The sequence below is a fragment of the Gallinula chloropus genome, assembly GCF_964237585.1.
Source record: "Gallinula chloropus genome assembly, chromosome: 2".
NCBI lineage: Eukaryota > Metazoa > Chordata > Aves > Gruiformes > Rallidae > Gallinula > Gallinula chloropus.
In genome coordinates this window covers 117,061,427-117,192,758 of record NC_140086.1, presented here as the reverse complement: position 1 = coordinate 117,192,758, position 131,332 = coordinate 117,061,427, and the positions used below count along the sequence as shown (strand labels likewise).

At 44.4% G+C, this 131,332-nt stretch overlaps 7 protein-coding genes and 1 pseudogene across 11 annotated transcripts in view; 2 read left to right on the top strand and 6 right to left on the bottom strand.

Annotated features, from left to right (window-relative positions):
- The window catches only part of BFSP2 (beaded filament structural protein 2), a gene marked incomplete at its 5' end in the record, with an annotated part of 19,166 nt that extends 12,789 nt beyond the window's left edge, over positions 1 to 6,377 (top strand). Inside the window, 3 exons of the mRNA XM_084260104.1 lie at positions 4,436 to 4,567; positions 5,039 to 5,259; positions 6,286 to 6,377. Coding sequence (XP_084116230.1) covers positions 4,436 to 4,567; positions 5,039 to 5,259; positions 6,286 to 6,289 — 357 coding nt within the window. The 3' untranslated portion in view covers positions 6,290 to 6,377. The remainder of the gene's footprint in view (positions 1 to 4,435; positions 4,568 to 5,038; positions 5,260 to 6,285) is intronic.
- Positions 6,378 to 13,369: 6,992 nt separating this feature from the next.
- On the top strand, positions 13,370 to 22,546 carry CDV3 (CDV3 homolog). Of its 4 annotated transcripts, none has more exons than XM_084280167.1 (6): positions 13,370 to 13,832; positions 15,814 to 15,893; positions 18,110 to 18,246; positions 19,113 to 19,275; positions 20,262 to 20,311; positions 21,648 to 22,546. In XM_084280167.1, the coding sequence occupies exons 1-6, from the start codon at positions 13,617 to 13,619 to the stop codon at positions 21,677 to 21,679; spliced, it is 678 nt and encodes a 225-aa protein (XP_084136293.1). In that variant the 5' UTR covers positions 13,370 to 13,616; the 3' UTR covers positions 21,680 to 22,546. The 4 variants fall into 4 exon arrangements, with proteins under 4 accessions (XP_084136293.1, XP_084136294.1, XP_084136295.1 ...); XM_084280168.1 differs by having other exon boundaries at positions 20,694 to 22,546; XM_084280169.1 differs by lacking the exon at positions 20,262 to 20,311 and having other exon boundaries at positions 20,694 to 22,546.
- Positions 22,547 to 31,343: 8,797 nt separating this feature from the next.
- On the bottom strand, positions 31,344 to 56,323 carry TOPBP1 (DNA topoisomerase II binding protein 1; the record flags this gene model as incomplete). The annotated part of the gene is made up of 27 exons (XM_084260034.1): positions 31,344 to 31,579; positions 32,555 to 32,716; positions 33,181 to 33,270; positions 34,435 to 34,575; positions 35,789 to 35,952; positions 36,486 to 36,600; positions 37,521 to 37,684; positions 38,707 to 38,933; positions 39,761 to 39,953; positions 40,515 to 40,623; positions 41,044 to 41,193; positions 41,527 to 41,650; positions 42,667 to 42,776; positions 43,819 to 43,992; positions 45,026 to 45,315; positions 46,649 to 46,860; positions 47,807 to 47,979; positions 48,786 to 49,105; positions 49,385 to 49,632; positions 50,125 to 50,288; positions 51,178 to 51,347; positions 52,220 to 52,399; positions 53,151 to 53,344; positions 53,496 to 53,677; positions 54,948 to 55,091; positions 55,555 to 55,689; positions 56,243 to 56,323. The coding sequence occupies 27 exons, from the start codon at positions 56,321 to 56,323 to the stop codon at positions 31,436 to 31,438; spliced, it is 4,560 nt and encodes a 1,519-aa protein (XP_084116160.1). The 3' UTR covers positions 31,344 to 31,435.
- Positions 56,324 to 61,165: 4,842 nt separating this feature from the next.
- Positions 61,166 to 62,236, bottom strand: LOC311188757 (C-C chemokine receptor type 5-like; the record flags this gene model as incomplete). The annotated part of the gene is made up of 1 exon (XM_084260261.1): positions 61,166 to 62,236. The coding sequence occupies one exon, from the start codon at positions 62,234 to 62,236 to the stop codon at positions 61,166 to 61,168; it is 1,071 nt and encodes a 356-aa protein (XP_084116387.1).
- Positions 62,237 to 77,656: 15,420 nt separating this feature from the next.
- LOC311188758 (C-C chemokine receptor type 2-like) lies at positions 77,657 to 78,971 on the bottom strand (the record flags this gene model as incomplete). Its single annotated transcript, XM_084260262.1, has 2 exons — positions 78,824 to 78,971; positions 77,657 to 78,738 (listed from the first exon to the last, which is right to left on the bottom strand). Exon 2 carries the CDS (start codon positions 78,725 to 78,727, stop codon positions 77,657 to 77,659), a length of 1,071 nt encoding a protein of 356 aa, XP_084116388.1. The 5' UTR covers positions 78,728 to 78,738; positions 78,824 to 78,971.
- Positions 78,972 to 98,719: 19,748 nt separating this feature from the next.
- On the bottom strand, positions 98,720 to 99,778 carry LOC311189076 (C-C chemokine receptor type 8-like; the record flags this gene model as incomplete). The annotated part of the gene is made up of 1 exon (XM_084260658.1): positions 98,720 to 99,778. One exon carries the CDS (start codon positions 99,776 to 99,778, stop codon positions 98,720 to 98,722), a length of 1,059 nt encoding a protein of 352 aa, XP_084116784.1.
- An 11,130-nt stretch (positions 99,779 to 110,908) lies between these two features.
- Positions 110,909 to 111,965, bottom strand: LOC311189075 (C-C chemokine receptor type 8-like; annotated as a pseudogene). Its single transcript has one exon. The product of its transcript is annotated as a C-C chemokine receptor type 8-like (transcript).
- Positions 111,966 to 115,831: 3,866 nt separating this feature from the next.
- On the bottom strand, positions 115,832 to 117,146 carry LOC311188586 (C-C chemokine receptor type 2-like; the record flags this gene model as incomplete). Its single annotated transcript, XM_084260040.1, has 2 exons — positions 116,999 to 117,146; positions 115,832 to 116,913 (listed from the first exon to the last, which is right to left on the bottom strand). The coding sequence occupies exon 2, from the start codon at positions 116,900 to 116,902 to the stop codon at positions 115,832 to 115,834; it is 1,071 nt and encodes a 356-aa protein (XP_084116166.1). The 5' UTR covers positions 116,903 to 116,913; positions 116,999 to 117,146.
- Positions 117,147 to 131,332: the final 14,186 nt, after the last annotated feature.

The following is a 131,332-nucleotide window of genomic DNA, read 5'->3' as shown; positions in this document are numbered from 1 at the left end:
CATTAAGGGATTCAAAGCCAACACAAAGTCTGTCTAATACTCTGCAGTAACTTTAAGGGCTGAGTGTTTGGGGGGGGGGGGGGGGGGGGGGGAGGGACGGGGGGGATGTTAAACAAAAAAGAGTGTAAAAATCTAAAGGATTTTGGTCTGAGTCCATTGGAAAATACACTCATAAATATCAGTGACTTCCTTGGGATGCCAAGAGTTAAGCAGAGGTGGAAGTGACCCTGCTGATATCACAGGTATCTGTGGGTGACTTCTAAGGGCTCTGAAACGATGGCTGAGGAAAACAAACTTAATCAGTTGATACTTTCTGTGTCAGATAAGCCACAGTCATTACCCTTTTACTAGGGCCATCCCTCCACTGAACAATTTACATGGGTCTCTAAACCAAAAGGGCAGAATCCATTGCTCTACGCTAATTATACAGCTATTGACTCCCTGTGGGTTTCTCCTTGAAATTGTTTCCTTTGGCGGTGGTGGGAAAAACGGGTCTTAGAATTGAAAACTGGTAACAGCCATTCCCTTTAAAAGTCCTCTGCCCTCCTGATGCTGAGTCTGAAACAGCCTTTGTATGCAGCTTTTCCCCTGCCATGAAGGATCACTCATTTTCCAGAAGGGCTGGCTGAAATACGTATTTTTGCCCAGCTGAAGCATTAACTTCAGTGCACGGCCCTATATTTTAGAAGTCTTCTCACTCTGAGTAGGCTATTACAGCAGATCATGGCACACCAATCACACCTACACCTGTGCTACAGAAATATTTAGCAAAAACACGGACACGTGGGCAAACACACACACAGCCATTTCATGGTACAGAACTGCTAGGAGAGTAAAGGACCGTGAAGCCAAAAAGTAAGGAGAAAAGCAAAAAATCTGTTTGCAAAGATATATGCAAGCCCTGGGTAGGTGTTTATTTACAAAACAAAGAAGAAAAATAATCCATGACAGCAGGGATACCAAAGGTGCTAGGGAATGTACAAGAAGGGGAACAGGAGAGTTTATCTCAGAGATCCCATCAAGTTTGTGAGAAGGCCAGACTTTCACTAAGCAAAGTTTTCATAAGGTTAGTCCACAGGGGCCTGATTTTCCGCTTGTAGAGCACATAGGAACTCAGTGACACAGTAAAAAAATACATGAGCCCAGAGAGTGCCTCCACACAAAGCATATGCAGCCCTGAAAAGCCAGAGCATCCTCGGTAGCTTCCTAAGATTTTTCCAAATACCTGTTCCTGGCCCACTGATGGGTTTCAGCAAAACAAGCATTAATCTGACTGCACCAAATCCCTCAGTGCCCACACTTTCCTGCCTTGCTTGTTCCTGTCTCTCCTCCTCCTGTGCAAACACACCCTCACATCTTTCTTCCCTTTTCTTTCATCCCTTCAATACCTGGTGTCTCAGCTGCAGAAGAGCTCATGTGGGGAGAAAACTGCCAGCTGACTGGATCCCACTGTCGTGTCTTTGACTGTGGCCAACACCAGACACTGCAGAGAAATGCCAATATCCAGGCATTACCTATCCTATTCCTACTTAACCATCTCAGTTTAAGCTCTTCCTAGTTCATATTTTTTTTTCCTCCTTTGGTTTGATTTTTTTTGTTGTTTTATGGGAGGAAGAATCAAAATATCACAGATTTCTGGAGAAGTAAGTTTCAGTTCAGAGTAGGTTCTGGTACGACATTCTAGGGAGGGGGGGGGTTGTCCCCAAATATACCTCTCATTAAATGCAGATGGTGCTGGTTTTTGTCTTATACAGTCTTTTTTCTCAAACAGATCTGTTCAGATTATTAATATTTATACAGGCAACAAGAGTTCTGCTAATTATGTCCAGCCCTTTTTTCAAAAGGGACTTGTGGATTTATGTCATCTTATGTGGCTAAGTGGCACCATTTGGTTATCCACACTGTGAAAAAACTGTCCCTGCTCTCTTCCAACATCAGAGGAGATGACATCACAGTTCCCTCCTCTGCTCTTCATTACTGTTTTCTTCAGTCTCTCTTTGTGAGTTTTCCTTGGTCGCTGATGCTTTAATTTCCTTTCTCTGCACCCACTCTTCGTGATAGCTGTGACCAGTTGAGGCCAAGATATAATGATGTCCTAGCACTGACCTAGATGTTGGGGCAGCACTTTTGTTTCTGACCAACTCCCTTGCCTCATTTGCTTTATCTTCTGACTAATCTTACAGTCTTGGCTAGAGTTTTCACAGGTATTCAGGCACCAAAGCATACTAATTTATACTCAGAGTCACATGGGGTTTCTTTAGATGAGTAAGTAACCTCAAATCTCCCATCCATTGGTTTGAGCTCTACACTTTTATGTCCATAATGCTCAAAACCTTTCCCAGAATTGACACAAGTGCTTTAAACCCCTGTAAGGCAGGTAAACTGCTTAGTATTTCCCCCACCCCAAACCGGGCTTTACTTAATGATGTGGTGCTGTTCATTCATGTTGTTTGATTCCACGCACCCACCACTACTCATTACTAATGTTTGTTGCTGTCTGCCATCCGTAAATCCGTTTAGCTCATGATTCATCCCCAAGGCAGTAAACCTTGAGGCATCAAGCTGTTAAACTTCTGGCATAATGGAACTAGACTTTTATCTTCCTCTTCATGCCCTTTCTCTGGGCCAGCTGTCGATCCATGGCAATGCTCTGCCCTGAGCACAAAATTACAGAGCTTCCCCTGTCATCCCCTATGCTAGATCTCATGAAAGGGTTGAGAAAAATCTTATGAATTATGTCAATTTTTTCTCCCTTCTTTGCTACTTTGCTAACATGATCCCAGAACTCCTAGGAGTTTATCAAAGTCACTTTCCTTCTGCAGATATCATGCTGATCAGACCCTGGATGCTGGTTTTCTATCCCTAATTACCCTTTAATTACCTTGATTCGATGAAAAATACACATAGAGATTCTAAACTCTCGCACTATGCCTGGGTCAGAACTGTGCAGATGTGCTTGAAATTCACACATTCCTAGGAAACTCCAGCACTAAAATGGTAAAAAAATAGGAAGATGATTTCATCCTTCCCTTCCATTAATCCAGTCGTTTGTGGGCCCCACAATTTGACATAGGATTTCCCTTGTGGAGCATTTCAGGAACAGGAAGAGCAAAGTTCCCCTGAAAACAGGAATTGCCTAGTGAAGAGAGCACAAAGACTATATCTGCACTTCTCTACAGAAGGAACCCCAAAGATGAGGTCAAGTGTCATGCCCAGCAGTACCCTCCACGTGGATTCTTGGGGTGACTCAGCTGTCAATACTGTAAGGAGGATGGGGACACCTTGTACGTACCAAAAGCTTCAGAAGTCATTCAGTGTCTGCGTACTTGCTGTGTCATATTTAGGGCCTTACACAGCCACCTCCATCTACTCCATCTGCCTGTTCTGTCAATCACATCACTAACGTCAGGTAGCTGTCACAGCTTAAGGTAACTCCTGGAGGAGTTTCAACATCACCTCTGGTGAGGGCAAGCTGAATTTAGAGGTAGCATTTGGGCCAGCAGCAGGGTAAATGAGAATGAGAGATGCCAGGCTTAGGATAATGAGTGTAGGCTAGAAATTACCTTTTGCACTTGAGATTATCACATTCACGGTGACCAAGGCATGGGATTCACAGGGTGGTACCATGTAGTCCATGATGCCAGGGGGGTTTATTTTTCATTTGATCTTACATTTAAAATACAAGAATGCGTAACCAGAAAAGCAGGACTGGGTCAGGAGGAGTTTTCAGAGTGGAAGTATTTTGCACAGTTAAACTTTAGCACCCACCAGAAGAAAACAATGGTTTGACTGAAGAATTATTTCTGCTAGGGAGCCCAGAGCTCTGGATTGAAAACCTTGATCCCAGACCTCATTAAAATGCAGGGAAACCTTTTCCTTCACTGATTTTCAAGGAGCCTGAACTATCCACATATAAAAACCCACAAGCAAACAAGAGCATGAAATTGCATTAGAGTATCTTAATTCAATTAACAGAAATTGTTTTTCTGGCCTCTGTGATGTGACTTGCTCTCTGACTCACAGAACTGGCTGTGAAAAATCAAGGTGTGAATGCTTCTGAAATCCAACAGACTTAAGTGAAAACACTTAACTTTAAAAAATATATTCTAGCATAGCTACAAGAAGAAGAACCACAGCCATGTTTTCTTTTTATAGGCCATTTTAAATGTGCTGGTACGAATGCTGAACAGCTTTCATTGGCATAGATAAAAATATATATATATATACTTACATGTATAAGCCATTTTATAGGGAAAATGTTATAACTTTGACACTAAGTACCCAGAATCGTTCAACTGAAGGATTCAATATACAAGAATCAAACTTCAAGTCAGAATTGCCACAAACTGTGAAGATATTACCTCTCAGTTTGGTCTGCAAGTAAACTAAAGCGTCACTTGAGTAGTCTGTGACGACAGTCGCAACCTTTTCCCAGCAGCAGGCTGAAACGACGGCTGCTGTGCGAACCCAGGAGGAGGAGCTGGTGGAGGGCCTCAGAACCGAGTTCCACGAAACTGCCTGCAAGATACAGAGCCTGCAAGCAGAAACTGAATCTCTGAGAACCTTGGTAAGTTAAGTTGGGTTTTCAGTGGGTATATTCTATGTGACTCTGACATGCCTTCTGAGGGAAACATTCACATCTGGGGAACACAGAGTTGCAAATAAATCCTGTTTCCCAGTGGATTCTGTTTCTGGAGATGCCAGACATTGCTGGGCTGCTCCTGATACAACCATCTGGCCCTGAATTTCAATCTTCAGTGTCTTCATACTCAGTCTCACTGAGATAGCTGGGTGGGTTGTACTTTACAAGGTGAAGAATAGCTGCACCTTTCAACCAAAGTAGTTCAACTTTTGTAATGATAATCCACATTTTTCAAAGTATCTAAAGAAAGGGATTCTCAAAATATTACATCTCCATTTAAGCACATTCAGTAGAGATATATGAATCAAATACATGAATCAAATCAAACCTGACTAACAGTCGCTACAAAGCATATGAGAACTGACTGTTTTAACATCTGTTGTCCTGTTCTTACAGAAGAGGGGTCTGGAGAACTCTTTATATGATGCCAAGCACTGGCATGACATCGAACTGCAGAACCTAGGCTCTGTCATTTCCAAGCTGGAGGCAGAGATGGGAGAAATCAAAGTAGAAACCGAGCAGCAGCAGCGGGATCGTGAAAATCTCCTGACCAGCAAACAGCAGCTGGAGAAAGACATTGCTGCCTATCACTGCCTTCTGGATGGAGAACAAAGCAGGTACTTGCCCTTAAAGGCGAGTGTGACACAAGGACAGAGAACATGTTCTCCTGGGAAGGGTTTATGAGGTTGCTGAAAGCAGGAGGATCAGGGTGGTTCCTGTGTTTCATAAGGCTGGGTGATAGGCGGTGAGATTTGGAGAAGTTGCCAAAGGGGAAGAACACCCTAAGTCCAGCCATGCAGATTCCTGATTTATTGGAGGTGGGTGGTTTCCAGCACTGCTGTGGGATGATGAGGTTTAGGAATATGTCAGTAGGTCTATGAGTTTCACAGAATCGTAGGGATTGGAAGGGACCTACAGAGATTGAGTCCAAGCCCCCTGCCAAAGCAGGTTCCCTAGGACAGATCGCAGAGAAGGAGACTCCACAACCCCCCTGGGCAGCCTGTCCCAGTGCTCTGTCACCCTCACTGTGTAAAAGTTCTTCCACATGTTGGTGTAGAACTTCCTGTGCTCCAACTTGAAGCCCTTGCCCCTTGTCCTGTCCCCACAGACCATTTCCCTGGAGATCTGAGATGTGAGATGAAAACACTACTGCAGCATCCGCAGGCTACGTTAGTGACTGCAGAGCAGCTGCGTTGCTCTTTCTTGCCTTGGGTGCATGATACCTTCCTGCCTTCTCCCACAATGCAGGCCACATACTCAGGCACCTCCCTTCCTAGGCACACAAGCCCACCTGAAGTCCAAGGACAGAACCTGGCCCCCTGACTGTACCTTTTCTGAGGAAACATGGTTTGGGCTCTGTAACATTTGCCCTCTGGGAACAACCAGTAAGCACCTTTACAATGGCTGCCTTGCTTGGTTGGGCTCTTTTACAATCCTCATTCAGTGTTAGTCACAGAACCCTGAGAATCTCATCCACAGATTTTTGATTCACTCTTCTGCTCAGGTCAGGGAGAATTTTTTTTATAAATAGATCCTGCTGAAGCTGATGAAGTTTCACCAGCTGAACTGAGGATAGTACTTGGCTCAGCAATTTTCCTATTCGTAGTAGTGACCAATTTTTTTGTCTTGTTTTGTACTTTCAGCTGATTATGAAACTCCCAGTCCACAGAAGACCACTGCCATTAAAGCAAAAGAAGGTATCACTGCCAATTATGTTCGTGGAAGCTAAAAGCCCATCAAAGCAGCCTGCTTAATACAGTTTGATTCAACAATCGAAGTAGGTTGTAGCTTGAACAACTTTACTAGGCCCTTCACATGTAATTGCTTTGCTTACAGATTTCAATTTACTCATGTTGTTAAAATTATAATAAAAATAAAGAATATCAGGGTTTTTGTTTGACTTTTTTTTCCCCTTCCAGTATTTTTCATGGTAGCTGAAGGGGGTTGGATTAAGAACACGGGTCCTCCACTTTCCAGCAAGAGACCTCTTTGTTTTTATAGTACGAATGTATGAAGATTGAACTACCCCTGCACTGTGCACAGAACATCCAGGTGAAAATGGCCATTGCTCTGCTGTGCCACAAGACCATGAGCTCACTAGTGGGAAATTCAATTCAATGATACTGAAGCAGTTAAAGGGCGCTATGAACTCGGTGTGATTGATTCTGCAATACGTGAGCCAACATAAATCATTAATGTGAGCATCCCAGCAGCACTTAATAAACATGTTTTAACTCTAGACTAAACTTCTGCCAAAGCTGATGGTGCAGAAGAGAAGCAGCGGTCCTGTCTGTAGTCCAGGCCACATCATTTTATTGCACACTGAGAGTCCTGGCCAGGGTGTCAAGTTTGTGCAAGTGTGGTATATTTTGATCGATTTTTTATATTTGTTTTTTATATACTTGGCTCTTTTGTGATATCAAAGTCCCTTTAGGCATGTTGGCCAAATTTCTTTTGAGCAGGCAGCCACATAGCACCAACGTGTGGCTGAGCCTAGGTAGTTTCTCTTATTTGGGTGGTAATCACTCATGAAAAAGATCTGCCATCTTTCATTTCTTTCTTTTATATTTTGAACTTTGATCCTCAAGATATTTTAAAATGTGATCCTCATTGTACTGAATTTGCATTGGTCAAGCAAAATGCCAAGATGGATCTGCACTGCCAGAGAAACATACTGGACCTGGGCACCTGTGGCACAAAACCTTGGGCAGAGAGCTGGCTTTCCTTCACAGGTCCCTGCCCAGGAGTGAAGCCAGACGTTCACACGCTGTTGGATCAGGACTTCACAATACAGACAGTTACACAGGGTGACAGCACAGCTCATTAAATGGCCTCAATGAATACAGAGAAGTGGCATATACTGGTGAATGTAATGGCATAAAACATATATGAGATGCAGTCTGAAGATACTTTGATCTTTAATTGAAATATTAGCTAACGGAGCCACTTGGCTTTTAACAACTAATACCAAATACACTCCAAATCCACTATACCTGACCCACCAGTGAATAAAAGGAATCAGCACACAGGTGATGTCATGCCTTTCCTTGCATGTTCCCTCACACATAGAAAATACTTCCCAACACAGCTACCTGACAATTCTTCATTTGTTCTCTGGGTAAAGACCATTTGGCAGGTGCCACCTGTGTTCTCTGGGAAAAGACCATTTGGCACGTACCACCTGGAGGATTTTTAATCAAAAAACCTGGATGAGGAGATCAGACAACCAACCACCACCAGAAAAAGGCAAGCAAATGATGCCATACTCCCATTTCTCTTACAGAATGTAGGTCCTGAGTAGCAACGATACCTTCTTACATTTCAGTGCAGAACTTAACGAGCTGAGATTCCATCAGAAATAGTGATGATGAGAGAAAACACACAAATGGTGGGTGGTACAAGAGATGCAATGGCACAGACCCTCAGCTTGTTGTTAACCAGCTGCTGTCTAGGAATGGTCCCTCTTTGACAATAGTGAAACACAACCTCACCCTCATTCCTGCCACATGAGGGTGAGCAGTTTCTCTGTGATTTGAGAAAGAGGAGGGAATTCACACATTAGCCTTGTATTTCTTCCTAACAGCCCTCCGATAGTTTTTCAGGTTTTCTTTTTGTCTCATGCAGCCTGTAATTATAGACAGCGGCTTCTAAAAGGCATCAAATTAATCCTATAGCATAAAAAAATACAGAGTCTGGTGTCACCAGTTCGCTTTGCTGTTCTCCAGCGATGCTTCAGTTATGAAAAGACACTGCTGGCTATCCTGCTGTGAAACTGCTCTTTATAAATGTCACTGACAGAGATAACCCTGTGAAATTAGGAGGCTACGACCATACTGTGATTTGAAATGAAGGATTTTTTTTCATTTCTTCTATGTTACTCCAACAAAACTTGTATGATAGGTTCAAATGATCCAGCATATTGTATAAAAATTAAATTAGATTCCTGCCAAGATTTTTATTCATTGGATGGGAAATTGTTTCTTGCAATATCACAAAAGAAATCCAGTATATGGGGAAGTGGCTGGAACCAGATGAAGCATCTAAGCCTAAATAATGAATTCACAGCAGCTTTTCCCTCTATCCCTAGTAAATACCAAAAGCCACTGAAAAGATTATTTTTGTGAACAGTCACAAGTCAGATGGGGCACATTTGGCCCTTCTAAACCAGAGAGTTTTTATATAAAGTGTTAACGCTCTTTTGAAGAAAACTCTCTCTATTGTTAGGCAGATTGCTGCTAGCTCTGTGCCCGGCCATGCAGCCCTCCAGCACGCCTCAACAGCCTGAACACTGCCTAAGCATTAGCAGGCCTTGCCATCCCAGGGAGATGGGAAATTGAGAACGTGAAAGGCTAAAGGCTTTCACAACTATCTGTCAGTGCCACGGCACATAAACTGATTTGTGTCTATATTTATCCTCCAGTCTAGCGGTTGCTGTATTAAATACACGTGAGCACGTTTCCAACTGGTTTTCCCTAAGAAAACAAAAGCCAGAACACAGATTTCATTGCCTCCTACTGCTGTATCTAACACAGCTTTACTTCCACACAGGGATCTGTAGCATTTCCTGTTAGGAAGACTCAGGATACAGTCAGAGGGTGCAGACAATACAATTTAACAGCCAGCAGATGCGTAAAAGGACATTCCTATCCCCCCTCCCCTTTCTCTGCGTTCCCATCACACTGCCTTGTGTAAGCACCAATGCCTAGCTGACATCTCAAGAGACAGTTCAGGAACCAAAATCGGCAGAAAACGAAGCCCTGCAAAACACAGGGAAACTTTCACAACACTCAGCTCCCCAAATCAGACCACAGCAGGGTCAGACATGTACCAGCACAGGGATGGGAGGGGGAGAGAGACCAGTCAGGGCTGTAAAGCTGGGCCACGCCCTTGGCAGTAGCTAGCTACCAGGTCGAATGAGCCGTACCACCAAACCCTATGTGTACTTTCTCCTCCTCCTCCTCCTCAGCCAGGCACAGCTTCTTCTCTGCCACAGCGTGAACAGACGCTCCTGCATCCTAGGGAGAAGCGGAGGGTGCCAGCCCTATGCTATCCATGCTTCCTTTCAGCTTTCACGCTGAGTAGCGGCACACCACACCAATGAGAAACTGGTGCTCTAGGCTACCGTCCTACTGTGCGTTTTAGCATAAGCATTATCATACTAATTCTGCAGTTAAGAGATTATTTTTAAGGTGGCATCGTGTAAAATTGAATACTTCAGCAAACCCACTGCCACCGCTGATGACAATTGCTGGTGGAGAAAAGAGCAAGGTAACGCTTCACCCTTCTGACTTCAGAGGTCTGAAATCACAGCAAACTCTTGGCTGATATGAAGGCTGAGCTCCTAAAGTGAACCACAGCCCATGCTGTGGCAAGGACTTGTCCAGAACCCTTCTGCAAGCCACTCTGCACCTAAGGGCACCTTCTCCAATTTCCTTAAGCAGGCATCTGCTGAAGAGTTACACAATGAAGTGTTTTGCTTGTGTTCTGCAAAGGTCAAAGCAGTTTGCAGTGCTATCCCTCCATGCCACAGAATGGAGATCATTAGGTGGGAAGAAGTAAGGGTAAGACAAAACACCACGTGAGTGGAAAAGGAAGCCTGCTCGTAACTCCTGCATCACCCACAACCCTCTTGGCTTTTCTTTCTTCAGTTTCCTCACACGAATAGCAGCTGCTGCATCACTTCCCCTACATGCAGTAGTGCTTCTTTCCTCAATCCTTATAAAACGTGCCAAGATGCACAGGGAACAGCATCGTGACAAGACGACTCACGGCTACAGGATAGAGAGGAGAGGGTGACAGGCACTGCTAACGTGGGGGGGGTGGGGGAAAAAAGAGTCAAAGTCCGCCAAGTCCTCCGGGTAAATCTGTACCTGAAGACAGACATTCAGAGCCCAGTGCCTCACCAAAGCTGGGTCGCAAAGGTCAGTGATACACAGTGCAGCAGAAAGCTGCCTGCTGAGCTCATGCTCCCGTCACAGCAACGTGGCATTCTGGATATATACTCCTTGCATGACAAGCATTACTTCTGCCAGTCCGTGCCCGTGAGACATTCTTCACCCAAACGTCCTCTGTGCAAATACTGAGGACCAATGAATTTGACAGAGGAAAAGAAGAAGAAAAAACCCCAGGAATACTGACCTTTTTTCCCTACATCGAACATTTTACGCAGCAACAATCTTAAGCCAGAAAAGCTAACGCAAAGCACTCACATGCAGAACTACAAATGCTGTGAATCAACAGTTTCCACAATTCAACAGAAAAATAAAGCTAGAGGAAGGAGGCAAACCCCAGCATAGCTGCATAACTAATGCTTCCTTTAAAGGGCCAACAGACACGTCTTGAAATGAGGATCTAAGCCTTCCAAGGCCTAAAACGTTGCTGCTATTTTCCATGGTTTCCACTAAGTCTGCTCCAGATTTAACAGCTGAAGTGTTTCTTGCTACTCTGCTCCTGACAGGTATTGAGTTTCTAATCCAGAGTTGGTCGCTCCAGCCTTACAGCACCGTGCTTGGGAGGGACAAGTGACGCAGACGCTGAAAGCAGCAAAAAGGCATCAGGTTTGCATTCTTCAGCCAAATGGTGGGGGTTATCCCTAATAATGCAATGCAAGTATTTTACCAGCTGCTGAAATTAAAAAAATAAAAGAAAAAAAAAAAACAAACAAAAGCCATAGCTCAGAATCAGACAGAGCACTGTGCTTAGTGGCTCTTCTTACTTTGTCTACCACAAAAGCTGAGGGATACAATTTGTCTGCTTAGTTGCATGCAGTGCTGAGCCTGCGAGTCATGGCATGGTGCAGAGAGAAGGGAAGGTACGCCAGCTTCCTGGGTAGTAACAGGGTACAAGTGCAAGGGACAGCAGCGCTTCAGCAAAAGGAACGTCACTCTTCCATGTTCAGCTGCCTGTGTCACATCTTCCCCATGACCTTCTGCCAACTGAAGGGGACAGCAGGAGTAGAAGGGCAGCCCAGGTGCACCAAGGAAGCACAGAGAACTAGACCCAGTTACCAAATTTGCCATCTACTTCAGTAATGATTCCTATTCAGAAAATAGAAAGCGTCACTGATGACACTGATGACTCTTGGTATTAGCAGATGAACTGTCATACTTGCAATTTGTCATTCTCAGGGCCTGCTCTGTGCGGGATTGGATGCTGCAAGCACGCAGAATGTCAAAGGTAATGCAGAAACACAGGGAGAACGCAGCAGGGCAGAGACAAAAAGAAGACTGTAACCAATCTCCCAAACACAGAGCACTTGACTACGGTGACTCAGCTAGTGGCAGCTACAGAACGCTTCACAAAGACACCGAGTATTTAACCTTTCCGCAGTATGACAGTAGCACCTCCCCCGTTTTTCCAAGCAAGCCAAGAATTACGGATGGAAAACCCGAAGTAAAAGTATTTTAATGGACACAAATTAAAGCAACACTCTGAAGTTCAGAGAAACTTTCCACTTACACATTAATATATACAAACACATATGTAATGATTTCAAGAGAAAGCATCACAAAGTGTAAAACAATGTTGAATGAGTATGACAGTGCTTACTTTTATGTTAATATAATATTAACCAACGCTTATTTGACAGGTAGTAATTCTCATTTGGGCTCACACCTTGGCGGTAGGAACATCTCTCTCCTCCTGACAGATGACAACAGAGTCAGCCACGAGAAGCAAAGTTTTGTGTAATTATTTATGACTGAGGCTGGTTTCCAGCATCCTGCCCCAAAACACTGGACAATGCATTTTGAAGCCGCGGTGACCTTTATTAAGCACCTGCATTTATTTCCAGAGCTAAAGGTCACTGCAGTACCCAAAGCTACTGGCAACACTCGCTGCGAGGCTGGTTTTCCAGCAGATACTGGCTACGAGCCAGGAACGCGGCTAGGAAGCACAGGTCAATACAGCCTGGCATCCCAGGCAGAGCAGCGTTTCGCGTCTTACTTAACCGCACCGCTTGCGGGATGAAAGCTCAACCGCTTCCCTGCGCCCCTCACACTGACAGCGCAAGTGCCAGGCCCTGGCCACCTCAGGCCACACCACGGGTGAGCGGCGCTTCACCTCAGAGGCGGGGAGCGGGACACCAGACGTGCCGCCGCCTGGCAGGCCGAGCGGCCCCCCGAGCCGGTAGAACCGGCTGAAAGGCGGGGCCCGCTCCAGAAGCCCTCCCGGCCTCCTCGGAAGCAGCCGCCGCGGCACTCCGCGGCGGGCTCCGACCGGAAAATCCTGCTCCCGACGAGGGAAAGAGCCTGCGATCTCCCGAGAAGGCTCGACTGGCCACAGCACGGCCCTCCGCCCTGCCCAGCGCGGCCTGGACAACGGCCGGGTCCCACCGGCCCCTCCTCAGCGGAAGTGGGGGATGCCGGCCACGCGCCGGGATGCTCCACGCGCCAGCCCCGCCCCGCGCCGCCAGCTGGCCTCGGTGCGCATGCGCCGCCCCGCTCAACAGACACCCCCCCCCCCCACTGAATACCTCCCCCCACCCGGCCGGCCAATCCTTAGCCACGCCACCACCTCCCCGCCCCACGCATTCTCACGTCGTGACGCCAAGCGGCGTGCCCCTAGAGACTTGTGACTGGCCGGTAAGGCACTTCCTTCCCGGGCGCTCATTGGCCGGGGCGCCGCGGCGCATGCGCGCGGGTGGGCATAGCCGGAAGGCTCCGCCCCGTTTCCTCCCAGCCCAGCCCCGCGGCGGGCCGCCTCCTCCTCCTCCTCCCTCCTTTCGGGCCGTGTCAAGCGGCGGCCACCAACGTGGAGCGCGGCAGCCTCCTTCCGCCGGGCATCAGGCAGGCCTGGCCCACCGCAGCCGTTAGGCGGCGGTGCTCGCTGCCCCTCGGCGAGGCAGCTCCGCCGCCGCCGCCGCTGCTGCGTGGGGCTCACCTGTTGGCTCGGGTCGCCGCTGCCCGCTCCTGCCCTCCCCCTCGCCGTTGGGAGCGGCCGCCGAGCGCGGGGCCCGGCGGCTGGAGCCGCCGCCATGGCAGAGACCGAGGAGAGGAGCCTCGACGACTTCTTCGCCAAGCGGGACAAGAAGAAGCGGAAGGAGAAGAGCAGCCGAGGGGCCGCCGCCGCCTCCAGCGCTTCCAGCGCCGCCTCTAACGCCGCGGGGGCGGCCGCGGGAGCCCGCCCGGCTGACGGCAGCGGCTCTGGAGCCGCTGCCTCCAACGCCGGCTCCACCAAGACCACGACCAAGGTGCGGCCGGTGGGGTCGGGTCGGGGTGAGGGGGGGGAAGGGCGCGATGTGGCGGGAGCGGGCCGGGGCCGCTCCGCTCTGCTGGGGCGGCGGTGGGGGAAGGGTCACGGCTTCCTCCGCCGGCCTGGGCGGTGCCTTCCTGCCAGCAGGGGGCGCCGCCGCCGCCGGCCCGGGGGAGCGGCGCCGCCCGGCCATGCGGGCGCCCTTGGCGGCGCGGGGCCTGGCGGGGGCTCCCTGGCCGGCCCTGCCCCGGGGCCGGCGGAAGGAAGCCAGGCCGGCCCCGGCCCGGTATGGAAGCGGGGGATATTAAGGGGAATAAGCGGCGCCGGTTCCCTGTCCGCCGCTTCGGCTCTTCCCATCCCGCCCTGGTTTCTGGGGTCTCGGTTGGCGTGAGGCCGCGGCCGGAGCTGAGGGGTCGCACCGGGTGCCGCCCGGGTTGGCAGCATGCGGCCGGCGGCCCTTGGCGATAAGGTCCCCCCGGCTCCGCAGGCGAGGCGCGCCGGGTTGCCGTCCTGCCAGGACGGGGCTCGCTGCCAGCGCGGTTCCCTTGTGCCGCCTGATAGCCAAGCGGTGAGAGTGCGAGAGGAACTTAAGTGCTCCTCGTGAAACGAGCGAGGACCTTACAGCTGGCTGCGCGGTATGGCTTTCCCGTAATTCTGAGAAGTACCGCTGCTGCCTGGTGTCGCTTCGCTTGGGGAGCTTGTAGCTGTCTAGCTAGACCACGGGCAGTGTCAATCTTTCAGCTGCTCCTCTGCTTCCCGTGCTTGTGAAATAATAACTGGTTTAGACTGAAGCTTGTGCTCGGTTTGGGAATCAGGGTCGCTAAACGTGAAGGGTACGTTCATTTGCAAACTGTGATGTTTCCATGGAGATGGGGATATGAGAAATCTAAAAGGTTTTAGGGCTGTGTGCGTGTGCTTCTGAAAGACTGAATCTTCAGCAGACGGTGCAGTAACAGGAGGTCAATTCCTGCTTCTGCTGTTGCTTTGAAAGAGGCCAAAGTTTTCCCTGCTAGCGGTTGGTAATGTAAAAGATTTTAGGGCAGGGCTCTTAAAAGAAGCTGTATCCCCAGCTGTTCAGCAGAAAGGGGGCCTGGCTTGCCAGGGCTTCATGTTTAAAGCGATATAACTGCATTTCAGGTAGAATGTCGGAATTACGTAAACTGCTAATTAGGTTGTGTGCGTCTTAAAGCTGTGACTAGGAACATGGGAGGGCTGCTTATCAGGTCCGTTTCTGGCCTGCCTTAATAGCCCCAGAATCTGCTGATTGCACAGTAGGACAAAATTGGCTCTGCTTAAAGTGGGTCCCTCTTTCCCCAAACACATAATCAAACTCCCATTATAAAACCTTAAAGTCATGCTCCCCAAAGACTGGTATTCTTCTGCTTTTGTATACTAAGGTTGCTGTGGCTTTGAAGCTGACCTTTCTGCTCTTGTATAAAGAAAACAAGAAAGGTTGTGGATGTGAAAAAGTCAAACCTACCAATATTAATCTCTGGCACAAATCCACAGTAGTTCTTTACTTTTGGGCTTGTGAAATAGGTGATGGAAAAGTAAAGCTTTGTGTGCATTCAAGCTGTCATAAAAGCTTACTGTTACTACAAGGGAGGGTTCTTGCCCTTGTGTTTCCTTGGTCTTGACTGCACTGCCCTGTTCCCCACGTGGCATTGTCCCTTGACTTCCTGCTGGATTTTTACTGAGATGATGTGGGTTTCTTTCACTTGAATGATTCTTTTTTTGCTGGGGCATTTTTTTAGCTGCTCTAGTGAGTTAAAGTCAGCTCACAAGCACATCCTAGATGACACAGTAGTAAGTTAGGGGAGGAGGGAGTGGAACCTTTTCCCCATTGGCAGTGGCTGCACAGATCAGTTTCCCATGGAGCTGCACCTTCACCCTTGGTGTTCTTTGTATTCTCTTAGTTACATTATTCTTTTCTACTTTGTGTAAAGTAGGTAACAACTTAGCTTTTTCCCTTCTTACAGGAGGAGGATGATTGGAAGGAGTTTGAGCAAAAGGAAGAAGTTGATTATAGTGGTCTTAGAGTTCAGTCCATGCAAATAAGGTACTATTTTATTTTTATTTCTTTTTCTCTCTCCAGTATAATGATTACCTCTGTCTAAAAAGTATGTTCTTTCATCAGAGCTGCCTCTGTGGAGTCTTAATTAAAACAGCAGCTTGGTATGTTTCTGCTGGTACAGAAGTTTGCTGCAGGGTAACTTAGGTTTGCCTCTTCTCTGCCAATGTGCTCTTTATTTTCTAAATCTCTGATGATACTCTAGGTCTGTCTGGTTTGGTCAGGACTCAGATTTTTATACCAAATGCTTAATGTTCCCCTCCCTAAAGATAGTAAAGTAGGAATTTCTGAGAGGGGCGTGTAGGATAGTAATTCCCACTGACTCATTTGATTACTCTGAGGGTATTTGACTCAAATCTGCTCAGCAGTTCAGTGTGAGGAGTAAATTCCTGAAGCATTGCATTTGTATTCCAAATAAATGAAAAATATAGTTGGTAAAACTAATATCCCGTGACGAGGTCCCTCAGGACTGCGTTTATGAGTCTCATCCAAGATTCTTTCTTTGCTTCTTCATTAGATTGTTTCTGTAGTCTGCTCCAAAACAAGTCTCCTTAAGTCTGCCCTGGTTAAGAAAAATGTTTCATCAGGTCAGAAAAAGGATTTTATGACTTCAGTCTTAGACTGAGAATGTCACGTAATCCTCATTGTCCAGGTGCTGATGATGTTTGGAGTAACTCCATCTTAAAATAATCTTAACAGGTGTGGTAGGTGCTTTCTTCACAGATTGAGCAGGTCTCACATATCCTTTGATTTTAAAAATACCTTTTTACCACACTTCCCCCCCCCCATGATCCCAGTTAACTAGTCCTCGTGGGCCATTTGCACATACTTGGCCCACACGCTGCCCATACCATTGAAGTGTCACAGTGAATAATCACATGTTGGAATGAATGAGCAAGTAACAAGTGGGCTGCTGCTTCACTGACTGCTCGTACTGTTTGATGGGAAAGCCAGTACTTGGGTTTTCCAGACAAAGGCTGACATTCTGAATGCTTTTGATGCTGTGGCAGATTTTTCAGGCATGTCGAAATTTCTGCCCCATGGGATTTTGTAACTACTCAGTGCGTTGGAGGGGAGAGTAGAGAAGTAAAGGGGGGAAGAAACACTGCTGGAGGGTTATAAATTATCCAGCTCTGGAGAACTTAGCTGAAAATAAGACACAGAGTATCTGTTGGGCGTGGGGGTGTGGAATGTTATGTATACTTTGTTCTAGCTGGTCTGTGGGCATCTGCTTCTGACTGTGGTTTAAAATAGGATAGCAATGTGCTCAGGCCCTTGGTCCAGCTTACTGTGAGTGTTACTGTATTTGGATCAACAGTGAAAGGACGTTTAGTCTTCAGAATTGGTGGGTATTTTTATCTGTTTATTACTTTAACTGATTATTACTTGTCTAGAAAGCATATATGATCACAATTAGTAGGAGTTGGTGTGTGGCAAACTCCCCTCACTTTGCTGCTGCTGGGATCAGTGTCTTGTGGGTTTTTTTAACAGCCTCACCCTCTGCATATGTCCCATTATACCACACAGCTTTCTGTACTAGCTTTGTCTAGCAAATGTTTTTAAGTCTCTTGACTAATTCTATGCAAAACAAGTCTAAATAAAAGTCAGACTTTTGCATAGGTCTTGATGTTTTTTTAATTATGTATATTTCTCTCATTTTTCAGTGGCCTGCTTTAAAAACAAAAAAAATCCCAGTTGGCTTGTAGATTATATTTGTATGGGTAATGTAGGAGTGTTTCTCAGGTGGCTGTGGTAGTAGGGAAAGGGAGTCCAGGGCTGGCTTTCTGTCACTACTTCACAATTTCTTCCTCTTAACTAAAGCAGCGTATGGAAGTTGGGCTTTTAAGTCTCTTCTGCTTTATCTTCTCATCACTTCCAAATGCATCACTGGTTTTAGTAAGAAAAAATTTCTTTAAGCTCAAAATAAGAAAGAACTTATTTGATCACTTTGTGCAGCTTGAATTTGTCATCATTTTAAAGCTTCTTAAAGAACTTTTCCTTCTCAGCTGCCAAGTTATGTAGCAGCATGTCAGAAATTGTTCAGATGGAAGCACTGGTACAGCACCTACAGGACTAACGTAGCCTTGTTATATTTAGGGTCTCCTGCACAGTAGCCATGAAGTCTTGTCTGTGGCAGTTACACAGTCTCTGGCCAGTCTGAAATCTCTGTTTGTAAAATGCTACTTACCGGTTCTCTCTTGTAGTGAAAAAGAAGATGAGGAAAGTGAAAAAAGAGAAGAACCTGGTGACAACTGGGAGGAGACTGGTGGTGGTGTGGACAGATCATCGGGTCCCTGGAACAAATCAGCTCCTGCCCCAGCACCTGTCGTTGAACCAATTGGTAAATTTAACCCAGAGTTGTCGCTCTTTGCGATCAGAAGGGTATCGGGCTGAATTAAGCTGCTCAGCAGGTTTTGCTCAAGGAGAGTTTCCTATTCCAGCACCTTCTAATGTACTAATGGCTGGTTTGACATACTGGCAAGTGAGGAAATTTTCCTGTGAAGGGATCTTAAGAACTAAATGGTAGTGCCAGATACCTGAATGAACGCAAAGAGAGGTTTTTTTTTTATTTTTGACTAGAAACGGGGCGGAGGGGGAAGAAGCATTCCAACTTTGAAGGCAAAACTTCTGCTTTGCAATCTGCACTGCAAAATTGATTTTTTTCAAACTGGGATAGGCCTTCAGTTTTGCTCAAATACAGTTTGTTAGCATCATTAGTGGAGATGAAGTGCTTAGCGCTGATCTGAGTTCAGACTGTTCTCTTCCATTGAAAAGTGGCCTCCTGAAGTAAAGTTCATTCATCAGCATTGTTTCACTGTAGTTTTTCTACTTTAAGTGCAAAATATTCAGATACTCTCTTCTGCAGCTGGAGAGGTGCTTTAAGTAAGATTTGGCAAGTATATAATAGTGTCTGAATTGCATACTAGTAAGCTGCAAATGGGACACATGAAGTTCCCCTCAGTGGTTTTGATTCGCTGAGCTTTGTGAGGCAATACACTGGAGCTGCATTTTAATTTGATCACTAAGTATAGGTTAAATTAGGTGACACCTGATTGCCTGCCTTGTATAGAATATTTGTTCCCAGAGCTTTAAAAGGGGCACAAGCATACTTGTAAGATTCTTTTTATTTTGGGTTGGTTTGGTTGGGTTTTTTTAGGTATGAATGCAAACTTACTCTCTTTGTCTAAGTCTTGTTCTTCTAACTAGTTACAGAAACCCCAGAACCAGTTCAGACTGGGGGTGTATACAGGCCGCCTGGCGCCAGGGAGGGCGGCAGGCCACGAAGAGCACCGCAAGGACCACCAGAAATCTACAGTGATACGCAGTTTCCATCACTGCAGTCCACTGCCAAGCTTGTAGACAGTCGAAAGTAAGTACCAAGATACGTTTTAACTGCCTTCTCTAAGTTCTTAGTTTGGTTTAGGGCTTAAGCCTAGATCTTCTTAGAGGAAGGAAAGAACTAAGAAGATACTCTGTTTGGCAAAGAGATACGGGTGAGGTCTTAGCTGTGTATTCCAACTTTAGGAAGGGCTTCCCAGGAAATAACTTTGATGGGATGTAGCCCAGTGAGATAGCCAAACAAGACTGCCAGTTAACTTATCTTTGACAGCATCTGGTTCCCTGCGATGCTAGCCATGGTGAGGCTCTGTTATTACTGTCAGTAGACATGAGTGGGATGTCTTGAGCCCGCTCTCTTCTCGTTAGAGATGTGAAGGTACCTTGAATGGAGGAACAGGGTTCAGCACAAATGTAAAACAATGAGCTTGCTGAGCTGTGGATTGCAGTGAAGACCCTCCCAATTTTTCTGAAGCACTTTGTATTTTGTGGTGCTGAAGAGTCTTGATCTTGCCATTCTGTCATCCCTACAGAAGAGATAGCTAGGCAAATACCCAGTTAATTTGGGTTGGGGGCAGGGGTTCCTCCTGCTTGTCTAGCAGCAGCTTTGTTTCTTCTGACTATTTTTTGCTGTGGCTTTGGCTGCTGGCAAGTGAGACATGCTGTCACTGATGCTTTAGGGTTTAAAGGACGCAAATTGAGCTAAGCTGAATTTGAGTGAACGTTCTAGAAACGAACTCCTGCTTTTTAAAACGTATTTTTCATAGATGTGCTTAAATTTACTTCTGAGGGTGTTAATGTTGACATTTAGAATGTAATCTGAATTGTACCGGGTGATGAATGTGATTCTGGAGAAAGGAGGGTTTATGAGATTATATTTGGGAATGTTTGGCTGTTGTTAAACTCTAGGGCTTGGTGTTCTGTATTCATAATGTTTTTGTTGGGATGGGGTGGAAATCAACTAGGAATTCACAATTTGCCAGCTAGTGATATTTACTGATTACATTTATTTTCCCTTAGGGATAAAGAAATGGAGAAGAGCTTTGAAGTAGTAAAACACAAAACTAGAGGTAGGGATGAGGTCTCAAAAAACCAGGCACTTAAACTTCAGCTAGACAACCAGTATTCTGTGCTTGGGGATCAGTAGAGCTGCACACACATTACAATTAAGGAAAGCTTTTTTGGTAACTCTTCTACTAAGGTAACTAAACTACAGCTAACGGCTATGATGAACATGCCACCTTATTTCTGCTGGATCTACTGCAGCAAGTGCAGACTACTTTGAAGTAAGTGATTGGTTCTCCTGCACTATGGAAGCATAATATGTTACAACTTCTCCATTGGATGTGGGGCAAATTAATGTAAACGATTGAACAAGAGTCATCAGTGTTCTTTAATTGCTCAGAAAGATACCAACAGCCAGTGGTCATTTCAAAATCTTTTTATGTTCAGATACTGAGCCTTCGTAAAGGTTGACTACCTCAGACTTGCTGCACTCATTGTGGACACCATGTGGATCACAACTTCTGGAAGAGAAGGTTACAGCTGTTTTAGTGGCCATCTGAAACTTGAAACCAGCTCTACTGGATTCCTGTCAGAAATCCTGCAGAAGTCAGCCATTTGGTTCCGATTTGCTATAACAAAGATTTAAGTGACCTTAAAGACAAACCTGTTCTGTTCCCCTTCTGAGGAATCCTGTCATGTGTAGCCATAGCCTACTAGAGACTTTGGGAGCGTACCATATCACTCATACAATCCAAGTATAACAGAGCTGTAGTTTGTTTACCTTTTTAGATAGCTGTCCTGAAGTAATTGCAAAAGAAATTAAAACTCATTCAGCATCAGATTTGAGGAATGGTGGGTTTGAATGGTCTGTTTGCAGTAGCTGTTTTTACAGTTGTCTGTTAAAGAAATTTTCCCTGTTCCTCACAACAACAAAGAAAAAGCCTGCCTTGTTTCTGGTATCAAATTGTGGTATATTTCAATAATGATGAGAAGTCGTAGTGAAATAAGGGTTTATTTTGGCTTTTTGTGACAAAGTTTGTCGTTCTCAACCCAAAGCACTAAGATTGAAGAGTTCTGATTTGGCACAGAAGTATCCAGACTCCCAACTACAGTCTTTTAAAAATGAGATACGTGGCAGTAGCGACACTAGATAAGAAATTCTCCTCTATTAAAAAGTTATTGCTTGTTGAAGGCTGATGGTTACTTGCTAACCAATGCGGGGGGGGGGGATAACTAAAGCTGATAAGCCTTATTTGGCTACTTCCATGAAGCATGCAGGCTTTTTGAGGCAGAAATCCTCTAAGTAAAGCTCGTAATTGGTGTTCATTCAAAGTCAGGAAGTTCAGTAATGACAGAAAGCACTGACTTCTTTAACTTATTGTCATCTCTGGCTTCGTTTAGTAGAAGCAGGCAAAACAGCACCGATACACTAAGAATATAGGACGTTGCCTGTAACTGATGTGGTGATCGAAACTTGTCAAGTACCAAAAGTGTCCTGCTGCTGTAACTGCTTTTCTCTTCTATGAATTCTTACACCAGAAGCAAAATGAAGTACGATAGCGGCACGCTCCAGCGCTGAAGTTTTACAGAGTAAATGCCAAAAAAAAAACCCAAATAGGCCCAAGACCTGTAAGAGTTGCCAATGGCAAGAGAAGCGAGGGAACAAAGCAAAGCTTGCTGACGTGTGGGGGAGTGCTGTGTGTGTGTGTGTGCAGGAGTCGCCTCGTTGGGTGCCCTGTGACTAACTGCTGACTCGCTTTAAATCTCCTCTGAGGCCAATGGGAGTGTTTTGCTGTTGACTTCAGTGGGGCTGGGGGTTTCACCTGGCTCTTTGTGTGCACAGACTAAAGCTGGCCTTGCCCGTGCAGAGTTAACTGTCTCTAAAACTTCTGCTAGAAGCTGCTATTAAAAGAGAGGGCTCAAGAGACTATTCTTAAAGTCGGAAACAAAACCCCCACCGAATGACCCCTACCAATACCTTGGACTCTGAGCCATGTATCTTCCTAGGAAATACGTTGTTGCCAGCACAACTGTTGATTTGTCACTAAAGCTTTCTGTGGAATTCATGGTAAATGGACATGTCGCTTGATGTGGTAGAAACATGAAATCTTAAGGCGCTTTTCCTGATGCCCTAAAGCGATTGAGATCACCCGTGCACATGAATCAAGTGTCAGTCTACTGTATGAAGGGTAGATGAGACTGTCCATTGTACCAGTATTTGAGGTTTTGGGCATGAATTCTGGCAGTTCAAGAAAACCCTGTAAGAGTTTCGAATGAAATAAAATGGAAATACACGTGGATTCTGGAGTCTAATGAATCTTTACCTTTACCCTGTGGCTGTACAGCAGCAAAGGAAACGCAGGGCACTAGGATCTCATGAGGCACAGGCCATGGAATGGGTAGTCAGCCTTACGGTCAGGTGGGCTGCATTTAGGAGCTTATAGCAGTGCATATATTAATAGGACTTTTATTTATACATAGAAGTTTAGTTTGCTGCGTGTCAGTGTCTTACTCCCACTGTATAGGACTGGTTTGAGGTGGTGAATTTCAGTATGAATGAAGCTTTTGGATTTGCTTTTCACTTGAAAGAAGCTCTGCTAAACTGAAGAATGAACCAAAAAAAAAAAACAAACCAAACCCCAAACCAGCCAAATAAAAAAGAAACCCAAACACAACAACCCAAGCCAAAACTCTGGATGGTTGCTGTCACTGGAGTCCATCTGCTATGTATAACCAGAGGTGTTAATTTGGGGGCTGAAGCATATCGTTCCAGGTTCTGGAGGCATTAAAGGAAAAAAATCAGAAATGCAGCAGATTCTCTGTAGTACAGAAGGTGAAAGTATTTATAAGTGTTTCTGTGTTAAATATCACTGCCAGCAACTATCAAAATGCCACTTGTCCGTATCTTCCTTGTAACAATTGTTCTGCATGCCTGAAGTCTTGAAAATCAGTCCTGAGTGGAAGCTCAATATGCTTTTGAGACTCCAGAGCCCAGCTTTGTCTGGCTGGTGGCTGCATTCATTCAGGGCATGCTGAGAATGTCCATTTCATTCCTTCACAATGCTTCTCGGAGGCTCATTCCATGAATGAAGGATTGTCTGCTGCGGAAGGGGGATTCTCCATGCCAGTTACAGGTGCAGCTGTGCGCTGCTTCAGCAACTTTCCAGACCTGTTACGTGCTCTCTTATGGTGGGTTAGTTATTAATTTCCAGCTTAAAGTTTCTGTTTTACTTTCTCTGGCTTAAAATAGCAACACAGCCGTGAAGTTACCGACTCGCTAGTAGAACGTTTCAATGTCCAGTACTCGCTGAGAAAGGAATGATTTGGATGTGTGGCTCTCGCTGGCATAGTATGTATCTGGAGAATGTTATAATGCCAAAAAACTAGGTGATTTTAATAAAGTTGGACTTCCTCACTTGCCTGCTGTAGGAATCTGGCATCTGTATTCACTTGAGCTGATGATAAATGTAGGAGGGGATTAGTTTTCACTCCCCCCACCCTTGTTTTAGCTGTGTCATATTGAATCTTTTCCACAACTAAAGAGGAATTGATATCTCAAAGCGACAGTTGCCCTCTAATACAGTTTAGTCTCTCTGTCTGGCTTTACCAGTCATGTCCAAAGTACCCTCTCTTACACAACTTAGGAATGGATGGATTTTTACTGGTATAAATTGTGTTAGAGACCTGATGCAGCAGGGACTTCATGCCTGCATCTGTTGGCTCTTGGGAGCTCTTTCACCACAATGTGGCTGAGACACCTGAGCTATTTGGGTCGAGTAAACAGTATAAATTCGATAGGGCTGCACATCTTGCTGCTTGTTTATCGGAGCTTTTGCAATAGTTTTTCTAATTTCAGCCTGGTTGAGCAGTTTGAAGCTTGCTTGTGGTTTTGGGTCAAATCCTGCAACTAAAATGGAGCAGATATTTTTTATTTTTAGACTAATGGGGCTTTGTGTGCTTAAAAAGGTGCTTATTTACAAGGTAGTAGCAGTACTCTTTCCAATACTGACATGGTCAGAGAAATAAATACCTTGTATTTTACATGACCAATGCGTATCAGATGCCCAAGAAAGTAAATTTTACCAAAGCCACTTCAGGTACATAGAAATCTTTATGAATGGCCACAGCTCAGGTTTCTGCAGTAGCTAAAGAGTCCAGCTTGTCTGTATGGAAGTTGCTGTAAGAATCTGCAGGCTCTAGCAGCTGGGAGAAGAAATGACAGTATAAAAAATACTGATTCAGCTGAGTTGTAACTGTCATGTATCTCTGGTGTAGTTCTACCATGTTGTCCCCAAAGGAGAACAGGAAAATGAAAAAATACAGTGGGAATTCTGCAAATGAAACACAGGAAGAACAAAGAGAGAGGGGTTAGGAAGGTGTGTTTTTTAAATGGCAGTATTAAATGCACAGCCTGAGGTAGGGAATGGTTGGGTAGAAGTGCTGTGTGGATAAGCAACTGCTCTCACAAGTGGCAGACGCACAAGTCTGACTTCAAATCAGTGTTTGAAGTTGAGTACTTGGGGAAGGTATCCCAATATTTTTTCCCCCCCTTTAAAGAAAAGGATTGGGAAAAACTATCCGGAGCAGAAGGTAGGATGTCGCATTGGTACGAAGCGTTGAAACCAGTTCTCTGAAGACACAACTGAGCAAGGACAAATTCCAAGAGTTTGGCAATCTAACTAGGAAATAGCTCTGTATTTAAGAAGAGCTGAGACGCTGGTCCAGATTGCCATGGAGGCAGTTCCTTATGTTTTCATGAGCCCTCTCCTAATGGTACGTATATCATGGTTTTATCTTCAGTTGCCCAGAATATACATTGATAGAGCAAGGTTAATGAGGCTGGATGGGCTGCTCAGCCTGCCTAAGCAATTAGAAATGCCTCGCAGTGTTAATGAATCACCCAAGCAGTGCATCAGGAGTACTGGGATGGAAAGCATGATCTGTAACAGCTGCGTGTGCTGAAGAGCAGCCCAGGGCCAAGAGAGTGGGACTCGGCCCTTTGTCCACTGAGATGCTGCATTAAGTAACTTGGTTTGACTTTCTGCACTTTCCTGGCCGTACCAAACCCCCCCAGGGTTCTACCTCACAGCGGTGCTGTGAGGCCAGACAGAGCTGCTCCTTCTCCAGGGCTGGGGCTGACAGAAGTTGCTACAGAGGGCTAGAAATCTTTATCGAAATACCTTGCTGTTAGCTTTCATTGCAGTATTTTAATGGTATTTTGGGAAAGGCTTGTTTCTATGCAATGTAATGTACATCCTATGCAAGTGTTATGTAATTAGACTTACTTTAGTCTGTAGGGGTAAGGAAAAACTTCAGGCTGAGCACTCTAACTGGTATTTCCTCTCTTTCATTCTCTGTGCTGATCAAATGGTGTATTACTTTGAAGCTTTTTTCTTTTACATGGAATACTTTATAAAGCTACTATTGCTATATTTTGTAAACTGCATGACTGAACTCAAGTCCTGTTCACAGTTAGAGCCACTTGTTAGAGCGTGGCTGTTTTAAAGTTTGTCCAAATTCCATGAACTAGAAATGTTCACTCCCAAAAGTACATCGTGGCGTCAGATACCCAGTGGTATTTTGTAGCAGGAATGTAGTTTTCCTCCCTGCTCCACATGTAAACACCCATTTGTCCCACCCTTTATGCTTCCCTGTATCAAAGTTGAAGCAGCACCCAGGGGAAATGGGAAAACAGGAGAGTGAGCGGAACTTGGGAACTTTTAGAATCTGGCATTGAGGTAGGCCGTGGAGGAAGATGATGAAGGGAATAAAAGGGAGATTAGTTGTCCATGGTAGAGGCTTCCATGAAACAGGTAAAGGAAAGAAATGATCAGAAGGTAAGAGCCAAGAGGAGTAAGCAGAGGGAGAGGAAGGAGTACAGATATGGAAGAGCTGATTACCCTATTTACTGTTACGTCCCGTTTTATCAGTTAACTGAAGGAACATGAAATAACTTTTAGGACTATGCCCCTGTCTGCTGTTGCTGGTGATTCATTGCTCAGGTTTTTCACAGTGGGCCTCTGAACAGAAGCAGAGAGCGTGATGGTGGCACTCATGCAGGCAGCGTGGGCCTGCATGGGCAGAGCTGAGGCCCAGCAGCTATCTTCTCCTGATGGTGTTCTTGCCCTGCTGCAGGGTGTCTAAGGCAGTTGTTGATGTGCATGAGCTGTAAGGGTTCTCTGTCAGGAATGGTTACTGCTGCATTTCAGCAAACTACGGCAGTTCAGAGGCTGCTCCAGAGGAAGCACTTACCTAGCCAAGTAATAGAGTACCACAGGGCACTCTTTGGAGTACTTCTGGTGATGGCTATGGTGAGTGATACTGAGGTCAACAGAACTTTGAGGGATAAAGCCCCTCGTGTGGTGGGGAGGAGAATTACTTTTAAGACATCTATCTTCCCCCTCTTAAACTACTGTGGTCTTACTGTCTTTCCAGCTACGAAGAGCTGCTTCTACCATTCTCTTACACTTTCCTACCTGTATTCTTCTACCATGTCACAGCTCTTAAGGTGCTGACAAAACAAATGTGCATGGAGAACCTCTTAAGAGAAACACATGCTGTAGTATCTTTCCATGCTGCTCTGTCTTTAAAACAGCCTAACATCTTACTTGACTGCAACTACACATTGCGCAGCTGTCTTCATCAAGCTGTCCATGGTGACACCTAGATTGTCCCCTTGAAAAGGACCACAACTAATTCAGACTCAGCCAGAGCACGTATGAGTGGTTTAAAAACCTCTCCAGTGCTCATCGACTTGGGTTTATGTTCCATTGACGTTCACTCACCCCTGAACTGCAGAGTTTACAGTGTTAGTCAGCTTATCCTGGCACTCAGCATCTTCCCCAGTGCTGACCAACTGCGTAACCTGTGGGCACTAGCCTTTGCCCATCTGATAGACTGACGTCTTCAGTTCACTCTTACCCGTGATTAGCACGTGGTGCTCACACTTTAACTCACCCTGACCTTTCCTACTCTGTTTCTCATCTCCTGTCTTCTGCATTGTGTTTTCTTTCTTGCTCAGCTAAAGCACTGAAGTGAGTCATCAAGTTACAGCTGTCCACTTTTTTTCAAATACTTTGCCTACAGAAACCTTAGTCAAAATGTGGTCATAACCTTCCTTTTTTTTTTAATTAAATCTCTACTTCTGCATCTCTTTGAGGGTATGACCAACCATAACAAAATGATTCAAACCATAAAAAAGAACAAATGCCTTGACAAACAGGTGAAACATAACATGACTCTGATCTCCCCAAGCTGAACTTCATTGGCTTTAGGGGAGGATTTTTTTCTGCCACTTGAGATCAGTTTTATTAAAACTTGATTTTTTTTAAATGTAGATACAGCAGCCACTATCAAGCAAACTTGGTTTAAATTTAAATTCCTGGGTTATTCTGCTCTTTCTTTTGTGGCAGAGATGAAGCAGATGTATTAGCAACCAGCACCCAAAAAGGGCTCAGCCACACTTAGTCTAATGCAGCGCTTGCAGTGTTTAACTGGGTGTCAGAATGAGATTACAGTGTTTGAGATGAGTGCGGCAAAACGGGGGGGGGGGGGGTGTCAGACTCAGCCTTTGTGGTTTGTTTCCTCTCACACCCTCATCTTGTACTTCAGAGATCATCCACCCATCTTAAGGCAAGGTCTCTTCAGTGCTGACTGTGGTTACTGGTAACGCTGCCACTGTAAATAGAGAGGCAGCCTGAGGGACGCTGCCGCTGTCAGGTGTTCTGTTACAGCAGGTACCAGTGTTCTGTGAAGGCTGGAGGCTGATGAATTTGGCAAATTGGAGCTGAGGGGGTTTTGGTAATTTTGAGGGGTGGGGGGAGAGGAGAGCAGGTGCAGTGCTAGCAGTAGTCCTCAGCATGTAGTACTCAGTACCCCCTCCCACATATCTAAGAGACTCGTGTTCGGCAAAGCCTGATCCAGCCCCCGTAAATCCTTGCTGTGTTATTTACTAACCCCCAGGAACCTTCAGGGCTGAGTAGGTCTCTGACTGAGCCCTGTCTCTTTAACCTGGGAATTGGGTAAAAGGCAAACTGGGCTCAGTAGACCGGCCTGAATGTGTTGTAGGTAATTGGCTCCCCTAGTTTTATTAAGCAACTCAAAGCCCAGCTCCCGGGTGTATTCCCTTGTGCATTCTTTTCTTACTCTAGGTTATTTCCATGCTGAGGGTTCCTAGGCAGGTGCCTGGTTCATTCACCATTTATTCAGGAAGCAGTTCTGTCAGCAAGAACACCCAAGTCTTGCTCATGCTGTATGTCTTCAGTCAGGGCTCTGGCATGACAACCACGGCTCCACCTGTTGCAAAACTCCGTAGCAAGGCAGTGCCATCTCCCTGAAGAATTTAAACTTAGACCCCCCCCCCAAAGCGGGAGCCCAACTCCCACAGAACACAGCACCATGGAGGCAGTAGCACTGGTCCCAGTACAGCACAGTTCAGCTATGAAAAGGAGCAGGAGTATAAGCCTGGTAAGATGCTAGCTCAGACAAAACTGTATCCAGATGGCAGGGTCTAGCTTGAAGGACTGCGACTGCTTTTAATGAAGAGCTGGCTGAAGAATAAGTGGGAAAAAAAACCCTATGAAACTGAACTTGCTTTCAGGAATGTACCAGAATGTCTCACCCCCAGCCCTCACCTGAAGAAATGAACCCCAAACCATTTGAGTGCTTATTCTAGTGCAACAGAAAGCCCAACACCATCTGGCTGGGAGAATGGTTGGCTGGGGGCCTGCTGAGCACAGCGGGAAGTGTTTCAGCAAAGGAGGGCACAATGTGATGATCTGTGTCTGAGAAACCCTGCGTGGCCCCCACAGTTATACAGGCACCGTTAGGTGTGTTATTTATACAATGATAGGCTTAACAATCGTAATTTAAGTTCAAAACCTGAGCTATGTATTTTTATGTCAGTAGATTTTTTTCCCCTGGTTTACCTATCAAGGCTTCTGCATATGACAACTAGCACCTGTGCAGTGCACATACCTGTTGTTGTCCTTTTGTCCCATGTTAAAAGTTAATGTTATCAAGCTCTGTAAAGCTCTTTTGTGATGTTTCCTGGGAAGAAAGCTGAAGAAAATAAATTTAACAGCACCAACTGACTTAAGTATAACCCCAAGTTTGTCTCGCTGTTGTGTTCACCCCTCTTCAGTGACTGAGCAGTCAGTGTGATGGACAGCGGCTCAGAGCCTTGTTCTGGGCTCAGCACAGACGAGGAGCTGGGTCTCTAACAGCAGCTTTCTGCTGCTGTCCTTCCTTCACCGTAGCTGCTCAGTGCCCTCCTTTGCCCCAGCTGCTGTCCACCTGGGCTGTGTGCTGCACCTTGCTGGTGGCAGAGGACTGGAGGAGTAGGTAATGCTCAGAGCCCACGTTGCTGGTTCCACGGGGGTGGAACAGGCCCCATTTCATTCAGCTGCTCCCCTGCTGCCCTCCCCTCGGGATGCAGAGCAGCTGCAAGAACTGTGTGTCTCTGAGATGTCTTTAAAGCTTAGCTAAGTGGGTCAGGGAGTGGTTCCTTATCTGTGAAGCGAGAATAGCAGCACTGCCCTCGCGCAGCGAACTGTGAGGACGGGGAAGAAATGGAGTCCCTGACCCCTGGGCCTCACCTCCTGTTATCCACACCTATTCACAATGCATGTGATGCACAGCAGCGTTCTAGAGGTAGGGCAGAGAACTCCCAATGAAATGCAAAGTTAATTCAAGATGTGATTCCAGGCATTAACAGCAGCATTATTTTTAGTATGTGGACTCGCAGCAAGTCAGGGATGTTTGACATCCACAAACAGCGAAAAGCATCAAGCTGAGATCAAGAAGAGCAAAGCAGGTGATGAGACCCATCCCCACCACTTGGTACCACAATCGCACCATGGTCTCAGCCTACCCTGACAGGGGCACTGATTCCACTTCCGTAGTAAGAACCAAATCCCTCACGTTCACTGGTGTCTTTCAAGCCTTCCTGACAATTCCTTCAGGTCATCCTGACAGCGTGCTGCAGAGCTCACTGGCAGAACATCCCCTGCAGTATGGCAGGAAGTGGAAGCACAACGCAAAGCCAGGCTGCGCTCCTCTCACCTGGAGACTGCTACAGCTCAGGTCCCTTGTCCCTTCCCACCAGCAGCAAGGGGTTAGTTCTCCCCAGCCTAGAGCAAGAGTCTGCAGATCCCACAAGCCTTCACTGCTGGTGGCTGCTCCTGCCTTCTGCCTGCAACTGATGCTGACACAAAGACTTTCTATAAACCAGGGTATACAGCAGCTAGAAAATAAGTGGAATATACCCCACTTCAAAACAATACAGAGGTGAACTAAACAGAGTTTAAAGGCGTTTAACATATATTCCCACTGACCTTGTGCAGCTGGATGTTGTGTGTTTCTGTTTGAACTGGCTGCAGCAACTCCAGCTGCCTAAACAGCTCTTCAGGTTGTGTAAGCACACTTCTGCCCAGCCTAACAGTGCATCTCACACACAGAGCAAGGTCAGTAAATGGAGACCCAGATCCCAGTCACTGAAAGGCCAGTTTGTCGCACAGGGTGTGACTATGAACATGTCCAGCTGCTCAAAACCAACGTCTTTGTTCTGCCTCTGGCTCCTATTGCAGACTCAAGCAGGGAGCACGGTCAGACGAGCTTCACCTCTCGTCAGAGCTGGTTCTATGTTTGCCCAACAGATTCACTGGCACTCAGAACGGCAGCAGCTGGGCAGCACCTCTTTTATAGAAATTATTTATTGTTACATCTGCTATTAGTACCAAAATTCACAAGCCAGTTGTTCTTTTTGTCTGGTTTCCCTTTCCCCCACAAGTAGAAAAATACCGCAAGAAAAATGTATTCAAAACCCAAGTCGGATACTGTGTGGGAAATGCAACAGCATACTTAACTGGCATCTCTCCCACTGCTCTACAGATAAAAGAGGCAATAAGCATCTCACAAAGTGCTTCTTAACTATTACTATACGATGGTGTCCCCACACAAATTCATTAGTGGGATAAGTTAGGGCATTTTGGAGACAAAGTATTTTTGGAAGGAGTTCTTGCCATGTGCTATTGGTACCCAAAGCAGCATTTCCTATGAGCATTACTGTAAAGTTCTATTAATCCCCAGACAAATGAAGACGTGAAACTCAAGATTTTAATTTTTGTGCTGAGAATGAAAAAATATAAATATGATTGTTAAAAATGTACAAGTCAAAGCGCAGAACTCGCTCAGTGTATCCTGGATCGCTTGACTCTGCTCATTTCCCCCAGGGCTTTTCTCTTCTGTGATAACCCAGCTCCAAGGTCTGTGTTGCTCTGAAGGTGAGGTTCAGCTTCCGGCAGGCAGTAAGATTCCATTGGGGGAGGTGGATCCTGCAATAGGGAAATAAAATACATGGTTCAGATCAAAAAACTCTTGAGAAGAAACAAACAGCTGGTTAGCTTCCTGAAACAGAAAACAAGCAGCCTACATTTTTATATACAGTTTTGTCGTGGTTTTACCCCAGCTGAGAGCCGAGATCCATGCAGCTGCCTGATCCTTAAAGGAAAAGAGCAGGGGAAGGGGGAAGGGGGGGGGGTGAGAGGCAAAGGAAGGGAAAAGGAAGGGGCAAATAACAACCACAAAACCAAGAAACTAAAAGGCCTGTGGGTTGGGATAAGGATAGTTTACTAAGATAACAGAAAGATACAATATAACAATGCTAACAGGACTTTAGAGCAAAAAATCTATGAAGCTGTTGATACACAATGCAGTTTCTCACCAAACCCACAACTCAGGCCGTGCCACCCAGAGCTGTCCCGGAACCCGACCGTCCCCCAAGAACTGTGCATCCTGGAGCCGCCCCCGCTCTTCCTCCCATCAGCCCCCCTTTATACTGAGCAGGGCATAATTGGCATGGAATACACTCTTTGGGCAGTTTGGGTCACCTGTCCTGGCTTCGCCCCTCCTTTCTCATGAATAGAGAAATACGAAGAGCTGAGAAAGTCCTTGACTGTCTGACAGCAACTAAAACCATCAGGGTGTTATCAGCACTGCTTTCATTTTAACTCTCAAACACAGCATTCCATCCGCTGCTACAAATGAAGTTAACTCCATCCTGACCAAAACCAGGACAAGTTTGGAAAGCTGTCTGCCCTGCAACGGATCCCACCACCAGAACAAGTCATGTTAGAACAATAAAAATTTGGGGCCACGGATTGAAATATTCAGCACAGGCACCTGCAGTCACAATTCCCAGCAAAGAGGGGACACGATAGTCCCTTTCAGAGGCTTCAGGGGCTGGGGGCTTCTGAAGGCAGGGGTCTGCCCCATCCATGCCTGTGGGGCAGGGGGGAAAGCACACACACCTGGATGAGGTAGTCAGCGATGTACTCCGGTTTCAGGCAGTTCACCCCCTGGGCTGCCGCCTCTGCAACATTAACCCGGGCGTCGTCCGGCTTCAGCTTACTGAAGTCAGCAAAGAGATGTGTTGCTTCTTTAAAGACAGACACAGAATGGCCAGAAAACACCTACAGACCAAAACACAACAGACAAAAACGAGTTGATTTTTGTTTCCCCCCCAAAGGCAGCTCATGGCCTGTAATTCCACTCATCAAGCTAACTAGCAAACCAGTGGGAAATAAAATACCCTCTACAGCTGCATTCCGTACCACCACCACGTACCTTTCTGGAAGGGTGATCCTTCTCATCAGAGCAGGGCAGGCAAATTCTATCCTCAATTCCCACTACTGACTGGTGTGAGCTCAGACAAGTTGCTCTGCCTGACCACTTGCAAAATGAAGATGACAGAGCTTTTTTTATTTCCTCCCACCCTTTGACCATTTCTCAGCTATCCTGTGTAAGCAATTTTCTTGGTTAAGACCTTTTACTCACATGGAAAATGCCCAGCACAGAATTTAACAGAAAGAAGGGAGAAAAAAAAGGAGGGAGGGAACATACATGTATTTAATTATTTAAAAAAAGAGACACATACTTTTGCTCCTCCTGACTGAAGAAGGCGCCTGAACCCTGCTTCCTTGGTTTGATCAACATTCAGGATCACCTTCCAGCCACTGAAAGCTCCCTGGATAAGAGACTCAATTTAGTCAAAAGTACAATGGTACCAAAAAAAGTACAAACACTTAATGGGTCTGTAACTCGTCCCTTTCAGGAATATCCATTGGATAAAGATTTTTTAATCACCTAGTTTTGTCTTGTTAAGTGTAAAAGGCATGAAAAACCCCACAGAACATACAACTATTGGGCCAACACCGTGCAGTCAGGCAGCTTGCCACCAAGCCCTTTCACCTGCATAGCAAGATGGGCAAACCCATCTACTAACGGCCCCTTGGCAATGAGTAGTTTTTCCAGAACGCCAGACACATGGATATTCATCTATGGAAACACCTCTTAAAGAGTTACTTGGAAAGATTCCCCACCCCAGGCTCTACGTTATGTACTCCATGACAGCAACAGCACCCAGGCCAACTGGATGCCTCCTGCGGTCTCCCAAGTAGCCAAGGGCACAGAGGGTTTGTTACATGCAATCATTTAAAAAAGGTTATTGTAAAATACATGCAAGTCAAGACTCATCCTGATGCAACTGCACCATCAGCAGCATTTCTACCTTAGAATGCATACTCAACTGCAATGCCTGATTTGGGAGAGGAGCTGAAAGGCATTGGGGAGCCCAAGTCCCACTTTCAAAAATCTCACTGAAAGGCTATGGAACTTGCACCATAAAAATCACAGAAAATGTGTTTACCCCTTTCCTAAAACTTCTGCCCTGCTCAAAGCAACAGCACACTCACTGCCAGAGCTATAAAAATGCTGTCCAGGGAGCTGCACAGACCTCTACAGCACAGGATTTCTGTTATTGCAAGTACCAGTTGTGGTTTCCCAGCAAAGCCAAGTTAGGTCAGTTCCCCAATCAGAGCTCTGAAGGGTAAACATCACCTTCCTGGCTGAGGGATGTTTACATGCACAAGTAGCCACAACCCAGCTTTGCAAAGCATGAGCGATGCTTCACAAGGAGATTAAGACTTTTCATATATTAGCACTACAAGTTTGTTGAAAACAAAATTACTTCCCTAGAACATATCCAGCTAAGTCATTCTGGTCTTAACAACGGGGCAGATCACCTTCCCCTGCAAGTTTCTGAGTTTCCTGGTGACAATCCCTGTCGTGCCTACCCATGCTGCACCAATTCACACTGCGTGAGTACCAAAATACACCAACGACACTGTACCTCAAAAATACCAGTTTCCTGCCTCCCTTTATGAATTTTCTTCCTCCACCTCATGGCTGCAAGTGCTAGCTTCTTCTGGTTTACATTGATTCCAGGCAAAACATTAAGTATGGAATTACTTCCCCACTCGTAATCTTCTTCCTAGAACATTAATGAGCTTCAATTACAAAGCAGTCCTGTCAACTTAACCAGCAGAAAATAAAATTAAAAAACCACCATGCTGAAAAGCAAAAAAGAAACCAAAACACAACACCCCCCCCCCCCCCCCCCCCCCCCCGAACAAATCCCAGCTCACTCTAGCTTTAGCTATTAACTGTATCTGGTAAAACCAGCTCTAACTAAGAGAGATATGGCTCTCAATTGCATGTATGTATCTAAATAAACTCATGTTTTCTTTGACAGCAGGGCAAAGCCAGCCACAACTCTGGGCACCATCGACTCATTTCTGCTGCGTCTTCCAAAACAGCAAACGTTGGTTTTGATACATAAAGATATGAACCTGTCTACAGGCATTAATTCAAATTTATTCTGGCCAATATGAAAGAACTTGTAGGCCCAGAACTGTGGAATAACAGAGGCAGTGGGCAAAAGCATTTATGCACATGGTTATAGAGTTGGACTAGTTAAAACTATTATATGCTCACTTATTGAAAGGATCAAGATTGAGTGGTGTAAGAGACATATAAATTTAGCTCACATGAGTGAGAATTCACAAAAGGCACTGCAGTTTCCATCTGCAGAAGCAACTACACACACAGTTATTTCATTTACCCTACACCAGGAGTTCGGTCCAGGACTAGTTTTCAGAGACAAGCCTGCCAAAGAATCCTCAGACTGTGGATCCTCTAAAACTCCCAAGGCTCAGGGCCTCTCAGCCGCTGTCTGGTTCATAGAATCACAGAATCATAGAATGGTCTGGGTTGGAAGGGACCCCAAGGATCAGAGAGCTCCAACCCCCCTGCCACAGGCAGGGACACCAACCTCCAGGCCTGGATCTACACAAGGCTGCCCAGGGCCCCATCCAACCTGGCCTTGAACACCTCCAGGGACGGGGAATCTACTACCTCTCTGGGCAGCCTGTTCCAGCACCTTACCACTCTTTCTGTAAAAAACTTCCCCCTAATATCTAATCTAAACCTTCCCTCCTTTAGCTTTAGTCCATTCCCCCTTGTCCTGCCATTATCTGCTCTTTTAAAAAGTCGAATCCCCTCCTGCCTATAAGCTCCCTTCAGGAGAGGGAGCTTATAGGCTTATCAGGTTCTGAGAGGTTACGTCCTTTCCCAGCAGTGCAAAATAAGAAGAAACACGGAAAAGCACAACACGCTCCTTGTTTCCCAACAAGGACGTCACGTGCCTGAACGAAGCAGCCGGCTCCTCTGCACGCCTCCAGGTAGGAGCGATGAAGCACCCACTTCCCAGCTGCCATCGACGCCAAGAACTTCTCGTTTCGAAGGGGGTGCCCCACAACGATGTGCGTGCAGCTGGGATCGAAGCACTGCTTCTCGAGGACTACTCCACCTGGAATCGAGACATTGATTTGACAGGCATTGTTTAAGGGTCACGCTGTGCCACAGAAAGGATCAACTGAGAATCACTTGAATTCTGAGAGAAACATACTTGTCTCTATACTAAAAACACTGTCGTTGAAGTGGCATGGGCAGAAGCTGGCAGGGAAGGAGGAGCAGCCAGGAAAGAGCGGCTCTGATTTAGAAAAATAATAAATCGAGTGCCGCTGTAATGCAGCCAGGAATGAGAGACACACCAGAGGACAGCAGACCCTGGGCACTCCCCACAGCAAAGAATGAGGCTGTTGTGGAGACAGCTAAAATAAAACTGCCAGAAGACAAAACCATTGCTGTTTATGGCAAAGCTGATGGCTCACATCATAATAACATCTTCAGAGAATCGCTCAGAAGCGCAGAAAGCCATAAATTTGAGACCTCAAATCTGATGAGTCATTAACAGAAGCCCTTTCTTTTCCCCAACAAACCACAGCTGACCAGACACATACAGACACATATTATTCTTTGCATTTCACAAATATCTGGTACCTAATTCCTCAATCAGATGGCAGTAATCAAATCTTTCTTGAGGATTAAGAGAAGACAGCTGAAATTTACAGAGTTTTTTTGTTTCTTCACCAGCCTTCTCATCTTCTGCAACAGCCTGGAAATAGAGTAACAGATTTTTGAAAAATATGACAGAAAGATTAGGTTGACAGCTGACTACTACTCTGCCAAACATTCTGGGTTATTTTTATAGTAAGTTTTCTTTTAGCCAGGAAAAGCAGAACCAAACTTGCCAATCACTTGACAAAAAGCTTGGATGTTATCAAATTAACGTTAGGCTCCTGCTCAACATCCTGTTGGTTTCCCTCTTTCTTCAGGGCACAACTGAACCATTCTGTCATGAAAACTAATCCTTCATTCATATCCATTGAATGCCAAGCCAAACACATGACGAAAATCATTATCTATCTATCACACTGACTCGTTCATTCAGTCTTTCTCTAACTTTGAGCTCCCTTGTGCATTTCCACCACAGCTTATTTACTAATGTGACAGACACATCGTGCCCCTGAAGCCAGGTAGCTCCTGAGAGTCTGAGCATCACTGCAGGTATCTAAACTAAACTCATTTTCCCCGTCCCTTCCAAGCTCACTATGAGCCAGAATTTTAAACCAGGTTTTTGGCAGAAAAAAGATTTTTTGTTTGTACCTAAACATAAATTCCAGATACCACCAAGGAAACAAAGGCCTAGACCTTTTCCCCATCATCCCAACATGGCTGGGGGAGTTCCAAGTAACGCTCCACTCCAAAGTCTACCTCAGTGCTCCAGCAGGAACTAACCTGACAAAAAACTTTTATTTGTCTGAACAAACAAGATTTATTTAGCAAACATTGTTTGTTCAAAATCTGGAAAAGAGGGAGAAAGAGAAATAGAACTGCACAAAAGTAATCCACTTCAAGATTTTACAGGCAGATACTAAGCTATTTTATATTTACCATCAAGTTCAAAACTTCTTAAAGTGTCACTACATCTCCCAGAACACAATTCATCCTTAAGTATTTCTTCATATGACAAACCTTTTCCTTGGGCTGTGGTGCCACAGGAGGGTTAGCCAGTGGGAAAGCAATGCTGGGGGCCTGAGGAGTGGGGATCAAGTGATCTTTAATCAGCGGTTCAGGATCTTTACATACAGGATTCTTTGGACCTTCATTCGAGTCTTCAGCCCCAGCCTCAGGAACAGCTGTGAAAGTAAAGCACTGCATGGCTTTCTTTGGCTTAATACAATTATGGATACAGTTAAAAAAAAGTTTCTTTTAAAAATATATGTTATCTTAAAAAGAGAAAACACAATTGCTGCTACAACATGCAGTTACATTCCACCACTGCCTTTCCAAAAGGCTCTTCCTCATGCCACAAACCACCAACTGCATTATTGCACACATGTCCCTGGATGCCTTGCTTTGAAAAAAAAAAGTCCCAAAACCTCAAAATGGACTAATTTCTTGGGCTAAACCACACTGTTTCAATTGAACCAAAAATCAATTATATAATTTTCTTCAGCCTCCTCTAGGACAGTGTCAATTTTCAGAAAGACTGTTGCTCCAACCAGAAACTCCAGAAGCAGCATAGGGAAGGAGTTGGGGACAGTAGGGAGAGAAAGCTTCTTCAATCTTTCAGGAGGCAGAAATGGGAAGAAAGCAAAACCAGACAAGGATGTTTCTCCTTTAGTTCTAGCAGTAGACTAAAGACTTTTAAAAAGAACAGGGAAGATGAACAGAGTATCGTGACTTCAGCATGGCCATCAGCAGCTCTGTTTTTGGGCTCATGAAGTACCTTCCTCTTGTACCGCTGTATTTCACCTATGAATATTTCCACTACAATCAAAAAGATTTTTCTCCTAGTGTTCCCATTTGAATTCCAATACAGCTACCTGAATTGTTACCTGAAAACCAGCTGTGGTTCCACAAGACATTTGAAAAATTTCCTAAAGTTGATGCTGACTACTGTTAGACAAGCACTGCCTTGGTGTTTGACCACAAATGGGAGATAGAAAAAAGGAAAAAAAGAAGGGGAAAAAAAAAAAGCAAGCTTCTCCTTAAAAATCACCACCACATAATGGACCTCAAAGATGTACAATTGTATTTTAACATTCAAGAAAAGCAAACAATGCTCACTTTCTTTTAAGTAAAATTTAAACACTACATTCCAAAGATCAAAAGGATGCTGCAGCAAAGAACAAGGATGTTGTATTTCTCATTTTACCTATACCAGCAATCTCTGCATCAGCTACAACTCCTTTGAAGGCAGCCTCTTCCATGTTCTTATTGATGTTACTTTGTGCTTGCTCAGTGTACTGGGAAGGGCTATTAGGCCACTGAAAGTTGCTGACAAGTCTTGCTCTCTCCTCCCTCGAAGTAGGATCATCCCAGATAATCTGCTCACTCTGGGATGGCTCTGTGTTTATATCTGCGAGTGCCTGACGGGACTGCCTGAGGAAAGAAAACCACAGATACCTTCAGCAGTCATTTGTATTACAGAAGACTAACATACTGGAAAGAACTGTGTTAATGGTCACACCAACTCTAGTGTCCAAGTGACCCCATTATTAGAAAGCATGGCTGGGAAAGGGGAAAGTTTCACTCTAAGAGCAACTCTGGCAGCCTGGCTTTGTGAGCCTGTGGCAGCATGGCTGAGAAAAAGGCAACGGAAGTATCAGTAGGAGATGTTTTCATGTGTCATATTGGTACATGATTCCAAAAATCAGCATACTCTATATTTTAGTCAACCTATTAAATAGCAAATAAACACCAAGCTAAAGGAATAATGTGCAAGGTTTCAATTACTTTCTCACTGTAGCTCAGCATTGTTAGAGTTCAAATCCTATTCTCTGTTTAGAGAGAGAAGAAAAAGGAGAGAAACATTCCCAGAGGTGCTCTGCAGGAATACCCACTGCTTGTATATAAATGATGCACTGAAATACTGCAGCATTACTTTCTTCAAAATCTGTAAGAACACTAATTAGTCTAAAGAGAAAGAAATCAGTTGGCATAATTAGATTAAAACACTAAGAAGCAATCATACTCTGTGGGGTTTTTTCTAAAATCAAAAGATTATGAATTACTCCAGCATGGAGTAAGATAATCCTGACTTTATCTAGCATGTCCAGTTAAAGATTTCACACTGCAAGAGATGCAACTGAAGTACGTTAGAGAAAGACAATACATCTGAAAACCCCAGGGACTTACTCAGGTTTCAATGAATGTCTAAGTATGCACAGAGAGCACACAAGGAGACACTGTGAAACACAGATCAATACCTGAGAGCTTCCAGGACCCGACTGCGGCCGTTTCGCACAGACCGAGTGCTGTCAGGAGTGGCTGGAGAACCATCAAAGCTGTTCCTTGAAAGGGAACTTCTCTGCCCCTGCGGTTTCACCAGCGATGTGGCAGACATGATCTCCTGCAGCTGCCTTTGGAAGTTCTCCCTCATCTCCAGCGCCTGGGTTAAAACTTCAGGAACAAAATTTGTAAGACGAAGACTGTAGCAAGTGAAGAGTAACTGAAATTCCCACCCACCCCACCCCTTGGGACAAAGACAATACGTTAAGGAAAGGAAAGGCTATCTGGGGAAAATTACCTAAGAAAACCATGTATGTCCTCAGTCACCTACTCCTAGACACTAAGAGAAATATCCACTTGGCTCACTTCTGAATTTGCTCACACAATCAAATGTATTCACATTTCTCCTGTAATACATTTAGTGATGTAACAAAAAAGAGATACACTACTGTGTTTAATGTTAAAGACAAACTTCAGTGTTTTAAAACCAGAGAAATGTCATTTAAGTAATTTGCAATAGATGGTCATGATTTTCTTATGGGCTGGCGAAGCATTTAAAATAGAGAGCAAAACCTTTTCCTCTCATCCAGCAACAGTAAGGGCCAGCTGTACTTGACTGGGACATAAATATGGTACCTGAAGTTTCCACATCTTAACATGTAGCACATGAAACTGTAGGAGGGTTATACTGATAGTCTGATATTCCACAACTATTTTGTGATTCACACTTACCTCCTTTGGATTCACTTGTTACAATTTGTTCTTCTCCTGTAGTGACCATGTCCTTTATTTGGTCAGTAGTTATATCATCCTCAGCATAATCTTCATCCACTGGAATAATCTGAAAACAGCAAAGACGAGCAGAATATTAATCTTGCTTTAGAGCAGAACTTTTTCTGCTGCTGCAATCACAGTAGAACAGTGAACAGCAGGAGCAGTGACACCTATTCTGCAGTCTACTAAGGCAATTTCACACCTTGGACATTGTTACCTACAAAAAAAGGCAAAGCCTGGACCAACATAATTTCAAATTGAGAAAGCACTTCTAATCCTTAAATGCCTGTATCTCCCTAGACATTACAACCACAGAAAAGCCTTAAGGAACGGAACATCTGCAATAGCTACAATTAGTTACTAGCTAAACCTGTTTCGGTACATCGCTGAATAAGCATCAACTTCTTTATTAATATCTTAATATAGCAGTTAAGTTAACTGAATCCAAATCACTTCACAGATCATTAATTCATATCACATATTATACCTCATTTTCCTCTGCTGGCTTTCCAGTTGAGGGAAGTTTACTGGAGGAGGAGAGCCTGACATCTTGCACAGCACTGATGTCCAGGCTCATTTTGGGATTGTAAGTGTGAGGGAAGAGAGATTCAGGAAGCCGTTTATATTCTTGGGCACACTGTAATAACATCAGGTAACATAAAAAATATGAGAAACTGATTGAGATCAATGAAATTTCACAGCTATCAGGGAAAGTACAATAAAAACACCACACCAAAAAAGTACTTTTTACACAAGAGGAAATGCAGCAGAAATGTTCAATGGAAGAGAATGTCTTTTCTCCTCAAGGTAATAGTACATCAGTGAAAACAGATCAATTTATAAATTCAAAGGAGGATGCAAAACATCAGTTCGTATACACCTTCAGTATAAATGCAAACAGAAAAATCCATTGCTGTATAACTGGTTTGAAGCCTTCACTTTTAATGAGGGAACAAAGCAAGCTCCATACCTCTAAAAGCCAGTGTTCTGAAACAATGTGTATACCCCGTTCTTTAACAGATCTGTACTCCTTATTGTTGTCACTGTGTCCTCCCTTGTAGATGAAGTGCGTTACTGTTTCATCAAAGCACCATCTAGAAAAGAAAATGAAATACAACTTAAAGATATAATTTCTATCAAAAAGCATCAAAAATCCAGCTCAGAAATTGTCCTATCCCTGGTTCATGATAGAATAGTTTTGCTTATTTTGTTAAGCCTAATTAGCAATGAGCCCACATTCTTCATCAAAAAAGACAGCATTCAGTTTCAAGACAGAACAACTTCGGTATCTTTTGAGAGCATTCCCAAAGCAAACAAAACTAAATCCGATACACATATGGAAGAGGAAAGGTTTTGCTTTAGGGTTTTTTGTTTGGTGGTTGGTTTTTTTTAAGTAAATGGAATTTCAGATAAAGTTTCTGGAATTAACGTGTGACCCAGGGTGAAAGCACTTTTTTCTTTCATTGACGTATTGAGATGCAATACTCACCCTGACAGCTCAAGATAAATAAAAAGTATTATTGGTTTAAATGTCAGAATACAAGTCCAGTATTTACTACCTAATGCAAATATCTTCATCACTTCTAAGCTACTACCAAACATAAGGGCAACTTCCTTATCCACACCATGAATAACACACTATAGAAGTCAGTAACAGAATACATGCATCACAGTTTTAGTAAGTGCTCTAACTTAGCCATACTTAAAATTTGTAAAAAAATTACCTTTGAGCCAGGGACAAAATGATATAAATTCAGATCAGATTCAAAATTTAAAACATAAAGCAAATTTTAAACTACCTAAAAGCTAAACAGGTTCCAAAGCTTTCTTCAAAAAAGAAGGAAAAAAATAATTCCGCAATTCAGGAAGACGTCAGGACAAACAAGACAAGCTTATGAAGAACGGGGATGCAGCAGGGGAAGATGTCCTTGGTTTGCATTAGAAGCAATATGACCTTATTTTGCAATATAAAGTGTTTAATATGGTGAAATCTAATGGGTTTGCTATAGCAAAAGGTCATGTATATGAAGCACATTGGAATGCAAAGACTCATATTTATTAGTGGTCACATCAGCGCAGAAACTAAGAAGCTGCTTGCATCAGTGGATACCTGCAGTCTGCCCCAAGAGAAGCTGCTACTCCATTCAGTTCACTCTGCCTCTTGCTGAGTTTTTTACTAACATAGATGACAACATCAGCCAGGGGCTTGGGCTCTTCCTCCTGTTCAAGCAGCAGGGGGAAAAACAGGAGAGTCACACTTGGGAGGTTTCTGCATCAATAACAAAAATACTTAAATATTTAGTGTAGCAGACAGTAAAATATGCAGTAACAACATAACTAAGATAAACATATTTTCTCCACTTTTGCTGCTCCAAAATCAGTGGGCAAAACCCAGAACTATTATCTATCATTCCATGCACTAGGAATCCAAAGATTCACTCTCAGCCAGCCTCCCTGAAACTTACTCTGCTCCTTCCATCACAGTCTGGCCACTTCCTGAACATTGAAATCATCAAACCTGATGATACAAGTATTTCATTGTACTGGAGTAAAAGAAAAGAGTAAGAAGCTACAAGAAAAAAGAAGTGACAGCCTTTGCTTGCAGAAGGCCAATGGGTTTCTTGCCTCTTCTCTACAGTAAACACTGTACCAATATGGCAAGTCATCCATAACTGCTCCCTTTCCTCCTTTTTCCTCTGTTTTTTCCTCACTAAGGTAGACTAAAGAGGCAAGATGACTACAAGAAAGGGCAATGTAATGAATCTTTATAGGGGGGTAAGCAACTGATCACATCTTGTGCCTCCCTAGCAAGCAGATGAGCAGCCCCTTACAGAGGAAGATAGCAAAAGACGACACATGCATTAAAAAAGAATTCCTAACTTTAACCCAAGACAAAAATACTTAATCCTGCTCATCAGGAGCCTAGGAATTTCTTAAATCTCATTAAATCCTTTCATCCCAATATCACAAAATCTAAATTGTTACATATTTATATGCTGCTCCTTAGAAACTGCTTAATATTCAACACTAGTAGTATAGACAGTAGAAAAAGGTTTTAAAATTCTTTCCCTTTCAGGAAGAAACGCTTCAATCCTAATTTCCTGTAACTGTCACTGGAAAACGCATAATCATACAAATTTCTATTCAAATAGATCACAAAGCACAACTTCCAACTCCTCTGTAACTTAAATAAATAAATAAAATATATGGCATTTTCTTAATTAAGCCTACGCCCCAGAAACTCAACCCCACCATCACTTACAGCTTCTGGCTCTGCAGCCCTCAACTGAGGGCTGGCAGTCAGAGCTTCCGTATGCCTTGTGCTGTTTGCCAGGGCCAATTTCAAGTTTCTGCTGATGACTTCAGAGAGAGGTGTGCTCAGCTTCCTAGTTTTTTGATCATGACCTCCTGGAGTTTCCAAAGCTGCCAGAGCATCCTACAAAAACAGAAGCAACTGACTTTCACAAGCACGTTACAAATTTCCCATTCAGGTGCAAGTTTCACAAATACAACCTCTAGTAAGATTTTGTAATCCTAATCCGGGATCACATACTACAGTAGGAACTAGCAAGTGCAACCTCAGCACTACTGTACAAAAGCAGGGCAAGACACCCCAAATCTGAGAGTCTGCACAAGCAAAACAGGAAAGAGAATATAATTAATCTTCCTTTTTACTGCCATCAGTGAAAACTTCCTTCAATGGAAAAGCCAGTGGGTAAACCCAGTTATTCTTAATATCGCAACCAATTCCTTTAATTTACTAATGCCTCCCTCCACAAGAGTTGCATATCATTCTATTTGCACCTTTAAAACACTGAGTTTTCTACTGCCCTTTTTCAAAAAGGTGACATTTTGGTCTAGAAGCCTTTCAAGGCACACTTGAGTCATTCGAGAGCTATTCCACCAGAGATACTTCCCAAGTGTCAGAGGGTTTCTTTGTTCTAAGAGTAGTAGCCTTTCTGACCTTTTGTGGCCTTCAGAATATGACAATGAACCCAAAACCCCAATGCATTTTTTCAATTTAAATTAACAGTTTTGTAACCACTCTAAAACTACTATACATTAAAACATATCATTAAAGTAGCATTTCATCACAAAACAAGCAAACTCTTGTTTCCAAGTATCTGGAACAATTATAAGCTTTCTCATTATACTTCTCAGGTTTTAGATGTAAGGAACAGAGATTCTGTACTGTGTGAGGTGTAAAACACATAATAAACATGATACAACAAGCACTAAAAAGTTTTGTAAAGGGCATTGTATCATCTACTAGTGAAGAAATTTAATCCACAGGTCACTAAGTAGATATAAATATAAATAAATGGAGCCAGCTTTCCTAGCTTTATTTAAAATTGAAAGTCTGTATGTTAACAGCATAGAGAGGTAAATACAGATTTCTGTGCGCTCTTTTTTAAAACTTCATGAGCATCTTTATCTTTTTAGTCTGTAGAGCCAATAGGGTTAATCACCTTCACATCAAAAGAAGGCTTGAATAGCTTGTCTTTGGAAAGAAATTTTGAGGGTGTATCGAGATGTAAAGATGGTTCTTTCTGTAGCAGCCCCCCTTGTGCAGGAGAGGTTGTCTTCCCAGTATGATGTGAGATTACAGCTTGGAAAGCTTTACTCTGGAACCTGTTGATATCAAGAGGGGTCACAGGTGGTTTTTTTCCAGCTTCAAGAAGATAAGTAGGTTGTTCTGGATCAGCAGATTTTACAGTTGTTGGTGTCTTGGTAAGCTGTGTAATGGAACTCTCCTTATCTATAAAAGAAATAAAGAAAAGATAGGCAAGCAATCTAATTCATCTTTTGAACACAGATCTCATATATACTTTCATTTAAACACGAACCAAAAAGTCATCTGACCTTTCTTTCCCTAAAAACATAATCCATTCCCACTCCCCAATAAATACTGTAAATTGACAATTATGTTTTCAAAGCCAGTATCTTGTGTCTCAGTTAATTGCTTAGTTTGAATTACATTGGTACTGAGCTTGACCCTGTCTCTGAAAAAGAGAGCAACCACTGGTCTGTTCTCACTGTTTGCATGCATACCTGCATAGCTCATATGTGTCATACAACAACTATCAAAGTACAAATCCAAGGAGGGGCAAGGGGGAGCGGGGGGGGGGGGGGGGGGGGGGGGGGGGGAAGTAACACACAACAAATCCTTCCTTTATAAAATTAAAGGTAACTCCTCCTCCTCCCTAGCCCCTTAATTCCCCATGCAACAAAAATTTCTGTTATTCCTGACGGTGAATCACTCCTCTTAATCCCTATGCACATTTACAGTCCCTTATGCCTCCACATTCACAAGACCAAGGAGTAAGGACTAAGGAATAGCTAGGAATAAACCCTTAAAGCTTACCCATCATAAACACTTCTAGATAAGCATGACTCATCATCTTTACAACTCAAAAAGATTAGTACAAGAATTGCTTTTACATTTTACTGCTCATTTCCCTTATCCCCCCCCTTTTCTTCCCCCTAAAGATGCAATACACTGATATAGGACACGCCTATATCAACCACCTTTTATCCTGTAACCTAATGACCCATATAATTAACTCACAAGGACACTGGTAAAACATGTCTGCTAACATTCAGTATGAAATCACTGTAATCTGCAATTCAATGTGGAAAAGCTATTGTCAAATAAAAGGTGTGAAATAACTGAAAAGGAGCAAAAGCATCAGAAGATGAAGCAAGCATAAAGGAACCTACTGAGGAGCATCATGTCACTGCAGACTAACACGTATGAAATTCTAAGCTGGATCCATCACCAATTCTCATGCCATTTACAGAGCATTAAGTGTGTCAAAAAGGACAAAGCTGAGACACTGAGTTTGATTCTCAACTGAATCATTATCACAAGACTACAGGAGCTCCAAGGGAACTGTAGCAAACACACAGTATCAGTTCTGTAATCATGACTCAAAAGTAGAAAAAAAAAATTAAGAAAAAATACTTGGAAAAGTATCCTTTAGCTCTAATACTTCAGAGGTCCTAGGAAAAAAATAATCATACCAGCCTTTTTTATCATGAATGAACAGTACAATGACACAATCATATTACCTAACTTGCTAACAACCAACCTTCAGCCTCTGCATTCTCAACCAAGAACTTGTTTTCATCTGCTCTCTTTCCTGTCCTGGCAGAGTGCAAAAGCCAAGCTACAGTGACTGCTGGCAAATTCCACCTCTTTGCAGCTTCATACTTGGAACCATCCGGTTCTCTCACCACAAGGTGGGTACTGGCAAACATTCCCTTTTTTGCATTCGCTTTCCGCACAAAGAATTCTTGGACTCTAAAATTAGATTAATAAAACATTCATTTAGTCATAAATAAAATTAATCTATGGCATGTTTATGCTATTACACAATGCATTCAAGCAAAAGAAAAAGAACCAGCAGAGTTACCTAAGGCCTAAGCTTTGAACTTTACAGCCCAACCTACAGATACGAGAAAAAAAAAAGCTGAACAGTTATTTTTTACATCTGCTGGTACTAAAAACATAAAGTCCTTACCTATCCCATTTCCAAATCATAACATTCTTCTGCAAGAGCAGTGGGACAGGCTTGATTCCTTTCTGGAGCCAATAAGCATCATTTCCAAATGAACAACAGTTTTGTTTTCTATTACAGTTTTTCCTGTTATTATCTTCCAACAGGACTGAGAACTCACAGGCAAAGTATTTAGTTCAAACAGACCACAAACTGGAGCAAATGATACTCTAAGCTGTACACTTCACGGTTAAGTATGTTTTTCTTAATGTTTTCTCAAAATCCTGATGAATTGGGAGCAAATAGTTCACCACCCCAGCTCCTACGAAACAGTGTGTTATCACTGGATATGAGGCTGAATCAGAGAGTACTGAAGAAGAGGAACAACAGCCCGCTCCTGGGCAACTGATGAGCAACTCAGAAGGACTGACATCTGAAGAACTGATTTTTTTTCCCCCTGTGTTCTAGAGCAGGTGGTTACTAAGACTCACTGGTTGGGTAATAGGAAACTGAGCATACTCTGCCAGAACTTATATTGTGTGAATACTGACTAAATTTCTCTCAAAAAAGGTGTGGGGGAACGACCCTAAATAATAACGTCTCCTTTCAGCACTAGGTTTTGCAAACAAATAGAATCCAAACCAGGTTTAAAGTTATTATTTATTACCCCTGAAAAAAAACCCAAACAATATAATGATTTCATCATGCTAGCTGTTTAAAAACAAGAAGAAATGATGACAGGAGACATACCTGGCTCCTAGCAGTTCCGCCAGATAAACCAGGGAGTCTCTCTCTGCACCAGTGAACTGGCTAAAAGAAAGAACACAATCTTCCAGGGGGGTAACTCCTTCCATTACCAGAACTGGTGTGAAAAGTGGATTGGACTGGGGATCTAGAAGGAGCTGCTGTTCCACACATGTTATCTTAAAGAAGGTGAAAAGATAAAAATACAAGTCAAGCCACATAACAACAAAGCCAACAATACTTCAGCAACTGTACAACAGCATTTATGTACTCAGCAACAAGCAATCCTGCTTCCACCATTACAACTGAGACAAATTATTTCCCATTGAATCAGATAAATTCTTTTCTTGACCATTTTCATTTTGTCAGGTTTGACATACTGAGGGATTATTCAGAACTTTTTGGTTACTACTCCTCCAAGCCTGGAGGCTCCCTTACAGTAGTTCAAGGCATGATCTGTGGGTCTGTATAGATTTGCTTCACAGAAAGTTACCTAGTTCTGGAAAATACCAACAGCAGTTAGTCTACATCACGTGCCTGCTCTTGGAAAATAACAGTTAATGTTTTTTGACTTTGAGCTATAAAGCTGACCTGCTCTTCTGTCACAAATTAAGAAGTGATAAAAAGTATGAAACAAGAAAATGCAAGCACAGAGTTGTCAAATGAAATTATTAGCTAACTTGCTCCTTCTACAATTCATTATTTAGAGAGAATGTGGTCACACTCTCATATAAGAAGCTTGTGAGTCATGACAACAAAGTCCTACTTTACAAGCTTGTAAAAAATGAAATTAAACAGATAAAAGATACCTTAGAGGTGCCAAGACTTTAAAGCACACTTTAATTTAGTACATTTCAAGTGAAACAAAGCCAATCTCTCAGTATCTTACCTACATATAAGCCAAAGACAACACTGCATTCTGACACAACATATTTCTAATACAGATACCTGTTTACTCATGGAACTAGAAGTGTAACTCCCTTACCAGCCATGTATTTGTGACAACATCACCCACAGTTGGCTTCACTGTGCACCCCAATAACGGTACCACAGCATAGTCTGCAATGGTTCTGCTCTGTAGTGGCAGAATTTTCCCAGCATTTTCCTTTATACAATCTGCAATGCAGGACTCGTCCTTGTCACCAAAACCCAAAATAAGAAATCTCTTTCTGGCAAATAGGCCTCCTTCAGCCAGTGCAGAAGTCTCTCCCAAAGAGCCATTACAGACAGAAGATTGATTCTCCTCTTGAACGCTCAAGTGAGTAGTGTCACTGAAGGTTCTGGATGTTCGTCTTTCAGCTTCATCTGAAAGGAAAAAAATACAAACAGCAACCAACCATTGTAACTGCTGGACAAAGACAACTTCAAATAGTTGATGATGAAATGGAGAATATTCAGCTGCTTTCAGCCAGGTTTTATTTAAAAACTGCTGTAAACAGGCCCGTTTAGATTTTATTTCTAAAACACAATATGGAAATTACCACACTAAATGAGGCTTGTCTTCTAATCAGCAAGTGGTGCAAAACTCAAATGCCAATTATGAGCAGTTAATATTTCCTATGGTACCCCAAGCCTGGAACATACCTAACGCAGATTCATTATTTACATATTGAGAGAGGAAGTCGTCTTCATCAGCTTTCTGGTACTTTATATTGCTCACAGCTTCTTTTTTCAGGAGATTGTTATTTTTGGGAAGAATTGACTTCATTCCAGGTTGCTCCAAAATTGAGTTCTGTAACAGCTGATAGTTTAGAGGAATATATTGCTCCACTGGATGTAGGTAACCTTTACTAAACGATTCCAGCAACCATTTTGCTGTCACTATATGAGGCCTGTAAAGTAAAGTATAATACAAACAAGTTACTGCAGGTTTCAGAACTGTGATTCTTGTTTCCTGATTAACATATACATGTACCTGAAGTCTGCAACCCCAGTAGTAAGCAGGCTTTGGGCACTTTAAAAATATCAAGACTTTTTTTAGTTCTTCCAGTTCAAGAACAGAGAATTTCATACTTATTGTCTATAACGTGTATCTGCCACTGCCAAGTTCATCGTTCATATATTAACAAATACCTGTCACCATCTCTTTTCACCAGTAAGAATACTTGTTTTTCTACTCACTAAGCTGTTTCATGACTACCCAAAGAACTACAGTATTCAAGAGCACGCAGGGATGTACTTATGAATACCAGCTGTAAGTTTTCTCATTTAATTCAAGAGCTATTTAGGATTTTCAAATAAATATACATGCTTTCCTGTTTACAAGGTGGTGGGAGACAGAAAACAAGGTGGAAGTAGACCTTAAGCAACAGAGTTATCAGAACCTGTGAGATGTCTTTTCCAGAAAGTGTTTCAGCTCGTCGTTATTTTCCCCCAATATGACATGGGTAACATCTTCATTAAGTTGATTAAATCGAACACCACCACCGCAATTAATAAGCCTTCTCATCTTGTCCAACTTCCTGCCACTGAACCCACACAGATAGATCTACAAAAAGAACAAGCAATCAAAAAAAGGATTTTTTTTAAAGGTAAAAATATAAAACAATAAGAAAAATTAAAGTCGGATATTTTGGTATCATTTCTTTTGGCTGCTGTAGAACACAGAAACTAGTGGTGCAGTTTCTGAGAGGCAGCAAAAACAAGTTAGGTTTTTACAATCAGATTGATTTACTTCTGCAAACTAATCTAGCAAAACTTCACTATTTACTAATGGAATGAACCCCCAGCCAAACAACAACAAAACAAACCATCCACCCAACACCACACAGAATCACAAGGTTGGAAGAGACCTTTGAAGATCATCAAGTCCAACCATTCCCATCCTGTGCTAAACCATATCCCTAAGTACCTCATCTACCCTTTTTTTTAAACACATCCAGGGATGGTGACTCAACCACCTCCCTGGGCAGCCTGTTCCAGGCCCTGACAACTCTTTCAGTAAAAAATTTTTTTCTAATATCCAATCTGAACCTGCCCTGGCACAGCTTTGTGACATTTCCCCTTGTCCTATCACCTGTCACCTGGCTGAAGAGACCATCGCCCACCTCTCTACAACCTCCCTTCAGGTAGTTGTAGGTGGTGATAAGGTCTCCCCTCAGCCTCCTCTTCTCACACACCAATTTTAGATCCCATTCACTAGAGTGTTTAAATATCTACAAACACATTTTATATTTCTAGTATATATTTAATACCACTATACACACATATATGTAGATACACACACAGGTTACAGAATGTGGACACAAAAATCTATCTGGCTTTTGCTACTGACCATGGAAACAACAATTTACTCCCACAGCAACTGCCAGCCCTTCCACCTAGACACCTTCAGAAGGTAAGACTGAACATTTCGAAGTACACATTGTTAAACATACTCGACATCCATCTAACAAATCTTCAGGGGCTTGAAAACAACTTAAATCCAAATTTTCCAGCTCATCAGGAAGAGGATCCAGTCTGATGCTCATAGCAGAACTACATGCAGTTTCATTAACACCACTCAAATTGATATTGGATATGTGGCTGACGTCTGAAAGGGTATGACCTTTAAATAAAATTAAAATTAAAAAATATGCATTAGCTTTGGCTCATCTCTCCCCACTGCTTCACTAAACAAAACACAAAACTGCCACGTATGATTCTGTTGTGCTAGGGAAGTATAACCTTGGTTAAATCAAGGGGCTTATTTACACACAGACTGAGGATGGTCTTACTAGCAAGAATGCTTATGCCTCTTCTGTTTATTCCAAAATGCATTTCATCTGTAACAGCCAATGAGAATGTTTTACAAAGCTTCTACCCTAGTTTTGTGGCTACCTATTAGAAATACTCTTAAAAATAGACAAGCCTCTGTTAGTAAAGAGAAATCCACACAAAGTTCAGTGATTTAAGAGCATTACATGCAGTTTCCGTAATATATAACTTGCATCCCCACTGCTCCATTGGCAGTGCTAACCCAGTGTGCCTGTTCAGTGATTTCCTGCAGTTAACAGTCAATAACAGGTGCCTGGAAAGGCACATTTAAAGATGGCTGTACCCTTCATGCTACTATGTTTGTTAAAAATGCTGGAAGCATTTTTTATGTTCATAGCATGGAGTAAGTAAAACCAAATACAAACATTAGTGTTTTTTAAGGAATTACAGATACACACCAATGATTCTTAAGCAGACAACTGCACACCTAATGCGAGTCTACTTTTCAAACAGTTATTCACATGCTTTAAGTCTATATATGTTGGAATATTCAGTGTTCATAAAAGTAATCTGTTGTGTTTTAAGCATGAGCAGAATCGAAACACAAACTGTCAAACCAAGCACTGCAAAAGCAAACAGCACCCTACTAACTTGAAACACCTCTTCCTCTTTACTACAAATGTTTCCTATCTTACTTTATTTTTTTATTATTAAATTACTTACTATTGAGCTTGCTGGCCTGATTTGTAGGTGTTGATGTACTGGGTGAATTACTCAGTTTTGATCCAGCCTCCATTTTATACATTGTCTCATCCTGGCAGAAGCCCTTCTTGATGCTGTCAGAAAACCACTGCACAGACACACAGTGCACGTTCCACTTCCTCGCACATTCATACTTCTGACCTTTCCAAAGTAAGCAAAATAAAAATCACAAGTTACTAAAAGGCTAATGCTTCACACAGTGGTCACTGAAAGATGGCTGGACATTAAGAAAATTTAAAAACTGAAATAACTGATTTCAATGTGCAAGTTGTGTTACCTTGGACCTTTCAGGTAAGCTGATCATTAATACTTTACTTAAAGTTCAAGCAAAAACCCTCACTGATGACTAGCTCATGGGTATAGTATGACAGGGCACCAAACAAACAAAAAAGTATACAAATAATGAAAGGCTTTAAAGCTTTCCAATGTAAATAAAGTTTAAAAAGTCACAAGATATTTGGGAGGTAATTAGAGAAAAAAATAAGAACTTCTCACAATAGAACCACAATCTTTCACCTTCCCAAGAGGGATGAAAGGGAGATCTCATTTAGTCTTCGCAGGGAGTTCAGAAGGTACAAAAACAGATCAGTTAAAACAACTTGAGTCCACAGTCCAACTGCAAGCAGCATACAAATTAAGTCCTATCCAGATCTTTCTTTATTCTTCCATCCCCTCTAGGATTCTCTACCATCTGAGTCTGGTGGGGTCATCCCCCCTCTTCTTTTTTCTCCTTCCCATGCCTTTAGGGCAAAGTAAGGGTGCCCTGTATTACTCTTCATCAACAGTGATTCCCTAAACAGAAGTAGTAAGAGCAACACTGAAGCAGACACAGACTCATGCATATTTACACTACTTAAAAAGCAAAACAGGATTTTTTTGTGTTAAGTTCTACCTTTTGGTTCTTCAACTATGAGGTGAGTACATTCATTCATCTTGAGCTGCCCTGTATATTGCCCACCATGCTCAGCAGTGAGGCGCTGGACTTCTTTCCTGTCTGAACTACTTAGGCCAGTTACACAAATTGTACAGCCAAGGAACACAGGACAAGCATAGTCTTCCATGTTAACATCAGTGTATCTCATTATGCTAAAGGAATGAAACAGAAAAAAGGAAGTAAAGCTTGCTTTCTTTTTTTTTTGATCCCCCCAAGCAAAACCCTGAAAAAGAAAGTAGTCTGTATCACCATAAGAATGGCCAGTCCCCAAAACAAAGTACGTTTGGCTTTGGGTTTTTATACCTTTGCTGAGACTTATCCCACAGTGCCTTAACCCAAGAGGGAAGCAAAATAGGTTTTTTCAATGAAGCAGCTACTAAGTATTTCTTGCTGCCAACTTCTCCAGCTATAAGATGAGTTACTGACACGTTGAGGTCTCTGCACACACGTCCACCCATCATCTGCACACATTTATGAACTTCTTCCTGCGTGGGGGAAAAAAATATATATAAAATTGTCAAGAAAAAAAAAGAAAGCCTACATCACACTCACATTCACCTTAAAAAACAAGATTATGCATTTCAATTGTTCATGGTTTCTCCTAAAAAACTGTTTAAAAGGACAACATTATTATATGTGGAAGGCATACAAAATATTAAATATAATTTTAATTTTACCTGTGATTATAAACTGAACATAATGTGTACCCTTAATAAAAATACTACAATTATACTGTATGAGTAAAAATTTACAAATGGTTGGCATTTTAGGTAGTATAAATTAGAAAGAGAATAAATGTCAGAATAAATAAAAAGCAAACTTCTAAAATAAGCTGTTTAAACCATAGCTGACTGGACATCACATCTTTACCACACAGTTTTGAGTACCCAGAGAGAATGCTGTCTGTAGCATTAAAGCTACAAATAAACTAGCAAGCTGCATGATCTGTCTAATCAGTTAATGAAAAATCCCACCACACTAATACAACTGAAATCTTACATGCTTATATATGTATATATAATGCATACACATGCAGGCACAGATACACCACCACATACACGTTAATATACTACACATACTTAAAAAGATGACTCCCTCATTTCTCACAGAATTGTAGAACTGTCTTGGTTGGAAAGGACCTCTCAGATCATCGTGTCCAACCATCACCCTAACCTACCAACCACCACTAAATCATGTCTCTCAGCACTGCATCCACCCGTCTATGAAATACCTACAGGGATGGCGACTCCACCACCTCCCTGGGCAGCCTGCTCCAATGCCTAACAGCCCTCCCTGTGAAGAAATTTTTCCCAACATCCAACATAAACCTCAAGCACAACTTGAGGACATTTCCTCTGGTCCCACTGTTTGTCACTAGGGAGAAGAGGTCAGCCCCCCACCTTTCTACAGCCTCCTTTCAGGTAGTTGTAGAGTGCAATTGGGTCCCCTGAACCTCCTCTTCTCCAGACTAAACAGCCCCAGTTTCCTCAGATGGTCCTCATATCATCAGTCTTCCAGTCACCTCACCAGCCTTGCTGCCCTTCTCTGGACATGATCCAGCACCTCAGTGTCTTTCCTGTAGCATTTCCTTGTAACTCCCTACATAAACAATACAGTCTACAAAACACAGAAAGACTACATATATCTTAAGCAGTTAAGACTTAGGTGTAGTGTGACTGAAGCCTCAGTAATGAGCCATCTCAATCAGATGTCATAGAAAATGAGCTAAACAATCTGCTTTGTACAATACATTACCCTAACATCCTTTTCAAGGCTGGTACAGGATACTGTTACATCGGCCATGGTCATATTGTACACAGGGTACTCTGCTCTCGGGACACATCGCTGGGACTGCATGCAGTAGAGGACTACCTGTGGTCCAACAATCCTACAGCCAAGCTGCAATAAAATAACAGGGAAGGGGGAAAAAAAACCACCACAACAAAGAAAATTAGCAGAGTGTACAGCGGTACAAGGAAGGCTTTCCTTGTCCCTGAATCCTGAGGAAGGTGGGGCCTTTGCTCTGTCCTCCTCTAGTGTCTCCATGTAGTTGACAGTCCTACTGTTATTTTCTGCAGATTTTCAGTACAACCCTTGTAGGTTTCCTGGCCTCAGTAATTGTAGCAGATGCTATAGGTAACACGCCATGGAATTCCATCTAGCCTATCTTTGCTGAACTACTCCTTGCAGGTCAAACAAAATTATGTTACCTATGAGGAAAACTAGAACTGTGAGAGACAGCTTGGTGACTCCACCAGAATCAGAACAGATCACACTGCTTGTATTTTCACGTGCTTCAAAACAGTCCTTATGCTTTGCTAGTCATCTTCTTTCCTAAAAACAGGATTCAAGGGTAGCATACCTTTCTGAGATGATGGAAAACGCCACCTCTAAAAGAATCACAAATGTAAAGTGATTTATCATCTTCTTTTATGCTGCATGCTGTTTCTTCTTCGATGATCTGGAGATGTTCTTGTGACTGAAATTCTTTTATAGACTGCAGGAAAACAGTGCATAAAACACAACATCCATTTAATTAACAAAGCACAAATAGCCCATCATGCAGAAACCACACAAATACATCTACTCAAAACCATTCTCAACAAAGACAGCATCCAACAATATAGTGGCAGATGGGCTAAAATACCTCAAGGGTATCCCACCCCCCCTTCATAACACTCAGGTTTAAATGCTTATCATACAATCTTTCAGGACCTGAGGCTGCTACACAGTGCCTTTAGCTCCCATTGATCTCTCAAAGCATCCTTCCTAAGTCTTCTTAGTGCTTAGATAAGAAACCATGATCCAGGCTTATCAAACTACATCTCACTTTATTGAATGCTAATAGGTTTTTAAATTACAATTATTTAGTTAAGAAGTAATTTCTTCAACAAAACTGCTCTTGTTCAGCACTTTATTAAACACCCAACATCTCTGTTACAGAAACAGCTTTATTTCCAGATGCACACATATAACCCACATCCAAGTCTAGCACAGAAACATTAATAATCCACCAAGCTCACTGAGAAGAGGTGACCAAACCTACTTACCTCAAGAGCTTTAAAAAAGTACTCCGAGTTCCCAGAAGACTTTATGAATTTCACAAAAAACGGCTCCTTACCCCCCTTCATGCTTTACCTGAGAAGCAAAGCACGGTAAAGCCTCATGACACCTTCCGCATAACCCGCCACCGCGCCGTGACGGGGGGGGGGACACCCAGGCGCCGCCGAACTTCCCTCACCCCTGTCCCTGCCAGCCCACGGGCCCGGCCCACGCCACCCAGCCTCGGTGCCGCCTTCCACCAGGTAAGTCCGGTGGAAGCTGGGGTAGGCCGGGCCCGCCGCGAGTCCCCTTCCTTACAGGGGCCCCTCCTCACGCCGGGTCCCTGCTACCGAGCGACACGCCCACCTCAGGGCTCCCACCCACCCACCGGTCCCCTGCTCCTCCGCGGATGCTCGGCGCTGCCGCTTTGGCAACGCACCGCGACCCGGACCTGCCCCAGGCGGGGCAGGAAACCGCCCCAGGGCCGGACAGCAAACTGACCCCAGCCCCTCACGCACCTTCGGGCGCCTCCACAGCGCGCGGGAAACCGGCACCTTCCGCACTGCGCAGGCGCGGGAACGGCCCGGGGTGCTGAGGGGGGGTGGGTGGGAAGGAGGGAGGGGGGCGCGGCCTCGAAGGGGGCGGAGCGTGGCGTGGGAGAGCGAGGAGTGCGCGCGCGCCGCCGGAAATTGGCGGGAGGGCGTAATGGGGGGGGGGCGGGGAGGAAAGGGGGTGTTACGCCGTTAGGTGGCTGCGCGTGCGTTCCCGCGGGCTGCCGCTCGGCGGCGCTGCGGCGCGGGGCAGGGAGCCGGCTGAGGGCGCGCGGGGCTTGTCGCTCCGCCCCCCCCCCCCCGCTCGCTACGTTCGCGCCCTCGGGGAGCGGGGAGGCGGCGGGGTGCTCGGGGCGGCTCGGTGGTGAGTAAGGGCGAGCGCGGGCTCCTCCTCCCGCCGGTGCGCGGCACCCGGTTACCTGGCGGCGCAGTCACAGGCTCCTAGAGTCGTTCCGCTTGGGAATAGACCTTTAAGGTCACCCCAGTGCAGCCGTTGCCCCGGCGCTGCCGCGCCCGCCGCTAACCGCGGTCCTCTCTGAGCCTTAGAGAGGGACAGTGGGACAGTGCAGGCTGAAGGCGGCAGGGTGCCCGCGTGGACCGCAGTGAGGGCTGAACTGGGGCTGACTCCGCGGCTCTCCGGAAATTGGTGCTGCTGGATGTGGTGGTTTGACCCTGGCTGGAGGCCAGACGCCCACCAAAGTCGCTCTGTCACTGCCCTTTTCAGCTGGACAGGGGAGAAAATACATACTGAGAGGCTCAGGAGTCGAGATAAGGGCAGGGAGAGATCATCCCGCAATCAGCATCACGGGCAACACAGACTCCCCACAGAGTAAAGGACAGAAAACTCTCTAACTTATGACACTGCCCTGCACACCCAGTGACACCAGAGTCGGGCAATGAGAAGTGCAGCCAGATCTTAAAGCACCTCCCCTCACCCCTCCCTTCTCAGCAGCCTTCATTTAAATCACGATTTCACTCCCTTCTTCCCCCCCACTGTGGCACAGGGAGGGGCAGGGAATGGGGAAGGGGGGTTTTGGTCAGTTCCTCACCAGTTGTTTTCCTTCCTAGCTTGGGGTGGGGAGGCGTGGAGAGGGGCATTCCACACACCCTTCCCCTGCTGCAGCATGGGGTCCCATCCACAGGAGACAGTTCTCACCGAACATCTTCAATGTGAGCCCTTTCCTACAGGGCTTCAGCTCTTCACCAGCTGCCCCAGCGTGGGTCACTGCTATGGGGTGCAGTCATAAATCAGAGAATGTCTCTCAGTCTCTCAAGCCCAGACTGCTCCAGCCTGGTCCTCCATGGGGTCACAAGCCTCCCATCCCCAGCAAACCTGCTCCAGTGCAGATCTCTCTCTCGCTCATCTCAGTGTCTCTGTCTCTCTCCACAGGCTGCAAGTACTGGCAGGGGATTGCTCCAACGTGGGTCACAGCATCTCCTGTATGTCTCCACCTGCTCCAGTGTGGGGCCTCTCCACGGGCTGCAGGTGGGATCTCGGCCTTTTCCATGGGCTGTGGTGGGACACCCGCTCCACCATGGGATTCTCCACAGGCTGCAGGAGCATCTCTCTCCAACACCTGTGCTTCTCCTCCCTGCCCTCACCTTCACTGGCCTTGGTGCCTGCACAGTTTCTTACATCTTCTCACTCCTTTCTCTGGGGGCAAAACGCAGCTGGTTGCAGGTTTTTTCTCCTATATGTGATTCCCAGAGGCGCTGTGACCATCGCTGATTGGCTCAGCCTTGGTCAGCAAAGACTCCAGCCTTGAGATGGCTGGTGTTTGCTCTCTGAAGCCTGCAGAGAGCTTCTAGCTGCTTCTTGCAGAAGCCACCTCTGCAGGCCCCCCTTCTTCACCAGAACCAAGCCATGCAAAACTACAACACCATATGAGGTGACAAGAAGGGCTGCATCCTTTGCTCCAGTGTCTCCCACCCCTGACATCTAGTGTCCAAAAAAATCCTAAGGGGGTTCACGTGGAATAGTCTTTGGGTATTGGTGCAGCTGACTTTGGTAGGGGGCTGATAGGGGGAACTATCAAGAGCTGTCGGTCTGAGAGAGGTTAAAAGTGTGAGCATCCCATTTCCATTCATGTTTCAAGCCTTTCCAAAGGTAATACTGTAGGGAACTTATAATTCTTGTAACTGTCCCTCTGCTGCACTCTGATGAGATCTCACCTGGAGTACAGTGTCCAGCCCTGGAATGCTCAGCATGGGAAAGGAACAAAACAGAGAAGGGCCACCAAGATGATCAGAGGGCTGGAACACCTCTTCTACAAAGACAGGCTGAGAGACCTGGGCTTGTTCAGCCTGGAGAAGAGAAGGCTCCAGGGAGAAATTATTGCAGCCTTCCAGTACCTGAAAGGGGACTGGGAGAAAGCTGAAGAGGGGCTCCTTGTCAGGGAGTGTAGTGATAAGTGCTAATGGGTTTAAAGTGAAAGGGGGTAGATTTAGATTGGATATTAGGAAGAAATTCTTCCCTGTGAGGGTGGTAAGGCACTGCCACAGGTTGTCCTGAGAAGCTGTGGCTGCCCCCTCCCTGGCAGTGTCCAAGACCAAGTTGGATGGGGCTTTGGGCAGCCTTTTCTAGTGGAGGGTGTCTGTGCCCATGGCAGGGGCTGGAACTAGATGATCTTTGAGATGCCTTCGAACTGAAAGCATTCTGTGATTCTTTGATTAAATGGTGACTGTGCTCACTCATGTAATGGATCTCCATTCCAAGCAGCCGTGAGTGTTTTCTAAGGCTTAATTCTGTTTGCAAAATATTGATGCTGGTCTTAGTGGGAGTTGTCACTATTTTGATAGAAGATCTTAGGAAAATTTTGTGTTTCAAAAGAAGCAAGCACCGGATATTACAATGTGGCCACATGATGGCACCATGAGCTTATGAACTGAAGTCTACTGCCCAAGTCTACTGTAATCCTACATCCTTTAAAAACTCCTTTGTACGCTTATTTATTTAAAAACCACTTGATATTACTGAAGAGTAGGACCAGAGAAAATTGTGTGAGATAGTCCTCTCTCTTCTAATCTGGAAACAGAATCAAAACCAAGTGACGGCACCCAAAATAGTAAATTTGTTATTAGTGACAAGCAGTTAAGAACACTGGAGTTATCCTGATGGTTCCGTGTTACCTGATGATGATGGTTCTTAGGCTAGTTGTAAAACCCTGTATTTGTCCTGCCTGCTCTTTCAGCATTATGCCAACCTGTTATGAAGAGTTTATCTTCCTTTTTTATTCTTTGGGGGAGGCCAAAAGAGGGGGGCAGAGAAAGAAAGGATCAGAAGTCCAAAACACAAAAATTAGACAACCGTAATGGATTTTATAATACAAAATATTATTACACTCTGTTTGCTGAGTCCTTAATTGAGTGCACCAGCAGTGCTAGCAAATACCATGTGTTCTATTAGCTCCTTGAATATAGATCACAGTTCACTACAGTAGCTGAAATCCAGCTTGTTTTCATTTGCTGGAGTATGGTTTTGCAGCAATTATGACTAAATTAATTTCATATTTGAATTTTTTTCTCCTATGTAGGATAGAAAAAATGGCACTAGCACTAAGAAGCTAAAACCCCGTGAATCGTTGTCACGTACAATACTTTATTTTTGAAATACTGGGAACACATTGATTTTCTGATCAATAATAGGTCATTGTACTAGCTTTTTAGTATGAATAGCATATAAAAGAGCAGTTGATTAAAAGTGAGCCCTCTGAAATATCAAACACTCAAGTCACATAGATATCAACACCTAGTAGTTTAAACTGCCAGGAGAAAGATTCAAAAGAACAGTGCTCAGCTGTAAGCAAAGGAAAATACACCTTCAAATATCAGAGTCTCTTCTAAATGTATGCAGTTTTCCCATACCACTTGTAAAGATTCTGTATCACAGACCTCAGTAAGTCAGCAATATCTACAGATACGCACAACCAGGCTAGTAAAAGATGTGACTGATACAGAGTTTAAACGAGTGAGATATCTTATGTAAAGTACTGTCAAGAGATGTGTGCAGTGTCAATGTCTAACCACTACCAAAAAAACCCCCCTCAATAAACCCCAGTTTATGAGCCTGGTCACTCAGGCCACCAGCCTTTGTGTGGTTTTGGGCCGTATAGTACAAAACTGTGCTGTTATATTTATAAAAAAAGAGAACACAAGAGAACAGAATCCCACATTAGCACATCTAGATAACTAATCTGATACATCCTTTTCATTTATATACAAACACCCAAACGTGTGAGCAAGTACAAGCTTCGGTAAATAGGTGTTCTGTGATGTTTTGCAGCTGCCATGGAACCAATATCCAGGACAGATTCTGCAGGCTTCCATCACAGATTTGATTTCATAAAAGGCAATTCCACTTTTTTTTTTGCCAGACACACCTCACAGTGCAACAGAAACTTCTTGTTCTCCAGTAGATTGTGTGTAGGTGGAGCTAGCCCGTTCAGGTGTGTCAGCGTAGAAAACAGGACAGTACTTAGAGCAGTGGAATGCAATCTGCCTTCGGAAAAAGGTGTGGAGGTACTTCCTAAATTTTTCTCCAGCGAAGGCATAAATTATAGGGTTGATACAGCAGTGGATCATTGAGATGGTTTCTGTCACTTGGGTTGCTATGTGCAGTTGGCCACTGCCTTCACAAGTAGTGATGGAAAACGCACCTTGAAAGTCACGCAGGAGAAGGCAAATGTTGTATGGTGCCCAGAAGAAAAAGTAAAAAATCATGATGATAAAAATCAGCCTGACTGCTTTATGTTTCTTCTCATTCCTACATTGCAGTAATGTCTTTATAATTTGCGTGTAGCTGCAGATCATAATTAACATTGGAATAACAAGTCCCAGGATGTTCATCTTTAAAGTCAGGAACTGCTTCCACACATCTCTCTGCTCTGATGGATAGTGAGCGCTGCAAGTGTGACGTGCGTTTTCCATTTGAGATTTATGAAACACTATCCCAGGAACAGAAGCAAAACCAGCGACAGCCCAAGTGACAATGCTGGTGAGGATGCCGTAGGTAACTGTCCTGGCTTTTAACGCAAACACTGCATGCACTATGGCCAGATACCTGTCTAGGGTCAAGAGGATTATGAAAAAGATCCCACTGTAGAAGCCAAGGAGGTAGACACCTGAGAGAATTCTGCACAGTGTGTCTCCAAAAATCCAGTCGTGAGCGGCGTAATAAGCCCAAAAAGGGAGAGAAAATATAAACAGCAAATCAGAAATTGCCAAATTGAGCAGGTAGATGTCAGTCATGCTCTTCAACCTCTTGTATTTTACCAGGATGAGGATAACAAGAATATTGCCTATGAGGCCAAATATCACCACCAAAGAATAAAGTGGTGGCAAAAGGTTCTTCGCAAAGTGCTTTTCCTCAGTTCCCAAGCATGGCTCTGAATCGCCGTACTCGAATTCTGTTGTCATCAGCACATCAGGTAAATCCATGGTATGGTTTTCCATGGTGTCTTGGTCTGGAAAGGAAGAAAAGGGTGTTCAACTGGAGGAAATTCCAAGCTTGGCATTGAGAGGAATGAAAGATGCGCATCTGAGATGCTCTTTGCTGTTGAGCACATAAGCATTGCTATGTCAAGGTGTGAATAAGAATGAAATTGCAGAGCTCCCACCAGGAAGCCCATATTCCTGTAAAGTCATGTTGCTGCATGTTGGAAGTGTGCTGCGTGTCACTCCTTGGCATCTTGGCCACCTTCTCATCCTGCCAGCCCACCCTACAGCCTTCACCCAATGAGGACCAGCCACTGGGAAGGTGTAAAGCGGTGCGGTGCCTACAAAGGTGCTGTGACATGGGCGAAACACAACTGGCGACCACTTTTTCAGTTATCTGTGACTTGTTGGGGGCTTTCATGTTTATTTCCATGCTTTCATGCTTATTTCCATGCTTTCATGCTTTCAGGTCATTTGGAGGTGTAGATATGACCTTTGCACAGTACAAAACATACCCACCTGGGTGGACCTGCTGTCCTGGGTGTTGCAGAGCAGCAAGTAGGCAGCGTTGGTCTGGGTTAAAATGGCAAATGCTGTGTCCTTTACAGAGTCTGGGTCAGACGCTGCCCATGGAAGCGTGCTGGTCTTCTGTAGCTCTGGAATGAAAGCAGCCTGCAGGTCTGTAGAAAGAGCAGATAGGCAAACACTTCAGCAAATGGCACTGTTGCAGTTTTGTGAGGCTGTGCTGCTGAGACTTTTTCTTTAAGCAGCAGTTAGAGTTTTCTGCCAGCCTAAAGTATAAACAACGTGCAATTCAAGGCCAAAGTCACAGCCCGAGAGATAGTGAAGCGCCTCTGAGAATCACATATAGGAGAAAACAATCCGGAAGCAGCTGCATTTTGCCACCGGAGAAGGGAGCGAGAAGCTGGAACGAGCTGTGCAGACACCAAGGCCGGGAAAGGGCAGGGGAGGAGGCACCCCAGGTGCCAGAGAGAAAGATGCCCCTGCAGCCCGTGGAAAAACCCATGGAAAAGGCCAAAACCCCACCTGCAGTCTGTGGAGGGGCTCCATGCTGGATGGAGCAGGTGGAGACATAGAGGAGATGCTGTGACCCTACGTTGGAACAAGCCCCTGCCAGCACTTGCAGCCATGAGGAGAATCAGAGACACAGAGATGAGAGAAATATTTTCGTCGGAACAGGTTTGCTGGGGGGAGAATTGTAATCCTGTGGAGGACTGGGACTGAGAGACACTGTGGTAAAGCCAGGTGGGAAAGGATTCATGTTGGAGAAGTTCGTGGAGGACTATCTCCTGTGGGTGAGACCCCACGGTGCAGCAGGGGGAGGGTGTAGAATGAATGACTAGAGTGAAGTCTGCTAAGAAGGGAGCAGGGAGGGAGGTTAGAGGTGTTTTAAGATCTGGAAAAGGAAAACAGCTCATGAAGAAGTAACCGAGAACCCCATTTTTTCCCAGTCCCTACCCCCCTGTACTGTGAGCAGGGGGAAGAAGGGAGCGAGATCATGGCTAAAGGGAAGTCTGCTTAGAATGGAGGGGTGGGGGGAAGGTGCTACCGAGAACCCCATTTTCCCCAGTCCCTGCCCCCCTGTACTGCAAACGGGGGGGGGAAGATGGGAGCAAAATCCTGACTAAAGTCTGCTAAGAAGGGAGTGGGGTGCGGGGGGGAAAGTGTTTTAAGATCTGGTTGCATTTGTTTTAAGATCTGGTTGCGCTCCCAACTCCGATATTTCACTGATCTTTGTAGTGTAGTGTAATAGATTAGGTAGTTTCTCTCTTCTTCACTGTGTTGAGTCTGTTTTGCCCATGTCATTGCTGACAGAATGATCTCTCCCTGTCCTTATTTTGTCTCCTGAGCCTCTTAATATAGATCTTCTCCCTTGTCCAACTAAGAAGGGGAGTAACAGACTGACTTTGGTGGGTGTCTGGCCTCCAGCCAGGGCTAAACCACAACAGGCACAAAAGGCTTTGCAAATTTGATATCAGCCCTTCCTGTCACCAAACCCTTGACAGTTCCCAGGTCCCTGGTAGGACTGTGGGCCAGATGCAGAAGCATGGCTTTGTGTTATGCCTGGAAAGGCTTCTCACAGACCCCCCCAGAGAAAACGGACGATTGCCTGGGTATCGCATGAGAAGCTGGGAAGAGGATTTTGTGTAGACAGGTGTCAGAGGGACAAAATGTCCTTCCTGGTCACTTAGTGGGGAACTGAAATAGATGTGTTTGTTAGCCACTCACACAGTGAGTGCTGTCTGCAAAAGGGCCCCTTCTTTCTTCCTGTGTAACCATGCCAGTTCTCTTGACAAAGGCAACTGACCGCTCCTAACACAGAAGGCTTCAGGTGGCGTGTCTGCCCCAGCTTGCTCCGTGAACCCCAACTGCTCACGAAGTGCAGCGATGTTTGCTCCCTTCCCACTTGCAGTCCTGCCATGCTCTTTTTCCAGTGGTGAGGTCTACCCTGTGTGATTGCAGATGTCTTCTACAGAGACCACATATTCACAAAGCTACCGCTCCATTCTCTCTGCATTTGAGTTCTCCAAGGCTGCATGTAACTGAAGGAACTCTGGTCTGACACAGGGCAGGGCCTCCATTCTGCTTTTTGGAAGGGCTTATTGTTGTCCATTCTGCTTTACAGCCTGTGAAATACCTGATTTGTCTTTTTGTGTCTCTGTAGACAAAGCTGTTCAGGTGAAAGGATTATTTTCTCCTGTGAGCATAGATCACTCGAAATGCTAATACCCTTTGCTTAGTTCACGTCCAGTTGGGTTAATTTAGCTAAACCCAAGCTGAGGTCTTGGGGAAGGGACTGGTTGCTGGGGCTTTGACCACTTTCCCATGACCTTAAAAATGAGGATCCAAATCTCCCCTTCTCTCTCAGCTTCTGATGGAGATTCTCATGCAACACAATGCAGATATGAATCTGACCAAAAAGGAGGAAACTTTATTGGAGTCAAATCTGTACTTTGTAAACACAAAGAGGTGCTGGCTTTTTGCAAGACTTTTCCCAGTCCCTTCCCCAAGTTCTTCCTGAGTCTGGCTGTTAACTCTGCTCCTAACAATATCGAGAATGAGAGTGTCTCAGACATTACTTTGGCATGTTGAGTATGGCATAAAGTTTTCTTCTGGAGAGCAAGGTATAAGAACAAATTAGCAAGTTTTAAGAGTTTGGCTCTCAGCTTTGCCTAGATGTAATTTTTTGTGAAGAAAATAAGTGCTAGCAGACTCCTCAAACACTGGCCTTCAGGAAGCTCTGGCTCTCTGTGAAACAGTATTTTTAACAGCCATGCCACAGTGATTGCAATATTGAGATAATGGTTTTGTGGTAAGGAAGAGGCTGTGACTCAGGTGTATTGACAGTAAATATGTTGATTTTAAAGTGTCAAAGGGTTTATAGTTATTAAATATTTTCAGCAACTCTTTTACAAAAAAGGACCTTTATAAAACACTCTTTGATTCATAACGTTAACTTCTTTATTTCATAATATGACAAGACTTGGGTACTACACAAATATTTAATATACCCTTCAGCTAGATCTGCTATGTCTATGCCACATGCCCTGACAGTACAAGTCCCTGGTACTGTCTATAGCTAAATGTCTCCTTTTCCCATGTGTCAGCCATGCTGTATTCTGGGATTATTATTGATGACTGTGGGAGTATGACTGGCTGCAATACAGTGCCAGTCTCAAAGTGTCCTGTCTCAATTGTTTTGGAACTGAATTATGCTCATGCATGAACATGGGTATGAAAAACAACTTGTTCATAACCCCCAAGTGGGATTTTATGAGTATATGATTGATAGGATTCATACAAATATTACTGGAAAATGCTGCCTTGATATTCCTGTGGTAGTTGTTTATGTGGCAGCTCCTTCTTTCTGCTAACTGCTCCCTCAATGCCTTCCCTCCTTTTCCTCTGCCACCTTGGAACCACAATCACGTATTTCATGCATTTTTTTTCTTCTTTGAAGCTTTTTTGCATTCTTAAATTGTGGTCCTCGCTCTGAGTAGTTTTGTCCGCTGAGACCCATTCCTCTAGCCTAACCTTTGCTTCTTTGCAGAAGTACTTGCTACCCTTAATTATGTATAGAATCCAGGACATGCTGACAAGGGAAACTAGATATACTAATTTGGAAACCAGAAGAATAAGTTGTAAGTGGTTTTGTGCTTTAACCTATAATCTTACTGTTGTAGGAAACAGTGTTGGACGCTGGCTAGAATGCTTGACCGCGTTAATTGACCTGGGTTGTTTACCTAATTAGAGATATCTGACTGGGCTTACATTTCCTGATCATTAAGAAAAAAACCCAAAGATAATCCTGGAAAATCTCTGAAGCAAGGACATTTCGGAAAGAGGTCTGTATTCTTTTGAATTCAGTTTAGATAAATGCAGCATTTCTAGAAATCTGCAAACTGCTCTACAGATTCTATTGCTCCAGTTGAGACTAACAGTCATGCAGTTTTCAAGAGAAATGCTCTCCACAGAAAAGCTGAGCAAACTCATGTCACTGTTTCATGCTGAGTTTCAGATCAGAGCTCTCTGTTTTCAAACAGGTAAAGATTTTTTAAAGTGAGTTTCAGTTTATTTGCACAGCGCTACAAAATTATAACAATTAAAAAGATGTAGCAAATGGATGTTAAATGCTGAGCTATGCTGCATATAAACAGGTTTCATGAAACAGAGTGTTTAAAATACATCAGATTTTCTGTAGTTATCCCATGAGGAGAGCAATCATCTTTCACTCAAATAACCTGTTTTGTCTTTGCAGTAATAGTTTTATTTTTATCATTATAGGTCATCTTCAGAGAAAAAAATCAGAGCGGCATAGTCCATTATATTTTTTACTCAGATAAATCTCTATACATTTATTTCTTTGCTTACCTGGATCCTCTGCCCAAGTCTTCCAGTGGTTCTGTCCTTTAAAAATATTGTATTCCATTCAACATATCCTGTGCATGTCCCCAGGGTAATTTTTAAAGATGTGTCCATTGGCAAGATTCCACAAGTAATTTTCACCTTAGGCATTAGACTACCTAAGCAACTACTGAACATTAAAAAAAACCAACAAACTAAAATCAAAACCAAAGACTACTTACCATATATCTTATGGTGATGTCTTGGGTTATTACATCTAAACCAAACTTCAGTCACGAGAAGGTGGTAAAAAACACCTCTTCCTGCATAAAGAAGGATGTATCAGTTTGAAAACTTCTAGCAAACAAATCTGTTTTCATTTTTTAAAATCAAGAATCAGTTCTCTTTTTTTTTTCTAAAAATGGGTCAAGTGTTACTTTCCTAACTCTGCGAGATGTACAGAGATGTTGAAATTGCAGAGGATCCTCCTAGGAGCTGAAGTCAAAGTTTCACAATCCACAGCTGCAGTTTTAGAAAGAGGTTGTTATATGTTACTTGGATATAACCTCTTTGGATCAAGAACAGTTTATATGAGTTTCACCCTTTTACACTTCACAGTCATTACATTTCTTTTGTCTTTTGTCCCTGAACAAAAATTGGAGCTTTTGAATAAAGTTTATGCTTTTATTCAGAATTACCTGCACTACTTCTTGGCCTGCTTTGAGTCCTTATTATTTAGGACATTTGATTGATTCTGTTTTTCTCTAACCAGGTCTTTTGGACTGTGTTTATTTTAAGCCTTCTCGTAAGTCTTATATAGACTTAGTCTATACTGTGAGTCTGACCTTCATTTAAAACAACACTCCCACTAACTTTTTTTTTGGATTAATTTTCAATAAAGCCTGATAGAATCTGAAACTTACTTCCTTGTGGCTGATTCCTGTATCTTTTCAAAGTAAACTGAGGCTGCATCATAGGCAGCTTTTTACATTCTTCTTAGACATCAAAGAAACTACACAGGATGTAGGAAAGTTACAGAGAAAGCCGGAAAGAGATGGTGCCTTATCAGATCCCTGAGAACCCCTGAGAAGAAACCCCAAGAAGATACCAAATAAAGTGCAAACCCTTGTGCATTCACACCCCAGAAGGAAAATCCCATACTGGGCTGCATCAAAAAAAGAAATTCTTCACTATGAAGGTGGTGAGGCACTGGCACAGGTTGCCCAAGGAAGAGGTGGATGCCCACACCCTGGAGGTGTGCAAGGCCCAGGTTGGATGAAGCTTTGAACAGCCTGGTCTAGTGAGAGGTGACCCTGCCCATGGCAGAGGGGTTGGAACTAGATGATCTTTAAGGTCCTTTCCAGCCCACACCATTCTGTGATTCTATGATTCTATGAAGTGTAGCCAGCAGATTGAGAGAGGTAATTGTCCCCCTCTATTCTGCTCTGGTGAGATGTCACCTGGAGTACTGTATCCAGCTCTGGAGCCCTCAGCACAAGAAGGACATGGACCTCTTGGACCAAGCCCAGAGGAGGCCCACCAAGATGATCAGAGGCCTGGAGCACCTCTCCGGTGCAGACAGATTGAGAAAGTTGGGCTTGTTCAGCCCCGAGAAGAGAAGGCTCCAGGGAGACACTATAGTGGCCTGGTGAAGGCATTAAAGGAATGCACTTTAGTGCAGTCAGTCCTAAGTGTCCTTAAAAGATTGCACAATGCTAAAAGCCCAATGGAGATGTCTTGCTTTGGATGCTGCTGTTCCTTAATGGAAGTCAAGGGAGTCACAGCTTCTGAGTTACATCTCAGATGTGAGAGGAGACAGTGAAAAGTGAAAAGCTCAGCCTGTTTTCTTTGCCAGCCTTTCTTTGCATGAGGGGACTAATCAAGGTCTTTATTCCACAGGATCAATAGATTTTTCTCTTTCTTTCCTAATTAGCTTTTCTAATGAGCTTTCTAAGGGCTGGAGTCTTGGTGTCAAAATTAATGGCCACTGTAGGGGATTCTAAGGGTATGTTCACACTACCTTACTTGATGGACTATATTGGACCCCTATATATTCAGGGGAAAGAGCTGCTTCTAAAAATGTTTCCATTACACCTAAATCAAGATCCTAATTGCTGGCAAACTTAGCTGACAAAAACCCTGCAGTTTTATCATGAATCCTTATAATTGTCAAACAAATTATTCTATCAATTTAATTTTTGAAATTAATTTTCCAATGTATACTTCCTAAACAGTGTACACAATGAAATTAACAGACTTAAAGGATTGGTCTCTGAAGCCTTCTTCGTTGATCACTGTTTGTTACATGCTACTGAACGTGCTGGAGACTAAAACCTTTCATAATCTCACACTATGTGAACAGGAGAAACAGTCTCAAACCTGTTGCTGGACTTGCCCATTTTTCATCAGGCTTTTGATTCTGAAATGTACTCTCAAAAAACTGGTCTAATATCTGAACTAAAAGCAGCTTAAAACTAAAGGCCTGCAGTAGGCTGGTCTTCAGACATCACCCCTTGTTCCCACAGATTCACTGGTGTTATTAATCTGATTTTATTGCTTACAGCTTGTCATTCCCATAGCTTGGTCTGATCAGCAAAGCGTAGCTGTGTGTTCTCTGACAAGCACCATGAGAGTGCAGAGGGTGTTGCATGCCAACAGAGGGCCTCTGCTGCTCACAGTCACAGCAGCTGGCTCAGGGGAATGGTTTTGGTCCCTCACCAGCTGGGTCTTACACCTGGTGGAGCCACTGCCAATGTGTGAATGGTTACGGCACTTGGCAGCCCAAATATAGGGACAGACTCTGGCCTCAGGCACCTGGACTGTGACTTTATTTTCACACCTACAAGACATGTTCCATTGGCTCGAACACCATCTGCAGAAAAGCAGAGCTGCTGGGAAGTCAGATTTGGTCAGGTCTTGCATGTGGCTGTAGGCACATCCAGGCCAGTTGTGGTGTTGGTGTGATGTTCATCAACACTGTTAGAACAAGATCTTTCTTTAGTCTCCTCCACTCCCCTACTCTCCTTAGTTGATCTCGATGGGCCCCTGCAGGACTCAACCTCCCAACCAGTCTGAAGTTCCGTCACTCCAGCCTGGGACTGGCCATCTTGCTGTTATGTCACCTCCTCCTCCCCCCTGCTGCCTGCAGATCGCTTCCATCTGGTGTGTGAGGTGTGGACAACACAAGTAGCACATTCATTGATACAAGTCAGATTTTTTTCAGATTTCCCCAATTTCTTGCCCAGCATCTCTTTGAAAAAGTTCACTGCTGCTTGCCATGAGCTATAGAAGATTTTAAGAATCTTTACCTACAGGTGAACCTCATAATTTTACCAAGAAATTGAAGCTATCATTCAATAATAAAAGGAATAATAGAGTGGGTTGGTATAAGATGGAGTTTTGCCTATTATGGTTTTACTTTTGGAGATCAGGAGGAGTTATGGTTAGTGGTGTGACATGCATTCCCTCCATAAAGACATTCCTGGAATGCTAGTGGGTTTAATTCCTTACCTGCGGGACTCAAATCGATGTACTCAGCAAGTATACAGCCATGTACACTATTAGGTCAAACTGCATTCATCTTTCTCTTCTATGTAGTGACTAACTATATAATTCAACTTCACAGTAGTCAGGCCATCATGCTGAAGTATCCAGTATCTAAGTGATATGGCATTCCCACAAGGAGACACCATCTTTTATGTGAAGTCTACACCAGTATTGAAATGTCTTCTAGGACACATAGCAGATGCTCACACATCGGTGACATCAAAGAATCACAGAATGCTTTGAGTTGGAAGGGATCTCAAAGATCATCTAGTTCCAGTCCCTGCCATGGGCACAGACACCCTCCACTAGGCCAGGCTGCCCAAAGCCCCATCCAACCTGGCCTTGAACAATTCCAGGGAGGGGGCAGTCACAGCTTCTCAGGACAACCTGTGGCAGTGCCTCATCACCCTCACAGGGAAGAATTTCTTCCTAATATCCAATCTAAATCTACCCCTTTCACTTTAAACCCATTAGCCCTTATCTTATCACTACACTCCCTGACAAGGAGCCCTTCTCCAGCTTTCTTGTAGTCCCCTTTCAGATACTGGAAGGCTGCAATAATTTCTCCCTGGAGCCTTCTCTTCTCCAGGCTGAACAAGCCCAGGTCTCTCAGCCTGTCTTTGTAGGGGAGGTGCTCCAGCCCTCTGATCATCTTGGTGGCCTTCCTCTGGACTTGGTCCAACAGCTTTGTGTCCTTACTACGCTGAGCATTCCAGGGCTGGACACAGTACTCCAGGTGGGATCTCACATATGTATAATGTCATCAAGCCAAATTTTAGAAATTTGAAAATGCAACTAACAGTTTCCATTCAATTTATTACAGACTTGCACCACCTGGAGAAGAAAGAAAGACTGGGGGGGGGGGGGAGAAACGAGACCCAGGGCAGAATGGCCAATACCTTTCTTAGAGATACCCTGTAAGGTAGTGTGTAGCTCTCTTACAAAGTCTGTAACTACAGCAAACCAGGCCATCCTTTTCATATGGTGGTCTAACAAAGACACGCAAACACAGACTGGATGAATTTCTTTTTCCATTGGTTCCCTCAATTATATCTCATTATATCTCATACTTGTTATAGTAACAAAATCCACATCCAAATTAGGTTAATATTAGCATTTATTTGCTTTTGTCAGTAATAGATAAATGCCTTTGTTTTGAAGGTGCCAAATAAAGACGTCCGGCTCAAACTACTTGGTTGTTTAGGGATTTTTTTTCCTTATCAGCCTTTCTTTTTCAGGCACTCAAATTCTTGTTACTAATCTTTTGCTGCCACTGTACAATCACACCCAATCTTACATCTATGAGGTATCTTTTGAGAAAAATGAGGAAAAGCCATTATGTACCACACCCTAAAATTTCTGTCATGGAGACTAGTAAAAAAAACCCAAAATCAAGCATTTTACACATTTCACAGGTTTGAGGAAGCTGGTTTACAAAAAGCAAACCCTGGAAGATACAAGCATTTCTGATCTTCATTAACACTTTCTTCACATGGTTGTTTACTGGTGGTAAGATCAAAGCGCTTTTCCCCCCCATTATTATTCTGTTTCCTGTTTGTTTCTCTTGCAAATCTTGCTCATAGATAATTATCCATTGCAGCACATATTAATTCCATTGCTGTGGTACTATTTTTGTTTTGGTTTTCCCCAAGCTGCTCTTAGAGAACTAACTGTTTCCTCATGCAGCAAGGAAGAAGGGAGTGTTCCTTCCTTCTACCATTTTTATCCAGGCTTCTGATGTATGCTGCCATGTTTCATGTACAAGAGGTTTTTGTGGTACTTTTGGGCCATAGCTATGCATTTCATGAAATTTCAGCTCTGAGAATCTCATTTTTACATAGGCCTTCAATTCTCACATTTTGCTGTTTTCAGGTTCACCTATAGTATATCAATCCTAGGTCTAGAGGTGCTGTTTGGGGCTATCTCAACTGTGAATCAGAAATACTCCACAGCATACACGTAAATCCCGGACCTTTAATCAGGCAGGCTGATTAAGAAGACCACAAACCAAACTTCTTCCCCGTGAAAACTAGGTCACAGAAAGATAGAGAGAGTCTGTGCAATGACGAGGTATGTGACAGGAGCCAGAAAATACTTTTGGATGCCAAAGATTAGATGTAGTCTGTAATTGTCCATACCTCATGATAGCATCCCTGCAAGTTATGTCCAAATGGCTCCTTCACTTCCATCCACTTGGTTCCCATTCCATTCACGAAGCCTGGTGTCAGGTAGGTCGTGCTGTTAGTGAATCCTGCTGGCACAGCCTTGTAGATGGCTCTGCAGAGCTGATTGTCACCTGAAGGCTTGTGCGGTTTTGCACATTGGCCTATGTATCTGATAATGCTGCCATCCTGCAGCTCAGCATGGTGGCCCTGCCCCCCCAGGACCAGTCATTTCAGGCTTAGAGCACTCAAACTGAGATTGCTCTCGTCACAAGAATTAAAAAACAGCTTGGCAGCTATACAAACTTATAATGACTTTTTTTCCCCTCCACCATTCCTCTTTCTGAACGAAGTACAGCTCCTAATAGGCAAGTGTCGTCAGAACACCAATACAAATCAATAATGCTTTCACTCCTTATTTCTAAACAAACCTTCTGTATTTTGGTCTGATCACTACTGATATTCTAAATGCACCAGAATTTACTGGGTTGCTTATGTTTCCTTGGCTAGCTGCATTTTTTCTTACTACTGTACTAAAATGTAACACTTCTAACGCCACAGTAACCACCAGGAGAAGGCAAGTGAGCATCAGCATTTGAAAACAGCAGCAAAATTAATCTTCAACATGAGCAGTATCCGCATGTTGTGCTGTTTAACCTGGTCAGCATCATGGCATTCTCCTGGCATTTAGTGTATTTGGGTTTTGATAACTGGAACAAGATAGAATGTCATTTTGTCCTCACATTCTTTGTATTGATTCCTTTTGTAATTTTCACTGGGAGGAATGATTTATTCTGAAGCTTCATAACTGAAAATCTCTCTTACCTAAATTTTTTTAGTATTCTCTCTAGAGTGTTTATTTCTGATCTTCCCATGATTCTGGTTATTATTCTGTTAGCCTCTGTTAAGGCTGGTAAGAGTCATTCTCTCATTTTTTTGCTACTACTTTTTTCCCATTTGTCCATTTTGACCTCTTACTCTTCCTTTATACTCCATTTACCTCCACCTTATCTAAAGTATGTATGCATAAGGGTACAGTTGCATTAACAAACTGTCTTACGACAGGAACATCCCTGTGCACTGATTACCACAAGTTTCACTATTTCTATATTTGTCCACTACACGCTTACCACAGGCAAACCAACGACAGTGGTTAAACATGGTGGGGCTGGGAGTACTGCTCAGCGCTCACCAGTACCACTCACTTTGCTGCATTGCCTTTTGCCCCATAGGAAGCCTGCCTAACAGCTGGCAGAGCTATCTTTTGCTGTGTGGGGCACTCCTCCTCACATGCTTCTGAACGTGTGGCCATAGTACCTCCTGACAGGAGGGTCGGGCTCTGTCCTGTTCTGTGCATAAGTAAAACCGTTGGTTTCAGGGCTGTGCATAATTTGTCCATGGCACCTAGGCACTCTTTCATAAGCACGCTGACACCCCAGTGAACAAGTTACCTCGTCAGAAGTTCAGCACACAACATTTTGAAGCTGCAACTGTTTCCACTGATCTGTTCAACATTTGTGGTAGAGCTACGATTTCCTTCATGTTCAGAGAGTTACTGTTATCAATCTTCTTGGTGCCCTGTGCCACTTGTGTGCTCTCTCAAATGCTTGCTTTCATTTCCTTTCCTTCACCAGCACAGCTCAGATGCCCCCCAGGCACTGCAGTGGTTCTTCCTTGTGCTAGTTTCTGTTCTGCTATAATTACAGTTCTGGTGTGCCTTTCCATTGTCTTAGCAGACCATTTTCTTTCATTTTACATTTTATTACACAGTTTCTGTGTACCTGCCTCCTTCTTTAGCCCTTACACACACACACACACACACTGTATCTTCATCTCAATGCTTTTCCGTGCAGACCCTGAGTTACTGAATAGATCTCCTGTAAGTAACAGTAACAGGTTCCCCCACCCACGCTCCGACAAGGTGACTTAAGTTCTTTTTCACAGGGAGTGGGGATCTTGTTAAACCTTCCCCCTGGGTAGCTCCATCCAACTGGCTGCTTGAAGTCCTGCTAGCCTAATTTGGAGCTGCCTGCCTTGTAGTTAGAGCATACCACAACCACACCTGACTAAGACTCAAAATCTACCACAAAACTAGAGCCTTGGTTGTCTCAGCACAAAGCTACAATGAAGGGTCAAGGATTATCCTGACTGGGCACATGACAGAGTGATAAGCTCTTTAGGTTTGGTTTGGTGAAGTAGAAGCATATTTCAATATTGAACTTTGAATGCTTAAAGTTCCTTACATTTAAAACTTGGGAGATCAGACACACCACACATTTTTTGGATCACCGTACGAGGACATGTGAAATTAGAGCAGAAAGTCCATGGAGAATCCCGTCTTTATCCCAATATTAGTAAAGTGCAGTCCTTTATTGCTCTCCTTTATTCCCATTCCCCTACATAAATCCCTGTTTGTCCTACCTGTCAAATTTCACCCATGTAAAACCTGTGGCCCCAGACTTTTCCTGGAGTTATCGTAACGCATTCTCCTCAAGCTTGCAGGTGGATAAAAGTCATGGCAGTAACTTATGGACTGGGCAGACAGTTCTCTGCTTGTTCAGTTTACACATGTTTACATCCATACTTGGATCTTTTTGAAAGTCCATTCTGGCAGCAGAGCTGATGGGCTTTTTCTTAGGAGGAGAAAAAACATGGGCTATGGGTTATACATTTTTTTTCCAAAACATACATTTTATTAATTTTACTACATTCACATGAAAATAGGAAGGAGCATAATTCCAATGAGAAAATAATTTTAAATAAAACCCAGCAGTAGAAATATCACAGCAGGATTTGTATCACACTGAACTAATGTATACTTCAATGTTGAAATGGTGCTTTCACTTCAGTGCAATGAAAATGTACAAAAGAAAAGAAAACTATGATTTCCAAGCAAGAAAGTTTACCGTGTGGATAATTTTTGGCCTTTTCTTTAGCCTGCCTGTGTCTATTAACCTCGCAAAGTTAGTGGCCAGATTATAATAGTTGATAGGATAGAAGCTTACAACTAACAGAAGCAGTGCTTTCATTATATAAGGCTAGAAGGGGAAGAGTATTTCCACCACCTAGGTTAAGGCATCTGATTCCTAAATTAAGAGGCTGGCTTTTGCAGGCTCCTTCTGGGGTCAGACAGGCAGTCTTGCCCAGACCCACTTTCAATCATGTGTCTGCCTCTGACTCCAGCATCGCTTTCGCCACCAATCACAGAGGGACCGTGAAGAGCTCTGCTGTTAATTTAGGCATTTGAGTCACATGCCTAACATTAATTAGTGTGGAATCCTCTCCTGTGTCCTTAGGTAACACAGAGGTTAGTTGAACCTGCCCCTCCAGATCTCCCTGAGCAAGGCTTTACATGGAGGAGCGGTGCTCTTTGAAGTAAATAGGGAAAGAAGCGGGATAGTTCACTTGCCTAAGAAGTGCTGCTCTCTCCTCTTCTTTGCTAACATCATGTCCCTAGAATACCACTTTTTTAACAGGGTAAGTCTTAATAATGCCATCAAGGTATGGCCATATGCCACCTGCACACCAATGGTTTTGAGTCTTCGATTAGCATGCAGTTCTGACAGAGGCACCAGATGGCTAAGAGCACTCTTCTACTGGGAAGACAAAGAGGGTAGGTCTCCTCTGCATCCAGCTGCTTTTGCAATTCCAAGGCTACTGCCTGCTTAGAAGTGTATCCCAAACATCAGATGGTATGATGTGGAGAGCACATTTTTCTTGAGCAGGATCCTAGCCTGACACACTTACTGCTGCTGCCATGGAGAGTCTTCCTCTACACACACGCTTTACCTGTCCAGAACTAAGGTTTCTGCTCAGTACTGTGCTCATGGTCTCAAGAAATCCTTCAGAGAGGGTCTCAATATTTTTTCCTACAGAATCTTGCGTACTGAATACCAAGGTAATTTTAATTCTAGCCTTGCAGATCTTTTGCTTTTATCAGACAAGTGTCATTTTCCTTGGAGGGAGATGATTTGTCAGAAACAAATTCATGGGTTTTGAGGAATGTTATCTTGTTGCACAGTCAGTAAACTTTGTGTGTGTAGTTACTTGCAAAATTACACCCACAAAAATCACAATATTGCCCATTAAAATCCCACTTTGAAAAATGTTAGCAACTAAACAGTGGTATAGTAAAAGAACTAAATTCAAAGTAGTATAACTTCGCCTATAGTCAAAAGGATTATGTTTAAAAATGACCACACTATTAGATAACAGATAAATCCTTGGGTTAGTTTGCCCTGGTATGATGAAGGTCAGTCAAATCTCCCATCAGAGGAGAGATATTATCTTGATATACTCATCCACAGATTCCCTTTTTATGGAAACATCTTTTATTTATGTAGGGAAAATAAGGGATAGAGGGGTGAAAATTAAGACAACTACCCCATCAAATCCCTGACCACTGGGAGGAAGCTGTGATGATTGATGTACCTCTTTAGTATTCAACAGTAATGGAACATCTTTTGGAAGTGGCATCAATCCTCAAATTAAAATGTTCACACAACAGGAAATGGCTATCATGAGATGACATGTCACTCCTCAGTCTGTTCAATATTGTATTCCCCCCAGCTAAATCTTAGTAGCATTCATTTATTGGATAGAATTTGGGTCAATAAACAGAATCATACTATTCTGGGCCGCATTCAAATCTCAATGTGGTCCAGCTATGGTGTTAACATTTCTTGGAGAACTCACTGATTCCCTTAGTTTAAGAATGAAAAATGCTGCAACCCCAGGGAACAGTTTACAAGAATTGAGGCTCATACCATTTTTGATAGTGATTGACATAAAGATCTTAAATTATGTCAGGCAGTCCTTAAGGCAAAGTACAGCATGCAACATATAGTAATGTTTTTATGTATTTTTACAGTCCAGTAGAGATGTCATGCTCTGCAGTGGATGCTGTAAATGTGGAACTAACTCTTTCCATCTTTTCACGATACAGATTTGGACATTTTTTGCAGAGGTGGGCTGCAATGTGCCTTCGGAAAAAGGCATAAAGGTATTTCCTGAATTTTTCTCCAACAAATGCGTAGATAACAGGATTTATGCAACAATGAATCATGGATATTGTTTCTGTCACTTGGATTGCTTTCTCCAGGTGACCTTTGATTTCACAATTTGGATTGAAAAGTGAATTTTGAAATGTATGCAAAAAAGAAGAAATATGGAACGGTGTCCAGAAGATGAAGTAAAAAATCATGATCATGAAAATAAGTCTGACTGCCTTTTGTTTTTTCTCATTCTTGCATCTCAATAATGTTCTTATAATTTGTGAGTAACTGAAAACCATAATAACCATTGGAATAACAAGTCCCAGGATGTTCATCTTTAAAATGCAGGAGTACTTCCAATTTATCGCAGTATCGCTTGGATAATGAGCGCTGCAGGTGTAACGTGAGTCTTCTTTCTGAGTTTTGTGAAACACTATCCCAGGAATAGAAGCAAAACCAGCGACAGCCCAAGTGACAATGGTGGTGAGGATGCTGTAGGCAACTGTCCTAGCTTTTAACGCAAACACTGCATGCACTATGGCCAGATACCTGTCTAGGGTCAAGAGGATTATGAAAAAGATCCCGCTGTAGAAGCCGAGGAGGTAGACACCTGAGAGAATTCTGCACAGCGTGTCCCCAAAAATCCAGTCGTGAGCGGCGTAATAAGCCCAAAAAGGGAGAGAGAATACAAACAGCAAATCAGAAATTGCCAAATTGAGCAGGTAGATGTCAGTCATGCTCTTCAACCTCTTGTATTTTACCAGGATGAGGATAACAAGCATATTGCCTATGAGGCCAAATATCACCACCAAAGAATAAAGTGGTGGCAACAGGTTTGCTGCAAAGTGCTTTTCCTCAGTTCCCAAGCATGGCTCTGAATCGCTGTAGTCAAATTCTGTTGTTATCAGCAAGTCAGCTAAGTCCATGGTATGGTTTTCCATGGTGTCTTGATCTGGAAAGGAAGAAAAGGGTGTTTTACTGGAGGAATCCCCAAGCTTGGAGGTGTAGATATGACCTTTGCACAGTACAAAGCATACCCACCTGGGTGGACCTGCTGTCCTGGGTGTTGCAGAGCAGCAAGTAGGCAGCGTTGGTCTGGGTTAAAATGGCAAATGCTGTGTCCTTTACAGAATCTGGGTCAGACGCTGGCCATGGAAGTGTGCTGGTCTTCCGTGGCTCTGGAATGAAAGCAGCCTGCAGGCCTGTAGAAAGAATGGATAGGCAAACATTTTGGCAAATGGCATAAAACATGAAAGTTGCCATCAGTGTGGCTAATAATGCCTACATCTGCTGTGGCATCCTTCCATCAATTGCAAGACCACCCAAGTGCTTGGGGCTCTAAGAAGTTTTGATTCCTTGTGTGAGTATCTGTTTAAGAGACATGATTCAGGGGCTCCACAGTTTAGATTGGCCAATTGTCTTGGGGAAGGCATAATGGCAAAAGGCAGATCCAGACATCACTGAGTGTGTCTGTTTGATAGGTTACTTCATCCTTTGTTAGTCACCATTTCCAGTGAGGTGACATAGTCATTGATGAAGTGAAAAGGTTGCCCAAACTTTCTGTCTTGCGGGGGCTGAGCTTCCCAGCCTGGGAGGTAACTGGTGCAGAGGAGGTGTAAAAGCCCTGTTACAGCAAGTTCTACTACAATGTGAGCAGGTAAAAGCTGGTTCCTTTGCCGCCCACCCTTCCTGTAGCGAAACCCTCCCCAGTGAAAGCAGCATGCAGGCCTGTACAAAGAACAGATATGCAAACACATTGGCAAATGGCACAAAAGGCTTTGCAAATTTGATGTCACCAAGCCCTTCCCAATTCCCAGGTCCCTGGTAGGACTGTGGGCCAGATGCAGAAGCATGGCTTTGTGTATGTCTGAAAAGGCTTCTGACAGATTCCCCCAGAGAAAATGGACAATTGCCTGGGTATTGCATGAGAAGCTGGGAAGAGGATTTTGTGAAGACGGGTTCTGGAGGGACAAGATGTCCTTCCTGGTCACTTAGTGGGGAACTGAAATCGATGCGTTTGGTAGCCACTCACACAGAGCTGTTTGCTGTCTGTAAAAGGATGTTGCAGTTTTGTGTAGCTGGGTCCTGGCGGAGACGGGGGGCGGGCTGCAGAGGTGGCTTCTGCAAGAAGCAGCTAGAAGCTCTCTGCAGGCCCCAGAGAGTAAACATCAGCTGACTCCAGGCAAGAGGTCACAGTGCCTCTGGGAATCACATTTAGGAGAAAAAAACCCCACAAGCAGCTGCATTTTACCACCAGAGAAGGGAGTGAGAAGATGTGAGAAACCATGCAGTCACCAAGGCCAGGGAAGAAGGAGTGGGAGGGGATGAAGCACTTCAGGTGCAAGAGAGAGAGACTCTCCTGCAGCCTGTGGAGAATGGTGAAGCAGGCTGTCATCCTGCAGCCCGTGGATAATGACAGGGAGCAGAGGTTCCATCTACAGCCCATGGAGAGACTGACCCATGCCACAGCAGGTTTGCTGGGGGACTTGTGACTCTCTGGGGGGCCAGTCTGGAGCAGTCTGGGCTCGAAGGTCAGCACCCCGTGGAAGGGAGCCACGCTGAGGCAATTGGTGATAAGATGACCCCCCTGATAGAAAGGACTCACATTGGAGAAGTTCATGGAGGACAGTCTCCAAGCTGTAGCCCTTGACAGGAAGTCCGGCTCTGAAATGATCTGGAACTGAACTTTCAGAGTGGGTGTGCTACCAAAACAATCTCCAGGTTTATATCTGCAGCTGTGCTGTAATGGACTGTTCAGAGAGATTGATTTGGGAACTTGCAATTATTTGGCTTATTTCCCTTATTTTCCTTACAAAGTTACAAGTCAATATTCAGGAATTCTCACTGATTTCGACTTGCATGGCTTTCTCATCTGCTTTATGTACTGCATTCAGCCATCAGTGCCCACTGTCCTGCCCTCTCCACCCTCCCCCAAGTTTCTGCATGTGCAGGGTAGTTTTGGTTGCTAACAGAAATTCTGGGTGTTTTCTGGAAAAGCAGGCAACTGAGTCAAACCTAAATCAGAAATATAAGAGGAGGAGAGTTTTCACTTCAGTTCCCTCCCCCCCCCTTCAAATTTATCCTGTGTGCTTATCATGCAAAAGCACCAAAATGTATGAGCAGTCCAATAAGATGCTACTCTCATTTCCCCTTGGAGGACTGGTTATGTTCTGAGTCTCAAAGAAGTTGGGTACAGTGAAATGTGACTAAGCCCTGCCCACATACCTGCCCCCCGCCAGAAAAAGCTCTTGCAGATAAAATGGGGTTCCAGCTTGGATGGGAGAAAAATATTACTTTCTTAATATTTGCAGTGATGTAATGCAATTTAATTTCTTTAAGCTTTAACAAAGCTGCAGTCTGAGCTCACTCCTTTGAGAGAAGCCTTGCCAGTGCTGGACTGTTAGCTGTTACCTATAGGGTGTCAGCTTTAGCTATGGAAGTATCTAGGCGCTGGTATGACTGTCAGACATTTCAACGATAAAGTAATTCAAGCAAAGCCAGCTCAAGGATGGACCCGCTGCACACCAAGGCTGAGCCAATCAGCAACGGTCATAGTGCCTCTGTGACAACATATTTAAGGGAAAAAAAGACAAGCAGATGCTTTTTGCCGCCCAAGAAAGGAGTGAGAAGATCTGAGAAACTTTGCAGGCGCTTGCAGTGATGTTATGAAGACCATGGTGAAGCAGGCTGTCCCCCTGCAGCCCATGGAAGATGATGGGGAGCAGAGATCCCACCTGCAGCCCATGGAGGACCCCATGCTGGAGCAGGTGGAGGCACATGAAGGACACTCTGACCCAATGGGAAGCCCATGCTGGAGCAGGTTTCCTGGCAAGACCTGCAGCTGGTAGAGAGAAAGGCCCACGTGGGAGCAGGTTTGCTGGGGGAACTTGTGACTCTGTGGGGGACCAAGATAGAGCAGTCTGTTCCTGAAGGTTGGCACCCCATGGAAGGAACTCATGCTGGGGCAGTTCATGAAGAACTGACACCCCATGGGAAAGGACTCATGTTTGAAAAGTTCGTGGAGGACTGTCTCCTGTGGGAGGGACCCCACGCTGGAGCAGGGTAAAAGTGTGAGGAGTCCTCCCCCTAAGAAGGAAGGACTGGCAGAGTGTCATAGTTTTGTGTGAGAAGGGGTGCAGAGGCCTGTGCAGAGGCCCCACACTGGAGCAGGTGGAGACATACAGGAGATGCTGTGACCCACGTTGGAGCAATCCCCTGTCAGCACTTGCAGCCCGTGGAGAGAGACAGAGACACAGAGATGAGAAAGAGAGAGAGATCCACGCTGGAGCAGGTTTGCTGAGGGGGAAGGCTGGTGGCTCTGTGGAGGACCAGGCTGGAGCAGTCTGGGCCTGAGAGATTTATGATTTATGACTGCACCCCACAGAAGTGACCCATGCTGGGGGAGCTGGTGGAGAGCTGAAGCCCCATGGGAAAGGATTCACGCTGGAGAAGTTTGTGGAGGACTCTCTCCTCTCTGGGTGGGACCCCATGCTGGAGCAGGGGAAGGGGGTGAGGAATGCCCCCTTCCCCTGTCCAGCTAGGAAGGAAAACAACTGGTGAGGAACTGACCAAAACCCCCATTCCCCAGTCCCTGCCCCTCCCTGTGCCACAATGGGGGGAAGGAGGGGGCGAAATCATGGCTAAAGTGAAGTCTGCTGAGAAGGGAGGGGTGGGGGGAGGTGCTTTAAGATCTGGCTGCGCTTCTCATTGCCCGACTCTGGTGTCACTGGGTGTGCAGGGCAGTGTCATAAATTAGAGAGTTTTCTGTCCTTTACTCTGTGTTGAGTTTGTTTCACCCATGACACTGATTGCAGAACGAGCTCTCCCTGTTCTTATCTCAAGTCCATGCCTCTCAATATATGTTTTCTTCCTTGTCCAGCTGGAAAGGGGAGTGGTAGAGCGACTTTGGTGGTCATCTGGCCTCCAGCCAGGGCTAAACCACCACACAGAGACAATGCATGATGAACTGACTGAAACCCCCATTTCTCGTCCCGCTGTGCTTCTTGGGGGGAGGAGGGAGAGAAATCATGAATGATGTTGAGTCTGGGAAGAAGGGAGAGGTGGGGGAAGGTGTCTTAAGATTTGTTTTTATTTCTCATTATCCTACTCTGTTTTGATTGGGTAATAAATTAGATGCATTTTATTCCGCATTGAGTCTGTTTTACCCATTAATTGTGGAATGATCTCTCCCTGTCCTTATCTGACCTGTAAGCCTCTCAATATATACTTTATATATTTTATATCGCCTGTCCAACTCAGAAGGGGAGTGATAGAATGGTTTTGGTAGGCATCTAGCCTCAAGACAGGGTGCCCACCACACTCATGAAAATCAGAGTATTAGTAACTACAAGTTAGAACAGCACCTGTGCATTAATGGAGCCGCCTAGCTCAAAACTGGAGTCCCTCAAAGTTCTCTTTCCCTTTTTCATGGTCTGAGGCAAGACTTCTCTGTGGAAATGTATGAATGGGTAGCACAGTGCTACTCTGCCTGCCGTCACTCTCCTCCTTTTCCCGAATGGCAGCATTTGTCATACAGAAAAATAAATTGCGTAATGACTCTTAGTCAGCTTAGAAGGATGTGTCAGCAGCAGCCAAGGCACTTCATGAAGAGATTATTACAGTGTAGCACAGGTAAAACTGAAACTTCAATGAAGAAAAATGATTCCCCATATCCTTGTAGCAGGTGTTGCTAGAAAGGTGCCCAATGGGTCCTGCTAACAGATCCGTAACTTCCCTTTGACTTTCTAGGAGGGGTCTGTGGACAGGCAAAACTACAGCAGAACGTGCACAGATACCAAAGACATCTTTGGGAGCAAACATAAAACTAATTGGTTCTCTTGGGTTTATAAGGAAGCTGAAGGAAAAGATGGACGAGCAATCTAAGTGCTGTATGTAAGGCTCTGTGCTGGTAGTTTCCCTCTAACAAACCTTTTCCTGTGGTAGTGACCACAGGTTTTCTTTCCAGGATGTAACTGGGGAAAGAGTCCCAAAACTAAACCCTGTTTTGGAAACCTCTTCCTCTTTTATAACAGCTGAACATTAGAAACATCTGAGCATAATCACTTGCCTGCTAACTGATGAGTTTTTTCATTTATACTGAACTTTCAAGAAAAATCTGTTCTGAGCTTGGAAAAATAGGCTTCATTCTCCGTGGATCCTCAGGATCCAATTGTTTCCATTCCCTAACAAAACCAGGAATACAATCTTGCAAAAATTCTGAGCTTTTCTGCAATTCAGTAGAGTCAGTCTATGCATCTACAAGACAGTAGGTGCCCTTACCTAAGCAAAGTAAGAGAGCAGCATAAGCACTGAAAATATGAACTCTGAGAAACTTGAGACAGCTATTAAATGTCTCCTTCCAAGTCACGACTACATGTGTCAGAAGACTCTTCTGTAGGCTAAGTCCTGCACTAGGATCTCTGTTCAGGTTTTCTTTTCAGCGTGTCTGCTTAAACCGCTTCAGATAAAACACTGAATCAAACGTAATTCAAATGACTGTTTTAGTCACAGTCATTCTGGTGATGAACCTGGGTATGAAAAAGAAGGGTAACAGTCTGGAGTGGAGATTGCCATCATATATATCACAGGATCATGCCCCTGTCATGTTGTTGCTGTAAGGGTCTCCACACAAGAGAAGTTCAAGCCCAATGCTCTGCCATTGTCAACTGATCTTTGCAAACAACAGTGCAATTCTCCCATAAAAGCAAGTGTTGCTATAGCTGCATCATTGATACACTGCCAAAAAAACCCATAAAACAAAACAAAACAAAACAACAAAACTTCTCAGGCTACTGTAACTTTTTTGCTTAGTACCCAAGTGGCAAGTCTCATTTACCCAACTAGAGGAGCTTACCTCTCCTCATGTGCGAGAATGGTACAAGCCTAGTGCACTGCCGTAGTGATGAATTTCATTCATGTAAAACCTCATTAACAAAAATTGCAAGCCAGACCATGACTGATGTATAAGAAGCATGGAGCACAGGCTGTAGTGACTCAGAGACATAACATGAAAAAGAAAAACCTGTACCAAAGAACATAACCCTTCATAACATGACAATGAAACAAGACCTTTAAATGATCAAATGCTTGGATAATACAATCATGTGATAGGACCGTGATAAAGAACATCGGCATCTGATAAAGCAAGATGTGGCTTAGATTTGGAGAGATTAGATTAAGTTTTAAGGATTTCATATCTGATCAGTTTATATCCTTAGCAGAATACCTTTTCAAGCTCCTGAGTTTCTGGGACAGCTTCAAACCCAAGATCCAGTAAGTTTCTAGCACCAAAAAGATTTAATTTTATATACTGTTAGTTACCCACCAAGTGAATCTGTATCTATATGTACATATATTCACCTGTAAAAAAGGAAATAAAAAAGTCATCTACTCACTGATTTCTTGAGCTTGTTTTGTCTGGTGGTGTCTTCGTGTTCTTTGTGAACAAACACGGACTTAAACCCTATATCTGAAAATAGGAAACTGCACTTCCTGTGTGATCTATTGCAAAACATTATTACAAGAATCAAGGGTATGGTTCTTCTTTTCAGAAAAAAACCAGTTTCCAGGTTGAGTTCGCAACTTGGTGATGAAGACTTTATGGGCATCTACTTGTTCAGCTACCACCGGAACTGGAACAATCAGTACCTAAGCTACTGCAGATCTCTGTGTTGCTAAGAGTGGGTGGTTAAATTCAGTAAGATCCTCTTCTCAAAACAATAAGTATTTCTAGCTGCTCTAGACACTTCTGCAGCTCAACAGAAGTTTGGGTGAAATACTTAGCATGCAGAGTGTGTGTTTTCAAAATTAAATTCAGGTATCAAAAATGTCTGTTGAAACAACCCCACCAAAGTATTATTCATGTTCATTGTCACTGCCTAACTTCTACATAATTTCTACATGGTTCTCCTTTTCATCATCCCTAGTGAAACAAGAATCTGTAAGCAAAATTAGGATACATTTATACTATGCAAAGCGATGCCATGTTAGACAATATCACACCCGTCTTTGGTGCATATTGTGAAGAGAGACAAGTCGAGGTCCAGACATTTCAGCACTAATTAAGTCAGCTAGTAGAGCTGCCTTCCTTCCAGTTACAGGACCAGCTCATGCAGCCTACACCACACTGCGCTGTACGGTGCACACCCCCTCCGTGAGCATCTACTGCAGTTTTTGCAGAGACATTTCTAATGATCTTAAACTTCTAATAGGACGCTGTATGAGGCAAGCTGGAACCTGCAGTTCTTTGCCTTTTTGATGTGGTGACATTGAACGATTGAAAGCAGCAGAAAGAGATTAAAATGACAGAAAGCGGTTAAAATCCATTTTTGCTTCAAAGGCAGTAAGCACAGCTGAGTGCACAGCCCGGTGTCGTGTCTTCATGGCTTTTCAGCTCTGCGGTCACTTAGCAGCAGATGTTGACCATGTTTTCTGAGACTGCAGCATGGTTTCCTGCAGGATTCCTGAAAAGCTGCAAGGCAGGCTTGTGCTACAATAATGGCTGGATTTTGTAGTCTCCTAGAAAATCTTATGTGGAGTTTCAGTAAAAATGATGATAGATAACCTGACCACATGTGGTCCAGAGATTATAAAAGTGTCTCGCAGAGCTGTTTCAGAAGGAGCACCTAAGCAAAGCATTAGGAAGGGAGGTCTGTCATAGATGAAAAGAACATAAACATTTCCTGTTGGTCTGGAGGGGCTATGCGTATTTTGCTATAAATACAGACTGCAAACCACTGAAAAACTTCAAACCTGAGCAGAAAGGGCCTTCCTTTCAGGGAGACAGTGGTCAACAGGGAGACACAAGACACGTTTTCTTTCTGTACCATCTCCCTCAGTTGCTGTCTGAATTTGGAAAAGTTGGGTTTTACCACTCGGGACATTTCCTCCCACTCAACGCGCTGCTGGCAGCAGTTTTGTTTGCCAGCTTGATCTTTTGTGAACCACCATTCCTGGTAAAGGAATGTTTGGCTTGTAGGATCAAATACACCACCTAAGGCTTCCTTCTGCCTTTTTCAAGGACTTTCTGCAGTCACCAAGCTCCTCCTTTTTTGCCTGCTTTATCAGTTTGCCCAAGCAAACAGCAATTGCAGCTGAAACTATCAGAGCCAACCTGTAAGTGATGGAAAAAGACCTAGCTATAGGGCAAAGAGCCTATGCAGATAAAAAGATGTATGCAAACCTGCACGCATCCATATATTGATAGAACTGCTAAAATCTCAGGTCTGTCAGTAATGGATAATGTATTGTTTTCATTATGTCTCTTAGTCAGACCAGTGCTGGGAAAGATCGCAGCCGAAGTCATCCTAGGAAGGCCTACGTACTACTTTCACAATCCGTGAGGTAAGCAGCGATCTTGGGTGTTATGGATCCTTGTGACGGGGAATGAGTGACTCATCACTCATGACTCAATTCTCACTTGAGAAGGAAAGCAGAGTTTTACACACATTGTTTTGGGCAATTTTGAATTCTTTCTGCCTCCAGTCTAGGTGCTTGGGTTGAAGACAAGGGGACAGTGGGGTTTGGGCTGTCTGAGCTCCAACTGCTCTGACTTTTGAAGATCTGGGACAGTTTCTTTCCAAAATGGTAATGCAAATAATTGGAAGCTATGACAGAAACTTTGATTGAGATTAAAACAAAGAAAAAAAAAAAGATTCAACAGAAAATAACTGTCTCATGTTGGGCACATAATTTTAGGCACCTGGAACTGTGTGTTGAATTGCAGCTAGATGATTATTACATTATAGAGAATGGGGCCTGTTGGAAAGGACAGAACCACCTGAAAATCCCTTTTCTAGGAATGTTGTGACTCTGAAGAAATCCAGGGGAAAGGACTGTAGAATTCCTTGGTCTAGAAAGCACGACCTGTGAGAAATGGCTGAGAAGGACTAGATGATCTCTGTAGAATTTTCTGAGACTTACTTTCTATTAATTTGTTCTTAGCATCTTTCCTGTAAGGGTTTAGTGAGCTTTATAAACAATGAGTAATCCAAAGCACTACCTAGGAGACTGAAGCAGGGGAAGCAGTGGAAGAGAAGCCTCCCAAAATCAGAGACATTTCCAGGTGAAGATTGCTTGCCTTATAAAATTAGAGAGTTGCTTAGGTTGACCATCTATAAAATTAGAAAGAGCAAGAAGAGAAGAAAAGTACATAAGCTTCACCATGTTTGTCAATTGGATTCTATAAACAGGGAAATACTGCTTGGTTGTACCAAAGCCAAGAACCAAAAAACCCAGACCATTTCTGCAACAAAACTGTCTTGCTTCAGCTGGGGCTTTTTACAAGTTGTCACAACACTACCACTGAGACACTGAAAGCAGCCCTGAGGAGAAGGACTTGGGGGTGATGACTGATGAAAAGCTCGAGTTGAGCTGGCAATGCATGCTTGCAGCCCAAAAAGCCACCCATATCCTGGGCTACATCAAAACCAGCGTGACCAGCAGGTCAATGGAGGTGATTCTGCCCCACTACTCTGCTCTGGTGAGACCTCATCCAGAGTAATGTGTCCAGCTCTGCTCCCACCCCAGTATAAGAAGGACATGGACCTGTTGGAGCAAGTTCAGAGGAAGGCCACCAATATGATCAGATGGCTGGAGAACCTCTCCTGTGCAGACAGGCTGAGAGACTTGGCCTTGTTCAGCCTAGAGAATAGAGTTTAGGGGGACCTTATAGCAGCCTTCCAGTACCTGAAGGGGGCCTACAGGAAAACTGGAGAGGGGCTTTTTATCAGGGACTGGAGTAAAAGGACAAGGGGCAATGACTTTAATGGTTAGATTCATATTAGATATTAGGAAAAAAAAATCTTCCGTGTGAATGTGGTGAGGCACTGGCACAGGGTACCCAGAGAAGCTGTGGCTGCCCCCTCCCTGGCAGTGTCCAAGGCCAGATTGGATGGGGCTTTGGGCAACCTGGTCTAGTGGAGGGTGTCCCTGCCCATGGCAGGGGAGTTGGAACTATGTCATCTTTGAGGTCCCTTCCAACACAAGCCAATCTGTGATTTTATGATTCTATGGTAAGGGAACAAAACCATGATGTAGTTAATCAAGCACTAAATGTAAAAGAGAACTAGTTTTTCAGAAGGTAATACTGTTGCCTTAAATTTCGGGTGTTATGTGAATACTGAAGTCAAGACACTCAGGGCACTGATGCAATTTTCTTAATTTCTTAAAGAAGTCTCTTTTGTCTTCCTGTGTAGGGAAAGGGAGAACTGGGAACACATCACCGTCATGGTCAGATGGGTATGTGGTAACCTCGGTTGTGCACAAGGAGGAGCACACAGGAGAACTTTGCAGGTTCTGTTAGAAGGTAATTCATTCCAGACTCCTTCAACCTCAATGTTGTAGGAATCCTCTCTCCTACCCTTAGCCAGTAACGGGCTAGCTAGTGTAAGGGCTCCCTCTATAGTCAAAGGTTAGAGGTAAGTATTCGCAGAGGGCAACTGCATCTGTCCTTTAGGTACTCCACTTTAGGTCAGGATGAATCATCATACGTGGGGGGGGCTCTCTAGCAATAGAAAGAGCCTAGGCAATGAATTCAGACTAGACAGCTAGCCTGGACATTGATAAAAATTAGTTACAGCCTAATCAAATGTTCCAGATAACCCGAATGAAATCTTCAGGGCTCTTGCTGACAAGAAACTATACTTTGTTTTGGAAAAAGATCAAGCCAAATATATTTATGTTTGAGTGTTAAGGCAGTTTTTTAGCAGGTAAGCCTGATAATGCTGTCTACGTGCTCTGCTTAAGAGAAAGACACCTATGCAGGTGTTCTAAAAAGGCACTGTGTTTTAGAAGAGGTAGTAGGATGCATAAAAGCAAAACACAGTTTCTACTGATGGCATATGAAAGTTGCATCATCAGCTGCTCAGGTATTGTAGTACTTCCTCATAGCTTTGGGGAATTTCACAGAGCCTTAGAGAAGTAAGACTTGGTAACTGAGCTGTAAGTGAACTGGGACTTAAGATATTCTGAGTTGCTCACAGAACTACACAAGGAAATATCAATGCAAAGTGCCCTTCATGTTAACTCTGTGAGAGCACACCTCATGCTGCTTCGTTCAGTTCGCAGGAGCCATCCTTCCAGCTGAGGGGCTGGTTATTCAGGGTTCCTTTTACTGCACTTCACCACCTATGCAGGTCCAGGCCCTTCTTGGACTGCAGAGCTTTGCTTTTCCCACATGTTTCTATCTCTAGTTCTGTTTGGGTGATATCTGTGTGCTTCACAGATGCTACAGGATTTGTCTTTGTCGTGGTTTTGCCCCAGCTGAGAGCAGGGCACCACGCTGCCGCTTGTTCTTTAAGAGGCTGGGGGGGAGGTGGTATATGAACAACTGAAAAGTCCTTGATATCTTGACAATAACTAGAAACATCCGTGTTTTATCATCACTGCTCCCACCCTAACTCCCAAACATGGCATTCTATCGGCTGCTAGAAAGAAACTTGCTCTATTCTAGCTGAAACCAGGACAGTCTTCTCAACACATTTATGAGATGAATCAATACAATTGTCTCCATTTAGCAATGAGGAAGCTGAAGTGCAAATTATGAGTAACACTGTCAAGTATCTATTAATTTGGGGAGTCTGTTTTGTGAACTGTTCTCCTTCAAAGCAAAGTATTATGCTGGGGCACAGTTCCTGTCTGTTATAGCTGCTCTTTCCTGGTCTTCACACTGGGCAATGGAACTTGAGGAACACAATCTCAGAGGCCATCTATGAAAAATTCCAGTGGAAAGGGAAGATGCTTAATTTGTGTGCTAGTAGTAGACACAGATAATTAGGATAAATTCAGGCCTAAGTGCTTAAATCTTTTGGTGGAACTTATTCCTGGCCTGCAACAAGCTTACAGATTCCAGTAGTATTTGTGGCACAGGACTTGGCATCTCTGATGCCAATCAGTCTTTCCCGATTTTGCTTCCCAGGTATCTGTGGGGTTGCTCAATCAAACTGAATCCAGAAGACACAACCAGCTCCACATAGTCTTCGGTCTTCTCAGAGACTGGTCTCACACTCCTGTGTGCCTGTCTGGTGGAGCCTGCTTTATTTCTGAGAAAACTCCCCATGGAGAGTCCAGCAGCCTGAAGCCAGCTTAGCAGCCATGAGACACCAACTTACGGACATACTGAATCTGACCAGAATCATCTTCCAACAGGTTTTATTTACAGGATGGGGACGCCATTTCCTTAATAACTTCAAACTGCACAAAAACACCGGGCTTTAGGTAAGTCAGCAAAACCTCCTTTCCCACAGTCCACAGCAAACTAACCACACCACAGAGCCCGTGTTACCACAGACAAGTCTGCTGTTCTCCATCCATAGCAAATGAGGATCACCGTGGTATCTTCTGTACTACGGTGCGGTAAATTTTATGGTGTTCTTTCTCTTCCCCCCCACCCACCACCACCCTCCCACCCTGCCCCAAATAAAGGCAGTGCTAATTGCTGTCTCATAATGGGAGTGGAAGAGCTAGCTGACAGCTTTGTCCACAAGTAAGGTATTTTCCCTCTGCTCTGTCAGTTGAAAGGCTGCGCATAGGCTGTTCATGCAAAACAGTGTTAGCAACTGCGACGTGAAGCCAAGTCCACCTGTATTTGTGACTCTCTCAGATCACATCGCACTATTTGTTTTATGCTGGTATTTTTAGCACATGCAAACTAGTTTGCCGTTCTTCTTGGAAAAGATTATGTAAGTGCTAAGATGAAAGCAAGCCACAAATAAGTGATAAAAATAAGTTCTAACTGAAAAGCCATCTGAGCGAGAGAATTCAAAGGAAAGATGGTAAAGTATACTGGCATAAAATCCTCCATAAAGTGAACCTTAAGGAAAAAACATGTATTTGTGTTGCCACAAGTGCATTTGGATCCACCTGAATTCTCAAATCAAACTATTGCTGACATGCTGCTTTGGGGAATTAACAACGTACACCGATGCTCCATTTTACAAGACTTTGTCAAGTCACAAATTATTTTCAATATAATTAGCACTTGTCCTTGGATAGTGAAGAAGTTTATTGTCTGTTACTGGTTTTCGCTGACAAGGGGTCATCTCTTATCTCCTAGTTGTTCGTATGTTAAATGCATTTAACATTAAATACTTACACAGTGCTCATCACTGACAACTCCAACTTCCCTCCCTCTGCTCATTTCATTGAAAAGGCTGTGGGCTAAGTCTAAGTACCACAAGCCTGTGGGTTTTTTTTCCCCTGAAATCAGTGAGTCTCTACTGGGATATAACCTAACATTGTCTCTGTCTGAGAAAAAGACCTAGAAAAATTAGGGCCAAAGGATCTGGATATCAGCCACAACCTGGAAAAACTGTATCAGAAAGCTGTGACAAGGGAAAACACAATTTACCAGCTAGCTTGAGAATGAGTGTGAAGAAGAAGAACACAATAGCTCATTAGGAGGGGAGACAGACTGAGTAGCTCACACTGTAGTGCATCCGAATGGATAAGAGAGGATGCCTAATGATCTTCTCCAGCTCAAGAGAAGGAAAGGAACTCTGACTGAGATAGAGAGAAGGAGGTTGGGCGTGGAAGTCATGTAGGGGTGACCAGAGTTTCATCAGACCTCTTGAGATTTTCAGGTTCTTAAAGAAAGTTGAAGTTAGGCAAGCTTAAGAACTTAGTGGTGTTATGCGGTCATTTCAGCAGAAAATTGTAAACCACAGAAAGTTTTGTATCTCACTTCTGGGTTAATTTATTAATGTGTTTGGGGCCTGCATTGGATAATGTACTTGGGTTCTAATGTATTTCTAATTAAGATGAACAAAATCCACACGAGGTGTCAGAAAGACCACGTGAGGTGTGGTTCTGTAGCCAAGATTCTAAGGTAAGGTCTGCAAGTAGTTACAGTGTATGGCCACAGATGAGCAACATCATTGATTTTGGCTGATCCAACTCTTCTTTATCTTAAATAAAAAGATACTAAGTAGTTCTTCCCTGTATCTTTTTAACACCGATGTGAAGGCCTCAAAAACATTATACAGACCCCGCTGACTGCTGCATCCTGCCTCTCTGAATTCAACGGTGGATCTCAAGAGTTTGACTGAACCTGGCTTTAAATTGGTTATTTTATAGACACCTCTGAAATCTCAAGCTTTCAGGGTGAGAAACATTCACTCTCACACCTGTTTTGGGTTTCCCCAAAGTGGTGCCGTATCTTTTAGTTTGCAGTGCCACAACCCATCCTGTCTCAGTGCTGCCTAGTTGGCCTCGTTTGTGGTGCAAGTTCAATGCTCTCAATTCTGTTATGGGCAAAACAAAAACACCTTTTACATAAACCCAAGAATTTATTGTCAGTGCAACTGATCTTTTAGCACAGTAATCCAACAACCCTAATCAGTATAGATATAATTATCTCAGAAAAAGGAGAAAAAAATGAAAAAGACAATACTTCTGGGCAGAAACATCTTAATAACAATGACAACAATAATAATAGTTATCTTTGTTGTATACACACTTTTAGAATCACAGAATATACAGAACTGGAAGGGGCCCGTAAAGATCATTGAGTCCAACTCCATATGTAAACTTTTTCTAAGTGTAATGCTTTTTCTCTTCCATTGCTACTCTAAGTCCTAGGGTCAATGGTTTCAGCCTGTCAGTTCCTCATGAAAGGGTCCCTCACCCTCTCTCCCTACCTCTCAAGGTCTCTGCTGTCACACCAGAACTGTATTTCTCCACGCTGCAGTGTCATGTCAGCATCATGTTAGAAAGAGTAGCTACTTTTTTTTTACTTCTACCTATGTAAAAACTCTGGTTGTGCAACAAAAAGATAAGCAAAAACTAGTATGAAATAAACAGGAACTGCTGTTGCAGATAAACGAAGCAAAAATAAAGCTTCAGGCAGGTCAAGATGAATTCAGACAAAACCAGCCTGACAAGCCTCAGTTCTGAGGCCTTGCACACTCAGCACAACGTCCTGGCAATGCCAACACCTGTAGCCTATTGCTGGGTGGCAATAGGGCTGCAGAAGACACTGGGAAAGCAGAGTCTCCCTTTACAGGGTTACAGAAGCTTCTCTCTCATTACATCTCCCTAATGAGGTAATATTCAGTGAATATTTCACAAGACAATACTCAGAAGATGCATATTTCAGTAAATGGTTCTGGTTTTTGAGCTGGAGATGGTGAAGCCAGAGGCATTCCACATTTCTTTCACTCACCAGCCTTCTGCACAGGGCAGCTTTGCTCAGCTCCAGCTTTTGAGAGCCAACAACCTGGCAGGTTTATATGGAGAAGCAAAGAGGAAAGGACTGGGGACCCTCTAACATGTTTACAGAAAGGAGATCAAAATGCTAGAGACTCCTGAAACAGAGGAAGCAGTCCTTAGGAGTGGGAAGGCATGCTAAGGGAGGTGCCCCAGAAGAGGGCAAAAGGGGCAAGTAAACTGAAAGCTCAAGAGTACATTGCAGTGGGTTGAAATTTCTGAGTAGAAGAGTGGCTAAAACAGCTCCTGGAATTAATAGTCATGCCAAGTCATAACTTCACTTTTGCCCCTCCCACCAAAAGATGAGATCTTTCACTTTACAATTTTATCTTCTATCATAGAACAACTGGTGTTGACGAGGTTTTTTTTTACCGTGATCTTTTTAGATGCCCTGTGCTGGTGGTACTATTATGGTTTGCCACAAGTCTCCCATCCCAGCCACAGAGGCTTTTTTGTGTCTGCCAGGCCCCTGTTTGTCACAGACTACTGATGTCCATGTCCCTGAAGTGGTACAGAACCTGAGAGACTCTCTAAAAGCCAGTCCTGGGGACGTTCTGGTGCGCAGGCTGTACAACGTGGAGATACGTGCTTATATCGCACAGTTACTGGTACATATGAGCTAAGTCCAGGACCAGCAGCCAACTGAGCTGTCAGTCACAGCTGGCAGCTGCTCATTAGCCTGAGCACAGCAGAACCTCACAGATTGGTATCTCTGAAGCGGTGTCTCTATGTGATACCGTATTTACCACCTTCATCGTTAGTATTGCGAAATAACTTCGTTATCTCTTCATGACCCTGAACAGCCCCCTGTTGAAATTACACTGAAAAAAAATTTTTCAAGCAACTATAGCACACATTTTCTAGGTCTTTGCCATCTAGTAAAGTGTGTGGCTTGTGAGCTAAGCTTGTTCTTGTGAAGTACTCTGCAATGTCTTTCGAATTTTGCGCAATATTTGACAAATAGCCTAACCTCTTGAGACTGTGTGGCCCCAGGGCTGGAAAGCCATTTGGGAATGTCAGTGACAGGGGTCTGCCTGGAGCCCACTGCCCTCAGCATCTAATAGGCAGCAAAGAACAACTGGTAGGAGTGTGAGTTTTTCAGCTCCTCAGAGGCATATACTCATGATTTCCAAGAGCCACTGAAAAGATTGGTTTGAGTACTGTAGTATTATAAAATAAACTTTAATGTGATTTTTTTTTTCCAGAGCTCTATCATCCTGAACTATTGCATGATTTCTGACATTATTTCTATGAGCATGTTTCTACAGGTTAATTCCAACTTTTTTTTCATACTGGTTAAGCATCTTAATTGAGAGTTCTATGGGTTTTTTTCTTCTATTTAGTTTTAATCTAGGAGCTTGAGCAGATGCAACCAAAAAAAAAAAAAAAAGAATAAATAAAACTCCAGGATTTAGTCAGAAATTAACATCCCATTTCCCTCCTTTAAAGGGGAAGAGGTAAGAAAAGTTTCTACAGCTCCCTTGGCCTCCTGTTCCCATTGGGAGGGCATAACCCCTTAGGTAGGTCACAGACCTTTACACCTGCTAGACAATAAGGGCAAATCCAGATGCCAGCACAGAACAAACCAACATTTTACCCTGCTCTTCATTTTACTTTATGGAAGGAGGAGGACTTCATGGTGCCAAAGAGAGAGAAAGCAAGAGACTGCACAACCTTCAAGTACTCCTCCTAAGTGGAGCAGAACTTCACTTTCAGGAATGTTTTTTTCTGTAGAATGATCTGCTGTGTTCACTTTTTAAATCTCCCAGGAGCCCTCATCAAATCAGTTTCTCATGACCCAATCCAGGAAGGGGGGGAGGTGGGAGGTGCACCAAATGTCACATGTCTAAAATTCTGTCTCACATCTTTATGCTGGTCTGTCCCATTGTCAGTCTCACCTCTGTGCCCAGAAAGGTTATCAAGCAGATCCTGATGGAAACTATGTTCAGTCACGTGGAAAACAAGGAGGTGATTGCTGACAGCCAACATGGCTTCACTAAGAGCAGATCATGCCTGACAAATTTGGTGGCATTCTACAATGGGGTTACAGTGTTGGTGGATAAGGGAAGAGCAACTGACATCATCTAACTGGAATTGTGCACAGCATTTGACACTGTCCCACACTACATTCTTGTCTCTAAATTGGAAAGATGTGGATTTGATGGATGGACTGCCTGGTGGATAAGGAATTGGCTAGATGGTCACGCTCAAAGAGTTGCAGTCAGCAGCTCAATGTTTGCATGGAGACCAGTGACGAATGGTGTTCCTTGTGTAGATATTGGGACAAGTGCTGTTTAACAGCTTTGGCAGCAACACAGACAGTGGGATCAAATGCACCCTCAGCAAGTTTGCCCCCAACACCAAGCTGTGTGGTGCAGTTGACACACTGGAGGGAAAGGATGCCATCCAGAGGGACCTTGACAGACTTCAGAGATGGGCCTATGCAAACCTCATGAAATTCAACAAGGCCAAGTGCAAGATCCTGCCCATGTCTCAAGGCAAGCCCAAGCACAGCTACAGTCTGGACAGTGAATGGAGTGAGACCAGCCTTGAGGAGAAGGACTTGGGAGTGTTGACTGATGAAAAGCTCAAGATGTGCTGGCAATGTGCATTTGCAGCCCAGAAAGCCAGCTGTGTCCCTGGCAGCATCAAAACTAGCATGGCCAACAGGTCAAGGGAGATGGTTTTGTCCCTCTCCTCTGGTGAGACCCCAGCTGCAGTGCTGCATCCAGCTCTGAGGTCCCCAACATAAGAAGGGCATGGACCTGTTGGAGCGAGTCCAGAAGAGGGCCACCAAGATGATCAGAGGTCTGGAGCACTAGGCCAGGCTGCCCAAAGCCCCATCCAACCTGGCCTTGAACACTGCCAGGGAGGGGGCAGCCACAGCTGCTCTGGGCAACCTGTGCCAAGGCCTCACCACCCTCACAGGGAAGAATGTCTTCCCAATATCTAACCTAAGTCTACCCCCTTTCACTTTAAAACCATTACCCCTTTTCCTACCACTCCAGTCCCTGATAAAGAGCCCCTCTCCCATCTTTCCTGTAGGCCCCTTCAGGTACTGAAAGGCCACTGTAATGTCTTCCCTGCACCTTCTCTTCTCCAGGCTGAACAAGGCCAACTCTCTCAGCCTGTCTTCGTAGGAGCAGTGCTCCAGCCCTGTTATCATATTGGTGGCCCTCTTCTGGACTCGCTCCAACAGGCCCATGTCTTTCTTGTGCTGGGGATCCTAGAGCTGGACACAGTTCTCCTGCGTGCCCAGTTTTAATTAGAAGGAAAAAAAAAAAAAACAAAAAAAACCCCAAAACCTGCAGAAAGACAACTGCCAGGTATCAAATGATCATTCCCTGAAATCTAGAGGCCTAAGAAAGTGCAGAGGACTCTCCACAGATACTTCACGTCTTCAAAAGCAGCGCCTTGGTGCTCTAAGTCCTCTGCAGTCCTACGCCCCCTTTTGATCAGTCAGTTGTGTCCCTTCCCTGCACCCAGGAATATGGATACTATCACAAATGAGAGAAGTTTTTGGTGTACTGTGTAGCTAGTGGAAACAATATTTTAGCATCGAGCTTATAAATGTATTTGAAATCTTTACTGCACTTTAAAAATGCAGTTGTATTTTCAGATGGAAAGGTAAAACTAAGAAAAATTAGGATATATTTTAATTGCCCTAAAAATACAACCATTGCAAAACCCAGGCTGTGGTTTTCCTGGCTCCAGGTACTCTCTTGTTTAACTTTTAAATTTCATTTACAATATTATTACCTCAACAGACACATTATTTTTTCCTCTGTGAATTCTTATTGGGATTTTGAGGACAAATCTTTCTCAGCAGGCAAGGGGAGGGAAGACCTGTTTTGCTGAAGAGCTCCAGAGTACCTCTCACTTCCACCAGATGTATTTCATGTGATACTGGCTGAAAAATCCGTAAAAACATCCTTTCCTTTTCCTAATATAGTTTTGTGAGTCAAAGGAGCCAGGACAAAAAGGAGCAGTTAATCTGTTTATTCAAAGGTAACACATCTACAATGACAGAACACAACAATGTATGGAAACAGAGATGGAGTTACTACATGCTACGTGCCTCTACGAGTGACCAGCATAGGGGTAACCTCTGCTGTTTTGGAAGGCATCACCACCAAAATCTGCTTTGGGTGGCAGCAGCTCCAGGGACCAGCCGGCTGCACCCCTGGGACCATCCCACAGCAAAGCACCAGGGCCTGGAGCTGAGAAGCCTCTTTGTCCAGGAACTGAAGCAAAGGGTGAATGGTGGCAGTGGCTGAGGTGATTCCCACTCTGCAATGTGAAGCAATCCCGTGCCTGTCCCTCTTCCCACTTCCCGGGGAGGGTGTCCCACGCCTGTCACAGGGACATGGGGATTCACCTACAGAACTGCCTGCACAAGGCAGAGCATATTTGGGGGTGAGGCAGAAGCGATGTTTTCATCACAGGAGAAAATAAATGCTGGAGGAAGCATCCTGCTGGCTGACATGCATAAAAAGAGCTCTACAACGTACCTAAAGCTCGCTCTGGGGCAAGCTTGTAAGGCCACCATTTTACAAACACACCAGTGCCCTTAGGAAATTTGTGCTGCCACTGACTATGTCGTGGTTCACAGCACATCACAAAAGGGGGCATAGGCATACTAGTCCTCACAGAAGGGTGCTGTGTAGGTGGTACAGCCTCCAGGGCCTTGTCAGAACTTGGGCCAGCTGTTCACAGCAGAAGGCAGCAGTTCACAGGAACCCCGCGCTGTCAGAGCAGCTGGAGAACTGGCTGGTCACTGAAAACATCCGACTAGACCTGGAACTTCTGTCAGGTCTGGTGAGGACACAGACACAGGACTGAAATAGTCCTCTAAGATGCTGCTTGAATGTCACCCCAGCAAAGGCATAGATCACGGGATTCAGGCAGCAGTGGATGAAGGAGATGGTTTCTGTCACCTGCAGGGCCAGGGCTATCTGGTAGCTGGCCTTGCATTCGTTGATGACGTGCAGGCTCTGCAGAGACTCTAGGAAGAGCACAATGTTGAAGGGAGTCCAGAAGAGGAAGAAAACAATGACAATGATGATGATCATCTTGATTGCCTTAGTCTTCTTCCAATTTTTGCATTTTTGCAGGTTTTTCAGTATCTGGGTGTAGCAGCAAATGAGGATGCTAAGGGGAACCAAAAGCCCTAAGATATTGGTGGCAAACTGAGACGTGACCTTCCAGGTATTGTTGCCTGTGGAGATGCACTGCACAGACTGCTCGATTTCCAGCTGCTGCTTGAACAAGATGTTGGGTATAGAAGCCAAGAAAGCCACCAGCCACAGAATTAAAGTGATAATCAGACCACAAGTGGCTGTCCGAACCTTTATGGCGTAGACAGCATGGACAATTGCTATATACCTGTCTATGCTCATGAGGGTTATAAAAAAAATACTGCTATAAAACCCCGTGTAATAAATGCCAGCCATTATCTTACACATGGTGTTGCCAAAAACCCACTGGTCTGAGGCAGTGTAGGCTTGGAAAGGGAGAGGCACAATGAAGAGGAGATCGGAGGCTGCCAGGTTCAGCAGGCAGATGTCAGTCATTGATGTCAGCTTCTTCCTGGTCAGGAGGACCCATAGGACCAAGGAGTTTCCCAAGAGGCAAATGACAAATACAGTGCCATACAGGATTGGCAGAAAGAGGGATGTGAACCTGTGAATGCTGTTTCCTTCATTGCACGGAGCAGTGCTGTCATCATATCCATAGACATATCCAAAGTAATCTTCTGTTGTGACAAGGAAGTGGTTTGTGGGATCCATGTCAGACACCTGTAGAGGAAAGAGCAAGGGGGGTTGGATCCAATGATCTCGAGGTCCCTTCCAACCCACACCATTCTGTGATTCTGTGATAAATGGCTGGCTGTAATGGAACAGGACTCCTGCCGTGGCTTCTGCCTCTCGCTGTGCTGCACCAACACAGTGAGTCAGCCCCCAGACAGAGAGGGGCTGTAAATGCAGTCTTGGTCTGACTGGCTGGACAAGAGCAGCCATACCACCCAAAAAGGCTGCACCTGCAGCCTGCCAGGAGTTCCTGTGCATCCTATACAGTGTGAGCATTAAGGTGCTCTTGTTTTCCTTGAAAATGCCTCAGTCACAGTGAGTTAGCCCTTCATGACAAGGAAAAATTAATGCTGTGAAAAGTCGTCTTGGTGCAAAGAGGTACCAAATCTACACCTGATCTACAAATCTTGATGTTCTTGTGCTCCTTGGGGTGGGGATGATTTCTGCCTAGTAGTGTTGGGGTCCTTATATAAGGACAATTTTTAGCTGGGCTGATCAGTGCTGGATACTGGCATGGAGTGCAGAGACTCGTAAACTACTTTTCCATCGGGGGGTGCAGGATCACATCCAGCCCCCCCCTCTCCTCTGCAGCTGCAAGGGGTTTGCTGAGCTGTGCAGCAGCATTCGCAGTGCTGAGCCCTGGGCTGCTGCAGCAAGGTGGCCACTGCCCTCTGGGTTAGCTGGTGAGCAGCTCTGCAGTGCTGATTCCTAAAACACAAGAGCTCACCCCTCCTGCCTGTTCTGCCCACTTCAGTTTTCTAGTTTATAGACAAGCAAAACAGGCTGGGGGGTGCTTCCTCACTGTCATTTCTGAGGAATTGCAATGAATGCAGCTTTAAAACACTGCTCTTCAAAAGTGAGTCAGTGCCTTACCAAGCTCTCTTTTGTTTTCTTGCTATCACCTCATGACCCCTACAAAAGGAGATCTGGGGTGCAGAGTTAAGTGGTCGCATTTTGAGAAGTAATGGCTCTTTCAAAAGGCCTATTTCAAAGGAGTTGGCCTTGTCAAAACACTCGTGTGTTTATTGTGCCCTGCATCTATATTACACTCACATACAGGTTGATCACATCTTGAAAGAGCTTCAAACACACACAGTTTCCAGGAGGAAACAATCATTTTGTAATAATGATGGCTATTGAGCCGTAGCAATATCATGAATGGCAGCTGTTAATGCATCAGAAGCAGAGAACATGCTCTGCTGAGTTTGTAATTGTGTATGAAAGGAGAGAGAACGGTGAAAGCTTTTATATTTCTTTTCTGTTTGTGCCACCCTGTGATGGTAAACAGGAGGATCCCTATGCACAGCACTGAGGGGTGCTGGAGTCAGCGTGAGTCTTCTGCTCCAGGTATGGACACTGCTCATGCCTCGCTGACCAGCCACCACTTTTCTTGGGGCACCAGGACTGTTTTAACCATAGTCAGCTGGCATGTGCAATGCAGAGAACCCTGTTAGAAATACAGCACTATGGAGCCCTATGGAGTTCCTTGCATGGAAACGAGGAGTGTTGAGAGAAAAGCAGTGCTGCAATCTACATTGATAAGGTAATTCTTTCCTGCGATCAGTTTTCAGCTGTATGTGTATAGGACATCTGTGTTATTAATTTCAACTTCATTTTCATATAAACCCCTAAATATTGAGATGTGGAGTCACCAGATAAGGGTTGTTCATGCAGCAGCAAATACGGGTAGAAAATATTTCCTGCTAATGCTTTTGATGTGTGGCTGTGTCTCTGTGAGAGCAAGCACCGCAGCAATGGCTTGCTTTTCTTATTTGCCTGTCAGGGATCCCTCTGAAAGAAATCCATAGATTCAACAACCAGGAATAAAACATTTTTCAGAACTAATGAACAGCGTGCTACAGATACATAATTGCATGGATACAGGTACACAGGTACAGATTTACAGATGCAATGAATCTGCTTTTTGGCAAAATTCAGAAGCGTTTTCCCTGGCCTGAAGAGAGACGGGAGATGCTCCTCTTCAGACTTTCAGAACATCTTTACACCATTAACACCTTTGATGGCTTCCAACCAGCATACAGCATTTTCCATTTTCTCCCCTCTCCATATCACTTGGCAAAACAGTCATACTGAAAAAGCAGTTTTCCGGAGGGTATCAAGAGAGAGAAAACTGCTGCGGGTCCCTTTCCCCTGCTTGACAAAATTAGCCCATTATTTTTAAGAGTAGCACATTAAACATGGATGGACTTTACCTTTGTCAATAAGAAGCTTCCACTCTCAGTTGGCCCCCGTTGCCTTCTCCTCCTACCTTGTCCTTGTCCTCGTCCTGTCTTGGGAGATTCCAGGAAATTTACTCCATTGCTTGTGGAGATGGTTGAGATTGGATGAGATGCAGGTGTCAAATGGGCTGACAGTTATGGAACAGGTTTGATGAGACAAAATTGAAGGTCTTGTAGCGGCGGTAAACAGGAAAGAAGTGAGCAGGCTTAGAAATGCATTCTGCAAAACAAAAATAAAATAAGGTCTTTTGAAGGCTGCAAAGGTAGCACGTGAACAGGTGTTCTTCATCTGCATTCACTAAATACCCCCTCTCTTGTAGCCAGCCCTGTTGAAAGGGTAGTTTAAAAGTTCACCTATCTCCATCACAGAACACACCCCAACAAATGTGCGACTGTTTTACAAAAGCTGAGATAATTTCCGAGGCACATTATGTTAGTTTTTCATTTCCTTCAGCTAATAGCAACTTGTATACTGTGGTCCAGCTCTGTCCCTCCCTGTCAGTAATGTATTCGTTTTCTGAGCAAAATAAGAACTCACAGCTACTGCTACCTCTTTGCAATCATTTTTAAACAGCTTTTATTCAAATAGAGATATTTCAGAGTTTCTTTGCTACCTTGGGCGGGGGGGAGAGGGGCGGGGAGAGAGTGGTAAAAGTATATTTTAGTGAATTTAAGATATGTGGTAAGGAGAAAATATTTATAAAAGTAGAGGCTCCACATTTTTTGGTTTATTCAATAACTTTAAATTATTTTTTGTTTGTGTAATACTGTGAAATATGTTGCTTTTGTAAATCAACGAAATTATATGCTTTTCATCAGTTAATCCCAATCAGCACCATATTCCTGATCTATAGGAGCATGGAGGATACAAGAGATTTACCCAAGAGCCCCAAAAAAGTATGTGATGGTGAGGTGGTTTGGCCCTGGCTGGCAGCCAAATGCCCACCAAAGTTGCTCTATTTCTCCCCTTTTCAGTCAAAAAGGGGAGAAAAAATATATTGGGAGGCTGAAGATTTGACAGAAGGACAGGGAGGGATCACTCTGCTATTAGTGTCATGGGCAAAATAGACTCAACACAGAATAAAGAAAAGAAAACTAATTTATTACAACTACAGTGCACACCCAGTGAAACCAGAGTCAGACAATGAGAAGTGGGGCCAGTTCTTAAAGCACCTTCCCCACACCTCTCCCTTCTTAGCAGACTTAAAACTATATTCATGATTTTACTCCCTACTTCCCCCCCATCATAGCATGGGGAGGGGCAGGGAATGGGGGAATGGGGTTTTAATCAGTTCCTCACAAGCTACTTTCCTCCTCCAGATCTTAAACCGTCTCTACTTCCCCCCACTCCTCACCTCTTAACAGACTTCAGTCATAATTTCATTCCCTTCTTCCCCCCATTGCAGCATGGGGAGGGGCAGGGAATGGGGAATGAGGTTTTTCAGTCCATTCTTCCCAAGTTTTCTTCCTTCTTAGCTGGAGGGGCATTCCACACCCTCTTCCCCTGCTGCACCGTGGGGTCCCACCCACAGGAGACAGTCCTCCACGAACTTCTCCAGCATGAGACCTTTCTATCAGGGGGGTCATCTCTTCACCAAATGCCTCAGCGTGGCTCCCTTAGATGAGGTGCTGACCTTCAGGCCCAGACTGCTCCACCCTGGTCCCTCACAGTCACAAGTCGCCCAGCACACCTGCTGCAGCATGGGTCAGTCCGTCCACAGGCCTGCACCAAGAGTGCCTCATTCTCCGTGCCCCCGCTCCTTCTTCCCTGGCCTTGGTGTCTGCACAGTATCCTACATCTTCTCACTCCCTTCTCTGGTGGCAAAATGCCCCTGCCTGAGGTTTTTTTTCTCCTAAATGTGATTCCCAGAGGCGTTGTGACCAACGCAGATTGGCTTGGCCCTGGTCAGCAGCAACTTCGGCCTTGAATTGCCGATGTTTACTCACCGGGGCCTGCAGAGAGCTTCTGGCTGCTTCTTGCAGGAGCCACCTCTGCAGCCTCCCCTTCTCCATTAGAATCCAGCTACATGAAACTGCAGCAAAGCATGACTGTTATTAAAGTGATCAGCCTGTCCTTTGGCAGCAGCTACCAGCTGCAATACAAAGCAGCTTTCCAGTTTGATGGCTGTTGAATAAAGGAATAGTGACAGTCCCAAAGAAAAGAACAGATAAATACTGCAGTCAGGCAAAGAAAGAAAAAGGGAAAAATTGTCTTGGGGAAAAAAAATACCAAAAGAAGTAACCTAATGAAGGACGTGCACCAGTCAGTAGAGCAGTGAGAAAGAGAAGAGTTGTCCCTGAGGTATTCAAAACACTACTGATGACCATCACATCACTCTGCCTCCAGGTACCCAGTTTGGCATGTTACATAAGAGAGATCAGCTCCTCTTTCAGGGCTTCATTGGCACTTTTACTTATTTCCTTTTTCTGAATTAACTTCTGAACACGATAGTAGTAGAACTTTATTGTAGAACTTGATTTTATTCTACTCTCTCTATATTAATTATATGATCTATAATATGTCAGCACTATGTCCTGCTTACAGACATACAGTACAGCATAAAGTAACTCCATTCTACTTACTTTTCGTTTAGAAATCAATAAGGTGCCCTTTCATGATTTCCCCTTATGATCAAAGCATCAATCAACTAAAGATGTTCCCTTATTTCACTGGATGCTTTCTGCATTAGCTTGGCTGATAAGTTACTGACACACACAACAAATTACACAGTATTTTGACATGAAACTGATGAAAGGATGAAGGCCTGCATTAAAAGTGTACCCAAAAGCATTGAACTCAAGAGGAAAGAGGTGCAGAGAGGCTGTGAGGTGATAGGGTCAGCATTCACAAGAGCCAGGCTCAGCCTGGTAAAGCAAAGTAAAGGAAGGGATATGTCTGCTACGTACGGTACCGGCAATCCAGCAAGGAAATGACCAGGGAAAAGAGACTTGTCTCACCTCCCAGAAAGCACAGGCACACGAGAGGGGTATTTACAGGTTGTCCCTTGGGCTAAAGGGATTTTGCACAGCTGGAGCCTTCCTGTGGGACGAAAGCAAGTCCCCCGATTGTGGGAAACCGCCCCTAGCCAAGTGTGTGAAGGACATGCCTGACCCGAGGGCAGGACAGCAGGCACTGAGCAGTGCATCCCGGAGCCTCAGGGGTGCCCCCGCGATGCTGGGTGAGAGTTGGTGTACAGGGAGGTCTCCGATCTGTTTGCTAACAACTCAAAATCCACCCTAGAGCTCCCTTCTCCAGCAGTCCTGGCTGCTCAGCATTCCTCCAGCTGAGTTTCAGCTGCAGACCGGTGCAAGCAATGTCACTCTGCATTTTCATGGGCTTTCATACGAGGAAGACAGACCATGCAGCAAAACAGAGACAACTGTCTGTCACTATCTCTGGTGCTGCAGCCTACGGCCAGTTTGGGTTTGGGTGCAGGAGCTGCACCACAAATCACGCTCCACACCCCCAGTCAAGACAGCTGCAGGAGGGAAGAGCTGCCCAGCATCACCACACCGGTTAAAATGCTGGTGGACAGGCATCTCAGTCACCACCCAGGTTAAACAGGATAGGGAAAATGTTACTGTAGGAGTAACCTTCTGGTTTGTCTTCTTATGTTTTCTCAGTGGTTGTCAGGGTCAGCCTGCAGCAGCCACAGCAGCCCCAGGCAGCCAGCGGGTGCTGGGGAGTCTCACACCATGAGCCTGTGCAACATGCCGTTCGCACTTCCCCGTTAGCTGCGCCTGCTGCCACCGTGACCGCAGCGGTTCTTCTACCGACACTCTGAAGTTACGGTTTCTGCTCTTTTATCTTCCGTCAAAATAGTCGCTTCAGTGGGGAAAAAAAAAAACCCCATGTGCAACGAACTCACATAGCTGAAGACACTGTCAGCCTAAAAGTGACCGGCTCATCAGAGCAACGCAGCCTTCCACTCCCTCAAACTACCTGGAGCCCAAAGGTCAGGGAAGCGATGCTCCACTGGAGCCCCATGTAAAATGGAAAGGCTGTGGCAAATGCTGTGACCAAAACAAACCTTGCTGTGAGGCAAACAGCATGGCCACGTCTGCAGCTCCTACAGCCAGGTGTATTCGCTGGTGGCACCGGGGGACCACCCATGCACGCTAGCTCAGCATCTGACATCAATCCCAGAGGGTTTTCTAATCCCGTGCCACTGCTGCAGCTCCTCAGCCTGGGGTTGATGGCCAGCTTTAGTTGCTGCAAAACTGCTCTGCTTTCTCTCGTGTAAACCTCTCCTTCCTCCTACAGAAGTTGAGATGAATTGAATTTGAACACAGAAAGGAAACTGGATTTGTAACAGAAGACACCACCAGCAAGAAACTGCTCCAGCTGCAGGAGCGCCAGCCTCGCGCAGGCGCTAGTGGGGCTCTGGCTGTTTGGTAAAGTGGGTGGGAGGCACCTTTCTGACACCAGGGCACAGGCTCCAGTGTTGGTGTAGCAGTCATTAGGAAAAGATGGGAATAAAGCAGAGTAGGACATGTTACTTGGTAGGATATCCCCAAGAAGAAACTAAGCATGTCTTAGTTTCTCACTGTCATAACACCTGGCTGGAAGGCAGTGTTTGCCTTGATGCAGCACTCTGCTTCCACCCATCTCAAAGCAGCAATAACCAGACAAGTCAGGGAATGTCATCAAACACCTGAGAAGGGCATTTGCCTCTGCCTTTGCTCGACAGCAAAACAAGGGCAGCTTCTTAGTCAAAAAGAGGCCTTTCCCTTTCAAATCAGCTCTCGCTTTACATCTCAGAGGGCTTCCTCTGTCATATTAAAGGAAGAGGGAAGAAGTGTCTTAGTTCAGCAGAGGAAACAGAACACAGAATAGCTGCAGCAGTGTTCTGAGATGCTGTGTTGCTCAGCAAAAATGGCTTGAAAAATGCCAGCAGTCATCACTGGTGATGGGAAGAACATGACAGCACCTTGGCTTGGCAGGAGAAGGTAGAGACAGAGGGTAGGAGTGAGCATGACCTCTGCAGTGTGGGAGCAGCATGGCAGATAGCGCTTTGATGAACCTCCTACCCCAAATTTCTCCTGCTGGCCATCTCTCTGCCCCAATAACCTTCTCTCAGGTGTGTCTGCTGCCTGTATGGACCAGCAAGCACCCTTTTCTGGCCAAAGCACCCTCAGTGAACGCCTTGCACTCCTCTCCCACAGGGCACTGAGGTCATGCAGTCACCTAGGAGGTACAGGAAGAAAGTCTGGATAGGAGCTCTGTTTTGAGGTATCTTTGCCTGTCTCAGATATTGCCACAGTGTTTGGGCCTGTCATCACCAGCCATCAACACACCATCATCTTAATCAAAACTGTTTAACCAGACCCTTGCCAGCACAGAGGTACAGATACACACCATAATGGGTTGTCTTTCTTTCTTGACAACATATTTGTGTGTCTGTATGCAAAGAGGTGGGCGACTTTGTGACTGGATGAGATTTTGAGTGATCAGGTTTTGCTAGTAAAAAGGTGTATTTCGGTTGATAAGATATCTCTGAAAGTGCCAAGTTGTATTTTTGGAGGGGGGGTAAATTCCCTCCTCCAAATTAAGGGGAGGGGGGGAAGAGTTACAATACTTTATTCTGACAAGTTCTAGACAAAACATTGCTACTTTGCATTTTTAAATATGATGTTTTGAAATATAGGAGGTGTATATATATACACACACACACACATATATATAAAAATATATACACATATATACAAAAAACCCATACTCTTCTAACCCTTCTTCCTCAAAACCAGACAGCTTTAAAAAATTCCCACTGGAACTGAGATGTATCTGTTTTGCTGAGAGCAGACAGAATTTTTTATTATTCTTTTCAGCTTTGTCAGCAAAAAATACCAACACCCCCCCTCCCCAAAGCAGAGTTCTCTGACTGTAACCTTGTGCATGCCGATGTACAAATGCGTGTACGGGAAACCTGTCCTGGCATTGCTCTGTCTCTCTCCCCTGCAGCAGATGCTCAGTACAGGCAAAGAGGCTGCAAGCCAGAGAGTTCTCCAAAACCTGTCACAGAGTTTGTGCAGGAGAAGCAGCTGGAGCTGCTCAGTGAGGTCTGGATCAGCTCGCTCTGCTCCACGCTCTCCTTTTCATCGCCAGCACCACCAAAGCCAGAGCGATTATGGCTTTGGCAGCTGCAGCTTAGTTTCGCTGAAGCAGAAATCAGTGCGTTGCAAAACGCCCAGCACAGTAACTCATTCATAACGATGTCAGCAGTGAGTGGGGTTTTCTCATTCATGTTTTGTGACAGGGTAGTTGTGGGACAGAAAGAAGTGGAAAAAAAAAATACATCTTTCGCACATGGAGTCTTTGAGAAGAAGACTCTTCTCCATCTGTCCCTTATCTGATGGCTTTTTCCTCACCCGAAAGCACTTGGGTTTCAAAGCCTTTGCTGTCCCACGCCTTGGGTACACCAGTGCATGGGCACCTCTCAGATTAGCATCTGACACTGCTTTGCCTAAGAGAGGAGACCAGAGGAGGATGCAAGTGAGAATGAGTCAGAACAGAGAAATCACAGAAAACGGGTCTCGCTTGGGACGGTGGGAGATGGTGTAGCCCATCCCTTGTCTGGTAGGCAGGGACAGTGTCCCACTGCTATTCTTGCCATGCAGTTGCTCAGCCTGCTCCTGCAGCCCCTGCCTTCCCTTACAAACCATCCCACTGCTTCTCCAGGATCACTGCTAGGAAATTTGTCCTAATGCTTAATCTAAAACTCTCCTGATATGATCCGAGTCATTTATTTTATCCATGGAGGAACAAATGAAACTTTCTTCTAGTTGTTTAAAAATATTCTAAGATCATATTTCCCTTCAATCTTAATACCTCATATTCCATCATCTTTTTCCTCTTAGGTCATGTTTTCTTGGTTGTTAACCATAGCCACTGTTCTCCTTTGGCAGCTGCCCAGTTTTCCTTAATCTTTTTTGCATCTAGCTGCCCCCAAACTAGACATAGAGCCCCAGCTGTGGCCTCACCCTTGGCAAAGTGGACTGGAAGAGCGACCAACTTGGGGCAGCTGTTGTCTTCTTCAGCCCGCCCATGAGTGACTCACACTTTTCTTGTGCTGGAAGCCACCACACAGATCCTTTACTCCAGAAGTGTTGCCTTCCCCATCCTGTGGCTGTGGTCTCAGCGGGCCCTCCCCATATGCAGAAGTGGGATCTTGCCCTTAATGAACTACAGCCAACTGCCCCCAAGCTTTTTAATCTGTCAGGGTCCTGTCCCCAGAACATCTTCACACCCTCTCAAAGCAGTGGCATGTGTAAAAAAATACTTATTTTATTGCAGGCTGCTTATTCCTTCTAGTGCTTTCCAGCAACAGTAATGACACTGACTGGCACATGATTGCCCCTCCACCATAAACTGATCAGGTTCTCTGTGCCAACAGGCTGCCCTGGGCTCACCACCGGAGCTCGGCACTGGTTGTACTGGCTCATAGCACTGGCCATGCTGGGCCAGGCACACTGCCCCAGCAGCACCCAGTTCTGGGTGCTCAGGAGGACTGCCACCCCTGGCAGGTCTGCAAAGGGGGCAGCCTTGCTGCCCAGAGAACACCTCTGCTCCGACTGGAGAACACCGAAAACCACAACACACCTTTCATGGGGACACTGAGGGTTGTCTTCTCAGGGCTCACTGACCCTCTGGGTGTGAAATCTGCAAGCTCCAGCACAGAACTGGGTGGGTTCCCCTCACCGCAGCAATGCCGCCTAACTGTGCAACACTTTTAGCCTGTGGTTTTCCTGGCTCCACATACTCTCTTGTTTAACTTTTAAATTTCATTTACAATATTATTACCTCAACAGACACATTATTTTTTCCTCTGTGAATTTTTATGGGGATTTTGAGGACAAATCTTTCTCAGCAGTCAAGGGGAGGCAAGACCTGTTTTGCTGAAGAGCTCCAGAGTACCTCTCAATCCCACCAGATGTATTTCATGTGATACTGGCTGAAAAATCCGTAAAAACATCCTTTCCTTTTCCTAATATAGATTTGTGAGTCAAAGGAGCCAGGACAAAAAGGAGCAGTTAATCTGTTTATTCAAAGGAAACACTTCTACAATGACAGGAACAACACTGTATGGAAACAGAGATGGAGTTTCTACATGCTACATGTCGTTTACTGGCGTTTAGATTTAGTGGCAAGCGCTGGGGGCACAGAGCTGGAGGTCACACGCCTCCAGAGATGGTGCGGCCTACCAGGCAGCTCTGAGGATGTACCCACATGTACAGATCTCTACGAGTGACCAGCATAGGGGGCACCTCTGCTGTTTTGGAAGGCATCACCACCAAAATCTGCTTTGGGTGGCAGCAGCTCCAGGGACCAGCCGGCTGCACCCCTGGGACCATCCCACAGCAAAGCACCAGGGCCTGGAGCTGAGAAGCCTCTTTGTCCAGGAACTGAAGCAAAGGGTGAATGGTGGCAGTGGCTGAGGTGATTCCCACTCTGCCTGTCCCTCTTCCCACTTCCCGGGGAGGGTGTCCCACGCCTGTCACAGGGACATGGGGATTCACATACAGAACTGCCTGCACAAGGCAGAGCATATTTGGGGGTGAGGCAGAAGCGATGTTTTCATCACAGGAGAAAATAAATGCTGGAGGAAGCATCCTGCTGGCTGACATGCTTAAAAAGAGCTCTAAAACGTACCTAAAGCTCGTTCTGGGGCAAGCTTGTAAGGCCACCATTTTACAAACACACCAGTGCCCTTAGGAAATTTGTGCTGCCACTGACTATGCCGTGGTTCACAGCACATCACAAAAGGGGGCATAGGCATACTAGTCCTCACAGGAGGATGCTGTGTAGGTAGTACAGCCTCCAGGGCCATGTCAGACCTTGGGCCAGCTGTTCACAGCAGAAGGCAGCAATTCACAGGAACCCCGCGCTGTCAGAGCAGCTGGAGAACTGGCTGGTCACTGAAAACATCCGACTAGACCTGGAACTTCTGGCAGGTCTGGTGAGGACACAGACACAGGACTGAAATAGTCCTCTAAGATGCTGCTTGAATGTCACCCCTGCAAAGGCATAGATCACGGGATTCAGGCAGCAGTGGATGAAGGAGATGGTTTCTGTCACCTGCAGGGCCAGGGCTATCTGGTAGCTGGCCTTGCATTCGTTGATGACGTGCAGGCTCTGCAGAGACTCTAGGAAGAGCACAATGTTGAAGGGAGTCCAGAAGAGGAAGAAAACAATGACAATGATGATGATCATCTTGATTGCCTTGGTCTTCTTCCAATTTTTGCATTTTTGCAGGTTTTTCAGTATCTGGGTGTAGCAGCAAATGAGGATGCTAAGGGGAACCAAAAGCCCTAAGATATTGGTGGCAAACTGAGACGTGACCTTCCAGGTATTGTTGCCTGTGGAGATGCACTGCACAGACTGCTCTATTTCCAGCTGCTGCTTGAACAAGATGTTGGGTATAGAAGCCAAGAAAGCCACCAGCCACAGGATTAAAGTGATAATCAGACCACAAGTGGCTGTCCGAACCTTTATGGCGTAGACAGCATGGACAATTGCTATATACCTGTCTATGCTCATGAGGGTTATAAAAAACATACTGCTATAAAACCCTGTGTAATAAATGCCAGCCATTATCTTATGCATGGTGTTGCCAAAAACCTGCTGGTCTGAGGCAGTGTAGGCTTGGAAAGGGAGAGGCACAATGAAGAGGAGATCGGAGGCTGCCAGGTTCAGGAGGCAGATGTTAGTCATTGATGTCAGCTTCTTCCTGGTCAGGAACCCATAGGACCAAGGAGTTTCCCAGGAGGCAGATGACAAATACAGTACCATACAGGATTGGCAGAAAGAGGGATGTGAACCTGTGAATGCTGTTTCCTTCATTGCACGGAGCAGTGCTGTCATCATATTCATGGATATATCCATAGTAATCTTCTGTTGTGCCAAGGAAGTGGTTTGTGGGATCCATCTCAGATATCTGTAGAAGAAAGAGCAAGGGATAAATGGCTGGCTGTCCTAGAACAGGACTCCTGCCATGGCTTCTGCCTCTCCCTGTGCTGCACCAACACAGTGAGTCAGCCCCCAGACAGAGAGGGGCTGTAAATGCAGTCTTGGTCTGACTGGCTGGACAAGAGCAGCCATACCACCCAAAAAGGCTGCACCTGCAGCCTGCCAGGAGTTCCTGTGCATCCTATACAGTGTGAGCATTAAGGTGCTCTTGTTTTCCTTGAAAATGCCTCAGTCACAGTGAGTTAGCCCTTCATGACAAGGAAAAATTAATGCTGTGAAAAGTCATCTTGGTGCAAAGAGGTACCAAATCTGCACCTGATCTACAAATCTTGATGTTCTTGTGCTCCTTGGGGTGGGGATGATTTCTGCCTAGTAGTGTTGGGGTCCTTATATAAGGACAATTTTTAGCTGGGCTGATCAGTGCTGGATACTGGCATGGAGTGCAGAGACTCGTAAACTACTTTTCCATGGGGGAGGGGGGGGGGGGGGTGCAGGATCACATCCAGCCCCCCCTCTCCTCTGCAGCTGCAAGGGGTTTGCTGGGCTGTGCAGCAGCACTCGCAGTGCTGAGCCCTGGGCTGCTGCAGCAAGGTGGCCACTGCCCTCTGGGTTAGCTGGTGAGCAGCTCTGCAGTGCTGATTCCTGAAACACAAGAGCTCACCCCTCCTGCCTGTTCTGCCCACTTCAGTTTTCTAGTTTATACAGAAGCAAAACAGGCTGGGGGGTGCTTCCTCGCTGTCATTTCGGAGGAATTGCAATGAATGCAGCTTTAAAACACTGCTCTCCAAAAGTGAGTCAGTGCCTTACCAAGCTCTCTTTTGTTTTCTTGCTATCACCTCATGACCCCTACAAAAGGAGATCTGGGGTGCAGAGTTAAGTGGTCGCATTTTGAGAAGTAATGGCTCTTTCAAAAGGCCTATTTCAAAGGAGTTGGTCTTGTCAAAGCACTCGTGTGTTTATTGTGCCCTGCATCTATATTACACTCACATACAGGTTGATCACATCTTGAAAGAGCTTCAAACACACACAGTTTCCAGGAGGAAACAATCATTTTGTAATAATGATGGCTACTGAGCCGTAGCAATATCATGAATGGCAGCTGTTAATGCATCAGAAGCAGAGAACATGCTCTGCTGAGTTTGTAATTGTGTATGAAAGGAGAGAGAATGGTGAAAGCTTTCGTATTTCTTTCCTGGCTGTGCCACCCTGTGATGGGAAACAGGAGGATCCCTATGCACAGCACTGAGGGGTGCTGGAGTCAGCGTGAGTCTTCTGCTCCAGGTATGGACACTGCTCATGCCTCGCTGACCAGCCACCACTTTTCTGGGGCACCAGGACTGTTTTAACCATAGTCAGCTGGCATGTGCAATGCAGAGAACCCTGTTAGAAATACAGCACTGAGCCCTATGGAGTTCCTTGCATGGAAACGAGGAGTGTTGAGAGAAAAGCAGTGCTGCAATCTACATTGATAAGGTAATTCTTTCCTGCGATCAGTTTTCAGCTGTATGTGTATAGGACAACTGTGTTATTAATTTCAACTTTATTTTTCAAACCCAAGACCCAGTAAGTTTCTAGCACCAAAAAGATTTAATTTTATACACTGTTAGTTACCCACCAAGTGAATCTGTATCTATATGTACATATATTCACCTGTAAAAAGGGAAATAAAAAAGTCATCTACTCACTGATTTCTTCAGCTTGTTTTGTCTGATGGTGTCTTCGTGTTCTTTGTGAACAAACACGGATTTAAACCTTATATCTGAAAATAGGAAACTGCACTTCCTGTGTGATCTATTGCAAAACATTATTACAAGAATCAAGGGTATGGTTCTTCTTTTCAGAAAAAAACCACTTTCCAGGTTGAGTTTGCAACTTGGTGATGAAGACTTTATGGGCATCTACTTGTTCAGCTATTAACCTCGCAAAGTTAGTGGCCAGATTGTAATAGTTGATAGGATAGAAGCTTACAACTAACAGAAGCAGTGCTTTCATGATATAAGGCTAGAAGGGGAAGAGTATTTCCACCACCTAGGTTAAGGCATCTGATACCTAAATTAACAGGCTGGCTTTTGCAGGCTCCTTCTGGGGTCAGACAGGCAGTCTTGCCCAGACCCACTTTCAATCGTGTCTGCCTTTGACTCCAGCATCGCTTTCGCCACCAATCACAGAGGGACCGTGAAGAGCTCTGCTGTTAATTTAGGCATTTGAGTCACATGCCTAACATTAACTAGTGTGGAATCCTCTCCTGTGTCCTTAGGTAACACAGAGGTTAGTTGAACCTGCCCCTCCAGATCTCCCTGAGCAAGGCTTTACATGGAGGAGCGGTGCTCTTTGAAGTAAATAGGGAAAGAAGCGGGATAGTTCACTTGCCTAAGAAGTGCTGCTCTCTCCTCTTCTTTGCTAACATCATGTCCCTAGAATACCACTTTTTTAACAGGGTAAGTCTTAATAATGCCATAAAGGTATGGCCATATGCCACCTGCACACCAATGGTTTTGAGCCTTCGATTAGCATGCAGTTCTGACAGAGGCACCAGATGGCTAAGAGCACTCTTCTACTGGGAAGACAAAGAGGGTAGGTCTCCTCTGCATCCAGCTGCTTTTGCAATTCCAAGGCTACTGCCTGCTCAGAAGTGTATCCCAAACATCAGATGGTATGATGTGGAGAGCACATTTTTCTTGAGCAGGATCCTAGCCTGACACACTTACTGCTGCTGCCATGGAGAGTCTTCCTCTACACACACGATTTACCTGTCCAGAACTAAGGTTTCTGCTCAGTACTGTGCTCATGGTCTCAAGAAATCCTTCAGAGAGGGTCTCAATATTTTTTCCTACAGAATCTTGCGTACTGAATACCAAGGTAATTTTAATTCTAGCCTTGCAGATCTTTTGCTTTTATCAGACAAGTGTCATTTTCCTTGGAGGGAGATGATTTGTCAGAAACAAATTCATGGGTTTTGAGGAATGTTATCTTGTTGCACAGTCAGTAAACTTTGTGTGTGTAGTTACTTGCAAAATTGCACCCACAAAAATCACAATACTGTCCATTAAAATCCCACTTTGAAAAATGTTAGCAACTAAACAGTGGTATAGTAAAAGAACTAAATTCAAAGTAGTATAACTTCGCCTATAGTCAAAAGGATTATGTTTAAAAATGACCACACTATTAGATAACAGATAAATCCTTGAGTTAGTTTGCCCTGGTAAGATGAAGGTCAGTCAACTCTCCCATCAGAGGAGAGAGAATATCTTGATATACTCATCCACAAATTCCCTTTTTATGGAAACATCTTTTATTTATGTAGGGAAAATAAGGGATAGAGGGGTGAAAATTAAGACAACTACCCCATCAAATCCCTGACCACTGGGAGGAAGCTGTGATGATTGATGTACCTCTTTAGTATTCAACAGTAATGGAACATCTTTTGGAAGTGGCATCAATCCTCAAATTAAAATGTTCACACAACAGGAAATGGCTCTCGTGAGATGACATGTCACTCCTCAGCCTGTTCAATATTGTATTCCCCCCAGCTAAATCTTAGTAGCATTCATTTATTGGATAGAATTTGGGTCAATAAACAGAATCATACTATTCTGGGCCGCATTCAAATCTCAATGTGGTCCAGCTATGGTGTTAACATTTCTTGGAGAACTCACTGATTCCCTTAGTTTAAGAATGAAAAATGCTGCAACCCCAGGGAACAGTTTACAAGAATTGAGGCTCATACCATTTTTGATAGTGATTGACATAAAGATCTTAAATTATGTCAGGCAGTCCTTAAGGCAAAGTACAGGATGCAACATATAGTAATGTTTTTATGTATTTTTACAGTCCAGTAGAGATGTCATGCTCTGCAGTGGATGCTGTAAATGTGGAACTAACTCTTTCCATCTTTTCACGATACAGATTTGGACATTTTTTGCAGAGGTGGGCTGCAACGTGCCTTCGGAAAAAGGCATAAAGGTATTTCCTGAATTTTTCTCCAACAAATGCGTAGATCACAGGATTTATGCAACAGTGAATCATGGATATTGTTTCTGTCACTTGGATTGCTTTCTCCAGGTGACCTTTGATTTCACAATTTGGATTGAAAAGTGAATTTTGAAATGTATGCAAAAAAGAAGAAATATGGAACGGTGTCCAGAAGATGAAGTAAAAAATCATGATCATGAAAATAAGTCTGACTGCCTTTTGTTTTTTCTCATTCTTGCATCTCAATAATGTTCTTATAATTTGTGAGTAACTGAAAACCATAATAACCATTGGAATAACAAGTCCCAGGATGTTCATCTTTAAAATGCAGGAGTACTTCCAATTTATCGCAGTATCGCTTGGATAATGAGCGCTGCAGGTGTAACGTGAGTCTTCTTTCTGAGTTTTGTGAAACACTATCCCAGGAATAGAAGCAAAACCAGCGACAGCCCAAGTGACAATGGTGGTGAGGATGCTGTAGGCAACTGTCCTAGCTTTTAATGCAAACACTGCATGCACTATGGCCAGATACCTGTCTAGGGTCAAGAGGATTATGAAAAAGATCCCGCTGTAGAAGCCGAGGAGGTAGACACCTGAGAGAATTCTGCACAGCGCGTCCCCAAAAACCCAGTCGTGAGCGGCGTAATAAGCCCAAAAAGGGAGAGAGAATACAAACAGCAAATCAGAAATTGCCAAATTGAGCAGGTAGATGTCAGTCATGCTCTTCAACCTCTTGTATTTTACCAGGATGAGGATAACAAGCATATTGCCTATGAGGCCAAATATCACCACCAAAGAATAAAGTGGTGGCAACAGGTTTGCTGCAAAGTGCTTTTCCTCAGTTCCCAAGCATGGCTCTGAATCGCTGTAGTCAAATTCTGTTGTTATCAGCAAGTCAGCTAAGTCCATGGTATGGTTTTCCATGGTGTCTTGATCTGGAAAGGAAGAAAAGGGTGTTTTACTGGAGGAATCCCCAAGCTTGGAGGTGTAGACATGACCTTTGCACAGTACAAAGCATACCCACCTGGGTGGACCTGCTGTCCTGGGTGTTGCAGAGCAGCAAGTAGGCAGCGTTGGTCTGGGTTAAAATGGCAAATGCTGTGTCCTTTACAGAATCTGGGTCAGACGCTGGCCATGGAAGCGTGCTGGTCTTCCGTAGCTCTGGAATGAAAGCAGCCTGCAGGCCTGTAGAAAGAATGGATAGGCAAACATTTTGGCAAATGGCATAAAACATGAAAGTTGCCATCAGTGTGGCTGATAATGCCTACATCTGCTGTGGCATCCTTCCATCAATTGCAAGACCACCCCAGTGCTTGGGGCTCTAAGAAGTTTTGATTCCTTGTGTGAGTATCTGTTTAAGAGACATGATTCAGGGGCTCCACAGTTTAGATTGGCCAATTGTCTTGGGGAAGGCATAATGGCAAAAGGCAGATCCAGACATCACTGAGTGTGTCTGTTTGATAGGTTACTTCATCCTTTGTTAGTCACCATTTCCAGTGAGGTGACATAGTCACTGATGAAGTGAAAAGGTTGCCCAAACTTTCTGTCTTGCGGGGGCTGAGCTTCCCAGCCTGGGAGGTAACTGGTGCAGAGGAGGTGTAAAAGCCCTGTTACAGCAAGTTCTACTACAATGTGAGCAGGTAAAAGCTGGTTCCTTTGCCGCCCACCCTTCCTGTAGCGAAACCCTCCCCAGTGAAAGCAGCATGCAGGCCTGTACAAAGAACAGATACGCAAACACATTGGCAAATGGCACAAAAGGCTTTGCAAATTTGATGTCACCAAGCCCTTCCCAATTCCCAGGTCCTTGGTAGGACTGTGGGCCAGATGCAGAAGCATGGCTTTGTCTATGTCTGAAAAGGCTTCTGACAGATTCCCCCAGAGAAAATGGACGATTGCCTGGGTATCGCATGAGAAGCTGGGAAGAGGATTTTGTGAAGACGGGTTCTGGAGGGACAAGATGTCCTTCCTGGTCACTTAGTGGGGAACTGAAATCGATGCGTTTGGTAGCCACTCACACAGAGCTGTTTGCTGTCTGTAAAAGGATGTTGCAGTTTTGTGTAGCTGGGTCCTGGCGGAGACGGGGGGCGGGCTGCAGAGGTGGCTTCTGCAAGAAGCAACTAGAAGCTCTCTGCAGGCCCCAGAGAGTAAACATCAGCTGACTCCAGGCAAGAGTTGCTGCTGACCAAGGCCGAGCCAATCAGCAATGGTCACAGTGCCTCTGGGAATCACATTTAGGAGAAAAAAACCCCACAAGCAGCTGCATTTTACCACCAGAGAAGGGAGTGAGAAGATGTGAGAAACCATGCAGTCACCAAGGCCAGGGAAGAAGGAGTGGGAGGGGATGAAGCACTTCAGGTGCCAGAGAGAGAGACTCTCCTGCAATCTGTGGAGAATGGTGAAGCAGGCTGTCATCCTGCAGCCCATGGATAATGACAGAGAGCAGAGGTTCCATCTACAGCCCATGGAGAGACTGACCCATGCCACAGCAGGTTTGCTGGGGGACTTGTGACTCTCTGGGGGGCCAGTCTGGAGCAGTCTGGGCTCGAAGGTCAGCACCCCATGGAAGGGAGCCACGCTGAGGCAATTGGTGATAAGATGACCCCCCTGATAGAAAGGACTCACATTAGAGAAGTTCATGGAGGACAATCTCCAAGCTGTAGCCCTTGACAGGAAGTCCGGCTCTGAAATGATCTGGAACTGAACTTTCAGAGTGGGTGTGCTACCAAAACAATCTCCAGGTTTATATCTGCAGCTGTGCTGTAATGGACTGTTCAGAGAGATTGATTTGGGAACTTGCAATTATTTGGCTTATTTCCCTTATTTTCCTTACAAAGTTACAAGTCAATATTCAGGAATTCTCACTGATTTCGACTTGCATGGCTTTCTCATCTGCTTTATGTACTGCATTCAACCATCAGTGCCCACTGTCCTGCCCTCTCCACCCTCCCCCAAGTTTCTGCATGTGCAGGGTAGTTTTGGTTGCTTGCAGAAATTCTGGGTGTTTTCTGGAAAAGCAGGCAACTGAGTCAAACCTAAATCAGAAATATAAGAGGAGGAGAGTTTTCACTTCAGTTCCCTCCCCCCCCCCCTTCAAATTTATCCTGTGTGCTTATCATGCAAAAGCACCAAAATGTATGAGCAGTCCAATAAGATGCTACTCTCATTTCCCCTTGGAGGACTGGTTATGTTCTGAGTCTCAAAGAAGTTGGGTACAGTGAAATGTGACTAAGCCCTGCCCACATACCTGCCCCCCGCCAGAAAAAGCTCTTGCAGATAAAATGGGGTTCCAGCTTGGATGGGAGAAAAATATTACTTTCTTAATATTTGCAGTGATGTAATGCAATTTAATTTCTTTAAGCTTTAACAAAGCTGCAGTCTGAGCTCACTCCTTTGAGAGAAGCCTTGCCAGTGCTGGACTGTTAGCTGTTACCTATAGGGTGTCAGCTTTAGCTATGGAAGTATCTAGGCGCTGGTATGACTGTCAGACATTTCAACGATAAAGTAATTCAAGCAAAGCCAGCTCAAGGATGGACCCGCTGCTCACCAAGGCTGAGCCAATCAGCAACGGTCATAGTGCCTCTGTGACAACATATTTAAGGGAAAAAAAGACAAGCAGATGCTTTTTGCCGCCCAAGAAAGGAGTGAGAAGATCTGAGAAACTTTGCAGGCACTTGCAGTGATGTTATGAAGACCATGGTGAAGCAGGCTGTCCCCCTGCAGCCCATGGAAGATGATGGGGAGCAGAGATCCCACCTGCAGCCCATGGAGGACCCCATGCTGGAGCAGGTGGAGGCACATGAAGGACACTCTGACCCAATGGGAAGCCCATGCTGGAGCAGGTTTCCTGGCAAGACCTGCAGCTGGTAGAGAGAAAGGCCCACGTGGGAGCAGGTTTGCTGGGGGAACTTGTGACTCTGTGGGGGACCAAGATAGAGCAGTCTGTTCCTGAAGGTTGGCACCCCATGGAAGGAACTCATGCTGGGGCAGTTCATGAAGAACTGACACCCCATGGGAAAGGAATCATGTTTGAAAAGTTCGTGGAGGACTGTCTCCTGTGGGAGGGACCCCACGCTGGAGCAGGGTAAAAGTGTGAGGAGTCCTCCCCCTAAGAAGGAAGGACTGGCAGAGTGAGAAGGGGTGCAGAGGCCCGTGCAGAGGCCCCACACTGGAGCAGGTGGAGACATACAGGAGATGCTGTGACCCGCGTTGGAGCAATCCCCTGCCAGTACTTGCAGCCCGTGGAGAGAGACAGAGACACAGAGATGAGAAAGAGAGAGAGATCCACGCTGGAGCAGGTTTGCTGAGGGGGAAGGCTGGTGGCTCTGTGGAGGACCAGGCTGGAGCTGTCTGGGCCTGAGAGATATATGATTTATGACTGCACCCCACAGAAGTGACCCACGCTGGGGCAGCTGGTGAAGAGCTGAAGCCCCATGGGAAAGGATTCACGCTGGAGAAGTTTGTGGAGGACTCTCCCTCTCTGGGTGGGACCCCATGCTGGAGCAGGGGAAGGGGGTGAGGAATGCCCCCTTCCCCTGTCCAGCTAGGAAGGAAAACAACTGGTGAGGAACTGACCAAAACCCCCATTCCCCAGTCCCTGCCCCTCCCTGTGCCACAATGGGGGGAAGGAGGGGGCGAAATCATGGCTAAAGTGAAGTCTGCTGAGAAGGGAGGGGTGGGGAGAGGTGCTTTAAGATCTGGCTGCGCTTCTCATTACCCGACTCTGGTGTCACTGGGTGTGCAGGGCAGTGTCATAAATTAGAGAGTTTTCTGTCCTTTACTCTATGTTGAGTTTGTTTCACCCATGACACTGATTGCAGAACGAGCTCTCCCTGTTCTTATCTCAAGTCCATGCCTCTCAATATATGTTTTCTTCCTTGTCCAGCTGGAAAGGGGAGTGGTAGAGCGACTTTGGTGGTCATCTGGTCTCCAGCCAGGGCTAAACCACCACACAGAGACAATGCATGATGAACTGACTGAAACCCCCATTTCCCGTCCCGCTGTGCTTCTTGGGGGGAGGAGGGAGAGAAATCATGAATGATGTTGAGTCTGGGAAGAAGGGAGAGGTGGGGGAAGGTGTCTTAAGATTTGTTTTTATTTCTCATTATCCTACTCTCTTTTGATTGGGTAATAAATTAGATGCATTTTATTCCGCATTGAGTCTGTTTTACCCATTAATTGTGGAATGATCTCTCCCTGTCCTTATCTGACCTGTAAGCCTCTCAATATATACTTTATATATTTTATATCGCCTGTCCAACTCAGAAGGGGAGTGATAGAATGGTTTTGGTAGGCATCTAGCCTCAAGACAGGGTGCCCACCACACTCATGAAAATCAGAGTATTAGTAACTACAAGTTAGAACAGCACCTGTGCATTAATGGAGCCGCCTAGCTCAAAACTGGAGTCCCTCAAAGTTCTCTTTCCCTTTTTCATGGTCTGAGGCAAGACTTCTCTGTGGAAATGTATGAATGGGTAGCACAGTGCTACTCTGCCTGCCGTCACTCTCCTCCTTTTCCCGAATGGCAGCATTTGTCATACAGAAAAATAAATTGCGTAATGACTCTTAGTCAGCTTAGAAGGATGTGTCAGCAGCAGCCAAGGCACTTCATGAAGAGATTATTACAGTGTAGCACAGGTAAAACTGAAACTTCAATGAAGAAAAATGATTCCCCATATCCTTGTAGCAGGTGTTGCTAGAAAGGTGCCCAATGGGTCCTGCTAACAGATCCGTAACTTCCCTTTGACTTTCTAGGAGGGGTCTGTGGACAGGCAAAACTACAGCAGAACGTGCACAGATACCAAAGACATCTTTGGGAGCAAACATAAAACTAATTGGTTCTCTTGGGTTTATAAGGAAGCTGAAGGAAAAGATGGACGAGCAATCTAAGTGCTGTATGTAAGGCTCTGTGCTGGTAGTTTCCCTCTAACAAACCTTTTCCTGTGGTAGTGACCACAGGTTTTCTTTCCAGGATGTAACTGGGGAAAGAGTCCCAAAACTAAACCCTGTTTTGGAAACCTCTTCCTCTTTTATAACAGCTGAACATTAGAAACATCTGAGCATAATCACTTGCCTGCTAACTGATGAGTTTTTTCATTTATACTGAACTTTCAAGAAAAATCTGTTCTGAGCTTGGAAAAATAGGCTTCATTCTCCGTGGATCCTCAGGATCCAATTGTTTCCATTCCCTAACAAAACCAGGAATACAATCTTGCAAAAATTCTGAGCTTTTCTGCAATTCAGTAGAGTCAGTCTATGCATCTACAAGACAGTAGGTGCCCTTACCTAAGCAAAGTAAGAGAGTAGCATAAGCACTGAAGATATGAACTCTGAGAAACTTGAGACAGCTATTAAATGTCTCCTTCCAAGTCATGACTACATGTGTCAGAAGACTCTTCTGTAGGCTAAGTCCTGCACTAGGATCTCTGTTCAGGTTTTCTTTTCAGCGTGTCTGCTTAAACCGCTTCAGATAAAACACTGAATCAAACGTAATTCAAATGACTGTTTTAGTCACAGTCTTTCTGGTGATGAACCTGGGTATGAAAAAGAAGGGTAACAGTCTGGAGTGGAGATTGCCATCATATATATCACAGGATCATGCCCCTGTCATGTTGTTGCTGTAAGGGTCTCCACACAAGAGAAGTTCAAGCCCAATGCTCTGCCATTGTCAACTGATCTTTGCAAACAACAGTGCAATTCTCCCATGAAAGCAAGTGTTGCTATAGCTGCATCATTGATACACTGCCAAAAAAACCCCATAAAACAAAACAAAACAAAACAACAAAACTTCTCAGGCTACTGTAACTTTTTTGCTTAGTACCCAAGTGGCAAGTCTCATTTACCCAACTAGAGGAGCTTACCTCTCCTCATGTGCGAGAATGGTACAAGCCTAGTGCACTGCCGTAGTGATGAATTTCATTCATGTAAAACCTCATTAACAAAAATTGCAAGCCAGACCATGACTGATGTATAAGAAGCATGGAGCACAGGCTGTAGTGACTCAGAGACATAACATGAAAAAGAAAAACCTGTACCAAAGAACATAACCCTTCATAACATGACAATGAAACAAGACCTTTAAATGATCAAATGCTTGGATAATACAATCATGTGATAGGACCGTGATAAAGAACATCGGCATCTGATAAAGCAAGATGTGGCTTAGATTTGGAGAGATTAGATTAAGTTTTAAGGATTTCATATCTGATCAGTTTATATCCTTAGCAGAATACCTTTTCAAGCTCCTGAGTTTCTGGGACAGCTTCAAACCCAAGACCCAGTAAGTTTCTAGCACCAAAAAGATTTAATTTTATACACTGTTAGTTACCCACCAAGTGAATCTGTATCTATATGTACATATATTCACCTGTAAAAAAGTCATCTACTCACTGATTTCTTGAGCTTGTTTTGTCTGGTGGTGTCTTCGTGTTCTTTGTGAACAAACACGGACTTAAACCCTATATCTGAAAATAGGAAACTGCACTTCCTGTGTGATCTATTGCAAAACATTATTACAAGAATCAAGGGTATGGTTCTTCTTTTCAGAAAAAAACCAGTTTCCAGGTTGAGTTCGCAACTTGGTGATGAAGACTTTATGGGCATCTACTTGTTCAGCTACCACCGGAACTGGAACAATCAGTACCTAAGCTACTGCAGATCTCTGTGTTGCTAAGAGTGGGTGGTTAAATTCAGTAAGATCCTCTTCTCAAAACAATAAGTATTTCTAGCTGCTCTAGACACTTCTGCAGCTCAACAGAAGTTTGGGTGAAATATTTAGCATGCAGAGTGTGTGCTTTCAAAATTAAATTCAGGTATCAAAAATGTCTGTTGAAACAACCCCACCAAAGTATTATTCATGTTCATTGTCACTGCCTAACTTCTACATAATTTCTACATGGTTCTCCTTTTCATCATCCCTAGTGAAACAAGAATCTGTAAGCAAAATTAGGATACATTTATACTATGCAAAGCGATGCCATGTTAGACAATATCACACCTGTCTTTGGTGCATATTGTGAAGACAGGCAAGTCGAGGTCCAGACATTTCAGCACTAATTAAGTCAGCTAGTAGAGCTGCCTTCCTTCCAGTTACAGGACCAGCTCATGCAGCCTACACCACACTGCGCTGTGAGCAGTGCTACACCCCCTCCATGAGCATCTACTGCAGTTTTTGCAGAGACATTTCTAATGATCTTAAACTTCTAATAGGACGCTGTATGAGGCAAGCTGGAACCTGCAGTTCTTTGCCTTTTTGATGTGGTGACATTGAACGATTGAAAGCAGCAGAAAGAGATTAAAATGACAGAAAGCGGTTAAAATCCATTTTTGCTTCAAAGGCAGTAAGCACAGCTGAGTGCACAGCCCGGTGTCGTGTCTTCATGGCTTTTCAGCTCTGCGGTCACTTAGCAGCAGATGTTGACCATGTTTTCTGAGACTGCAGCATGGTTTCCTGCAGGATTCCTGAAAAGCTGCAAGGCAGGCTTGTGCTACAATAATGGCTGGATTTTGTAGTCTCCTAGAAAATCTTATGTGGAGTTTCAGTAAAAATGATGATAGATAACCTGACCACATGTGGTCCAGAGATTATAAAAGTGTCTCGCAGAGCTGTTTCAGAAGGAGCACCTAAGCAAAGCATTAGGAAGGGAGGTCTGTCATAGATGAAAAGAACATAAACATTTCCTGTTGGTCTGGAGGGGCTATGCGTATTTTGCTATAAATACAGACTGCAAACCACTGAAAAACTTCAAACCTGAGCAGAAAGGGCCTTCCTTTCAGGGAGACAGTGGTCAACAGGGAGACACAAGACACGTTTTCTTTCTGTACCATCTCCCTCAGTTGCTGTCTGAATTTGGAAAAGTTGGGTTTTACCACTCGGGACATTTCCTCCCACTCAACGCGCTGCTGGCAGCAGTTTTGTTTGCCAGCTTGATCTTTTGTGAACCACCATTCCTGGTAAAGGAATGTTTGGCTTGTAGGATCAAATACACCACCTAAGGCTTCCTTCTGCCTTTTTCAAGGACTTTCTGCAGTCACCAAGCTCCTCCTTTTTTGCCTGCTTTATCAGTTTGCCCAAGCAAACAGCAATTGCAGCTGAAACTATCAGAGCCAACCTGTAAGTGATGGAAAAAGACCTAGCTATAGGGCAAAGAGCCTATGCAGATAAAAAGATGTATGCAAACCTGCACGCATCCATATATTGATAGAACTGCTAAAATCTCAGGTCTGTCAGTAATGGATAATGTATTGTTTTCATTATGTCTCTTAGTCAGACCAGTGCTGGGAAAGATCGCAGCCGAAGTCATCCTAGGAAGGCCTACGTACTACTTTCACAATCCGTGAGGTAAGCAGCGATCTTGGGTGTTATGGATCCTTGTGACGGGGAATGAGTGACTCATCACTCGTGACTCAATTCTCACTTGAGAAGGAAAGCAGAGTTTTACACACATTGTTTTGGGCAATTTTGAATTCTTTCTGCCTCCAGTCTAGGTGCTTGGGTTGAAGACAAGGGGACAGTGGGGTTTGGGCTGTCTGAGCTCCAACTGCTCTGACTTTTGAAGATCTGGGACAGTTTCTTTCCAAAATGGTAATGCAAATAATTGGAAGCTACGACAGAAACTTTGATCGAGATTAAAACAAAGAAAAAAAAAAAAGATTCAACAGAAAATAACTGTCTCATGTTGGGCACATAATTTTAGGCACCTGGAACTGTGTGTTGAATTGCAGCTAGATGATTATTACATTATAGAGAATGGGGCCTGTTGGAAAGGACAGAACCACCTGAAAATCCCTTTTCTAGGAATGTTGTGACTCTGAAGAAATCCAGGGGAAAGGACTGTAGAATTCCTTGGTCTAGAAAGCACGACCTGTGAGAAATGGCTGAGAAGGACTAGATGATCTCTGTAGAATTTTCCGAGACTTACTTTCTATTAATTTGTTCTTAGCATCTTTCCTGTAAGGGTTTAGTGAGCTTTATAAACAATGAGTAATCCAAAGCACTACCTAGGAGACTGAAGCAGGGGAAGCAGTGGAAGAGAAGCCTCCCAAAATCAGAGACATTTGCAGGTGAAGATTGCTTGCCTTATAAAATTAGAGAGCTGCTTAGGTTGGCCATCTATAAAATTAGAAAGAGCAAGAAGAGAAGAAAAGAGTACATAAACTTTACCATGTTCGTCAATTGGATTCTATAAACAGGGAAATACTGCTTGGTTGTACCAAAGCCAAGAACCAAAAAACCCAGACCATTTCTGCAACAAAACTGTCTTGCTTCAGCTGGGGCTTTTTAGAAGCTGTCACAACACTACCACTGAGACACTGAAAGCAGCCCTGAGGAGAAGGACTTGGGGGTGTTGACTGATGAAAAGCTCGAGTTGAGCTGGCAATGCATGCTTGCAGCCCAAAAAGCCACCCATATCCTGGGCTACATCAAACCCAGCGTGACCAGCAGGTCAATGGAGGTGATTCTGCCCCACTACTCTGCTCTGGTGAGACCTCATCCAGAGTAATGTGTCCAGCTCTGTCCCCACCACCCCAGTATAAGAAGGACATGGACCTGTTGGAGCAAGTTCAATATGATCAGAGGGCTGGAGAACCTCTCCTGTGCAGACAGGCTGAGAGACTTGGCCTTGTTCAGCCTGGAGAATAGAGTTTAGGGGGACCTTATAGCAGCCTTCCAGGACTTGAAGGGGGCCTACAGGAAAACTGGAGAGGGGCTCTTTGTCAGGGACTAGAGTAAAAGGACAAGGGGCAATGACTTTAATGGGTAGATTCATATTGGCTATTAGGAAAAAAAAATCTTCCATGTGAATGTGGTGAGGCACTGGCACAGGGTGCCCAGAGAAGCTGTGGCTGCCCCCTCCCTGGCAGTGTCCAAGGCCAGATTGGATGGGGTTTGGGCAACCTGGTCTAGTGGAGGATGTCCCTGCCCATGGCAGGGGAGTTGGAACTATGTCATCTTTGTGGTCCCTTCCAACACAAGCCAATCTGTGATTTTATGATTCTATGGTAAGGGAACAAAACCATGATGTAGTTAATCAAGCACTAAATGTAAAAGAGAACTAGTTTTTCTGAAGGTAATACTGTTGTCTTAAATTTCGGGTGTTATGTCAATACTGAAGTCAAGACACAGGGCACTGATGCAATTTTCTTAATTTCTTAAAGAAGTCTCTTTTGTCTTCCTGTGTAGGGAAAGGGAGAACTGGGAACACATCACCGTCATGGTCAGATGGGTATGTGGTAACCTCGGTTGTGCACAAGGAGGAGCACACAGGAGAACTTTGCAGGTTCTGTTAGAAGGTAATTCATTCCAGACTCCTTCAACCTCAATGTTGTAGGAATCCTCTCTCCCACCCTTAGCCAGTAACGGGCTAGCTAGTGTAAGGGCTCCCTCTATAGTCAAAGGTTAGAGGTAAGTATTCGCAGAGGGCAACTGCATCTGTCTTTTAGGTACTCCACTTTAGGTCAGGATGAATCACCATACGTGCGGGGGGGGGGGGGAGCTCTCTAGCAATAGAAAGAGCCTAGGCAATGAATTCAGACTAGACAGCTAGCCTGGACATGGATAAAAATTAGTTACAGCCTAATCAAATGTTCCAGATAACCCGAACGAAATCTTCAGGGCTCTTGCTGACAAGAAACTATTCTTTGTTTTGGAAAAAGATCAAGCCAAATATATTTATGTTTGAGTGTTGAGGCAGTTTTTTAGCAGGTAAGCCTGATAATGCTGTCTACATGCTCTGCTTAAGAGAAAGACACCTATGCAGGTGTTCTAAAAAGGCACTGTGTTTTAGAAGAGGTAGTAGGATGCATAAAAGCAAAACACAGTTTCTACTGATGGCATATGAAAGTTGCATCATCAGCTGCTCAGGTATTGTAGGACTTCCTCATAGCTTTGGGGAATTTCACAGAGCCTCAGAGAAGTAAGACTTGATAACTGAGCTGTAAGTGAACTGGGACTTGAACAGATTCTTAAGATATTCTGAGTTGCTCACAGAACTACACAAGGAAATATCAATGCAAAGTGCCCTTCATGTTAACTCTGTGAGTGCACACCTCATGCTGCTTCGTTCAGTTCGCAGAAGCCATCCTTCCAGCTGAGGGGCTGATTATTCAGGGTTCCTTTTACTGCACTTCACCACCTATGCAGGTCCAGGCCCTTCTTGGACTGCAGAGCTTTGCTTTTCCCACATGTCTGTATCTCTAGTTCTGTTTGGGTGACATCTGTGTGCTTCACAGATGCTACAGGATTTGTCTTTGTCATGGTTTTGCCCCAGCTGAGAGCAGGGCACCACGCTGCCGCTTGTTCTTTAAGAGGCTGGGGGGGGAGGTGGTATATGAACAACTGAAAAGTCCTTGATAACTTGACAATAACTAGAAACATCCGTGTGTTATCATCACTGCTCCCACCCTAACTCCCAAACATGGCATTCTATCGGCTGCTAGAAAGAAACTTGCTCTATCCTAGCTGAAACCAGGACAGTCTTCTCAACCCATTTATGAGATGAATCAATACAATTGTCTCCATTTAGCAATGAGGAAGCTGAAGTGCAAATTATGAGTAACACTGTCAAGTATCTATTAATTTGGGGAGTCTGTTTTGTCAACTGTTCTCCTTCAAAGCGAAGTATTATGCTGGGGCACAGTTCCTGTCTGTTGTAGCTGCTCTTTCCTGGTCTTCACACTGGGCAATGGAACTTGAGGAACACAATCTCAGAGGCCATCTATGAGAAGTTCAAGTGGAAAGGGAAGGTGCTTAATTTGTGTGCTAGTAGTAGACACAGATAATTAGGATAAATTCAGGCCTCAGTGCTTAAATCTTTTGGTGGAACTTATTCCTGGCCTGTGACAAGCTTACAGATTCCAGTAGTATTTGTGGCACAGGACTTGGCATCTCTGATGCCAATCAGTCTTTCCCGATTTTGCTTCCCAGGTATCTGTGGGGTTGCTCAATCAAACTGAATCCAGAAGACACAACCAGCTCTACATAGTTTTTGGTCTTCTCAGAGACTGGTCTCACACTCTTGTAAGCCTGTCTGGTGAAACCTGCTTTATTTCTGAGAAAACTCCCCATGGAGAGTCCAGCAGCCTGAAGCCAGCTTAGCAGCCATGAGACACCAACTTATGGACATACTGAATCTGACCAGAATCATCTTCCAACAGGTTTTATTTACAGGATGGGGACGCCATTTCCTTAATAACTTCAAACTGCACAAAAACACCGGGCTTTAGGTAAGTCAGCAAAACCTCCTTTCCCACAGTCCGCAGCAAACTAACCACACCACAGAGCCCGTGTTACCACAGACAAGTCTGCTGTTCTCCATCCATAGCAAATGAGGATCACCGTGGTATCTTCCGTACTACGGTGCGGTAAATTTTATGGTGTTCTTTCTCTTCCCCCCCACCCACCACCACCCTCCCACCCTGCCCCAAATAAAGGCAGTGCTAATTGCTGTCTCATAATGGGAGTGGAAGAGCTAGCTGACAGCTTTGTCCACAAGTGAGGTATTTTCCCTCTGCTCTGTCAGTTGAAAGGCTGCGCATAGGCTGTTCGTGCAAAACAGTGTTAGCAACTGCGACGTGAAGCCAAGTCCACCTGTATTTGTGACTCTCTCAGATCACATCGCACTATTTGTTTTATGCTGGTATTTTTAGCACATGCAAACTAGTTTGCCGTTCTTCTTGGAAAAGATTATGTAAGTGCTAAGATGAAAGCAAGCCACAAATAAGTGATAAAAATAAGTTCTAACTGAAAAGCCATCTGAGCGAGAGAATTCAAAGGAAAGATGGTAAAGTATGCTGGCATAAAATCCTCCATAAAGTGAACCTTAAGGAAAAAACATGTATTTGTGTTGCCACAAGTGCATTTGGATCCACCTGAATTCTCAAATCAAACTATTGCTGACATGCTGCTTTGGGGAATTAACAACGTACACCGATGCTCCATTTTACAAGACTTTGTCAAGTCACAAATTATTTTCAATATAATTAGCACTTGTCCTTGGATAGTGAAGAAGTTTATTGTCTGTTACTGGTTTTCGCTGACAAGGGGTCATCTCTTATCTCCTAGTTGTTCGTATGTTAAATGCATTTAACATTAAATACTTACACAGTGCTCATCACTGACAACTCCAACTTCCCTCCCTCTGCTCATTTCATTGAAAAGGCTGTGGGCTAAGTCTAAGTACCACAAGCCTGTGGGTTTTTTTTCCCCTGAAATCAGTGAGTCTCTACTGGGATATAACCTAACATTGTCTCTGTCTGAGAAAAAGACCTAGAAAAATTAGGGCCAAAGGATCTGGATACCAGCCACAACCTGGAAAAACTGTATCAGAAAGCTGTGACAAGGGAAAACACAATTTACCAGCTAGCTTGAGAATGAGTGTGAAGAAGAAGAACACAATAGCTCATTAGGAGGGGAGACAGACTGAGTAGCTCACACTGTAGTGCATCCGAATGGATAAGAGAGGATGCCTAATGATCTTCTCCAGCTCAAGAGAAGGAAAGGAACTGCTGACTGAGATAGAGAGAAGGAGGTTGGGTGTGGAAGTCATGTAGGGGTGACCAGAGTTTCATCAGACTCTTGAGATTTTCAGGTTCTTAAAGAAAGTTGAAGTTAGGCAAGCTTAAGAACTTAGTGGTGTTATGCGGTCATTTCAGCAGAAAATTGTAAACCACAGAAAGTTTTGTATCTCACTTCAGGGTTAATTTATTAATGTGTTTGGGGCCTGCATTGGATAATGTACTTGGGTTCTAATGTATTTCTAATTAAGATGAACAAAATCCACACAAGGTGTCAGAAAGACCACGTGAGGTGTGGTTCTGTAGCCAAGATTCTAAGGTAAGGTCTGCAAGTAGTTACAGTGTATGGCCATAGATGAGCAACATCATGGATTTTGGCTGATCCAACTCTTCTTTATCTTAAATAAAAAGATACTAAGTAGTTCTTCCCTGTATCTTTTTAACACTGATGTGAAGCCCTCAAAAACATTATACAGACCCCCGCTGACTGCTGCATCCTGTGTCTCTGAATTCAACGGTGGATCTCAAGAGTTTGACTGAACCTGGCTTTAAATTGGTTATTTTATAGACACCTCTGACATCTCAAGCTTTCAGGGTGAGAAACATTCACTCTCACACCTGTTCTGGGTTTCCCCAAAGTGGTGCCGTATCTTTTAGTTTGCAGTGCCACAACCCATCCTGTCTCAGTGCTGCCTAGTTGGCCTCGTTTGTGGTGCAAGTTCAATGCTCTCAATTCTGTTATGGGCAAAACAAAAACACCTTTTACATAAACCCAAGAATTTATTGTCAGTGCAACTGATCTTTTAGCACAGTAATCCAACAACCCTAATCAGTATAGATATA

Excerpts from the sequence above, each read along its gene's own strand:
- CDV3 (XM_084280166.1), top strand. The coding sequence starts at position 13,617 with ATGGCAGAGACCGAGGAGAGGAGCCTCGACGACTTCTTCGCCAAGCGG. Across the intron at positions 13,833-15,813 it reads CCACCAAGACCACGACCAAG|GAGGAGGATGATTGGAAGGA; the intron begins GTGCGGCCGGTG and ends CCCTTCTTACAG. Across the intron at positions 15,894-18,109 it reads GTTCAGTCCATGCAAATAAG|TGAAAAAGAAGATGAGGAAA; the intron begins GTACTATTTTAT and ends TCTCTCTTGTAG.